Genomic DNA, 144,179 nt, shown 5'->3' on the forward strand with positions numbered 1-144,179 from the left:
CCACATGAAGATGTCCTTATAAAGATCAGTTTTCAGGTTGTCCAGGGAACATAACTTCTAGAACATAAGCCTTCTTCCTCAAATGGTGGAGATCTCTGCAGACTGAGCCAAGAAGAGACTTCTTTTGTCCAACCAGCAAGCTGAGGTCCAAATCCACCTGTTAGCCTTAAACAGAGAAGAACCAAAGAATCACTGAGAGATTCCTAAGTATTTAGTTACCATGCTGCTAAGACTAGGACATTCAATGAGAAGGAGGATGCACTTCTTAAATACTACTATTATTACTACTGCTACTTTAAATAGATGTTCTTTACGACTGTTTTTAATTGAATCGTATTTTAAAATTGTACATTCATTTTTTTTATTATAATGTATTTTTAACATTTTTGGCTGAAGGCTCATCAATGACACTTCACTCTACGGAGGATACCACACGACTGAAATTGGAAGTATAATCCAGTGTCATCCTGAATGCAATCATGCGTATTCACGTTATTGCATGAAAGGTTACCACATGCGATCACTGGCAATTTGAACGCACTCTGAACGCAATCACAAGTCAATCCAAAGTTAAGTAAATTTGGTGAACTAGCGAAGTCACAAACCCTATTCCTAGGCAACTTCGTACTCAGTGCGCTGTAGTTTGGTGTGATGTACATGTCTCCTTTGGTCCTGGTTCTCCCCCCCCCCCCCAATCTGGAAGGGGAGGTTCCCATGAAGCCATGCTACAATTCTGCTTCAATTTTGCTTCCGCTTGCCCTTCAGCATTGCTGAGGGGGCTGCTGCCTGCTAATTAAGAGGCATGGACCGGGAGCTATTGGATAACCATTATATTCACGCTTTAACGTAACAAGAGTGAATATATGCTCGTTTGAACGTTAATAAAGCATGTTCTTTCAACCATTCTTCCCGCCGCCCCCCCTTCCAACCTCTTTCGTAAATTGTGGGGTTCCTTGGTTCCTCTCTCTCACTCGCCTAAATATGCTATGCTCCAGTCATCTGGAGTCTCACTGAGCATGCGCAAGGGTGCCAATTCACAGATGTGATGGCTTACTTCGCACAGAATCTGGGTTGCATTCGGGGAGGCCATTACAGCGAATTTAAGGTGTGATAAGTAATCACGTAATTGTGTGAATTTTCGAAATGCCCTCACCATCTTCTCTTTCAAAATTGAGAGCCTCCTGTCCCATGTGATAAACTCCTTCATCTCTGTTTATCTTCTGATTTTAGGGGTTCTGAAAGTCCTGGATTGGTATTTGGACTCACTACAGGTTGAGTCTCCCTTATCCGGAATTCCACAATGCTCCAAAATCCAAAACTTCTTTCATGGATGGATGAGATAGTAACACCTTGGCTTTTGATGGTTCAATACACACCAACTTTGTTTCATGTATTAAAATTCTATATAAAATTAACTTCAAGCTATGTGCATGAGGTATATATGAAACATAAATTAACGTTGTGTTTAGACTCTGGTCCCTTCTCCAAGATATCTCATTATGTATTTATATGCAAATACAGATATTCCAAAATCCAATACAATAAAATAAATAAATCGAAAATCCAAAACATGTGCAAACATTTTGGATAAGGAAGACTCAAAATGTATAGCAATAGTGCTATACATCCCGATCCATGATGGCTCTATTGATGAGACACCTCCAAGACTCCGTAAACCCCACTGCTCTGCTGCTCTCCTCAGTTCCTGTAAATTCATGCCCGTGACCTCCTTAATAAAGTCCATCCATCTAGCATGCAGCCTTCCTCTCTTTCTACTTCCTTCCACTATTCCTAGCATTGTTTTTTTCCACTGAGTTGTGCCACTGGCATTTCTCGAGTTGGTGTCACCTGGTGTGGTCAGTAATGGGGGAGGGCGCAGGACTTATGGGGACGGGACTTCTAATGCGGGACTTCCAGCACATGCAGGAGTGAGTGCGCACAGCTGAAATTACCCCGTGCGCCCCTAGGGAGTAGCTGCATGCCCCCAGGAAAGGCTGGAGAAGAGCTCCCGGGATCCAGGGATGGTGGGAAATGCCCCACGTGTCCCCAGGAAGGGCCGGGTAGGAGTCCCCAGCACCCAGGGAGGGCCGGGGACCGACCAGGTATCACTCCCCTTCTGGAGTCACCTACAGCCACCACACCCCCCATAGGGACACTACTGAGTTGTGCCTTCTCATGATGTGGCCAAAGTACAACAGCCTCAGTTTTTGATTCTTGGCTTCCAGGGAGATCTCTGGCTTAACCTGCTCTAGGACCTATTTGTTTGTCTTTTTGACTGTCCATGGGATCCTCAACACGTTTATCCGACACCACATCTCAAATGAATATATTTTCTTCCCATCTTCCCTCTTAACTGTCCAGCTCTCACATCCATAGAATACAACATGATTCTAACAGTTGTGCTCAATTGTATATCTTTACTCTTTAGTATCTTTTCTAGTTCTTGTTTTCTGCTGCTCCAGAGACTAGGACTCAGAGCAATGGATTCAAACTAGAGGAAAGGAGATTCCAGCTCAGCATTAGGAGGAACGTCCTGACAGTAAGAGCTGTTTGTCAGAGGCACACACTTCCTCAGAGAATGGTAGAGTCTCTTTCTTTGGAGGTCTTTAAACAGAGGCTGGATGGCCATCTCTCTGTGGTGCTTTGATTGTGAATTCCTGCATGGCAGGGCATTGGACTGGATGGCCCTTGAGGTCTATTCCAGCTCTTTGGAAGAGACATGGGGAAAATTGGGGGTTTAACCAGTGATTAACCAGTGAAAATTGCGCAATCCCGATTAAAGATTTTCACACACATCATACTTAAAAGAGTCATTATTCCATGAATCATGAGGGAATAAAGTGGCAATAAACATCAACAAATCATTCATGGGATTGCCTGTTTATTCCCCAGATAATGGCACATTAATGGCAACGTCATGAGAAAATCTTAGGACCTTATCACACTAGACGAATCCCGCTCAGAAATGGGATTTAAAAGTACAAAAAACCCACAAATGTGGGATGTTTTTCAGAGTACGTTTCTTCCAAACAGCAATAATGAAAGTAAAGAAAAAATATGTTGGCTTTCTTTTCGTGTTATTGCTGTTTGGTGCAAACATGCCTGGAAAACATCCCACATTTGCAGGTTTTTCCTACTTTTAAAATCCCGTTTCTGCGCGGGATTCGTCCAGTGCAATAAGACTCTTAATCGCGATTGCGTGGTTTTCACGGGTTAATTGCTGGCTAAACCCTGATTTTCCTCATGTGATAAAGCACTATGATTCTTTCCTAGCATGCTTGTGGTCCATTCATCAGCAATAAGGCGATTACAAAGCAGGGCCCTTTGATACAGCTATAGTGATATGATTCCGCTTTAACTCTCATGGTCCCATTCCACAGAATGCTGAAATTCACGGCTGAGGGGAGCGTATTTAAAGGTCTCCATCAGAGGGGAAAAAACTACAGATCCCAGGATTCCATGGGATGAAGTAACAATTGAAATGGAACCATAGCGCTCTACTGGGCGATAGGACAAGAATGGTGCGAGAATGAGAACAGCTTTACTTTGGCCCCTTTCTTTTTAAATCACTGGGCATTTCTTGAGTGCAGGGTGACCAACACATCCTCCGTTTCCCCGGACCTGTCCTCCATTCCAGCCTTTTCTGCCCAGGAGGCATTCCCAAATGTCCTCCATTTTGAGCCTCACTAAGAAGCATGAATGTACACGGCTATGAGTGTATCTGAGCTTTCCTTAGGTCGCGTCCTCCATTTTTCCATGAATGTCCTCCATTTCTGCGGTGCCTGGTTAAGCGAGAAAGTATTGCTAAAAGCACAGGGTGCGTCTACACTGTAGAAATAACACAGTTTGACGCCGCTTTGACGGTTGTGGCTCCATACGGCAGGATATGGCGCTTTGTAATAATAATAATAATAATAATAATAAATTGTAAAGCTACAAATCCACCATAGGATTGCTTTGGATGGAGCTGCAGCACTTATCAAGTGGTGTCAAACCGCTTTAATTCCTACAGTGCAGGCGCACCCAGAGAAGAGGATTGAGGAGGAGGAGGAGGAGCGTCTCTAGAAAGGGCTCAAGCCCCGCCCCCGGCTCCGCCCCCGTTCTACGTCACGGAAAAGTCTGTGAGGGGAAACCTCCCAGGATTGCGAGAAGTTTTCCCCGGCGGGACGGTTTTGCCCATGACGCAAGCGCTACGTCACAATCCCGCCTCAGATCTACACAAAAGTGTAGAACGAACGAAACAGCCTTTTGCTGGGCGTGCAGTTTCCGGGTTCTATTTTATTAAAAAGAAATTGTTGCTGTGTGTGCCTTCAAGTCGTTTCTGATTTGTGGAGACCCTAAGGCTGCTCTGCCATGGGGTTTCCTTAGCAAGAGTTGTCCCCTGAGGCTGAGGCTGGTCACTCAGTGGGTTTCTATGGCTGAGCAGGGATTTGAATCCAAGTCTCCAGAGTCATAGTGCAACCCTCAAACCAGAGATGAAGGGAAAGCAGCCTCACTTTACACGTCAGAGACTGAAGCTGCTTTCAGTTCCCATTCTGGGCCCCAAATTCCCCTCATAAAGTGTAAAATTCTCCACCAGAGAGCTCTCTAGCGCCTCCTCAAACTACAAATCCCAGATTCCACAGGATGCAACTATGGTTGTGCAGTACACCAGACTCCCCTCTAACTGACACACAGGCAAACCCATCCTAGATGCCACTGAGTGAAAACTTTAAAGGCTCCATCCACACGGCAGGAAGAATCCAGTTTGACACCGCTTTAAACGCCAAGGCTCAATGCTATGGAACCCTGGGATTTGTAGTCTGTGGTGGCACCAGAGCTCTCAGTCATAAAAGGCTAAACATCTCACAAAATAAACTACAGTTCCCAGTTTTTGTGATTTTGGAATATCCCAGCATTGAGCCAGGGCAGCTAAAGCGGTCTCAAAACCAGATTATTCCTGCAGTGTGGATATCAGAAGATTAAAAATTAATAAATGGGGTCGTCTGCCTTTGCTAATACTTTTAATGGCTGTATGTGGAGATAATGCTGTGGCGCCACAACAAAACTACAGTTCCCAGAATCCCCTAGCGCCAAGCAGGGCAGTTCAAAGCGGCCTCAAGATGGATTATTATTTATTTCTGCGGTCAGAGAAACAAGGAGTGTCCAAAGGAGGGCGACTAAAATGGTGAAGGGCCTGGAAACCATGCCCTATGAGGAAGGACTCAGGGAGCTGGGGATGTTTAGCCTGGAGAAGAGAAGGTTAAGAGGTGATATGATAGCCCTGTTTAAATATTTGAAAGGATGTCATATTGAGGAGGGAGCAAGCTTGTTTTCTGCTGCTCCAGAGAACAGGACCCGGAACAATGGATGCAAGCTCCAGGAAAAGAGATTCCACCTCAACATTAGGAGGAACCTCCTGACAGTAAGGGCTGTCCGACAGTGGAACACACTCCCTTGGAGTCTGGTACAATCTCCCTCCTTGGAGGTCTTTAAACAGAGGCTGGATGGCCATCTGCCAGGGATGCTTGATTGAGAGTTCCTGCATGGCAGAATGGGGTTGGACTGGGTGGTCCTTGGGGGTTTCTTCCAACTCTGTCTAATTAACACTTTGAAATTAGTAGTTTGTCAAATGTCTAATTAACAATTTGTAAGCCACTCTGACAGCCTTTTGGCTGAAGAGCGGGGTATAAATAAATAAATTATTATTATCATTATTATTAACAACTCTTTTGTGATTCCAGGAACTCGACTGCGTGCATCACTCTATCACTTTCTATCTCTATTAGCCTCCTCCCTGGAAGGGGGCGGGGCCACAGCTTGGTCCCTTCGTCGGAGGTTCATCACGAAGCGAGGCTGAGCTCTTAAAACATAAGCAAGGAGCAGATAACGCGAGACTTCCACACTGAAGAAGAGGAGGGGGGAATAGAAAGGGAGACCGAAGTAGGCGGGCCCATTTTTTTCAGTTCCCCATCCCTCTATTGGGCCAAGCGAGAAGCGATGGTTTAATCCGGAAGGGGGAAAGGGGGCGGGGCTTGCCTAAAAGCAGCGCGAGGCGCCTGGGCCGAGGAGGCGAGTGGCCTTTCAGTAGCGCTCGCTCTCTCTCTCTTGCTCTGTGTCGAGTGTCAGCCATTTCGTGAAGCAACAGCAGCGGCGTTTTCAAACAGCGGGCAGCCTTTGAAGGACGGGGCGCCAGCGTCGGTAAGGGAGAGGGGAAAGCCCTTGAATGGACGCCCTGGAAGCCCTGGGAGCGGGTCTGAGGAGAGGGCAGCCCTTGGTCCTCCTTGGCAAATAATAACATTATATAATAATAATAATAATATAATGAGATAAACGTAGTAATTAGTATTATATATAGGCTATATGTATATATATGTGTGTGTGTGTGTAATTTTAATATAATAACAACAATGAGGTAAATATAATATTATAATATAATATTATAATGAGAGAAATGTAGTAAGATTTATATATAGACTATATCTATATGCAAATATAATAATGAGATAAACATAATATAATTATAATAATATATTATAATAATATAGTTATGAGAGAAATGTAGTAATTAGTATTATATATAGACTATATATGTAACTATATAATAATAATAATAAGATAAGTATAATATTAATATAATATAAAACAAATATAAAATAATAAATATAATGAGATATTATTATAATGAGATAATTAAGTGCAATTAAATTATTGGACAGTTATTAAAACAATTATTTAAAAAACGGGAGAGGCGGCTTACAACATTAATGGTATTTATTTATTTGTTTGTTTGTTTGTTTATATCCCGCTTCTCCAAACGATCGAAGCGGCTTACGCTAAAAAAATCCATAAAAATACAATTTAGGGCAATTGTGAAATGAATAAATGCAAGGCTAAACTGGGAGTTCCCCTTCATCTGGAAAGTCCTGCCAGAAGAGATTTACAAATGCCATACAGTTAAGACATAAAAAATAGTATATTAGGAATAGAATTAAATTGCTACAATAATGGTACGAACGTCAATGGTCCAAAACACACTATAAGAATAATCCGGTTTGAGACCTCTTTGACTGGCTCAGGGCTAGGGAATCCTGGGAATTGTAGTTTATTGCGGCCCCAGAGTTCTCTGAGAAGGGTAAATATCTCACAACACTACACTTCCCAGGATTCCCTAGCACTGAGCCAGGGCAGTCGAAACAGCCCCAAACTGGCTTATTTCTGCAGTCTGTTTTGCACCTCTGTGACCCCTTCAAATCTTTATCCTCAGCCTCCTGGGTGCATCTATACGGTCGAAACAAAGCAGCTTGAAACCACTTTAAATTCTGTGCCTCCATCCTATTATTATATTTATTTATATCACACCTTCCCCCCTCCCCCCCAAAAAAATTGGGACTCAAAGCGGTGCACAGTTTAGAAGCACAGTACAATTTAAACGTGCAAAAGTGACTGTTAAAGTGGAGTTAAACTGTTAACGGTGTTAAAACTGATCACTTTAAAAAGATTAGAATACCATTTTAAAAAGATGAAAGATCCTATGGAATGCTGGGATTTGTAGTTCTGCAATGCCTTAAGTCTTCTCTGCCCAAGGGTGGTTGGTATACAACTGAGCACAAAAGTCAGAATCGTCCAAGCCATTATATTCCCCTATCACCATGTCTGGGTGGGAGAACTGGACAGTGAAGAAAGCTGACGGAAAGAAGATCGACCCATTTGAGAAGTGATGTTGGAGAAGAGTGCTGAGGATCCCTTGGACAGCCAAAAAGACAAACAAATGGGTCCTTGAGCAGATCAAGGCTGAACTCTCCCTGGAAGCCAAGATGACCAAACTGTGGCTATCGTACTTCGGTCACATCATGAGAAGGCTCACTAGAAAAGATAGTGATGCTGGGAAAGGTTGAGGGCAGAAGAAAAAGAGGAAGATTGCATGCCTGATAGTTGGATGCAATTAGAGAGGCCATGGGTATGAATTTACAGGATGTGAGCAGAGCAATGGAGGATAAGGAGGCTTGGAAATGTCTCCTCCAGGGGCTGTCTCACCCAAGTGCATCTGAGGAAGTAGACTGAAGTCTACAAAAGCTTGTGCTGCCAATTTCTTTCTTTCAGTTAGTTTCAAAGGTGCTACAAGAGCTCTCCTCATCCAAGGGGTTGGTATGATTAGGGCTGTTGACAATAACCACAATCTCACAAAACTACAGATCCCAGGATACTGAAGGATGGAGCCACAGCAGTTCAAGTGGTGTCAAACTGCATCATTTCTACAGTGTAGATGCACCCCTCTTCGTTCTTCCTGTTTTCTGTGTCCGTTTCTTGCTTATGCCTAGAGTGGTACTTGTTCCAGGTTAAAGAAATATTCTGAGTTGTGCAGGGAAGAATTCACAGGAATTGCAGATAAGCTTAGTGTTGGTATTCCCTGTTTTAAAAACTGGGTGAAGGCTGTCTGAGCTTTTGTCCAGCGCATCTAACCAAGACTGAGAGTTTCTGTTCCTGGTGGGTGGGGAGGTGTCTACAGAGGTCTCTGAGACCCTTTAGGGCTGAAGGGCGGGGTATAAATGCCGTAAATAAGATTAAATAGTCTTTAATGCACCTCTTGGTCCTGGCAAAACATTGCAACACTGAGCTGTAGCTTGTACTTCTAATAAAACGAAGCTCCCCTAACCCCAGTTCCATCACACGAACTGGACTTCAACCCCAGTGATCTCTGACCATTGGCTGGTGAGAGTTGAAGTAGAGCTCAACTGGAGCGCACTATCCTTGTTGAAGGATGAGTTACAGATTTAAGTCTGGAGCATCAGAATTGGATGTTCATATCCAATCTCAGGCTCAGTACAGCCAGGGCCAGGTCTCACTGTATTCTTGGTTTCGTTCTGTTTTCTGTTAAAAGGAGGCATAACCAGACAAGTCTGTAGACATCATATCACACAACAAAGTTGGGTGTTTAAAACAGCAAAAATCACATAATCGCGATTAACATTTTCACATGATGTCGCAATTAAAGTGCCATTATCTTGGAATAAATAGGCAATAAACAGCAACAAATCATTCACTGGGAAATCCCATGAATGATTTGTTACTGTTTGTTGCCTGTTTATTCCAGGATAATAGTTCTTTAATTGTGATGTGTGTGAAAATGTTGATCACGATTTCATGATTTTCACCTGATTTTCATTGTTTAAACCACTGATTTTCCCCATGTGATAAAGTCATGGTTAGCAAGGGGGGGAGGGCTTCTGAGCATCTGGCAAGCTTAAAAACATTTCCCTTTGAGAATCTTGATTTCTGTTTCTGTTAAATAGAGTAAGGGAAGTGTGTTACAACAGTCAAAGCATTAATTAACTATCAAACAAATGTGTTAATTGGGTTGAGACTGAAGGCTACAGTTTCAGCATGTACTTTTCTTTTTTATTGTCTGCTTACAGAGAAGATACAGCATTTCATTAATTTGTGTTCTCATTGTCAAATGAATCCAGCACCATCATCTTACTTCGTTTGATATATTAGCCTCTGAGTAATCCAGAGCATTTCCTGGGTGTAGAGTAAACAGGTTTCTTAAATCAAGTGACATTGTTACTTAATTATCTCTCTTGTGTCTTGTATAGAAGATGTGCTGTGTTAAATCTGTTATCTGTTCCACAGTAACATCCCCCCCCCCCCCCCCAAATCTGTTAACAACTTAGTTTTGTGTTCTCTTGGGGAAAAAGTCTACAGGCTCAAAATGGCATTCTTGAAAAGATGAGTAAAAGTCCTGAGTCAGGACATGTTTCTGCTTTTATGTGTGCAGTAGACACAAAAGGCAGTTGGCAGCGATTGCCAAGCTGAATTGGCACAAAGCTTTTGAACCCTTTGATACAGTTAATTGTACTCAGGAAAGCATGTTAAAGCAAAGTGCTTTGTTTTCCTTTCATGTCAGGCTAGACTACAAGAGAAGATAATATAATCTAAATGCTTGCCTAGTGTGTTTTATAATATTTAGGTCAGGGACAACAAAATAAATTTGGAGAGCATGGTAATCTTTTATGCTTACAGCATGTAAATAGAAAAGAATGAAGGTGGAGTGTCTAGAAACTGAATGGCAGATTTAAATAATTGGGAAATGAAAACAAAAAGCCATAAGAATTTACTAACTTACAGATTGAAACACTGAAGTTTGAACTCTTAGTCACATGCAAATTTGTGTACCAAGTTGTGGGTTTTTTTCATTCTACATCGGGTAACAGGACTTTTCTCTTCTAGGGGCACTATGAACGAAGAGCAGTTTGTTAACATTGACTTGGATGATGATAATGTTTGCAGCATATGCAAATTAGGAACAGAAAGAGAGACTCTCTCATTCTGCCACATTTGTTTTCAGTTAAACATTGAAGGTAAGTGTAGCTTAATATTGTACAATATGTGCCATTAAGACTAGACACAGCTTGAGAAAAGAAATGTGGCCTCCAATGGAATGTTGTTATTAGATAGTAGTGGTAGTGTAAATAATAATAATAACAGGCTTCATTTTTACCCCGCCTCTCTGTCAGAATGACAATTGAGGTGGCTTACAATTAAAAGAATCCACACAAATACCAATATCCCAATTATTCCCTCCCTCCCCTAAAACATCAATTAAACAACTATTAACTCTCTATATTCTTGGTATATGTGCTGTGAAAATTGTTTCCCCAAACATCTGCAACAATACAGCTACAGTAGTTGAGATGACTTACTATATATAACAGATTTGTTATTGAATATGTTCTTGGTTTAAGTAGATACTCATTTTCAGACATTTTACTTTTTAGTACAATGAACATGTGACATTGAGGATATCAGGCTCTGTCAGCAAAATCATTTTGTATCCAATCGTACTTCCTGCATGATTTCAAACACTTTATTTTTCCAGCTTTTAAATTGCATAAACTGATTTTTACAGTTTCCTAAATCACATAAGGAGCAAAAAGATGGATGCAAAAAGACATCAGATAGTTATGTAAGTTTTTAAAAATGCTGAATTAGAAAGGAGGATAGGAATACAGTGAGCCCGCGCCATACACAGGCTCCTTATAGGCGGCTTTCAGCATACACTGAAGCCGCCTGGGAAATGAGCGCACGCTCCGCGGCGAGCACAAGCCCCATTATATCCAATGGGGCTTGCGAATGGCACGCACAGCTATGGGGTACGTGCCTGGCTGCATGGCAAACATGGGCTCCATTAGTTATAATGGGGTTCAAGCTTACACGTTATTTGCTTTGCGCGGGGGGGGGGGGGTCCAGAACGGATCCCCACGTAAAGCAAGGGCCCACTGTATAACTAATAAATACAGTTATCATTGTATTTGAGCCCTTCAGAAATTAATTAATCTACAGTTACTGTAAATGTCTCTGTGGTTTTCTGATTTAATCTGCATTTGAATGATTGCTAAATTTATTAGCTAATAATCACTTTTGTCCTTAACACTTACTGTATACATGTGTTTGTATGAATTACTTTGCTTTGTTTCTGTACTAGACATTTTACCTTAGTTTTAGATACAATACAACAATAAAAATTGCTTTTTCCATGGTTTCTGAAATACAGTTCATGACAGGAGCTTCCTGATTATCTTTGGATGTCTTTAACTATTCTGATTCATCAGTTATGAACTTGAAACATTAAAAAAAAGGAAAGTAGAAAAATTAAATTACATGTTTAAATAGTTCATACAGGTTGAGTATCCCTTATTTGGAAATCTAAAATGATCAGAGATTGTCCACATGGGTCCTGTGATAATGACATCTTTGCTTTTGATGGTCCAGTGTTCAAAAACTTTGTTTCATGCACAAAAGCAAAGCCACAGCAGAGAACCTAGAGATTCCTAGAGAGACCATGTCAATTAAATATGTGGATAATTGCTTCCAAGAAAGTCAAAGACACAAATGTGGAGGGCTGACTGTAAGCAAAACAGAATAGCAATTTTATGGTGAAACAAAGTGTTGTAACTCACCCTTCACAACTGATTATTTGGGACTAGCTTATTTAGGACACTGCTAATCCTGAAATGTTTCCTTGGGATGATGATGATGATGATGATGATGATGATGATGATGATGATGATGATGATGATTTTAGTACATAAACATGTCATGAGAGTCATTTACATGCAACACCTTTATTATTATTATTAACCTTTATTTATAAAGCGCTGTAAATTTACACAGAGCTGTACATACAGTCTTTTTAATTGGACGGTAATAACACCTTGTAATAAGCAGGACTTGTTTCTTCAAGTGACAAGCTCAGAGGGTACAGTGGGACCTTGGTATCCATGGGATATCCGTTCTGGCTCTCCCTGCGTATACCAAAATCCGCAGATGCCCAAATCCCGTTGTCCCCAGTGGTGGCATGTGCATGTGGCCGCACCACCATTAGGGGCAACAGGGCTTCAGATGAAGTCCTGTTGTCCTGAATGGTGGCACAACCACATGTACATGCTACCACTGGGGACAATGCATGAGCCACTATTAGGGACGATGCAGGCTTGCTGTCTGTAGATGCTTGAATCCACGGATGGCAAGTCTGCAGATACTGAGATCCCACTGTATTAGCATAACTTTTTCTTTGTAAATTGATGTGGTTTTCATATTATAGTGCTATTCAAAATGCTGGTCTCTAGACCAGTGCGGGTCATTGGCTGCCAGTCCATGTGGAATTTCTCTCAGAAAGAAAGAAACAGTTGTAGATAGTGGACCTAAACACAGTATTGGTCCCTAGCACATTAGGAGGGGAAAGTTGCCATTCTGTCACATCAACCTGAGAAGTGATATTTTAGAACAGGGGTTCCCAACCTGTACTCCAAGGAGCCCTTAGGGCTCCGCGTGCACTACCCAGGTGCTCTGCAGCCGCTCCAGAAAAATGAAAGAAATAAAAATTGAATGAAATTAAATAATATATTCCTAAACACCATTAACTTGTAATGCATGGGATATGTCTCTTAGAAATCAAGGCTCTGTGAGCCAAAAAGGTTGGGAACCCGTGCCGAATATCCAGCAGTGTTGCTAGATGGAAGACGTTCATCTGCTTTGTATAGTCTAAGTTGTTGTGTTCCTGTTGATTCTTTGCTTTGTTTATTATTGCACCTTTAGCTAATTCTGAGATTTCCTGCTATGTCTTCCAGTATTTCAGAAAGAAAAGAAATCCCCCAGTTTGGGGGGGGGGGGGATTCTTGGTTCAAAGCAAAACGTTAACATTGGAGCTATAGCCATAATAGCAAGGAATTTTGGAATGCAGATCATTCTTCTTCTGAAATGCTAATGGACATATTGATGGGCATTTCTTGTATCTTAATGCCCATATACACCAAATGTAAACAAAGATGAGAATCTATGAAAGAATACTTAAATGTAGCCTCTTAGTAAAGATTTACTAGACTGAATTTGCTTATTTTTAAGTGTGTAGATATGCAGGAAATGTTAAAACCATGAAAAGCTTTTACGAAAACAGCGACAGCCACTGAGAACCAAAGCAGCAAGCTGTCTTTCCCATAATCATTCCTTTTCATTGCATCAAAACATTGTGCAACAACAAAGAAGTGTTTGTTTTTGTATAGGAGGGGAGCTAGGTGGTTTGGATCATAAGGCTGAAGTGGGAATGCTGTAGAATAGACTGGTAGTGGTAGAGGGAGAGGCAGACAAGGATGGAGTGTTAAGTATAGGGTGGAGTGACTGAAGACCAGAGCTAGAAGACAGAGTCTTGGGGGCTGGAAAACAGTTTAACTGGGGAAGGCTGTATATGTGGGTGTAAAATATGGAGGGCTGAGCATATGTGGATGATGATTAAACTGTTGTTTGTGGTATCCTCATTTTATTGGTGCAAAATAAACTTCATTGAAAACTGTGCAAAGATGTGTGCCTCTGCACCTGAAACGTGCCATATTTCCAGAGCAGTAAGTTCAAAAAAGATAATTGGGACTTACTCCATATTAAGTGTGTGTAGGGTTGCAGCCTAAGGAGATTTGCAGCAAAACCAATTTATCCTATTTTGCTCCACAGCCCCTCTGATCTGTCAGACTAGTTTTGCTCATTTTCAGACTTAGTGCCCATGATGATTTTGGTTTTAGACTACTAGAGAACTAAATGCAGATTCTTGTGTGTTTGGAGTACTGGGGCTGCTCTTCAGGAGGTACTTGCAGGTGGGATTTGCTGTCTTGCTTTGCAGTCCCCCTAAAGCAGATGTTGGAATCAAGTGGCCCTGTGGGTATTGTTGAACTGCAACTCTTGGCAGCCTTAGCCAATGTGGCCAGTGGTGAGAATGCTGGGATTTGCACATCATCATCATCTGGAGGGCCACATGATTCCCACCCTGAAACAAGAAAGGGCATCAACTATGTTGATGGGCAGGCCTCAAGAGGCATGAAAGTGCCATTGAATGTTCTCTGGACATCTTAATGTTCTTAGTTCATAAATTTTTGCTGTCTAATAATGGCAAATAAAATTTATCTGCCATTTAATTCCTGTTGGCTATAGTAGCCTTTTTGCTTCCATGAATGGAAGCACCAGGTAATTTCCAAAGTACAGTAGTTTGTATTTATATATGGGGTTTGCCATTTCTCTACAAAGTTTCCAAATTGATATTAAAATGGAGCTATATACTTATCATACAAAAGCAGGAGAAAATCAGTTTTGCATTTGGCAAAACTTCATACTAGTAATTTAATATGCATTGCTTAGGAGTAAATTAATTTGGAATATGTGAAGCTCTTTTGAAGTTCAAGGGATTTCCATATTGAATGATAGGTAGGGCCCTTTTTATGTTGTAAGTATGAAGTGTATTGTTGGATGTATTTCTGACTGATTTTTTGGAAGAAAAATCTGCTGAGGCTGATATTCAAATAAATTTTGAAGAGGGTTGGTGAGAGCTGAGTGTTAACTCATTAATGAAGTATGTAGAGAGATCTTGTAGCACCTTTGAGACTAAATGAAAGAAAGAAGTTGGCAGCATGAGCTTTCATAGACTTCAGACTACTTCCATCTGCATCTGATGAAATAAACTTTAGTCTACAAAAGCTCACGCTGCCAACTTTTCTTTCAGTTAGTCTCAAAGGTGCTACAAGACCTCTCTACATATTGATTCTACAGACTAACACGGTTATATCTCTGAATTCTATCACTATGAAAAGCACCGAATTTAGCCAAATGGAGTGGAAATCCATTATCCTCTTAAAGAAACTTCCCCAGGTACAGACAGACATCTGGAGATTATCACAGCAGGGCCAATACATCAATAATTGTGGTAATGAAAATAAAAAGCAACAGTAGCACTATAGCTCTCAATATTTTCACGCTGTGGCACACTCTACAGATTAACATGGCTATATCTTTGAATTTTATCATTAATGAAGTAGTAAGCATATAACTGATAAACTGTCAGCAGACTACTGAAGAGATAAAATGGTTTAGGAAAACCTTCAGAAGTAAATCTTAGACATTGTCATTCATGTTTCATAATGAGAATGCTACATAGAGGCAAAATGAGAAAGAAAAAGAGGAGTAGACAAAAGAACCAAACCAATACTATTAGGAATTATTGTTTTAAAGTTTTTAGAGGTCTGCTTTGTTACCAGGAATAGGTTCATAGTGGAAAATATGTCTATTTCTTTCCTTAAGTAATGTTAAAGAAGATGTGTTTGTGTTATGCTTTAAGTTAGGAATGTGGATCTTGTGACACTATGATTTTAATCAGGTAATTATATACATTTATTAACAACATTTGAAATACACAAGTCCTAATAAATTATTCATTCACACTTGTATGGAGTACAGTACAGTGGTATCTGCTGGGGTTTGGTTCCAGACCCTAGTGGATACCAAAATCCACAGATGCTCAAGTTCCATTATATACAGTGACGTGGTAAAATGGTACCCCTTATAGAAATTGGCAAAATCAAGTTTTCCTTTTTGGGGGCTTTTTTCCTTGAATATTTTGAAGCTGTAGATGGCTGAATCTGGGAATGAAGAATCTGTGGATACACTGGGCTGACTTTTTTCCTTGCATAAGCAAACACTGTGAAATTCATGGAATTGCCATACATCCACAGGTGACTTGAAAGCATGCACACACAAACATGAAGTAACCATAACAAATGGTTAGCTGCAAGATTTATTTATGTTTTTATTGGTTGAGGACTACTGAGCAGCAGCATTTTTAAAAATATGGCCACCACACATGATTGGAATTGTGCCACTGACTTTGCTAGAATTGAGTAACAAAAAGCCTGAAGCAAAACCTTTTCTTTAGAAAATTCACATATATTCACACATTCTCTCTCTCTCTCTCTCTCTCTCTCACACACACACACACACACACCACAAGCCCAAAGTGGCCTTGTATTTAATGATAATTCACATAGTGGCAATTTCTTCTAACAACTTGAGTACTAAGATACCATCTAACCTGGAGACAGGGTGTGGTTTCTGTAAATTAAGAACTGCACAAAGGAAATTATAGCTTTGCTGCAAGTCCTGGCAACAAAGCTCTGTACATTATCCTCCTTTGTTCTTTGAACTTGCACAGCTGCTAGCAGAACTCAGAAGAGCAGGGACTTGCACATAAAAAGAAAACAAGCCCAACAGCTATTGTGTAACAGAACAAACATGAGCTGGATGCACAAGCTAATGCTGGCTGTTACACAGAATGAGATGTACAGTTGTGAAAAATAGAATTACAAATTGTTTTGAAGATGGATGCAAACACATGTACAGTCGGCCCTTCTTGTACACGGATTTTTTATACACAGATTCAAGCATCCACTGTTTGAAAATATTCAAAAAAAGTATAAATTTCAAATATCAAACCTTGATTTTCCATTTTTTATAAGGGACACCATTTTGCTCTGCCATTATATTTAATGGGACTTGAGCATCCATGGATTTTGTTATGCACGGGGGATCCTGGAACCAAACCCCAGAGTAAGGTCCACTGTAATACAAGTAAACACCACCTACAAATATGGCAGCACTAGTTTTAAAACACTCCTTGGAAAGTAGGCTGTTTTGGAAAGTAGGCTATTTAATTCTGACTTTCTCTGGTGCTATAGCTATTTCATATTTAGCTAAGAAAATTTCTAAAATGAAATTTGCATAAAAGTCCCTCTTCAGTATTCAGTTAAAACTTTCTCTAATAAAGAAAACCCTTATAGATACAATATAAATGGTTTTTGCTGATATATGTTTGTCAGTTAATTTACAAGTATGCTGGAAGGTGATCTGTTAGATTTAACATTTATTTATTTAGTTTTTTTTTTAAAAAAAATTATTCTGCCTTTCTCCCAAAAAGGGACTTGATATGGCTCATAAGATAAAAACATAAGAATTTAAAAACAATATAAATCTTCTCCTTTGGCTTCTCAGGCTTTCAACAGTGCTTGAAAGGAACAACATTTTCCCATTCCCTTTTACATTTAGGCTAAAAATGTGGCAGAGCCTCAGTAAGAATATGAGTAACAACAGTTAAGAGCTGTGCAACAATCATCCTACCAGTACCCAGCTTCAGTCCTCCTTGTTCTATCCTTCACTGTTGAAATTCATTATTTATTCCTGTAATTTTCTTTAATAGTGTTACTTGGCACTGGTACTTTCCTCACTGCCACCAGGCCTTCATTTTTTGACTTTAGAGTTTAGTATGTCAACAGTTATGAATCCACTTAGCTATAGAAGTATCTAGCCCACAGTTCATGAACCTGCTTGCAGTAATATCATAGAAGACCTTGTCAGAAGCCTTACTGAAATCAAGCTATACTACATCCACAGCACTCACTAATCAACCAACCTTGTACCTCTATCGAGAGAGATGTCTCGCTTATTAATCACAGCATTCCTTGCTAAGTGTGCACAGACATACTGTTCCCTGGTATTGACGTTAAGCTGACTAGTCAGTAGTTGCTGAGGTCACTCTTTTTTTTCTCTCTCTTTCTGAAGACGGGGTCATCCTTCAGTCTTCTAGGACATTTTCTATCCTCTAAGAATTCTGAGAGATTATTGACAGTGGCTCTGAGAGGACATTTGCATTTTACTTTTATACTCTTGGATGAAGTTTGTGTGGCCCTGGAGGCTTTAATTCATTTAGAGCAGCTAGATATTCCTTTACTACCTCTTTACCAGTTCTGGGCTGCAGTCTCCTTATTGCATCATTTGTTCTATTTTCACTAGTTACTGTAGTTCTCTCTTTTCTTTTTGGGAGAAGACTGAGTCAAAAAAGCTATTGAACAGTTTGGCTTTGTCTCTGTCCACTATTAGCATTTTATTATCTTCTTTAGTCAGTGTCCATACTCTTCCTCTTGCTCTGGACATTACCTCCCCTTTTAAAAATTATCTTTAATCTCTGTAGCAAGTCTCCATTTATTCTCAGCGTATTCTGACTTCTCACGATAAGTACTGACTCTTCATTTGTATCCCTCTTTGGTGATTTTCACCTTCCTCCATTTCATATATGTCTCTCTTAAATTTCAGTGCATATGAAAGTTATTTGTACATCTATCTACCTTGGTGTCTTTAGACGTCTCTCACGTTTCTTCCTTCTTGGAATTGTTTGCAACCGTACCTTCAATATATCACCCATGTATCTTGAACTCCCTTCCCTTTGAGCATATCTGATGTCACTCAGTATTTCCCTAAGCCTTCTGAAATCAGCTTTCTGTTTGGGGGACACCATACCTCAATTTTTGCATGCAAGTTGAGTATCTCTTTATTACCCTTTAGTGAAAACAGTAACAAATTTTAACATGGTGGAGACTAATTGAAAAATCCATTTTTTCATATTACGCACATAAACACACTATGTATCTAATTTTATAGAAGATATTTCAGAAATTATTCTAGTCAATATGAGCCGTGTTTAAGGAAGTTTGCACAGACTACAATTCTCAAGATCAGTTTTCTATTTCCTGCTTGGCCACTGAAATTTCAATTTCCCACTTGGCCACTGAATTTAATTAGGATTGTGGTCATTATAAGAGATGAACCTTTTAATAGTCACTCAAGCAGTCATAGCAAAGTAGTTGCTACAAGGCAGTACTGGAGTGTTGACTACTAACACTCCATTAAATTTTCTTTGAAAAAAATTAAGTATTCTCTTGACAGTAGAGAAAGTGTCATGTTAAAGCACTTTGTTCTTTTGCATCTAATTGTTATATGTTGCTTTAAAAATATTTATAGTCTATATTTAGCATTATTCTAGTAGCTCACAATTTTTTTTCTCTTTGCAGGAATACCAAAGTCTGATCTTTTGCATACGAGATCATTAAGAGGACACAGAGACTGCTTTGAGAAATTCCACTTAATAGCAAAGCAGAGTTGTCCACGGTCAAAACTCTCCAAGAGTAAATATGCAGAAGTGAAAAACATCTTTAGCAAAAAAATTAACTGGATAATACAGTATGCACAAAACAAAGATTTGGATTTGGATTCTGAAGGTTCGAAACAAACACAGCACCGACTTTTTAGCTTTAGACATCAGAGAGAGAGAAAGCTACTTCCACAGTCTGATTCCCAGGTTCCTAAATATTCTGCAAAGTGGGTAGATGGAAACACTGGGAGTATTTCAAACTGCTCACAAAATATTTTAGAACCAAGGGAGTCCAGTGATTTCAGACTAGATGTGCTGCAACAGACAGGTGGCACATTTTGTTGTAGTGATACATTGTGGCCTAATTGTAACCAGTCATCAGAGTTGGGAAAAACTAAAAAAGATTTGGATACCTGTGCCCAAAGAAGACATCCTCAATATAGCAGAGAACAGTGTAAGTGGACAAAAAGTGAAATTTGTATATTATATCTGGATGTTGTATCTTTTGTGTAGTTTTTATCTCTTTAATAACCTTGAATTATTGAACATAATTGTCTGAAATGTATTGGAAATGGGAAAATACTAAACTGGAACTTGTCAGAATAGATCTAGTACTTGACATTTAGTTAAGTACCCTGTGATACAAGGAAAACCTTTCTTTTGAAATTACTGTGCATATCTTCTTGTTGACCTTGCTCTGACTCACAAGAAGACTGTCTGAGAAACAGATCAAGTCTGTGAAAGCTTATGTTACACCCCCTTTCACACTTAGACTCAAAGGTGCTACAAGATCCCTTTGCATATACATATTACAGACTAACCAGGCTATGTCTCTGAAGAAGAATTAAGGTTTCCCAAGTTTAGTGATTAGTGATATAAAACTAGTAAACAATGACTTTATTTTAAATTTCCTAAGGGGCTTTCCAGACCGGCGCTTTGCACAGGCCTGGATACATGCTAGGGTTGCCCGAGGGCAGCGCCACCGCATGCCCCACAACCCTAGCATGTCGCAGCGGTGTGATAATGGCGTCGCCCTGTATACACGGGTGCCACCATTATGACGTCATGGCCGCGCCACAGCCAAACAGTGTGGCGCTGGCATGACATCCCCATGACATTGCAAGGCGCTTGGGGCACCCTTTCAGCATCGTGGTAAGGAGCTCCGAAACGGAACTCCTTTTTGCCGCACGCATCACTGGCTCAGCCTTTACATGGACGCACCAGTGATGCAGAAGAGCCCCTTTCTCCCCTTCCCTGCAGCTGTCAGGGTGTCCTTGGGGCATGAAGTCCCAAGGACCTCCCTTTCCAGGCTGCGGGGAAGCAGCGTTTTGCTGCTTCCACGAGGCCTGGAGAAGTGGCAGATTGGGGCCTCTGGGGCTGCCGCTGCGGATGCCCAGGCCCCAATCCAGAGGGGAAAGGGGCAGGTGCAGGCTGCTTCAAAGGGGTGGTCTGTATCCCGCCTACAATATTGCCTTGTTGACCCAGTATCCTGTTTACTTTGGACAATTAAAGATCTTCCATTTATTGCATTTAGTTTTTCACTCTTCAGCATGTGATACTTTGATAAGAGCTACATGTGGAATATGTTGTTGTTTTTATTTAGAATGATAATATAAAAATCCTTAGAAGGAAAGGGATACAGTGGGCTCCTTAGTATCAGCTGGGATTTGGTTCCAGGATCCTTCCCTCAATGGATAAGTCTATGGATACCAAAATCCATGTATGCTTATTATATACACAATGACATAGTAAAATTGTATCCCTTGTATAAAATTACAGAATCAAGGTTTGCTTTGCGGGGGGGATGATGATGATTATTATTATCATCATTTATCTGAATATTTTCAAGGCATGGATGGTTGAATCCATGGATGTGGATGGCCAGCTATATATAGATCCTACTTACCCTTTGCATAGCTATTTGACCCTGATGTGTAAGCGAAGAATTGGAATGAAATGTTTTTAATAGTGTTCTAGGGTGCCCTTCCTCTCGTCCTCCCTTGTTGTCTGATTATTAATGCTTTGTGTTTCAGTGAGCATGATGACTCTAAGAGAGGTAGAGCAGCTGAATGAAATACTACTCAAGCAAGTCCAGGGTAAGATTAATCTTAGTTTTAACACTGCCTTATCAGCAGTTACAAAAATATTAATACTATAAAACAAATTGCCCCTACGGTTGAGTGTAGAAAACAGTTTTCTCCTTTTCAGAACAGGTGGGAAAGAGTTTAGAAACATTCTTTGGCAATTGATGTAAATCTCTCTCCTTAGAGGTTACAAGAAGAACTAATGAATAAGTTTCATTTTGCTTTAGTGTCTTGTAAATTAATTTATACAATTGCAAACTCTTATTGAAGTTACCTTTTAGAGTCATAGACTAATTGGAGGCCAACATTTATTTCAGATGTGTTTGAAGAACTGATTGACCAAGTAAAGGAAAAGGACTCTTTGGCTTCACAACTCAATGGACGTCACATTGCTATTGAGCAGCTGTTAAAGAATTGTTCAAAATTGCCATGTCTGCAGATGGGACGGGCGGGAACGAAATCGAATATATCTATATAGATACAGCCAGACTTGCATTTCCAGCATCATGGATCTATGTCATACAGTTGCACATTGAAGCAGTATTTTGGAAAACTTGTATGTATTACAAGATGCAGAGGTAGTTGCATAGTGTTACATACGGTATTTTTTAAAGAAGAAAAAGCATTTGGGGGACTACTTTTGACTCTGGAAGTCACCTTTCCCCATAATTATCAGTGTTCTTTGCAGTCACCAATGATAAGTGTTTCAGTATGGCTTAACAAACAAAAAACAAACAAAAAAAAAAGATTTCTGACTGCTGTAAATAATCATGGCGATTCAAGCGGAATGCAGATTTAGATATCAAGAAATGATGGTGCAACCAGTATTCATGAAATCTACATTTTTTATTTATTGCCAGCAATATTTTATTACTGAAATTTTTATAAAAGAAAACTATTTTAGGTACTTTTCCACATCTCTTTATAAAGGTTTTGAATAATTATGAGTAACATTTTGCCTTGTGTAATGATTGTTTACCCTTTTTTCAGGTCAATGTACTTATATTTCATGATGGAAATTGTTTTTTTAAAAAAACTTGTTTCCCAAAGACACAATCTCAGTGGCTGTAATACATTACTTTCTGTTTTCAGCAATGTAGAATTTATTGGGCATGGATTGTATCTTAATAGAAGAAATCTAAGCACACCACTCTTTTTTGGAATGACAGTTCATGTTACGTTGATATATGCAGAGCTGGAGTTCAGTTTTGTAAGTGAATTTCTAATGCTTAATAAAAAGTATATGGCTTCAAAGGAATAAACCTATAATACCTCATGAAAATAATTGCCTTTTTCATCCTTTTTGTTTCTTGTTATAACTTTGCACATAGAGATTCCTGCATATAGATATTTGTATGCAAAGAAAATAAAGGAGCTGGAAGGAACCCATGTCTTACATATTTCATTACCAGTAGTTACTAAATTATGGCTTGCTCTGAAGAGGCTGTCTATTCAGTGAACATTAACATCAAAAAGTCATTGGGCTATGGGTTTGCTCCCCTCCTGCTGAGCATTACTACTTTGGAAGGTTACAGTTGTACATATGTTTTGATTTCACCCATGGCATGGACATTTCCATGATAAAGGTGCACTGTGATTGTATATATGACTCATACCATTGAGTGTCTCCAGAATTTTACTTCCTGTTGTGTATTGCCAATCGGCCTTCATAGTAAACCTCTTGGTCATATTTGCAACCAAAGAACTAACTATTTGGCCATCTGTATCTGCCCTGTGGATCTGTCTTGTGATACTTGGTGACTCTTTCTTCATAAAGCAAAGCAAATCTAGAATAAAGCAAGCTCTACAACTGTGTGTACCATGGCCTTCTATTGTAAGAAGAATCAAAATAGCCATGTGGCAACTTCAAGTCTGTAGAATGAAGGATCTGTTATATGGAGACAGAAGCATTATGTTCTCTTGCCTTTTAAATGCTTTGTGAGTACAGGTGAAGGGATCCTTTTATCATTATGCAGTGACGTGTGTTTTGAATAAAATATAAAGAAATGTGGGTCTCAGTTCCATATGTGCAAAAACAAAGGCCTGTTTTAAGTACATAATCTTGTTGGATCAACTGAATAAATGTATGCCACTATTAATCTGATCCTCCCTCTGCCCCCTTTTTTTGGAACTGTTACAATTTGTGTCAAACAATAACTAATCAGAGATACATGTTAATGTATTTCTAAGGGTGACGTTTAGACCTAAATGTATAGTCTTGAAGTGGTATTCCCTTCACATTCTTTTCTACAACAATATTGATAATAGAACACACTTTCTGTCTTAGGTTACATGAAACTGCCTTGGCCGAACTGAAGATACTGGCTTACCTACCTGTCTACTCTAACTTAAGCATATTCCCAAAGTGTTAGCCAGAGATTTTTCTATCCTTAAGTACTGAATTCTTTAACAGATGCTGCAACATGATGATGGGTGTTCTGTCTGTGAGAAATGCATGGGCCCACTGCAGTGAGTCCCCTTTTCAGAGTTCTAGGAAAGAACCTTGAAATACAGTAGATTTCAATTAGTCTTCATATAGACCTCAGCACCTATTTTAATTAGGTCTTTCTATTTTTTTAAAACCCAATGTGTTCAGCATGCAGCTGGGTTGTTGCTGTAACAAATCACAGAGGCTTCTTGGTTACAGTAGAAACAAATAAGCCTGTGTCATAATAGCTGGCTAATGTAGTCTAAAGCTACATAGGATTCATTCTATATTATAAGTAGCCCCATCAGTTACCGTTCTATAAATGGGGGCTTGTCATACCTTTAAAAATACCCTACATCTATTTCTCCCCCCCCCCCCAAAAAAAAAAAAGATGTTTCATACAATAGGTTATTAGGTCCTAGCCAATTAAGGCAATAGCAGATATCTGGGAATAAATGCCCTAAAATGATGATTAATGTAATAGCTAGTGTTTACTTTGAAATGCTTTTTTCTGATAAGGTAAGCATTCCCCACCTTATCTACAATTCTGAGTGGTAGAATTAAAAGATATAGCTGTGTAAGTCTGTAGAATCAGTACGTAGAGAGATCTTGAAGCACCCTTGAGAGCTTTTGTAGACTTCAGTCTCCTTCCACCTGCATCTGAGGAAGTAGACTGAGATCTATGAAAGCTCATGCTGTCAACTTCTTTCATTTAGTCTCAAAGGTGCTGCAAGATCTCTACATATAATTCCCTGAGTTTATCAAGAAGATGCAAGGATACAATAGATAGGAAAGCAAGCATAATGACAAGAGGATATCTTTGATGGCATCTATATAACTTAATCACTGACTTCCATGTTCATCACTGTCCTACATAGGGGAAAAAATGCTCTTTTGGACTAACTGGTTTATTGTCTATGTAGGCGGCCTCCTTATCAGATGTATAAAGTGGACTAAAGTCTGTAAGAGTACACACACATTGCAGTCTCTAATATGATGGTGTAATTTCTCACCTTAGGTTTGTGATCAGAGGGTCATCAGTAGAGGAGAAACCCATCCAGGCTTGGATATTCTCCTAATGGAGGCCTGTTGTGGCTTGAGCATCTAGGAATTTTGCAACTGGGTGTCTTTGGGTTCAGAGTCATTCATCAAGAGGCCCATCATTGTTGAGGCTCAGATCTGCAGGACTAACTTACTGGATTCCTGTATTGGTTTTCAGGGAAGAACTTAAGAGTTAGTTAGTTGTGGAGCTCTCAGTTCTGCAGCAGTGGGCAAAACTCAGACTAGGAGCATGGATCTCTGACAAAAGTGAAACAGGAACTGCAATTGGGCCAGGGGTATTTTGAAGCTGAAAGCTGTTTGGAATTCCAGGGAAACATTAGCTCCCCTCAAGTCAACTACTGTAACTAAGGCCTGGGACATACCTCCCCAAACAGGCAGGCTAGAGGCGGATGGCTTATCTGCAGAGGGACGCCACAGCAGCCAAACTGCATGGCGTCCCTCTACCCCCAAAACCCTGAAAACCCAAGTTCTTGGGATGCCGAACACATGTCACAAGGGCACCATTGGCGCACTCATGACATAAGCAATGCACAGCGATGTCTATATGCTGCACATCACGTCACGATGGACAGGAGGCAGCCATTATGCCACCATGATGTAGGATTAGAGACTGTGGTTGGTGCGAGGTCCCTAACCCTACAATCGTTGCCTGGACACCAATTCTTGGCGGTATGTACCAGGCCTAAAGCTATGAAACCAACAGTTGTATTTACCCACATTCTGGAGTGTCTTGCTACATCCATTTTGAGAAGAAAGAATCATTACACATTAACTATAACCAACAAAACAAAACTATACAGTTATAGGCTGGGGTTTGGTTCCAAGAGCCCCTGTGGATAACAAAATCCATGGATGCTCAAGTCCCATTAAATATAATGACATAGCAAAATGGTGTCCCTCATAAAAATTGGAAAATCAAGGTTTGATATTTGAAATGTATACTTTTTTTTGAACATTTTCAAACTGTGGATGCTTGAATCCATGTATAAAAAATCCATGTATAAGAAGGGCTGACTGTACAAACAGTATGGGTTTTCTCTTGCACTGTTCCTTCGTAGGGGCTCCCATGCCAGGAATGTTTTGGATAAGCCTATTAGCAGGATCTTTCCATTCCCTAAGTCAGGAAGATCTGTTGTTACAGTGGATACTGGGATAGCTGTTTCCATTCCTAGCTGCTTTGCTGTGGAGGGAATCACTGAGGTGGGAGGCTGGCTCTTCTGTTCCTTAAGTTGTGAGACATGGAAATATTTCAGCCAGCGGAAGACAGACTGTTTTGTTTCCTTTCCAGGGAGAATAACATTTGTCTGAAGGTATGATGGTCAGAGGTTTCTGAGGCATCTATTTTGCTGAGGCACAGCAGCTCTGGAAATGCTGCTACTCAGCTTTGTGCAGTATTGTAAACCTTCTGTAGTAAAGCTTATCAACACATCTTACTAATAACAATATTTTGTAGGGAATCTTAATTTTGTGATATAATTAGTTGTTATACAAGATATATGAGATAACTGTCACACCAGTTGTCGTATGAGATATGAGATACGTTTAAATTTTGTTTATTTATTTTAAACAAAAACACTTGAGATCCTCAGAAGTTTCAAAATGACCTATGGTCCTAAACTCTAATTTTTATGTGTTTTACAATCCATTTTGCTAGTCAATATTATGATATCTTTATGTAAAACTATGAACAAAAATTTAATATCAGAATAAATCCATGAGGGTGAACAGACAGGGTGATTCTCAGATATAATTCATTTACAGAAATTGCAACAATTTTCAAATTTACTCATTTTATGGTTATGATTATTATTATTATTTTAAGTGCATCTGTTGCTTGAAAAAACTCAAAATCCTGTGTTCTGGAATTTGACATTTCAGGGGCTTCTTTTAAGTTGATGATGAACCAATAGCCACTGCTATTAAGAGAAAACAAAGTAAAGAACACCTGGAAATAATGCTGACATACAACAAAAAAAATCTCAAAGCGTCCTGGAAAGCTTGGAACATACATCCTTTGTAAGCATTTGCCTGCTTGCTATTAATATTTAAAAGCACATTGGTGCCCTCTAGTGGTAGATTACTGTAGTTGCTGTAGTAGAACACAGTAACTACTTCATGTAGTAGTAGTAGCTGTTGTCGATGATTGATGATGATGATGATGATGATGATGATAATAATTATAATAATAATAAAATATCTCACCCTTTTCCCAAGACTGGGACTTAGGGCACCTTACAACATTAAAAAAAAGGACAATTAAGAACATACAAAAATAGTACATTAAAATAGAATTAAATTACTACAATAAGTAAAACAAATTGCATATCAAAATATCAAATACTTTAAAAAGATAAAAATGTTTAAAATACATTAAAGTAGTATAGCACCCCAGACCATTCTTGGGTGTTTGTTTGAAGAGGAAGGTCTTCACCTGTCGGCAGAAGGCCATCAAGGAAGGGGCCATTCTAGTCTCCCTGGGCAAGGAGTTCCAGAGTCAGGGCAGCCATGGAAAAGGCCCTCTCTCATGTCTCCAACAACCATGCTTGTGATGGTGGTGGGATGGAGAGAAGGGCCTCCTCTGAGGATCTCAAAGCCTGGGCCGGCTCATATAGGGAGATACCATCTGCCAAATAGCCTGGAAATGAGCCATATAGGGCTTTATAGGTCATCACCAGCACTTTGAATTGTGCTTGGAAACAAACTGGCAGCTGGTTAGAATTTTATTTCTCAGAAAACCAGATATCAGTGGTGTATTTTGTGCCACAAATCTTACATAGATAGGTATGTAAGATGGCTCTGTAAATGTATTTGAAAGGCAGCTGTCTCTAGAATTATTTGTAGCAAAGCAAGAGATTGGAATAACTGTTGGCTTCTGTATTTTTAGGAGAGAAAAACCACTGTTTCTTTGTTCCAATATGCTTCGATGCAAGTGGAGATCATCTACATATTCCAGAAACGGAAATTAGCCTGCAAATAGCTTGGTGAACCTCTGCTTTTTGGTACCACATAACATGATGACATGTTCCAGAAAGCTCAAAAGCTTGTACACATTTTGGCAGTGTGGCTGGTCCAAGTGAAAATATTTTCTGACATGGATTTCATCTTAAGGCTGCTACATAACAGTCTTTGGTCATTTCCTTTATTGGAAACATTCCTTCTGCCCCTTCCTGGCCACCATTACTACTATTCTTGGAAGCTGTAAATAGAAAGTTAAACAGAAATCTTCACTAGCCCTTCTTATTCACTCAATGCATGTTGAAACAAAAAGTACTTTCATATGACACTTGCTCTCTTTGGCAGACCACACAGTGGCTTTACTAGTAACTCAAGGAAGCAAACAGTATCAAGGCATGAGGCTTTGCCTGCCAGCAGGGAAGTCAGATGGAAACTTGCTGTGATGCACAATGGATCAAATTGCTTTTTTTTCTGCATCATGTGCAAAATCAGTCCTTCCAACAGTGAACGCTGAAGTTCAGTGGCATGTGCCAACAAGAGACACTGAGAAATGCTGAGGAACATATCAGCCAGCTCCAAGGTTTGTAGAGGTACAGAAAACCTTTTTAAAGGGGGACAAACCATCCAACCACCACTAAGCAAAGCCAAATGAAGACTGTGATAGCCATGTCAGGTTGGGTTTCCATTTGTAAAGGGGGGGGGATAGAAAATTAGATGGAGGGATGGAATGACTTGCTGGCAAGGAGTATGGCTGGAGATGAGTGTAGGCTGCAAATGAAAGACTCAATTTCCTAAACTACATTGTTGTTGCTTTCTATGTTTTGGTATTGTAGTTCTGTCTCTGATACTTCCACTCCATGTATCTAATAAAATCCTGACAGTTTAAAGATGTAAACCAGGCCAAAAAGAATCTATCTTCATCTAAATGACAGCAGCCCAGTCATGATCTAGAGCAGGGGTAGGCAACCTTTTTGAGCCGGGGGCCGGGTTGCTGTCCCTCAGATAACTGGGGGGCCGAAGCCAAAAAATAAATAATTAAATATTTTTTTAAAAAATTAAATATATAAATAAACCAGGACAAATGTAGGACAAAATTTTCAAATGGAAGACACTTTTTTTAAAAAAAAGGAGGACATGCGAAAAAATTTGCTGATTTTTAAAAAAATGTTAATATAAATGCATGTTTCTGAGGCTTCTATAGACAATTGCCCCCCAAAGGCCCTGGTGGCAATTGGCAGCAGGACCAGGCTGGGGCCGGTCCCAAGGCCTTGCCGGGCCGCATCCGGCCCGCGGGCCGCAGGTTGCCTACCCCTGATCTAGAGAAATGGTACACAGGGAAAGCAGTTTGCAAAGGGTAGAGAAATTATATATTAATACAAAAAGCCCGCCCCCCCCAAAAAAAAAAACTAGTCAGCAAATTACTATAGCAGTCTATATTGCACACAGGATGTGGTGAATTTTGATCTACTGTTTCAAGTGACCTCAGTAGCTGATACTATTATGTCATTTCAAACTTGATTTCATTCAGTCCTAGCAATTTGGAGTCCTAATTCCACCTGTCATTATGGATAGATACAGATACAGACATATACAGAGATGTGTGAGAGAGTGTGTTGGAGAGAGGGAGAGGTGTCTTTAGCCACAGTTAGTAAAGGCTGCATCACTTTGAAGAAACATTAAATATGTTTATTTGGTTGTAAAATTAAGAACCACATCATGTATTACTTGTCTTTTTCCTAGCTTTCTCCAGTCTTTTTTTAAAAAAAAAAAAAACACAGGAATAGCTCATGACAAGCACTAAAGGATTTCATACACTGACAAAACACTGTATTAAACAGAATTAAAATAAGCAAGAAAAAGGCCCAGTTTTCTTTCCATAGTCTTTATGTATGGGCAGAGAGATCAAACAACATTAATAAAGAAGCAGAATAACTTAATGTGATTCTTCATAGGACTAGTATTTCATACCCTTGCCTTCTGCTATTCCAAAATCTACTACAGAACTTCAGTTGAACAATGATACAATCTGTCACTTGATGACAGGATAAGATTACTCCTCTGCAGGAGCTCATAGTCCGTGTAACCTCTACATGCAAGGAGGGGCTGCAAGCTTCCAATCTACATTGTTCCTGCTGGCATGTACACCTGGAAGATTGTTGTCTGCAACAGGATACCACTTCTGTCCATGGAGAATCAAAGTTCTACATCTGGAGGGTAGTGTCCACAAATCCAGCAAGGCTCTCTGATCTGAACTTCTGGCCTTTGCACATCCTGAATTCTGTTTTTCTACCCAATGAATCACTGGTTATTATTGATTCAATGGGTCTAACGCTAGGTGAGACTAATAATAATGTTTTAGTCATTGTGCACACCATGTGGAGCTACTGTGCTTATTCTTGTATCAGATGGTGTTTATTATTATTGAATAATCAAGATGTTCTATAAACTTCTAAGTCACTGCACTTTTAACTTCTTGCTCTTTGCATCTTTCCTGCTGTCTCTGTATTGTAGTACTGGGCCACTAGAGGGCATTTGGCATCATTTTGAAGCCAAAAGGTTTTTGAAAAAATTTGCAAACAAAAATTGGTTTTGACCCCTGAGAGATCCAGGTACAAATGTAATAAAGATGCTCTAGAGCATCTAGCACCTAGAGGTCATTTTGGAGCAAAGGGAAAAAATGAAAATATCTGGGTACTGCATGTGGCCTGTGTACAACACTTTACCTACCCCTGCCTTTGTCTGTGCCTTCTGTCTTCTTGTCTGCTATTCTAACACTCATAGTTCCACATACCTTGATTCTGTCTCTACTTCCTGTCTTTGTGTAGAGATGATACACCCTTTGAAAGCCTCAGTGGAGTTATTCTTTTATTTACTTACAGTTTCTGACAGAAAATATAATTCTTGGCCCACACTTTTAGATTATCTTAATTGTGAATTAACTGCCAGATTATGTAAAACTGGGCCTCTAATCCAAAGAAATCTACTTTTCAGATCAGCCACTGGCTTCCAATCTAATTTGCAAGTGGTAAAATGTATAAATGTGGTGTCCCACTCTTCTCCAAAATAATGTTGTCCTCCTCCCAATCTGAGCTCATCATCAAAATGAATCACTATTTCTAAGGAAATTCAGAAGGAACATTCAATTTCCGTTAAGACTAGTTCATGCTTGAACCAGCATCTTATTAGAGATCTGCAAAGTAGCAAGTCACACTCATTTGCTGGTTGTTAATAACCCTAATTGAGAGCACCTTGAACTTGTTATCTTGCTAATCAAACTGATGATTAGCAAATTATTGAGTGCCATAGTGCCAGAGTTAGTATAAATCAGATTAATGCTATACAAAGGAAAACAAATGTAAATTGTTCCTTGGGGTTGTAAATTAGAATTATTAATTCCTGCTTTGAATTAGAAAAATTCATTATGGAATCAGTTAAAATAATCACATCAGCATTCCTGTTCTATGTAAGGTATATAAAAACCAAGTCAACAACATATTAAAGCAATTCTGTGACACTTTTCTTCCTCAGGAGCTTAATGTTTTATCAGTTCTCCCTAACTATGTGTCACCTTGGTTGACTTGTCGTGGAAGATGGGTGCACCTCAGTCCGGTTTTTCTGGATTCCATTTTCATATCTCTGTCTCTGTTTGTTATTCGCCTTGTTGTTGCCACCCTTTTCCTGCAAACACCACTGTAGTCACACTCCAACCCTGACCCTGGTCCAGGAAAATGGATGAACAGGCTTGTGTTGATATGTTGATGATGTTACCACAGGAAGGGCACTCAGCAGCTGGTTGCTCAGCTGCATCCTTGTTGGAGAAACATACTGGGCATGGGGGCAGGGAGTATTCCATTTGTTCATTAGATGAGCCAGTCTTGGATAGATCATGCCATTCTATCACATGTTTCAACTGTTACAGCTTGTTGTCCCTCTGTCTGTGTCCAAGAAGCATAGACAATCAAGAATGATGATTGCTCATTTTGTTTTCCACGTTCTGTTGTTTATGTAGTCAACAGCATCATCCATACAAGAGAGAGTATCCCCATGTTTGGGAAAACTGAAAGGCTTATAAAAATATCACAATTCTTATGGGATGGGGGGAGCTAAGAGAGGAATCCTTTTCCACTCCCACCCAAACACTCCAATGAAAACTGTGTACTCACAGTGGTCATAGCATGCTGACAGTTGAGGTTTAAGAAAGGGGGAGACAGAAAAGAAGTGGAATGGAATGAAATATGATGCATAGTATGGCATGACAAGGCAGCCTTTTCCTCCTGCAGACTCTTTACCTACAAATTTAAAACAAGTGTCCTCATTTATAGAATAGCTGTAAGTTGAAGTCAACTTGACAGTAAATAACATCATTATGAGGCACAGGAATGGTGCAAAGATCCATGAAAGCACAGTCACTGTCTTCCTCTGGAAAAGGTTAGCAGGAATGAGAAAGAGAAAAGGCTCCAGTATTATGTGATGCTTAACATCTGCCATGGAAGTCCCTGGAAAGAGTGGTACTGACAGTGAATGCACTAGACACACAAAAGCAGCATCCTCAGGAGAGGCCAACAATGAGTGAGATAGGAATGGGCCTCCTAAAAAAGAAATATCGGGTTTAAGACAAAATCTGTTTTTTAAACCAGAGGAATATTCTCACTGACAGAATGTAGAAAGAGACCATTCCATTGTCTCTCTGAAGTACCTATCTCTCCCAAATCACCCCTGAAGAAACAATATGGGAGATGGGCTGCAGGGGTTAGGTAAAAACATTGAAGATCATCTCCTCCACTCACCACTGCCCTGGTCAGAGGATTCTAGGAGGAATGCTGCTCAGGTAACACTTTCACTGGATCCCAAAACAACCAGTTTAATCATTTTATGATTACTTGAACTTAAACCAGCTTCAACTGTATTGAAATGATGGGAGTGATCACTGGATCAGGTGTGTGTATACACATACATGCATGCGCTCATTCTCTATTTTTCTCTCCCTCACTTTCTGGTTTCATGGCCACTTTATAGTTTACTGAAATTTGACTTTGATAGAGTGCTTCAGAGTTTCCATCTCGATGAGGAAATGTTTTCCACAACTCTTGAAAGACTAGCTTTAAAACTGAAAAGAAAAAGAAAACATTGATTCCCATAGGAAGATAAAAAGGTTTAGATTTCCATTCGACACTCCACATCATGACAAGTGAGCCAATGAATACTTATCAACACGAATACCTTTGCTGTTACTGCTGCTCAGTTCCATTACATCAAACAACAGGAAAGGGGAAGTCCATTTTCCTCTGCAGAAAATCAGGGAGTTTCATTCTTCCACCTTCCCCCCCCCCCCCCAAATCAGCAGACTCTTGGAAGTATTAACATTCAGTTGTAATCCTAAATTACAATCCTGCATTATTTAGCATTTTGCCTAATTTAATAATAGGTTTTCTTCTAAATGAGCACTGTGGTAGTTAGAAAATAAGTGATGGCAATGAATAAAATAAAAGGAATTAAGGCCTTCTCAATGTTGATTGGTGTCTGGTTGCTTAAGTAGTCATGTTATCTCATTAGATTATTGGTTAATACTATTAATTAAGTGATTATCCTTTATATTAGCACAGATCCTGGAAGATTAGCCATATGACACACATTTCAGAACAGAAAGATTTCCAAATATTGAGTTAACAAGGGTATCTTCACATTTCTAGGTAGCATATTTGGTAAAATGCTTTATGTAAACTGTGTCATCTTCTTATATAGAGATTTGAAATTGGCCACTCATATTCTATGAATCTTTCACCACTACATGGCACCAATTGGCCAGTTGTAATATCATGGACTATTCATTAACACTGCAATTGCTCAGATTTGAATTCTGTTTCAATTAACTCTGTGTCTACTTTAGTCATTTTTGTGTCCAGCATTTCCTTTCCATGCCAGAGCCTAGTCTTTCCTTACATCCTTCAGTCACCCTGAAAAGAAATTTAAGAAAGAATACTAGGGCTCATAGTTCATTTCATATAAGATTATGGTACATCTGAGTGAAAAGAAAGGCAAAACGATAGTTTAGGGCTCAAGCAGATGAGCAGCTTGGAATGGCCTCTGGCTGCTCCAGCCATAAGTAAGCTCCAATCGGCATGGGACCACAGTAACTGGACACCTCTATCCCAAGGCCATCCACTGCTGCAGTCTGAAATGGACTGCTGGAAAGGAGTTTTTTCCCCCATTCCCTTTGAGGCCAGGTTTGGGTAATGTTAGCTGGCCTTGGTGTGGTTTTTTTGCCAATCCAGGGGTGTGTGTCATCTTCATACCGCACCCCCAGATCAGCATGAAGGTGGTGCTTTTTGCCCATCTGTTTGGGGCCCTAGATAGGTATTCCAAGCCTCCATGTGTCTTGTTTAAGTGTTAATCCATCTTTTTTAGTCCTCTAGATTGCATCTTGTGAGTCAGCCTTCCACACTTTTACTTACAGTCCAACTAGATGCAAGCTACGTTCAGATAAATGAATAATATTCCAAATGTGTGTGTGTGTTGTGTGCTTTCAAGTCATTTCAGACTTATGGCGACCCTAAGACAAATCTATCAGGGTTTTCTTTGGCAAGATTTGTTAAGACGAGGTTTACCATTGCCTTCCCCTGAAACTAAGAGAATGCGACTTGCCCAAGGTCAACTAGTGGGCTTCATGGCCAAGCTGGAAATTGAACCCTGGTCTCTATGTATCTATCTAGAACAATGATCCTCAAACCTTTTGGGGGTACTGCCACCTTTCCCCTTGAGTGACAAGCCTAGCACCCTCCAACACCTTTTACTTGATATGAGGTCTAATGTTTGCACAACACTCAGCTTGCCAGTGGTGTCTACCTCAGTCATGCCCAACTCATCACCAGCAGCTCCTCTTCCTCAACCTCTCATGTATGAAAATAGCAGTGGTAGCAACCCAGGCCTGCTCCTCCCTCTTGCCCACTCTGGCCTAAAAACAAAAGAAAGGCCAGATGGCTGGTTTATTCAGTTGCTACTACCAGGGTGACTGGGTGCAAAGGGGGCAGTGACTGGGCAGCTGACTGAATAGCAACAGAGAAGCATCTCACCCGTGCCAGCACAGCTTGCTCAACAGGCTGTTCAGTCACTGCTTCCTTTGCACTAGTCACCTTGGGAACAGCAGCTGAGCAGCAACTGAGAAGCCTCTAGCCCGTGCCAGCCTGCGGCAAAGGCTGACATGCTTGAAAGGCTTTTTGGTTGCTGCCTAGCTGGCTGCTTGGTTGCTGCTTGCAAGGTGACTGGGTGCAAAAGGAGAAACTTCTTCCCAGTGAGCAAGGACTCTCAATCCTTCTTCATCAGGTTGGAGAGGGGTGCAGCCAGCTTCCCACTTTCCTTCTCAGAAAGGAAAAGCTCTCAATATGAGAGACCCGAAGGACTCTCAAAGAATTGAACCTTGATACTCTTCCCACTTCTTTCTTAGAGACATGCCTTCCCCACACAGCTTCAAGTCATCATTTATTCAACCCTCCCCACCAAAAAACACATTGATTCTTCTACTACCTCTTCTTTCAGTCTGTTTAATGAAAGAAAGCAGGAACAGCAGTGCAGCTCCAACAGCCAGCCAAGTCCTGGAAATACTCACAGAGCCAAAGTAGGGTCCTAAACATGAAAGCTTCTTTTGGCTGCCAGTTCTCCCCCTCTGCCACATGCTCTAATTTCTCATTCCCACCATAGTCCTAAAGGCCACTTGTTCCTCTTTCTTGCTTGTGAATACTTTGACTGAAGGCCCCCCTGCCGCCTACCCTTTTGCTCACTGCCTCTCTCCCAGATCTTTCCATTGCCCCTGAAGGGGCATACTCTTTTAGATCAGTGATCTAGGTAAGTGAATATAGGATTGGGCCCTTAGTATCCACTGAAAATTTGTTCCAGGACTGTCTGTGGCAAAATCCGTGTATGCTCAAGTCCCATTAAATACAGTGGTGTAGCAAAGTGGTGTCCCTTATCAAGGTTTGCTTGTTGGAATTTATATTTTTAAAAATATTTTTAAGCCGTGGATGTTTGAATCTGTGGATACAGAAGGCCAACTGTACATAGGAATGTAAAATTTAAGAGCTCTTTATTCCTTCTGACACTACACCAATGCCATGGGGAAGATTGCAAGCAAAGGAGCTTTGCGTAGCATCCATGATTTTGGCTGTCACTTTTACCCTCAGAATAATGCTTTAAGGGTGAAAGGCTGAAAGGCAGTGGCTGTCTTCAACTCATCAAACTGGTTTCCTGGCTGAGTGGGAATTTAGACCTCCCTCCTCCTAGGATGGCTTTCAGGAGACCCCTCAAAAACCATGAGACCTGGGCTTTTGTTTTTGTGGAGGGTGGAAGAGAATGCCAACCTTGGTAACAAAAAAGACATGCACAGGTACAGGGTGGACTTATATCACTAACAGAATGCTGGTCAGACTGACAGATGCAATTGGTTGTACAGCATGCTCTTCCCTTATGCAGGGGATCCGTTCCAGACACCACCACCACCCCCCCCGCATAAGGGAAAATCCGAGTATGCTCATGGCCCATAAAATAATAATTAAAATAATAAAAATTTTATTTCTATACCGCCCTTCTGTACAATCAGGGCGGTGTACAACAACATAAAAACAGCAATAATACATTAATTACATTAAAATTACAGCATATAAATAATCAAGCCAGCTTGCCACTGCTGGCCTAGGGGGGGGGGGAATGAGCTAATTGGGGCTTGTATCGGGGAATGCTGATTTAAACAGAAAAGTTTTAAGCCCCTTTTTAAACTGGGCCAGGGAGGTGGCCGAGCGAACATTGTTCATGGCAACATGCATGCCAAGGCGCGCGCTGGAAGCCGTGTATAGTGTGCCAGTGTATGGCACAGGAGCACTGTACATTGTTATTCAGCAGAAGCGTGGTGTAGCACATCTGCCAAGTAACATGAGTGTAGATTTACACTATAGAGGGATGATGTAGGATTTCAGCCCTAATTTTTAAAGAATGATCTGAGAACTGAGCTGGGTAGCAATTTCACTTGGCTACATATCAGCTGATTAATTGATTGATTGACTGATTTAGATTTGCCTTCATCTGACTTATAGAGACACTATCATGAGGTTTTCTTGGCAGAATTTGTTCACAGGGGGTTTGTCTGTGCCTTCCTCTGAGGCTGAGAGAATGTGATGTGACCAAAGTCACCCAGTCAATTTCCATGGTCAAGTGGGGATTTGAATCCTGGTCTCCCAGTTTTCTAGTCCAACATGCAAATCACTACATGGTATTTTCATTTTAAAAAAACAAAACTTGACCAACATTAGATATAGTCAAATCGTCAAAACTATTTTACATATAATTTCCAAATCTATTGATCTAGAATCAGCTTTGTAATATGTGAAAGCTTTCCTTTCTGTAACACTTACCTAGTAGTGCTTGATACACTGCTAGTATACATTGCTTAGTCCATTCTAAGCTCTTGTTTAAGTAATAAACTTTAAGTTCTTGTAATATCTTACATTGACAACTAGCCTTTTCTTTTACTAAGAGTCACCATTACAAGGCACGTGTGCCCTATGGCTAACAATGAACTTTCTATTCTTGGTGTGGTGCCTGATGCCTAGATCTATTTTTATTTCTAACTTCTCCCAGCAAGAAAGTATGTAGAAAGCATCAACAGAGTAAGTAAACACATTTGGGCTGATTCAAACAAAAAAACCTTCACTGTTGTTCATTAGCCACATTAATTTTATCTCTAACCTCTTATAACTTAAACTATCAGGGGAAGTATCAATAAACTATAAATACATACATATTTATTTATTTAATCATGTGTGTGTTAATTAACTGTAAATGGACATCACATTACCAGCATCTCTGTTATACATCTAAAGTATAACAGAGTATAAATACAGTTGTAGCTGGGATTATACTTATTACTATTATACTTATTATTATTAAATATAAAATAAAAAATGGCTTCAAAATAAAAACCTCACACTCGCTCTGGTGGAATATCTGTACAGGGATATAAAGATGGATTTAAAAGGGGCACTGAACAGGATTCTAGCTAAACAGAATCACCCTTCTGTTATGTATCAGAATAATGGCCTTCTCTTAACAAAGGACAACTAATGCCAAGGACTAATTGCAGCAAAGCCTGGAACATTTCTTTTTAAAAGCAATTCATTACTGTTGCTCATTATAAGGTTTAAGAAGCAAGTGCTTGCTCTTGTTGCAATATTATAAAGTAATTGGTGTTATTGGCTGTGCTGCTTGTTACTTTTCATTACTTTTTGGGAGGAAAAAAACCTCAGGATCGATCAAATAAAGGTTTAAAACGTGAAAAAATTTTGACATTAAAAATACCTTTTAAAAGTAAACAAAAACTGTTACTAGCATAGGAATCATACAGCCCTCTGAGCTTTCTTCATCACTGATGATGCTGGCTAGAGTTAGTCAGCTCTACAGTCCAATTTTTGAAAATTTCCTTTTCCCTCAAGTTGGTGGAAAAGTTTTAAAAAGTAACATGTTACATTATGTAATTATGCCATTGCAAAAACTCGTCGCTTTCAAGCTCTGATCTGCAGGGAACATCTTTCCAGTATGTGAACTTTATAAGCTGTATGTGGTGGCACTACAAAGACTAGGAGTATATTTTGGGAAGTATATTAAATGTTTTCTTATTCAGACCAGACTTTAATTGATACAATCCCATGAGGCCAATAGTTAATGCATGGTACCTATTTAAACCAGTTATGGATTAGAGGAAGCCTAAAAAACTGAGGCTTGATTTGAACAAGGCAGAATTGATGCTGGTGGGCCAACCTAAGCCTGTATATATGTATCTTTACCTTTATATTCTCTTCTAAAACAAAAAACAAATCCAAAAAAATAGGGTGAGCAATACCACAGTTTTCTTGGAATGCATCACTACTGGTGTTTAAGGCTGCCAGAGTAAAAACTGTAGAGGGTTCCTATACAACTATTAATAGTTGGGCACAAGAGTGAAATTCAACAGGTGTTAGCTTTTTGTGGGTTTTTTGGGCTATGTGGCCATGTTCTAGCAGAGTTTCTTCCTACATTTCGCCAGCATCTGTGGCTGGCATCTTCAGAGAATGTGTTATTTGCCACAAAATCAGATACAAACAAAATCTGCTAAAATTCCCTCCTCTAGTTTTCACTCCAGCCACCCTAAGTGGTGTCTTAGCAGTATCTTCTATCAGCTTCCACTGGAAAATCAGCCATGACTGCACTTGGAAAAGGGATTTTGGTCTCATACTTGATGACCTCATATACTCACTAATACACTTTCTGTTCTACACAGGACTCTTCCAAGATAATTTATATTCTATAACAGAACACTCTGGCTCATCTTCTGATAAGGGAAGATTCTGGGAAGTCCCTTGCTCCCTTTTGCTACAATTCCCTTTTGTACAAAATCCAAATGCATGTATTGGAGAGTACCGGCAGCCCTAAGGAGTCATACTTCAAAAAGTTCTTAAAAGTGCAGTTTTTAACTCTTTAATATTTCAATGTCCATGTAAATTATAGAAATCAATTAATCTTATGAGAAGACATATTTAAACCTGTACTCTCACCTTATTGTGAACGTGGGATATACACATAACACATCTCAATTTAATGGAAATTTTTATTATCTGTAATATCTACATTGTTTTCAAAAAGTCATGTTTACATAACAAAAATCATTTCAGAAGACTAAAAAAAGCACCCAAATATGCAGCATGAAAGGCACACATTGTTTCAAACATATCATTCAGTGCTGAGTGTAATTAATCTTTTTTTACAGTGACTGCAATTCAAACTGAATTAATTAAACATCAAAAATACAATCTATGTTCTGGATTGATTGTTTGAATTTGCATTGCCTACCCAGTGTTGATGCTACCTTCATATTTTCACTATTTACATATCTAATATACTTAAAAGGCTAGTAGTATTAAAAGACACACCTGTAAACATTTGGGAGGTAAAACACTACCTCTAATAAATGTATGTTACATTACCATTTTCTCTTCAGGCTCTATAAAACAATGAAAAATATACAGTCCTTCATTTGTTCCATGACTTCAAATTCATGTTTTTTACATATTGCTTCTTCAAGTTTAAACCACTGTTATGTCACCCATCCTGCTTGCGTTGTCATACTACAACAGAGAAAATATTAACAATCAATAAAAACTATTAATATATTGAAATATAAATAATCAATTTCAATTGGAAAATGAAGGAAAACACTATAGGATTATTCCTGAGTTGTTAACAGTTGAGGCTAGATGTTTGAATGTATACTTCGAAATATTAATTCAGTGGAGTATTAATTCAAGAGTCAAATCCAGCCTATTCAAAAGGGAAATGGTCAGTCTGGCTGTTACAGGATTTTCATTTCCACATGCAAAATACCTTTACTTAAGAAATGCATGCCAGATGTTTAATCTCATATTATATGTCACATATGAATCTTTTTACATATATTTTAATGCATATAAACAAGTAATTAAAGCTGGTGCATATTATAATAGCAGATGTTGCAGAATTGCTTGAATCCCATTTCTAAAGATTGAATAAGCAGATGGCAAGATAAAATACCCGGGTACCACTGGAGCCATCCAGATAAATGGCACTTACTAATTGCCATTTGAGATACTCTAGCACAAGGCAAAATTCAGAGAGAGAAATTATAATCATTTCATCACTCCCCATTTTTCTTGTGATGTGTGCCCCTTGGTTTTCTTCCAAAATCACTTTTCTAAAAATCCCTCTGAATGCTGCCTCCCTCCCTGCTTGTAACAATGACTTCCGTTCCTCTTGCAAAGGGATTTTGTAGCACTTTTGAGATTAACTGTTTGAAAGTAGTTGTAGCATAAATTTTTGGAATCAGACTATGTCTATGAAAGTTTATGTTACAACTTCTTTCGCAAAGTTAGTGCTACAAGATCCTTTTGCATACTGATATTCCAGACTAACGCAACTATGTCTCTGAATTTTACGTTCTTCCTGTTCCTTTATTACATTTCACATGCAAGTTTTCAAGGGCATCTGGACTTGTACTACAGTAGTCTCCCCTTATTTGTGGGGACATGTCCCAAGACCCCCAATGAAACCATGGATAGTACCAAATCCTACACCTGTAATGTTTTTGGACTGTGACTGACCACAGGTAACTGAAACCGAAGAGAGCAAAACCACAGGTAAGGGAAAGATTACATTATATTTTCAGACCATGGCTGAATGTGAGTAACTGAAATTGTGGAAAGAGAAACTGCAGATAAGGGTAGATTACTGTATAAGTGTGGGTCCATCAAGATTATTAACATAAATCTCTGCAAGAACAGTATTACAAATATTTCTGGCCAGACTTTACATAGAGTAAAGGCACTGTTTACAAAGCAATTTACTTCTAACTCTGGTTAATTCAATGTTCACCTCTAGACCTGTCACTATTCTAATTTACACAAATCATTATGAGTATTTCAAAAATCCTAGCATAAAATATATTACAAGCGTCAAGTGAAACAGTAAAATCTCATTGTGTCTTTATAGCTTCAACACATTGGCTTGAGTCCAAAGTTCCATTCAGGGAAGAATTGTTTCCAATTTGGCCGAAGGGCAAATGTCCAGAGCTGTTGTTCTCTTTCCCAAGTCTATTACGCATTCATTTGCACAAAATCACTTGCTACTATTTTCTCTTGACTGCATATGTCTTTAACCATTTGCTTAACTATGGACTGGATCCAGATGTCAAGCTCGTGTACCTATATGGATGCAGGCAACAGCAGTGATAGAAGTAGGAAGGGAAATGATGTGGTTAGTAGCTTCCCAAATGTTTCTGAGGACATTCCAATGGCAGTACCATCAGTGATTGTTGGATACCTCCATATGAACATATCTAACTAGTGCTGGATTGGGCATAAATATTTTTAAATCCCCACCAATCTCTTAGGTGGCATGGAGGACATTCCTTCATATTTTTTTAAAACAAGGAAAAGACTTCTCTTGGCCCTAATATGGTCGGGGTGGTTGAATATGGGGAAATGCCCCCATGCCCCCTTGGAGGACATTTGGAAGCATTTTGGGGCAATTTTTTTTTTTTTGTGAGGCAGCAGTTAACTGTTCCATGTGGTTCCACTCCAGCCTTGCATCTGTGCATAGTAAGCCTCAATAATAATAATAATAATAATAATAATAATAATAATAATAATTTTATTTCTTAACCCCCTCTCCTCACAGCTTGAGGTGGATTGCAACATAGCTAGAACACAATCCTTACATAAAATACACATATTAAGCTGCATCTCTATGCAGTATTTATATCACAATATATAGGATAATAATGAAATATAAAATCCAGGTTTAAAATTACTGCCTGGATAGGCCTGTCAGAAGAGATCGGTTTTCAAATGTGTTTTATATTCAGCTGGTTCAGCTGTCAGATCTCTTCCAGCTGGTCATTCCAGTCTCGGGGCGGACGATGAGAAGGTTCTCTGGGTAATGGCTGGCAGTTGCATTCTTGAAGGCTGCAGCAACTGCCCCTAGAGGACCTCAATGTTCAGAGCAGATTGTACGGAAGAAGGCAATTCTGTAGATAACCTGGACCCAAACCATGTAGTACTTTAAAGGTCAAAACCAACACTTTGTACTTTTCCGGGAAACTAATTGGCAGCCAATGGAGTGACTTGAGTATGGGTGTAACATGTTCCTGTAACCAATCTGGCTGCCACATTTTGAACCAACTGAAGTTTCCGAACTTGGCACAAAGGTAGCCCAATGTAAAGCGCATTGCAGACGTCCAACCTTGAGCTTACCAGCGTGTGCACTATTATCTTTAGGTCCTCCAGACCTAGGAAGGGGAGCAGCTGACGTATCAGCTGAAGCTGATAGTAAACACTTCTTCTGACTGTCGTATCTGCCAGGGCTGATATTTGGGGAGATGGATCTAGCACTCCCAAGCTGTGAACACAGTCCTTCAGGGGGAGTTTAACCTCACCAGAACAGATTGATACACCTGAATCCCAGATTAGGACCCTTGATGGCAAGCACCTTTGTTTTGTCTGGATTCAGTTTCAATTTGTTTTTCCTCATCCAGCCTATTACCTCCTCCAGGCATTCATTCAGAGGAGACACATTATCTTTAGCTGAGACTATTTTGGAAGGCATGGAGAAATATATTTGGGTATCATCAGCGTATTGATAATATCCTGCCCCATGCCTCTGGATGATCTCTCCCAGCGGTTTCATGTAAATGTTAAAAAACATTGGGGATAGAATGGCATCTTGTGGGATGCCATATAACAACTCCTTTTTTGAGGAGCAACTATCCCCAAGCACCACCATCTGAAACCTGCCTGACAGGTATGACCGGAACCACTAAAGCACCATATCTCCAATTCCCACCCATCCCCAGGCGTTCCAGAATGATACCATGGTCAATGGTATCAAAAGCTACTGAGAGGTCTAAAAGCACCAACAGGGACACACTCCCCCTGTCATTGTTGAGACAAAGATCATCCACTAAAGCAAGCATAGCAGTCTCAACTCCCTATCCTGCCCTGAAGTTGGTTGGAAATGGGTCAAGCAAGTGTGTGTCATCCAAGACTGAATGGAGCTGAAGGGCAACCACTTTCTCAATCACCTTGCCCAAAAAAGGAAGATTTGATACTGGTCTGTAGTTATTAAGGTCCAGGGGATCCAGGGAGGACTTTTTCAGCAGTGGTCTAACTACTGTTTCTTTTAAACAGGATGGAAAATTTCCCTCCCTGAGAGATGTGCTAATAATTTGTTGTATTTTAGATATTTGCATCTCCTCCCTGAACAACCAGCCAAGAAAGTTGGCTGTCTTCTTTACTTTCCCCAGCAGCATGTCCACATCAGCAGTACTCACAAATTGAAACTGATCTAGTGTAATCCCACTCACAGAGTTGCTGGACACCTCGTTGTTGGCCTCTGCTCCAATGATAGCATCTACGCCAGCTCTTATGCGAGGCAAACACAGCTTTCCAAGGCAAACAGCTTACAATGGCAAGTCCATCCTCTAAACTGGGGTGAGCAAAGTGCAGCCTGCAGATCATATGTGGCTCTCTAGGACTATTTTGTGGCCCCTGTGCATTTTTCCTGTGTTTTCACCATTCTCCCAGGATATTTTAGTCCCAGGGGAAGCCTTTAGAAAAGAAACAGAAGTGACCCTGTACCCTGTTGTGAGCGGATCAGCTGGGCATGTATAGCTCTTCAATATCCCTAATGTTGCCTCCTGTGCTCCAACAGTTGCTCACCTATTCTTTAAATAATCAAATTCCTAAAGCAAGGTAGAACTTGAGGTTCTGAGAATAAACAACTCTCTAATGGTGTTTGCTTTGCAAGAGGAAAGAGCACATTCTCCATGTACAGTCTTATAGCTGCATGATCCCTTCCTATATTATGGCATAGCTCCAGCTATATTGTTGACTGACACCTTTTACAATGCCACAGTTCTTTGGGTTAAAATAGAATGTACATTGCATTAATGTCTTAAGAATAAAAAAGCTGAGTAGCTGGGAAATGAGAAGTATGTTGTTGTTGGAAACTGCCCTAGAGTTGAGTTTGACCCTGTGGATGAGACATCTCCAAGACCCTCTGTCCTTAGCCTCTTCGCTCAGCTCCTGTAGATTCAGACCCCCTGGCCTTCCTGATCGAGTCTAACCATCTGGCATGTGGTCTTCCTTTCTTTGTGCTGCCTTCCATATAATGAGACACTGGTAGCATACAACCGCTGGATTAAAACTTGTCTGCATGGTGTAGTGTCCCACGATTGCTTTGTTTACCTATAGGCAGATAGTTTGCTTTAGTCATGCAACTTCTAACTAAAATTTGAGAGATAAGTGAAATCAGGACAACAAAAACTATTACACTGCTAAAGCAAAAGAAACCAATTTTTAAAGTGATACAAATTAAAGGGAAAAAACAAAGCCAAAAAAGATCAAATATTCAACAAATATTCATATTTACTTGAAACAGAAACTACTCAGCAAAAGAGGCATTATGTATGAAAAAAAAACCAATAACCTTTTCAAGGGCATCAGTGGATTACAAATATTCAGTAACACTCACTGTAAAAACCCAAGTAATGGAAACAACTTAAGCAGAATGACTGCTTAACTTGATTTGGGTTTACCAAAAGATTACCTGACACAAGGAATTTTACACAACAGCAAACACCTCATTTCTTTATAAACAGAGCATCACTGAAAACAGGGAAGAGTCAATGTCTTAAACTTTTCTGAATCATCCAAATGTATGAGTTCCATGCAACAGAAGGACATTTTCTGTTTCATGCTTCTAAAGAATCTTGTCATCTGATGCATTAAGACCTGTCTCAGGAATTTATATCTTCCTAAAAGGGCAGTGAACCAAGAAGCATTCTTTCTAAGAGCTTTAGAAAGAAAAAGAAACCACAGGTCAGTGACTTCTTGTACGTACTAAGTTGGTTCCTGTGGTTTTATGGCTACTAGAGTATCAGGCAAGGAAAAGAATACACCAGTTTGTGCCTAAAGCACTAATTTCCCTTACTTCACTCAAATTTTAGATGGTCTATATCTGTAGTGTCACTTCTAGCCACTCTAATGATCTTTCCAATAGGAACTGGCTGAAATCCACCATGATATTACTTATATTTTCCATAAATATATTATCATTCCATTTTCTGATGTTTTCTATGAGACGAATTCCATACCAAAACATTTTCATAATCCAACATGTGGAAAAAATTATTACTTATATTTCATTATCTGAAGATGTTATACATTCAATGCATGTATGTTTTCTAAATTAGCTAAGTGGTATTTACATGAACTTCACAAGAGATGGAAGGGAAATGAAGCATTAAATAACTGAATGGAACCAAGCTGGGTCAGCTTGCATGATGTAGAAACTGGAAAATAAGGCTTAATAATAAAGACAGAATAAAATACTTGAGGCTGTGTATTGAGAATTAACAAGGGAAGTATTTCCTAAGCTCAGGTCCTTACAAGTCGAACAGAACACTTCAAGTATGGGATATTATGGCTAAAACAAACATTTGTAATACAAGGGGACATTTATTATTTTTCTTCTCTGTTTTGACAATGATAGAAAGACACTTCTAGTAAGATCCTGAAAGTGTACCCATATAAAAAATGGCCAGGTGTCTTTGGTGCGTGGAGAATAGTAATGTTTTGCATTTATTTACATTTCTATTAATGGGACAGCACTACCACACAAAATCAATTTTTGTCCTAAATTTTACTTTCCAGTCATCACAGTGCTGTAAGCATCACAGAACACTCCCTGAATTTACCCCCAAAAGCTTTTGCATGTACTACTTCTTTTTCTTATTTGTGTGTGCGTGTGTGTCTTATTACTGATATAATGTACTTTCTGCCTTTGTATGAGAGAACAGTGAATGATGTTATAGGAGAATCAGTTGGAAAATGATTGATAAATATTGTATAGGGAGAAGACTGCTTTTATAACTTAATGGCTCTTTTGTTTTATACTCTACCAAAGCTCACCAGAGAGAAGTCTTTCCAAGTTCACTAAAGTAAAAAAAAACATTGAAAGAAGTGAATAGAGTCGAACTACTAACCAGGATCCATTTAGTCCCTGATCCTGAACAACTGCATTGGTGAAGTTACTGCTGATATCCCCTTATGGTTTGGACTGTGGTACTGATGTATCTCCTCTACATCCTGAACACTTTTGCTATCTCTGCAGACCTTCCAAAACTAGTTCTGCATAAAGATGGCAAACTTTGATACAAAGCTTACTGACAGGATAGCCCAAGTAGGTTTCTCTGCATATCCTGCAACATTTCACAGAAATCCAGGATGCATGAGGCTTTGCAACACCAGAGTGTGGTCAAGATGGTAAAAGTTATTAATAATGAACACAGAAACCAGGACAGACTACAGCAGTTTGCTTTTAACAGTTTTTATCGTATGTTTTTAATGTCGTCGGAATTTAATTCTATTTTAATATGTATCTTATGATGTAGATTTTCAATCTTTTTTATTGCTCGGCTAACGACATGTACACCGCTTTGATCGTTGGAAAAGCGGTTAATAAATAAACATTTATTATTTTTATTATTTGCCCAAGTCTACTGTGAAACGTAAGACTCCACCTCTTCCTATCCTGTCTCCCTTTTGTACTTTAAACTATCTGCAGCAACTGAAGAGAGCTATTATATAAAATACATTATAGTAAATACATTTTAAACACATTATAAATACAGCTGGAAAAAAATGGTATGTCAGATTATTCTGGCTGTTCCTACCAATTCAGGACAGTTGCCTACAGAACATGTGTTTATGTGCCTCCAAGTTGGCTGTAAACTTACAGCAACCCCATGAATTTCAAAGGGTGTCTTAGACAAAAGTACCCAGAGGTTGTTTTGCCAGTTTCTTCCTCTGAAATATAGCCTACGGCACTTGATATTCATTGGCAATCTCCCATCCAAGTATTAACCAGTGCAAACCCTGCTTAACATCCAAAGTCAGAGAGGATCTGGAGCCTTCAGCGTATTTAGAGACTGGACTCTCATTAAAAACAGGCCACTAACTCTGATTACAAAACGTAAGTCTCAGGTTCCATTCATATAGGCCTACAGCTAAATTTAGGGATCTCAAAATTAAAAAAAAAAATCAACAAATCAAATTGTGAGTCACAAGTACAAAATCAAACTGCCTAAGGGAATATAATTTAGTGAAGCTGTCCTACTAAAGCTTAGATAAGTTGCAGTTTTGAACTACAATTCCCATTTCCAGTGATCATGCTTACTGTAGTAGTAGCAATGCAAAACCACTTAGCCAAGCTGTGCTCTCTATTCAGTGTTTGTGTTCCTAAGGACAATGTCTCTCACAATAATTTTTCTTAGCATAGACATGTAAGTATTGCATTTTAATGGCTAAATATATCACAGGACCATAGGACTTTGCTGGGAAGCTCTCTGTCTGAAATATCATCCCTCACTACTTAAACCAGAAACAGGAGCTTTTCTATGTCTGTAGTACTCAGAATAATGCATTTAATACACAAAATAAAATATAAAATCCAATCTCAAAATATTCAGAGATTTGCATTATAGATATGTACTTCACATATATTTAGTTGAAGGATTACTGGATACTCAGTATAAATGTTTAAGTGCTACCAAAAATTTTTCTAGCCAGTATGAAGCAAACAGCTTGCTTTGTCATAGAGGTTAAGTGTCTGGTTAATATTTTATTTAAACCACACCAGTCTAAAAGCAGCAACCTATCACCTTGTATTTTTAAAAACTATGCAGGAGAGCTTATTTGTTTTCCTGTTTCCAAGGCCAGATTATTTTGCAGTACTAGATTGTCAACTTTAGACCCCAGCTCAGCTTGAAACACATTACATATTAGAGACCATGCCCAGAAAAGAAAAGAAAATCAAGTCGTTCATAAGAACAGTAGCCAGTGTCATTTTTTAAAAATGTATTTAAATCATTAGGGTTGTTCACCATTTCATATTTAACAAGAAATCTGGGCTATATCCAACACTGTTCTTGGAGAAGCAACTTCTGTGGGAGGCTAGTCTGTTGTTAATGTGCTTTCCAGTTGACTCTGACTTAGGTTGACTATCTAGGGTTTTATTGGAAACATTTTTTCAGAGTGGATTTGCAATGACCTTCTTAAGCTCAGAGAATGTGTGATTTGCCCAAGATCTGTCAGTAGTTTTCCAGGGCTGAACAAAGTTTTGGTACCTGGAGCCGGCATGGCATAGTGGTTTAAGCATTGGGTTGTGATTCTGGAAACCAGGATTTGGTTCCCAGTTTGGCTATGAAATCCACTGGGTGACCGTGGGCAAGTCACAGAGGAAGGCAATGACAAACCTCCTCTGAACAAGTCTTGCCAAGAAAACCCCATGATAGGGTCTCCTTAGGGTCTCCTTAAGTTGGAAAAGACTTGAAGTCAAGCAACAACATCTGGGAGTCCCATTTTAACACTCAAACCACTGCACAAGCCTAAAGGTGGAAGAGTGGGAAAACCCTTGGCACATGTTTACAGTGGCATAGGCAGTGGGGGTGGGAAGCAAGGGAAACAGTCCTAATAATCTTATGAGCATCATGTTGGATTTTAGCTCTGGTTTCTATCACTGTTTTAAGCTTCAGTCTGAATAACTTTGTGAATCTAGAACAGCTTAAAATAACAAGATATGATACCTTATACCAGGTCATATTGCTGGACCATCTAGCCTAGTATATTGTCAGTTTCTTTTCCAGGATCCCAGGTAGAGTCATTTTCTATTGCTAACTCATTATTTATTTTTAAGCTAGAGATGCCATTCAGAGGGAGAGCCAGGGTGCTGTGTAGTTTGAGCAGGTACTAGACCTCTGGAAACTTTTTAAAACTTGCAAATGAGTCAAGTTGTTCCCTTCAGACCAGAGACAGACAACTACCATTTCCTTGAGTGGTAAAAACATCCCCCACCATCAAAAACAGAAGACACAGTCCATTTCTGAGTTAGAAAAAAATAAAAAATAAAAATGGGAAATAGTGCAACCGCGCCTTGCAAACAATTTAAAGGGTGAGGCCCCTGTCCTGGTCTTCCAGGGGGAAAAATGCTTTGGAGTTGTTTGGAGAAGCAGGAAGAGTCAAGAGCTACAAATGCAGCCTTGGGCTCTACACACAGCACCAGAGCTGCATTTTCCATATTTCTTCTTAATTCAATGCAGGAATGTATCTACAAAGAGGAGCAAAATGGAGGCGCAGCCCCCTTCCCCAAGTAGGAATTGTGCCCTTCCAGTGAAATTAGCTAATAGAAAAATCATTGTTATGAATTATTTTAAGTATCTTGCTCTGCAATGCTAAAAATTTCAGAGTGAAATAACATTGTAGGGGCAGGTGACCTCTTATTGAGGGGGCAATCACATCATTTTTCAACCTCTCCCTCCGCAGCTAAACCTGATTCAATTGTGTATTGTTTTATTCCAAGGGTTTTGCCTGTAGATCTTTTGGATGGTATTTTAAGCTGTTCAATTTGGCTGATGATAGTGGACTTGCCCTGCTCTCCCTTCCTATGACAACCTCTCCTATGCATCCAGACTTTGTACAGAGCATTAGGGAGCCATGCTGAATGGGTTGAACTGTTGTTTGTTAGAATGGGCAGATCCCTCAAAATCCAACATACTAAGTCCAATTGGAGAGACTTTGAAGGACCATTCTCCTCTGAGGCATTTCCACCATGTTTTAGACCTTTCTGTGTCATTTTAGGCCAACAGGAGGTATTTTGAACAACAGGCAGTAGTGAGGAGAGGTCACTTTCTGTTTGCTTTCTCTTGCAAAAAGGGTCTCCCGTGGACCTGAACATGTGAAGAGGATCATTTGAAGGAACAACCCCCCCCAAAAAAAACCAAAAGCAAGCAAACACCTGGGGGAAGCACAAAAATGGCACTGCAGACTGTACACAACCTATACTTTGCTCATCCATCTCTGGAGGCTGCCCCAAACTGGTATCTTTTTAAAGCCTAAATACAGTTACAGGATATTTTGCACCAGTCACCTCTGAATATTCCTTGCCTAATACAGTATAAAAATCATGGGTGACTTGAAGACAGTTAAACATACACAACAGCTGCGTAGGCAGCATGATAGTCCAGCAGGTTCAGGTTAAAGAATCTACATTCAGTCGCATATGTCTGTGTGTGCCACCTGGTTCCCCTGCTCTGCTGTAATAGTATGTCAGGACAAGTAAGTGTAGCAATCTCAACCTTTAACTGATGAGATACCGAGCCCCTCCTCAGCCACTCCATTTGCTGATCTTGTTAGATCTGGAAGTAGGTCAAGACTGAAAAACCTTTTAATTCAGCACTGAAAGGCATGGGGGAATCTGGGGCAGTTGAATTCCCATCAGCTTCAGCCAGGATGACTGACATTCAAGAGTGATGGGGATTGTAGTTCTGCCTCTGGAAAGCCCCTGGTTTCCCATCTCTGTATTATGTTACGGGGAGTGGGAAATGTGAGGCACATGGGCCACAAGTGGCCCCTGAATCCCACTTCTCCAGCCCTTAAAGGACCCTATCAGTCCTCCCAAAATTAAAGACAAAACAAAACAGTGTGTTTTTCAGGCATTTGCCACCCAAAAAAACACAATAAGACCACAACACATGCAAAAATGCTCCCAAACTGAAGGCTTCCAGAACTCAGTAGCAGTCCCCCCCCCCAAACCCACTAATTTTTGTTGTAACCTTGATCAAATTATTGAAAGGAACAGTTACAGGGAGGGATTCAGTATAGAATTTGGAGGGACCTCAGGGGGCACCAGGCCCAACTCCCTGCTCAGTGCAGAATTTCCAGCAAGAACACTCCCAGCAAATAGCTCTCCAGCCACTTTTTGAAGATGTCCAGAAAGGAGATTCCCTCCCTCTCTAGGCAATTGGTTCCATTGTTGCACAGCTAATGTTCACTAATGTTCCATTAATGCTACAACGTTCAGTCAAAATCTACTCTCATGTAACTTAAAACCATTAGATCTAGCTCCACCCTTGGGGGCAGCAAAGGGACACTGAACTTTCCCCTCTGTGGCAGCCCTTGAAATATTTAGTGTGATCATCTTACCCCTCAGTCTTCTCTTCACCAAGACGAACATACCCAGTTCCTTCAATCTCTCCTCATATGATTTCTTCTCCATACCTCTTATCCTTATTGTGTTTCTCTGAACCTGTTCCAACTTGTCTATATCCTTAAAATGAAGTGTCCAGAACTAAATGCAGTATTCCAGATGAGGCCTGACTAGTGCATTATATAGTTGGACTACTACTTCCCTTGACTTTGAAACTATACTTCAATTAATGTAGGTTCAAATAGCACGCTTTCTTTGCTGCAGCATCATGCTCAACAGCAACAATAAACCCAAGGCCCTTTTCACTTGCTGTACTGCTCCGCCAAGTATCCTCCTCTGAGTTTGTTTTTTGTGGCCTAAACGTAGAATTTTGCATTTGTCTGCATTGAACTTCATTCTATTAATTTCAAGGCTTTTTAGATTATCAAGACACTTTTGAATTGTTTCCCATCTTCCAATTCCAGTTTTGTAACATCTACAAATCTGATTAATATTTCCACCATTTCATTTAAATCACTGATTAAAAAAATGAAGAGTATTGGCCCCAGGACAGAACCCCGAGATACTTCACTTGAGACCCCTTCTAATTTGAAGCACAGCCACTGATGACCAGTCTTTCAGTATGGATTTCCAACCAATTCAGTATGTTATTCCAACCAATCTGACAGTGTTTCCATCTATTACACATTTAGTCAGTTTACTAATAAAAATATCATGGGGGGATATTTGCACAGTACTTCGCCCACCTTGAGAAAATTAGTTAAAATTAGCAATCATTTTTTACTATGCTTTTCTTTGGCCTATCTCACAATCATTAATGCATTACACTGCCACCCCCCACCACCCCAAAAAAAACATATCAACTGCTTTGAATCCAGTGATCAACTCCTCCCTATTACTTATGCTCAAGTCCAGGATTGCTGATCTGCTTGTTCCCTCTTCTACCTTTTGAAACTAGAAATTATCAGGAATTTGCTGGAGAGCCTTTGTGTAATAGATCTAGTCTGCCAGAAGATATCAGGATAATTAACATCCTCCATAATTATCAGTTCTTGCTTCTTGCTACTCACACTTTTATTTCCCACCTATTATTTTTGAACAGATTATATCTTCAGTTCTTACACTGCAATGGTGGGAGCCATCCCACCATTTTATATCTATAAATCATATTTACCATTCTACACTATATCAAGCTCATCTTGTTTCCCAAACTCTGTGTGTAGACATCTCAAGTGTTGTTTGTTCTCATTTTTATTCTAATGTTTTACTGTGGCTCCCATTCTCTTCCTCAGCTTATCCTGTAAAATTTACATCCTTGGGTGTAGAAGCTGTTTTGAGGACAATGTTTAAGCTTTCATACCCATCCTCACCGAACCCACAATCTGGATTTCGTTTAAAACCCTCTTGATCAGGTTTGCCATGCTTTTGCCAAAGACATTTTTCCTGGTCTTTGTGGGATGTAACCCATCTGTAGCCAGTAGTCCTTCATCTAAAACAACAATGGTCCAGAAGCCAAATTTCTCCAGTTGACACCAGTTCCATAGCCAGTCAATAACATCCAGTATTTTCCTGTTCATGTGTGGTCAATCTAACTTTCACTGGTAGAATTAGTGAGAATATCACCTGTGCCTTTAAACTTTTCACTTTCTTACACAAGGCTACATAGTCCAAAATGATCTGCTCAAATGTGCTTTGCCATGTCACTTGGTGCCAACATGAATCAAAAGAAATGGGTACTGTTCTGTGTTCTTGATGAGCTTTGGCAACTTGTCTGTGACATTCTGGATATGCACACCAGGGTGATAGCACAACTTCCTAATTCATCTTGCCCAGCTAGCAGTTCCCTCTATACCTGAGCAAAAAATTCCCTTACTACCAGCAACTTTCTTTTCTTGCTGTAGTTGGTGGTTAGGCTGGCACCTTGCATGGCATGCAGTATCTCTTGCTGCTGATCTCATTTGTGCCTCTTCACCACTATTATCTCCAGGAAAATGAAAAAATTATTGCATAGTTGGAGGGCTTCTGAATCCTTTGTGCATGGTCTGCTACTGAGCATGACTGTCCACTGCATTGCTCCCACAGTGCTCCAGTCCTCTTCATTTTCATTGGCAGTTTTCCCTGTTGGTTCTGTAGGATCTCTTCTGTGTTTAAGCTGCAAAGTCCTTGTGTTCTTTGATGTGTTAAGAGTCTCAACACATAGCAGCAGTGCACTGACCTTATCTTTCAAGACAGCCACCAGTTTGCACTTGCTGCAAGTGTAATCAGTGAGATTTTCTAGCAAGAAGACAAACATTGTAGCAGAGAGATCTTTCTGTCTTCATCCCGTTTCAGACTGTAATAACTCTCACCAATGTTTATACAGTGGACCCTTGTTATACGCTGGGGTTTGGTTCCAAGATCCCCCGTGTATAACAAAATCCGTGTATGCTCAAGTCCCATTAAATGTAATGGCATAGCAAAATGGTGTCCCTTATAAAAAATGGAAAATCAAGGTAAATTTATACTTTTTTGGAACATTTTCAAACCGTGTATGCTGGAATCCGTGTATAAAAAATCCGTGTATAAGAAGGGCTGACTGTATGGAGCTAATTGCTCCTAGCTCCACCCCAAGAAAATCAGTGACTCAACAGAAGCCCCACTCCCTTAGACCCACAACCAAAAACAAACAGAAGGACCACACAAGTCTTGATCCTACAAAACTGAGTTCCTTTTCTTCTGCTCTCTGCAGAGACTCACTTTAGACACCAAAAGTATCCTTCCATTCATAACAAGGTTGGTTCTTATTCACAAAACATTACATTCTTCACACCCTGCCTATGGTATTCCCCCACCCACCCACCTATTATTTTGTAACTGGAGGAAAAGATTGATGATTATAGAAAAAGAAGTTAACACAATGAGGGCTGGTTGCTACACCACAAGCGTTCAACAAGGTTCTAGAAATTACCAGTTGTGCCCAGGTGTCACCCCACTTATATCTCAAGAATAGTTTTTTCACTCATGAAGTCTTGAATAGTTTTTGGTTATATCTACCTAGCACCCATATAATCTAATATAGTGACTGCATAAAAGCCATTGATGGAAGATAAAACAGAAACAGAATACCCCTAAACTCTGTCAGAGCTTTGACAAACATGAACATATCACCAGGTATTTTGATTAGAACAGGACAGAAATAATATGTTGAGAGATCTTGTAGTACCTTTGAGACTGAGTTACTCTCAAAGGTGCTACAAGATCTCTCTTCATATTGATTCTACAGACTAACATGGCTATATATTTGAATTCTACCAGGATAGAAATAATTTATGATTGATGGTGATGATGGAATAATATTGTCACAATAGTTCCTACAGCTTTTTACTTTAAAAATATTACTAGCCTGTGACAGTTAAGCCTTTCTGGTTTTTCTAAAATCATCACAAGTCATGAACTTTAAATTTGCTTTAGATTACAGAACTGAGCAGACAAGTACTGCAGATATTGTTCAACAACAACTTTCATTATATTTCACCTCTGACTATTCTACTTTGAGCTGATAAGGGTTATAGTCTAACAGATTGCCTATACCAGCTTTAGATACTGGAAAGGCATTGTTGTTGTTTGTTGCTAACCGCCAACAAGTTGCCTTGAATGAGAGATCTCCAGAATCCTTGGCCATCAACTAACCTACTCAGGTTTTGCAAGCTCTAGCTTCCTTGATTGAATCAATCCTTCTATAGTGAAGTTACTTCCCTAAATTCCAAGAATGTATACAATCTTCCCTGCATAGAGAGGATATGTAAAGCTTCTACAAAGGAAGAAGAAAGTAGATATAGATATATTAGCAGGAAAATTTCCTCATCCCAGCCCTAAACACAAGTTTCCACATACTGATCTCTCTCCCTGTGGCAACACAAAGAGTGTGTCATTCTAACAGGATTAGTAGTGGGACACTGATTGCTCCCAAATTTCAGTTCCATTCCTAGAGTGAAAAGTAATGCCTGATCCCAAGTTTTGCAATCCACAAACAGTAGAACGCTCTTCTCTCTCATTTGGCTCCTAATCTTGAGTCTTCCATCATATTTATATTATTTGTGTATATTAATTGTTTATATTGATCTGAGTTACATTTGATTGATGTTACAAGCCAAACATGCACTATAGTACTTTGCTAGAGTGAAACTAGATTTAATACCACAATACGAATCAGTGTTCTTCCTATGTAGTGCTGGCAGATAAAGAGGAGGTTTGGACTTCCCAATCCATATACCTGATGTTGACTACAATTACTCATAAATTGTTAGTAAAATCAGAGTACCCAGGTGACCTCTGTGAAAACATGTTTCCTTATATCTCCTGACAACACATGGAGCAGAAAGCACAATTTCTTGTATTTGATGTTTTGCTCCAATAACTCTTCACCATTTGGGGGTAGTTTAAAGAATGCCAAGATTTTCCTTTTAACCATCTAACCTTGCCTCAGGTTCTGCATTACTTTCCAAATGGCCTGTTTTGGCCTAATTATTCTCAGGATCCACACTCCTTGTATGCAAGACAGCAACTAAGTATACTTGCATTCAGTTCTTTAAAATTATAAAAGACATGGGAAAGCAGCTGAAGGCAATCTGCAATACCTTCTAATGTTTGTTATAATAGCTCTGCAAAGATACAGAGGTATTCTATACAAATAAATTATATACGATTTGTTAATTAAATATCAATAATCATGACAACTCCCTATCTTTAGTACACTATGGCGGGTTACAGACTGCCCTCAAGCGGCCGTTTTCCCGCCGCCGCCATTTGCTGCGGAGGGAAGCCCCAGCGGCCAGACCGTGAGGCTTCCTGGCACAGTGAAAAAGGAGCGCCAAAATGGTGCTCCCTTTCAAAACACGGAAGTGGCGCCGTGAGGGGCGAAGCGCGCCCTCGCGGCGTCACTTCCACCGCGACACGTCTGGACGCTATGCGTCCAAGACGTCAAAATGGCAGCACCCATGTGGATGGGCGCTGCCATTTACAATGCACTCCGCGCGTACTACAGAGAAGGGCCGTGAGGAAGGTAAGACCCTTCCTAACCCTAATATGGCCCTTCCTAACCCTAGTACGCGCGGAGTGCGTACTTTATGGCAGTCTGTAACCCACCTATATGTGGTCAATGTGTTCCTTATACTCCCATTATTTTGAGAACTGTCTGAGGTATCTGTTTTATCTTCTTTGATTTATTTAGATTTATAAAGAGACAAGCAGAAAATGGAGAATAATTCAGATTCGTGACAACAAATCATTTTGTTGAAGTAATTTAGGTGACAAGAGAAGACAGAAGAAAAAACACAAAGCGACACACTACACCAGTAAGATCAAAATAGCTGGTTTTGCTTATACCTTTATTTTGAGTAGTACATAAGTTACGAAACTACAAACATTTAGACTTGCACTACAAATGTCAGTATCTGTATTTCAAAAATCTGAAAACTGCATTCAATGCCAAATCTAAGCCCTATGATAGTGCCTCATGAATGTCCTGTATTAGATCACAGTCAGGACCTAAGACATTCTAATAATGAATGCAAAGTAGGAACCTCCCAGTGATCTGAGGGCTTTCATTCCTGCTCTAAGAAATGCAACAGTCTTGGCAAGAAGTGTTCCAAATGCTAAGAAAAGAAATATGTTTGTAACAGCTACAATATAAATGTACCTCCACACCAGGGAAAGATGATTTTAAAATTCAGCTGGTTTTTTTAACTTTAATAAACCGTTTTTGTAAGATATTTACAATATTGAAAAAGAATCCCTTTTAAAATCATTATCAATGAAATCAAATTTAACAATGATGCTCCATTACCTACTATTCCATATCTACACATTTAAATATTGCTCACACTAAATTCTGTTGTTTGTTAGTCATAAAGATATTACAATTGCATTTATATTTCAGATAAAAGGTCTGTAATATTAAAATTTACAAAACATGAAACTGATACCCATACGCTTCGCAGATGGAGATGATCTATTTTCACTTGCTCCCTTAAGAAGATAATTTCGCCACATGTATTAGTGCTACACGAGGCCTTTTCTCTCCAGTAAGTATGATGTATGTTTTTTAGCTACAGCTTGCAATTTGATGTTTTAACACTTTTAAATAAACGAATAACTTCATTCATTCAGTGCTTACTTTAAAAAGAGAATCAACTTTAACAAAATAGCACAGCACTTTAACATTGAGGAAAGCAGCTGTCCCTTTTCTAGCAACTGCTTGAGGAACTGTTGAACAACCTCTCCATGAATCACCCTAACGCTGACCTGGAACCATGGAAAGGGGTCCAGATGACAAGTGGTATAATAATGAATATCCTACTACTACCAGCAAGTTGGCTGAGGAGAAGAGTGTTCAGCAGTGTCAGAAGAGTGCTATTGAAGGTCACATCCTCTTTCAATTCTCTAACGTAAAATAGTGCATTTTTCAACTTCCTGGTGTGCCAAAGAAGTAGCAGCAGGTGAGGGCAACACACAGCCTGAAGAAAATCTGACACTTTTCCAAAAGTGATATTTTGGGATCTTACTGAGTTGTCCTTCAGACTGGTATTTAGTCATTCAATTGGGTCTAGAAGTTAATTGCTTGAAGCAGAGCCTGTCCCAAGTGAGTTTATTTAATACACACAGATCTCTTATGTCAGTCTCTATTACTACAAACACTATACAGTTTTATAAATAAGTAGACATTGTCAAAGTTCCAAAGCCCATGAGCTGTATTCTGAAGGCACGTTGTGTTATCCTTCATTCTATCTATTTATGTATTTTTACGTGAAGTGACAAGCTTTAAATATTCAGACATTTTTCTGACTGCTGTACTTGTACACAACTGTGTATATTATCCATTTATACTAGATGTAGAGAGCAATGGGAAAATGTCACATATATACACTTCATCGTCACGAAGCACACAACACATAGCACTTGAAAAGTTGTTCAGCAAGAGTCATTCTGCTCTTTATGCAATGTGGTAGATTTTGGATTGTACCACTTCAGAATGCAAGTATATTCTCACATGAAATATTCCTGTCTCTAGTAAGTTGAGCTCTCCCAGATGTCTAGTTTAACAGTTAGGGATTATTTTGTGTCAGTAAATATAGAGAAATATAATACCTCAACCTGCAGTCTGAAGTACAAAATGGAATCATCCAATTCTGTGTAATGTCAACAGTGGTTCCAAGCACTAGTATGTATGTAAAAAAATAAATAAACAGAGATACAGTGGATCTACTATGTTAAATGTTTGAGGAAGTGTGCCTTTCACACTACATGTCTTTTCTATCTATCTACTAATCTTTTCCTCTCAAAAGTAGTCAGCCACCATGCAAAGTTAGACTAATTCATTCATCCTTCTGGTACTGGGAGTCATAGGAGGAGATGAATACATTTTATACAGAAGAGTTATCAAGACTCATGAAAGAATTAGCAACAAACAGAAAGGAGCCATTTTGAAATACAGGACATTATGCAGTCACTTAAACAACATCCAAAACATTGACAGGAAAAATTAAACATCAAGTAATAAGGAATTAAGTCACAGTGTTGTGCCGAAACTATTAACTTCATCTTGTAGCACCATTAAGAAAAGTACAGTCAGGCACCAAGATATTTCATAGTTGAAACGTAATGTACAATCAAGTGTAAAGTTTATTGAAAAGGCACAGATAAAAAAAAGGTTGATCCAACGGCATCAGACTACCTAGAACATCTCAATATGTGAAGGCTATTTACACATTTAAAATTGAGTTAATTATCTAAACTTAGCAATATAGGCTTATACACTCTGCATAACTGACCTGATTTGAAATTAGTCACTACCTATTCTAATATGTGAAAATACCAGATTAGGCAAGTTAAGAAAATCAAATGTATTTACAGCCAGTGTTTTCATACTTATATACATGCGGATAACCCAAATTTCTTCAAACCAGAGGAATGGGTAACACAGGAATTGTACTTTACTAATATGGGAGCAAATTTTATACAGTAAAATTGCAATGGAAGTTTAATTAACTAGTGCTGATATACTACTTTTGTGGAAATATGTAAGGGGGGGAGGAGAGATTCCTACAAATTAACTGTAAACAACTTCCTAGCAATCTGTTAGTTTACAAAATGGACAGATTAAATGCTAATCTGAAATTGAGTTGAAATTCACTTTATAATGTTCCAGACATCCCCTCTATTTTATAAAAAAAATCATGTAAGAATACAGACAGGAAGAATTAATTATTGTTAAAAAATGTCATCAGAAAGCTTTGGAAAGAACCACTGAGCATACTGATACACCAAAGCAGCAGAGGGACAATGGGTTTACTTCACCCCTGCTGCCATTTCTCAGATCAAACAGAAATGGTACCACTAAATAAAAATATTGAATGTTTCCAACACACAGTAGTGCTATTATTTTATATATCAAAACCAGACTTTTTGTACACATATATGCTAAATGTAGTCAAGTCAAGCTATTTGAAAAACAGTAGTTTCAAAGTGATCGATCTTACAAAATGCAGACGCAAAATCTAACATTGATCATACTTCAGGCTGACACAATGAAGTGAATGAGATCTGCTACCTACAACCACGTTAATTTCAATGAGTCTGATCTAGTCAGGATTGATGCTGGATTGATTTCGGAATGTTTTTAAGTTACCTTTCTCTGTCTCCATTTCCCTTCTTTTGGTCAGATGGGTAATTAACATGTCTATATTCTTTATTTTGTGCAAGCACGCACACACACACTCACACCATTCTGTATCAAGACAAAAATATTTGTGCTCTTGAACAAGCACAAGTAGATTGTTTGCATGGTGATATTAACTTACTGTTATCCTGCAAGAGGGAAAACACTGGTAGGACATGGTTAAGCAATTAAGCTCAAATTCAACTGTGTCTAATCAGCATGCTTAACTATATTTGACAATTTGTTTAAAAATTTAAAATTGTTGAGAAAAATAAACCAGATCACAAGAATTCAATTTCATGTTTTCAGACTTTTTACACAAAACATTTCCACTTTTGTAACAGGTATTGAATATACTTCATTCATTCGAAACATTTAAGGACAATTAACTTTCGTATCACCCAATATCTTAAAAAAAAACCGAAACAACTCTACAGTTTATTCAGCAACCCATGGAATTTAAATATTGCAAGTGTTTTATGTTTTGTCACAAAAGACAACTCTTTTTTCAAAAGGCTCAGTTTTTGGGGTACACAGTCAAAAATTAATACAAAGCTGGTGGACCAAACACACTTCTTCATGCTCAAGATCAATTCTATGTATACATGTAGAAATGAAACAAGTTAATCATCAATGCTTGTACTGAACTGCAGAAGTATAAATTATTGCCACACTATACTATGGAACCATCTTTGCTTTGTGCTGGAATCATCACAGGAATAGCTCCCATTCTACTTAGATTAGGTGCAGCTACCTTTGGAGGTTCGTAATTTGGATTTTGAGGAAGAGTACGTCCAAAGTCTTCGCTCGGTACTTTGTTGTACTGAGTCTTGGCATATCCATCCATATTAGACGGAGACATTGAACCCAAAGACGATCGATTACTTCCTATATAGCTACGGGCTGTTGAAGCACGACTCTTTGGTGGAGGAACATCCTCTCTAAAAAATCAAGCATAAAGAAGAGTTTGCTAAGGAGCCTTAAAAAAAACACTTAAAAAAAGAGGCTGGACAGTTATCTGCTGGTGATGCTTTAGCTGGAAATCCTGCAATGAGCAGGGGATTGGACTCCATGACCCATGAGGCCCCTTCCAACTCTATGATTTTATGACTTTATGAGAAACATCCTAGAACTCATGAGGGATATAAGCATCTTCCAGTGGTTCTGATAGGCCTCTATATATCAGTTGTTGGGGGGAACAAGTGGGAGGGCGTCATTGCACATTATCATTATCATCATCATCATCATTATCATCATCATCATCATCATCATCATCCACTTATATGTTCTGCTTGTGGGTTTCCGATAAATTGCTGTGGGGAAAGCATGCTCAAATAGGGGTTTTGGCTGATTGAGAGTGACTGGTCTTCTGCACAGGAATTAGTACCGATTATTTCAATAGCACTCCCCCACCAAAAAAAAATATGCTCAGAAATCCTCTATGTATCAGAAACATTTAGATTTTACTATTATTACCATGTTTACGCTAAACCTAACCTACTACCAATAAGAATCAGCGATGTCCTCACATATTAAATGAGGAATCCTACTGAAAAGGGAGAAGTAGTTTGTCTCCTCTCTGCTCTACTTAAAAGGAGATTTGCACTGCAGTCCTGTAAGGTGGGGATGAACAGCTTTCAAGGGGAGACAAAGAAAGAATGACAAAACAAAAAGGAATTCTGAGAGCAGGAGGCAAGCTAGTCTAGCATTGTTCTTGTTCAATTGCTTGTCTGCTTTTTAAAGGCGGACTGTGACAACACCCTATCGGTGACATAAAAACTGTCACTGGCCTGTCTGTCTCAGACTTTCCAGAAGGAACTATGCAGAAGAAAGTATCCTTTCCGAAGACCTCCATCAATTCCTGCCATTAGAATTCAAAGTATCCTAATTTCCATAGCATAAGTATGTTAGAGGTTCCAAGCTAAGTCTCAAGCATGCTACTGAAATGTAACTTATTGTACTGATTGCTTATACAAATTAAAAATAACTCTCCGTTTTTAATCTGGGAAGTGAGAATGGCACACCTGATATCATGATGCACCTCTTTTTCATACTTCTTTTCTCTCTGTTTCTTGAAGCAACAAAAGACTATAAAAGCCACTAACAAGATAGCTAGAAGAGATCCTATAACAGCTCCGGCAATCGTACCACCTCTGTTCATAGCTAAAACAAAGAAAACAAGTAATAAATGGTAAGAGAAATTAATTTAGTTATTTAACAGAAAGTGAGTGAATACTTGACTATATCTATTATATCTATTCATACTTACGAGGGGTGACATTCAGTGTAATAGAACATTCATCTGTTCCAACTCTGTTTGAAGCCACACATTTGTATGTGCCAGAGTGGATGTGAGAAGCGTTTTTCATCATAAGGACACCAGTATCTGGGTCTGTAAATACAAACTTCTATTAGAATACAGATGACCACTTACTTACTATTGTGATGCAGATGCCACAACCATAACTACCCTCCCCTATTTTGCAGAGCACCAGCTGCATGGTAAAAGGAGGTCCATTCTGTTGGTGACTGGAGGACGGGGTGGATGGGTGGGCCAGGAGAGGTCATTTCGTCCCAAAGCTGACAGGCCAAAAGTCCCAGCTTTGAGCCCTGTTGGGGGCATGGCGTTTAGATGACACACACCCTGAACGCGGCCAGAAGCCATGCTGACACTGCGCCATCTGGAAAGAACTGGGCCAAGAAGGAGTGAATAGAATCCACTACTTCCAACAGCAGCCTGGATCGGGTCTGTAGAGGCAGCCTGGATCAGGACCAGGCACATATGGTCACCGTGGTCCCAGTGTGCAGAGCCAGTGCAGGCCTAGCGCAGTCCTTTCGGCCCATCTGCGTCACGTATTAGTTAAGTATACTGAACTAAGTAGCTGATGTAGAATATTGTCCAACATATTTGTGTTGCTGTAGATTTAACTTTCTTCTTTTTTAACAATTACTTACAGTTAATATAGAACAAATCTGATGAACACATTTTAAAAGATGGAAGAGCAGAAAGGGAAAAAGATCAGGTTTTCTTTTTATATATATAATAGTAGCAAACGGTATGAAGGTATAAATATGTCAATTTTTCCCCATTGTTATCAGAGGGTCTGTGGTGCTGCTACACTTCTCTAAATCAGTATATTGCATACATGTTTGCTACTGCTGTTTGCTTTACGTTTCTCCTTGACAGAACGTTATCTGATTTTTCACAAGGCGTCAGACACTATCACCTCAACACACTTACCTCATCTAGTTAATATGGGCTCAGGTTAATTCAGAGTCCTGATATTCTCTGACTTGTCTACACAAACATGTATCATCACAAGATGATACCATTATGATCTATGCTATTTATGACTTAGTGATTTTTTTTTTTTTACAAAGGTGATGAGGATGTATTTTGAAATTGCTGAGAAAACTCTTTCCTTATAACTTTACATGTGTAAAAAATAAAACCAAATAATATAATAAGTCCCTATATTGGAAGAAAGGCAGGATATAAGAAAACAACAACAAACAACAACAGCTGAGTGATGAAAATTATTTCTATGTTGTAAAAAATATTTCCTGTATTCCTAAATAAAAATAAATGTAACTTACTGCACTACACAGACAAGGGACAAAACTGAATTTAGGGAGACATGTATCTGTGCAAAGGAAGCATACAGTATATGCAAGCTGAAGACCTGCTTTCCCTGCTATATAGCTCCCAAAACTTTTGAAACTAAACAGAAGTTTCCCTAGACACCTGTAAAAAAGTGCTAGTGAATGTGGCTCTTGTCAAATGACTTCAGATATTTTTACCTTCACCTAAGTTCCAATAATATACTTGTCTTTATATATAAGGTATATTAAAATGGTCCATTTTATAAGAGTTTGTTGCAGATCCTCATACTAACTACAGCACTGGTCAAAATAGGCATTTATAGATTTTGTATTTTTAAGTAAATGGGTGACACTTATGTATTTATAAAAGGGGTGGGAGGTCTTCAATTATGATAGCATGTTTACAAAATCTAATATGCATTTTGGAGCTATCTGTTTTATTAATTTAATATATTCCATACAGCAGATTAGAATTAAAGGCAGTGCAACCCCATTCAGGTTTACCCAGAAGAAAGCCTTACTAGTTCAAGTCCTACAAGTTCAGCAGGAGTAAGTACAGCACACCCATGCTATATGTAGAGGTGCTATATGCCGATTTAACCTTACGCTGAAGATAAGGCCTCTGGGAACACACTGGCACATGTGCCTGTAGCACGCACACTGCACCTAACACAGAAACACTCCCACATTAAAACAAATGGGGTTTAAGCATCCATGTTTTCCCCATATGCGGGGTGGGTCCAGAACGGATCCCCCGCGTATGGGGAGGGCCCACTATATGCATAGGCCTGCAGTCTTAAAAAGTTTCCTTACTCACATTAGCTCAGTTCACAGCTTCAATGGCTAAATTTCCCTCCCCACTTCACCTCCATTTGCCCTGCTGGCAATGGCTTCTACTCAAATTGAAAGACTTGCTCTTAAATGGTGAATGGGTAAGGAGGACCTATGATCATATCCCTCTTCCTGATCTCTGAGCCAGAGCTTCTTACATGCTGATTATATTACTTACAAGACTCAGATCTTAGGAAACACCTTTGGCAAATTATATAGAGACTATATGATAAATACCTGAAAAAAGGCTTATTATGCCATTAGTAAATCAAGAGAAAACTTGATTTTTGCATGTTAAACTTTTACAGTACTTCAGTTTCTCTAGCACTTGAAAGTTGTTGCTGTCTTCAAGTCGTCTCTGACATATGGCAACCCTATCATGGCATTTCCATGGCCAAGCAAGGAACTGAACCCTGTCATAGTCCAACACTCAAACCACTGTCCTACACAGGCTCTTGAAGGTAGTAGCGTACATATCCTTCATGCCCTTATCTAAGACAAAGACAAAAAAAGTGCAACATACTTTGAGATGAGGTGGCTGGAAGTTCTGTGCCAGAAGTTCTTGTCCAGTAGTAGTTTATGACAGGAGTGCCTTCTTGGGATTTACATTTCAAAATAACATCTGTTCCAATCTCCTGTGAACCTTCAATATAGCACCTCGTTTTTGTGGGCTTTTCTAATAAAAAAAAGATCCAACTATGAATGAAAAGTCCTCCCCACAGACTCAGGGGCTCTTCAGAGCGCCCCAAAGGAACAGCCTTCAGCCGCCCCTTTTTCAGCCAGATTGGGGCCACAGCAACTGCATGCCGTGGCCCTGATCTGGCCTTTCCAGGGTGCGAAATGAAACTGCAGAAAGCAGCTCCTTTTTGCACCCTAAAAAGGGTGCCATAGCCGCAGTGGAGCGGCATATAGTGCTCCTTTGGCTGCGTTGTCTGGATGCAGAGCCGGAGGAGCATCATGATGTTGTGCACCATCTGGAGCAGCTCGCGGCGTCATGGTGACCTGGGGGTGGAGCTGGGGCATGCGTTGTGGAGACGCTAATCCCAGACCCCCCCCCCAAGCTGGCCCAAAGTACTGGTCTGAAGAGCCCTTCAGTATTTATATCCACATTACAAACCTCTGTGTACTACACAAAATGTATTTCAGTAGTACAATCAGCCCTCCATATCCACGGATTTTTTTATCCAAGATTCAAGCACCCACAAATTAAAAATATTTTAAAATATATAAATTTCAAAAAGCAAACCTTGATTTTGCCATTTTATATTAGGGACATCATTGTACTTTGCCACTGTATTTATTGAAACATGAGCATCCACAGATTGTGGTACCCACAGGTAGTCCCAGCATCCAAACCCCAGCGGATAAAGACGGTCTACTGTAGTTTCATCTAAAAGTAGTTATTTTCACTAGTAAAAATGTGAAACCAATTTTAAGGCCACTGACTGGCATTATAAATGTCATATACTAACTCCACACAGAATCAATATTCTTCATAGCTTTGATTAGAAATGCAACTGCCAAACTAATGGTAACAGTGATTTTTAGTTTGAACACTAACATGTAAAAGAGCATACGTAACTCAAATAGATAACAGGGCCATCGGCAAAAATTGTTTAACTGCCATCAAGTAAAATTCGACTGTTGGTGACCTTAAGAATGAGAGACCTTAAGAAGGAGAGACCCCATCAGCTGCTTAGGTATAGCAGATTCAGGCCATGGCTTCCTTGACTGAGGCTACCATTAGTAATGTGGTCTGCATCTTTTTATTGTCTTTTCAAGTGTGTCATGTCTTCTCATGTTATGTCAGTCTCCATTTAGTCATCTTGGCTTCTAGGGAAAGTTCAGGCTTGATTTGCTCCAATACCCATTTATTTGTTCAAGGTATCTGTAGAACTCTGCTCCAGCCCGATATTATAAATGAGTTGATTTTCCTCCTATCAGCTTTCTTCACTGTCCAGCTTTCACAACCACACATAGAAATTGGAAATACTATGGTATGGCCTATCCTAATTTTTACAATTCAATGATATATCTTACACTTCAGGATCTTGTCTAGTTTTTTCATAGCATTAACCTCCTTCTAAGTCCTCATCTTCTTCTGTCTTCTTGACTGCAGACTCTGGTTTGATTAATGACTGAGCCTAGCTAGGTATGGAAAATCTTGGAACTATTTCAATGTTTTCATTGTCTACTAATGATTGTATCTTCCACCAATTCTTCTTTTTAAGCATATTACATGCAAAAGCTTTCATACATCCAAGATATAGGATATTCCAACACCATTTATTCTCAGTGAGACATGTAGCATTACACAGCACAAAATCTCTAAAATTAGAATGTGCTAATCTATTGCTGGATACCTTATTCTGAGTGAACAACACAGTAAGATTGAACAAAATGGGGAATGTACAAATACAGTATGTAAGTGACAGTGAATCTTTTGATCTACTTATCATAAGCCAAACATCTCTTAATTTTGCAGGAGTGGGCAAGGTGCACCTCACAGGACACATAGAATCATAGAATCGTAGAGTTGGAAGAGACCGCACGGGCCATCCAGTCCAACCCCCTGCCATGCAGGAAATCCAAATCAAAGCATCCGTAACAGATGGCCATCTAGCCTCTGCTTAAAGACCTCCAAGGAAGGAGATTCCACTACACTCTGAGGAAGTGTATTCCACTGTCGAACATGTAGCCTCCCAGGAGTAAAATTTTCTTTGCCTTAAAATGACCCACCAGAAACATGGTGGGAATGCTCTCATGTCTCCTAGAGGGTCTGTGAGAACATTAAGGGGTAAAACAATATGATTTCTTTGTGGGGACAGGGTGGCGCCCTCCAAGGTCTCCTGGAGGAGGTAAATGTCCCCTCCGCCAGCCTTCCACTCCTAGCCTATTGGAATCTATCTAATTGCCCACTCCTGGCCGATTGGAATCAATCAAACTCAAAAAATCCACTAATTAAAGCTGGAGGTTGTGCCACGCAGACTTGTATGCTGTCTGCTGGAAGCATAATGTTTCAGAATTTTAGGTTGATGTAGAAGATATTTATTTTAAAAGCAAGAAGCTGTAGTACTTAACAGGAATTTGGTCAATGTTGTGTATACTTTTTGCATAAAAATGCTCACAGAGGAAAAAGCAAATTTGTGAAACTTCTTGAATTTCCTGATCTGCAAGGTGGTGGTGATGGTGAGGAGAAAAAATAAAATAACAGAGAAGGTATTTAGTAAGGCAAATTCAGTCAGTGTTGCATCACCTGAAATCTATCATGATTTATTTTTTTTAAAAAGTAAATAATTATGGTTACCAGTGTTACCACAGCATTCATGACTTTGATTCTTCTGATAAGCAGCCTCCATCAAGCAGTAGTTGTGGTATGATAATCTTTTATGTAAGTTCCCACAAAGACACATCCCCAATGGTTTCCACAAATGAGATGCTTAACAAGGTTGTTAGACCAGCTAACCTTGCCATAGTGACTGACTGATGAAGGGCAAGATGTGCCATAATCAAATTCCTTTCCCATGTGCCTTTGTGCGTTGCTCTCGTTGGAAGGTTTGTCTTTCTCTCTAACCTGTATTCAATATTCAGATTTGCTCTCTGCAAACTCAGCAACTATGAATTGTATCACTCCCTCCAAGACATTTGGGGGACATTGTTTAATTTCTCAGGGGAAAAAAAGTCAAAAGAAAACCTTCCCATTCACCTAGCAATCTTTACTTTCATGCTGGACAGTGTGTACATGCAGGTGACCTGCAAGGGGGTAAGACTGCACTTTTTCAAAGGAACAAGAAAGATATCTTGGTTATGATCAGATACACTTTTAGTATCTGGTGGCTAATGGAATTATTACTAACTATCAAGCTCAGCCATAATATATTGGCCCCTACATCTCTGAACTAATCCCCAACAGTTCCTGCACGTTTGGTGGCACACATGTTAAATGATGTGCCATGACTGTTAAAGGCAAGGTGTACATTTATCATGGTCTTTCACCCAGATTTTAGCTGGAAAAAAGCTATTCATTTAAATAATGTACACCGTAAGACAAAATTCTTTAAAAAAAAATATATCCATTTCTGAACATATTTTCTCCCTAAATTGAAGATAGTTATAATATTCCAATATACATATCCACCTATTGTTGAATATTCACCTATTCACTGTCTTTCTTGCAACAAGATTTGGAAACAGGAATATATACACACACTGCCAAGAGTACTGTACAAATACACAAAGGTAAAAAATAGAAGCACCTTACCAAGTACTATTAGCTGGACTCTATGAGTTTGAACACCAGGAAGCTTCTTCACTTTACACTGGTAAAAACCAGTATCAGCTGGTTTTAAATTCAGAATATCAATGGTAGCATCTCCAGAGGCTGGATTTTGACTGACAAACTGCACTCGTCCGGCCATATGATATTGATCATAAACCCTGTCTCGATTGTATATAATTACCTGAAGGGGGGGGGGGGGGAGAAAAAGGACCCATTACACATCTTATCTCACTTAGGTAAATTGTATTTAATAAAATTTCTGTTATTCCAACAGTAAATACAATAGTTATCCTAGCCTTTCTCAATTAAATGCTAGCAGTTAAAGAGATACTAAGTATTTTATTTTACATTTCCTACATATAATACATATACCAAAGAGTTAATTTAAATCTAAAATGGAACATTATTCAAAATTAGGATTCTAAAAGCTTCTACTTACTGGTTGCTCCTCATTTGGTTGTACTACATCCCATTCAATGTCAAGAATGCCCTCATCTGCTGTTCCAAGAGTAAATGTGCACAATAGTGTAACTTTCTCTCCTTGAGCCTTTGTTACCATGGTCTGATCTGTTGACGTTATTGTTACACCACTAGCTAGATCTAAAAAAAAAAAAAAAAGGGGGGGGGAGACCAAATTGTTAAAATCAGTATTTTTAATAAAGATACACAGCTATGAACACATACATTTAGACACAAATTGGCATAAATCAGCATCCAAATATGTTTTTGCACCAAAATACATGTTGTAATCTTACATAACTGGTCCAGTACTACACACAATGGCACAACCCAATTTCCAGTTTCACTGCTAGATGAATATCTAAGAACCACAAGAACAAGAATGCTACTAATTACACAACCATAAAAACTAAGGGAAATTCATTAGCACAGTTTCATCTACTAGCATTACATTAGATTTAGGCCATGGCTTCTTTCTGTTTCATTACACATCTAAACAAATCACATCATTTGTGATTTGTATCTACTGCTAATGTATTGTTTTCATGAATTAGAGGAGGGCAAACAGAGTGAATGCTAGGCCTTTGCTCTCATAAACTAAAACTGTGGATGTATTATACTAATTTTTTAAAATATTTTTTGTAACAAATTAGAAGTGGCACATCTACTTCAGTATATCACTACTACTAAAGACAAATGCTTCGTCAAAGGGACTGAATTCTAGAGTCATTGTGCTAGTGTGTTTAGGCATGTTTTTGTATAACACTTATGCATTAGACTATCTTTGCTTGTTACATTTATACATCACCTTCTTTCAAAGCACCCTGGCTTTTATTTGGTGGCCTTGGCTCCCTCACAAGACAGATTTTCCAGATCTTTCAGTCCTTCACACAAGAACCTTTACAAGTCCTCCTTACTCAGCCTTGCTACCCCAGGTCAGCACAGGGAAGGTCCTGACTTTTCAGAACATTTCCACTTCTGTTTCTCATCCTATAACAGTCTACACCCTCATCCTCTATCTAAATGAGCTAAGAAAAAAGTTTTCTCCCAGGAATCTCTCTCTGCTCCAGTCCCTTTTTGACAGATAGACTGCTTACCTATTTGGGATTACTTGCCCCTTTGTCCAGCAGACCATCTTCCAATCACAATCTGCAAAGTTTTTCCCCTTTCCCTCCTCTTAACCAGCTTAAGTCAAGTGGGAAAGGACCCCAGAGTTTTCTAGTATTTTTTTTGAGAGGGATCTGTGCCTCCTTCTTCCACCGCCACTGCTGTTTTCTTCTCTCCCTCCAGCCCACATCCTTTGCCTCATTTTTCTCCTCAATGTCTCACCATTCCTTTCTGCCCCTCCTCCTCAACCCTGGAAACTCCTTCTCACATGCAGTAGTCAGGCTGGGAAGTGATTCGCATCTCCCAGTTTCTCCTTCCAGAACTATGTAGCTGGTCTCTTCCTCCTCACCACGGCAACAAATACAAATTATTTGGCATAGGCATCCACATGGTGGCATATGCTTGTTATATTTTCTGTGCTTATCTTTACACTATCTCTGCTCCTTATATTTATACTGTATATCACCTCCTTTCAAAGCCCCTGCTTTTTATTTGGTGGCCTTGGTTCCCTCACCAGGCAGGAGCTTTTCTAGATGTTTCAGTCCTTCACTCAAGAACCATCAAGAAGGCTTGGCTTTACAAGTCCTCCTTTCCCTCCTCAATCAGTCTCCAAGGTTTTTTTAAATGTACAGTCATCCCTCCATATTTGTGGCTTTGATATTTGCGGAACTGATTATTCATGGATTTCATTAATATGTTCTCTCTAGGACTGTCTAGGTCCTCCAGTGCAACGCTGTGGTCAACTTTAACTAAAAGATGCACTGAAAGACCATTTGTAGCTACTCCAGTGCCATTCTATGGTCAATGTATGTTGGACATTGACCACAGAGTTGCACTGGAGGACCTAGAGATTCCTAGAGAGGTGTCCTCTCAAGTAAAAATGGTGTTTTTGTTATTTGCGGTTTTTCCATATTCACGGGGGTCTTGTTCCCCTAACCCTAGCAAATATGGAGGGACAACTGTATTTTTATGTTTGAAATATGTCACATGAACAATAGCCTCTAGAAAGGTACACTGTTCTTTGTTTTCCCAACAAAGTTAAATAGTCTTTTAGGGTAGGGCAATAAAAATCTGACTGATTATACATAAACACATCATGGCACACTTCACTTGAGACAATCTTTAAGAAAGAACATAGAGGTGCTTTTAGGTGATACCAATGACAACTCCCTGCATTTTCCAAATGCTGGCCAAACTGACTGGAGCTGATGGGAGCTGAAGTCCAAAACATCTAGAAGGTAGCAGGTCAGAGAAGGCCCATGTATACAATATACAGATAAATCAAACAAAGGGAATTTAATTTCAAAGAAGTCTATGGGTTAATGTTTTCCTAAAATTCAATTGAATTTTTAGACTTAATGCTTTTGGCAGCCTTTTCTGCCTCATCTCCTCCTGAAACATCAGTGTTACCCTCATTTGCATGCCATGCTCAAGAGTACAATATATTTGACACATTTAGGCAAGACAATTATTAAAACACATTTGTACAATGGTCCAAAGAACTGCTTCACATGTGTTCAACCCAAACGCAAAAGTAACTCCACAGAACTGGCAATCCTAAACATGCATTTTCATTCTTTATCATTTTAGAAAAATCACAAAGGAGAAATTGCTGAGTTTTTAAATTACCTGATCTAAATCATTAATATGTACGTGATGTCTCTTTCCCATTTTAATGACCTTTCAATATTATAGCTGCTAGTGCTCTTCATGGTGCTTTTGCCATATATTGCATAAGAGCACATTAGACATGTAGAATAAAAATACTACACAATTTGTTAGTAACTGACAAATGCCATGACAAATAGTTTGCACATTTAAGGCACATTATGTTAGCTGTGCAAACTATTCTCACAACAAAACTTCTACATCACCAAAATCCACATTTTTCCCATTCATATATATTTTCAATTCTATCCTCAAATTAAAAAATACTTTCTTCTGTAACAATTTGTTAGTCAAGGGTATGTTAGGTTACCTTAAAAACAACAACACACAAACAGGAAACCAGAACAGTGATATAATGACCTGAAACTCTTGAAGAGAAAGCCCACAGAACAATAAAATTCCCACAATCTTCTGCAATCAAACGTTCCTTTTAATCCTTTCATAACTCTTTTGTAGACCTGAAAAAAACACATGCTTGATTTCTCAGAGCAGGCTGCATGTATGCAAAAGTGGCGGCTTTCTCCAGGTACAATATGGTTAGTTTGGAATAAGACCCTGCTTATTCAAAATCTGATCATGAATCATCACATTTTGACCACCCAGTGCAGCACCAAAGCATCCTTGAAGTGTGGGGTGCGGAGAATATGAAGTACAGTAATATCTCAAGTAGTATAATCAGTGTTGTACAAACACCTTGTGAATATAGTTTTAAATGAAAATATATTACATAGATACCTTTTAAAATGGACAAATGTGTTTACCTTGTCTCTGAACAAATCCTGCAACACTGTCTCTTGAATTAAACGGAAAAGGTTTCTTAGCAACAACAGCTAAGGCCCTTGCTCTACTGAGACTTCATTACCAAGTTCTATCTTTTACTCAGTCAACTACATATGGCAAGAAGGCTTGTCTACAGGAATAAATGGAAAAGGAAACTGTTCATAATTTCTTTGATGTGAGAAATGGCTTATTCACCATATTTTCAAGTTTACACAATGTTGTTGTTGTATGCCTTCAAGCTACTTCCAACTTATGGCGACCCTAAGACCATAATCATGGTGTTTCTTAGTAATATTTGTTCAGAGGTGGTTTGCCATTGCCCTCCCAAGGCTGAGAGCATGTGACTTGCCCAAGGTCACCCAGTGCGTTTTGTGGCCAAGTTAGGAATTGAATCCTATTGTCCTCAGTTGTAGGCCAACACTCAAACCACTTGCCATACGTCTTACTAAAACATTCATTCATTCAAAACCATTACCTTTTAAATCACAAATGTTGCAGACTGAAAACAGGACAAGGAGAGAGATAACAAACCTAATGATGTGGACATTAGGATAATGTAGACATTCAGGTCTGTCAAACATCTTGAACATTAGAAATACCATGTCAGCATGATCCCATCTTTCCAAACAGCAGGTGTTACACCTTTTCTGACCTGTAGAATCAATATAGGAACTTGCTTTGGGCAATGGGAACTCTATGCTCAGAGGCATTATTTACTGTTGTGGTGCATATCCCATGTGATTAAGATTCACATTTGAGAGCATAGAAATTTTTGGGATTGACAGGGAATGAGTACACTCTTAGGGAAATGCCACTGTAGGAAAAAATACAGGTTGTACATCCCTTATCCAAAATGCTTGGGACTAGAACTGTTTTGGTTTGGGATTTTTTTTTGGGGGGGGGGGTTTGGAATATTTGCATGTACATGATGAGAGAGAGATATCTGCATATACATAATGAGAAATTCATTTATGTTTCACATACACTTTTTACACATAGGCTGAAAGTTATTGTATATCATTTGTTTATTATTTTGTGCATGCAACAAGCTTGTGTACAACCACTGAACCACTGAAGTTGTAGTATCACATTGGCACTCAAAACGTTTTGGATTTTAGAGCATTTTGGATTGTTGGATTAGGCATTGTCAATTTGTATTAACAAAACTTTAGGGTAAGCCGATCATATCAGATGCAGGGAAGGGGGACAACCATAGATTCACATGCTCGAAAGCCAAGAAGAAACATAAGGTATTAATGAGGCACCCATATAATAAAGGGGGTTGGTGGCTTGGGAAAGCTGCCTTTTAGGCTTTCCCAAATTAGAGTTCCAAATTAGAATTCTCTCTCTTTTTTCTTCTGAAGTGGTTTTACCCTATTGTTCAGCAATAAAATGTGAATACCAAGGATTTTAAAACTACCGGTATGTTGTCCAAACAAGTTCCATTCATTTCCAAGGCCTCTGACCTTTTTAACACAGCTGGAAATCATGTGGTCCTCCAAATACTGTTGACAACAATTTTTAGCACTGCTTACCATTGGCTATGTTGGCTAAAGACACTAAGAATCAGTCTAACAACATTTGGAGGCCTGTGTGATTTGCACCTTTTAACATCTTAACTACCATCATGTTACCTTTTCCACAATCTGAGCAAACACTGTAACAAATACAATAACATCCAAAATCCACAAAACAGTGATCCCTTTATTGGATCAACCAAAATGCAAAATATACATGTTGCAAGGTTTAGAAGCATCAAAAGCTTGCAAAATGGATACTGCACATTTTGGTTGACCCAGTAAAAGTACCACTATTTTGTGGATTTTGGATGTTATTGTACTTTGCAGTAGGGGCAACATTGCTACCCCTGGATATGTTTTCTGTAAAGAGCAGTCTACTATTCCTTCAAAAAGCAGAACATACTTCTCCCTACAACTGTTAATACTGGAGAAGGGCAGATGTTTTACCATTCCAGCAACTATATGATGTGTATAAACTTATTCAAAGGCCCAAAAACCTGTACTATTTAAAGCATGAAGCTGTTATGTTTACTTGCATGTTATTTTCTACCCGTTATTGTATTTGTCCGTGAGCTGCTTTTTGCTGACGATGCTGCCCTCGTTGCCCATACGGAAGCAGCTCTGCAGCGCCTCACATCTTGTTTTGCAACAGCTGCAGAGCTCTTTGGGCTGGAAGTCAGTCTGAAGAAAACAGAAATTCTCTACCAGCCGGCACCACAGGAAGAACACTACCATCCCCACATCACCGTAGGCAGATCTGTGCTTAAGTCCGTCCAGCAGTTCACCTACCTGGGAAGCATCATCTCCTCAGACGCCAAGATTGATAAAGAGATCGATCACAGACTGGCAAAGGCATATAGCGCATTCGGAAGGCTTCACAAAAGAGTCTGGAGTAACAAACACTTGAGGCGAAGCACAAAAATCAGTGTGTATAGAGCCATTGTACTGTCTATTCTCCTCTATGGGTCTGAAACATGGGTCACCTATCGCCAACACCTACGACTCCTTGAACGCTTTCATCAGCGCTGTTTACGCACAATTCTAAATATACACTGGACTGACTATGTGACAAATGTTGCTGTCCTTGAGCAAGCAGGGATCACCAGCATTGAGGCCATGCTATTGAGGACGCAGCTGCGCTGGGCAGGACACGTTTCTAGGATGAAGGACCATCGCCTCCCCAAAATAGTATTCTACGGTGAACTCGCCACGGGTCAGTATAAGAGGGGCGCCCCAAAGAAGAGATACAAGGACTCCCTGAAACAACATCTCAGGCTTGGCCAGATAGATCACCAACAATGGTCCTCCCTGGCTTCGCATCGGGAGGCATGGAGACGCACTATCCATGACGCTGCAGCCTTCTTCGAAAGCTCACGCTGAACAAGCTTCGAAGAGAAACGACAACGCAGAAAGAACCGCAACCTGGAAACATCACCCAAGGAGACTTTCCGTTGTGCTTTCTGCAACCGGACCTGTTTATCCCGAACTGGCCTTTTTAGTCACCAACGTGCTTGTGCAAAGCGCGGGATGCGTCCTTCCTGAATCTTCATTCGCGAAGCAAAGCCAGAGAGAGATTTTCTACCCTAAAACTTATTTTCTACCCTAAAACTTAATTTGTCTACCAACGAGAAGACAGCGAAGAGAGAACACTGTATCAATTTCCCCACCACCTCACAATTCTTTCCTTCTTTGTAACCCAACATCCCTGTGGGTTTTTAAAGGTCAGTAGCGTGGATGGATGTTAAATCACAGGCCAAATGGATAGTTAAACAAGAATAAAAGTTTATTTTAACACAGAATAGGCAAAGGTAACATTGACATGAAGTTGTTACTATGTCTTCTTTTGTTACATATATATAAGTCTGGTTTTAACTTTCTAGTAATAACTCAGCCGCACAGGGTATACTATCACTCAAGAAATTATGTAACCCAAACCCCTCTTCCTGAGTCTGGCTACACTGAGTCTCTCCTCTCTAGACTCTCCAGAACTAATACTGTCCCTCTCTGGACTAACAGACCCTTCCTTGGTCTATTATCAAAATACTGTTCCCTCAGTCTCTAATCCTATCTCCCCCACTGAACTCCAGCTTCATCTCTCAGGATTCCAAACCCTAACTGACTCAACCCAAGTGCCAAGCGGAATCTTTAAACTCCTCAGCCAGCACCTGATTGGCTTAGAGTCTTTGGCTTCTGATTGGCTGGTTTGTAAGTCAATTCGTCACAAACACAAAGAGATGGAGGTTGAAAAACAATGACATAAGATGTCTATAGTAGGACCATGAAAAGCACCTGAGCCCAACTAATTTCTTGCGCTCAAGACACTTGTCCTTTCACTATCCAAGCTGAAAGACCAATAATAAGATAAAGGAAGTACCTGTATCTACAAACAAGAGAACTATTGATGGGAAGCTGGACACATTTGTAGCTTCCATGTATGTTTTACTGCTGGACCAGCTTAAGAACCATCCAAATGCAAGCATCTCATAATTTACAAAGAGCAAAAGTACTAGTTAAATTCTAGTCCCATACAACTGAAGGACAGCATTAATGGCAGTACTTTTTACTAATATCTCCAATTGTTTAGTTCCCTCCAACTCTTGCCCAGTACCTCCACACTTTATGAGGCCTTCTAGCCTCCTAACAACAGGTTATTCATTGAAAGCTGGCTGTTTTTCCTTATAGAGTCTGGGACAGTAGTCATACATAAGCTGTATAACATAGAAATTTAATAATATATATTCATTTTTACAATTCTGTCCTGAAAGCCACCTGTTGGGAGTTTATCGAACCCGCATATGATGCGGGCACACTGCGTGTGTGTGTGTGATACATGGATGCTTGAATCTGTGGATATGGAGGGTCGACTGTAATACATATACCTCAGTGTCAGCTTCCATGCAGTATTATTGAAGTACTATACTTCATATTTCCCAATTTTGTTAAACTGCTGTTGTTGTATGCCACCAAGTAATTTCTGACTTATGGCATCCCTAATGTGAACATATATTGGAGGAGGGGAGGGGCGTTTGGCAATATCTGTTCAGAAGGGGTTTATGTTTGCCTTCTTCTGAGGCTGACAGTTTGACTGGCTCAAGGTCACCCACTAGGTTTCCATGGCCAATGAACCTTGATCTCCAGATTCACAGTCCAATGCTCAAACTACTACATCATGAGCTGAAGTCTTATTAAATAAAATACAAGAGTTACATGTTTACTTTTTAATATAATTTTGGAGGGGAAACATCAGGAAATATTATTCCAAAAGATATAGCTTTCTTTAGGAATTAACTTTAATTTGGTTCCTTGAGATTCTTCTCACTAGACATTTTGAGAGCATTAAACAACTATCCCACAGCTACATGATTCATAAATGTCTTTTCTTTGAAACTTCTGTAGATGTGTCTGACGCCACTAAAAATACATGGAAAAATACAGAATTATTTACATATTTAGCTGATACTATATTATAACGGATTATATTTCAGCATAATAAATGCAAAGTATGAATATCTGTTGGCTGCTGTCTTGTCAACAGACTACAGTATCAACCATTTACATTTTGCCCAACGGTGTGTGAAATGCTTTTTCTGCCTAATGCAGAAGATGATCAAAGCAGAAGCTTATTAACTTATTTCAAGATTTGATTATACAAGCCCAGCTGTCATATAATTAAAATTACAAATTATTAGAACTATTTAGCATTCTACATGCATTCTACTAGATATTTCTAGTATGTACATAAGATACTGGAAAACTATTATGTCCAAACATTCTGATATATAACATCATCTTTCCTCATCAGCCAAACTTGCTAACTTCTGGAGATCATAAAGACATCAAACGGATACCCATGGAAAGAACACAATCTTACGTTACTATGTAATGAGAAATTAAAGAATGTATGCTTTTTATACAGCTATATTGTAAAGGAGAGTGCATGCAATACTACATAGCCTTGTAAGACCTTTGATCCAGATCCAGAAAAAAAATTACACTGATGAAGGAAGATAATTGTACTTTTAAACAATCACTTCAGACAAGGTGCAGGTGTAAGCGACAAACTACTCCTCCTGCTATTGCCAGAGAGAGCAGCCAGTGAGGGGGACAATGTAAAAGGTAATTTGTGGTTTGCAGGCAGAGGTATGTGTTGTGCACACAAGTTTCCCTTCCTTCCAGGGCAGAAGCCAGGACTCTGCTATCCTTGCACTCCTCCCAGTGTTCCTCCAGACTGTGGCGGTCACCCACACTGCAGCCCCAGTTTGCCATTTTCTCCTGTATCCACCCCCCCAGGATGCTTTCACTAAAGCAGTCTCTGCCCTTCTCCTCCAGCCCCTTCTCACCTTTCTTTCTCTTTTTTGTCCCATTGCCAGGTTGCCAAAGACTTTTGTTATTGTTCTCAGGCAACTTCAAGTCAAGACTAACTTATGCTGGCTCTATCCTGGTGGTGCAGAGGTTAAATGCCTGTACTGCAGCCATTCACTCAAAACCACAAGGTTGCGAGTTCAAGACCAGCAAAAGGGCCCAAGCTCGACTCAGGCTTGCGTCCTTCCGAGGTCGCTAAAATGAGTACCCAGATCTTTGGAATAGCGGTATATAAATAAAATAAATTATTATTATTATTATTATCCTAGGGTTTTTTTGGCAAGATTTATTCATATGAGGTTTGCTGCTGGCTTCTCTGAGACAATACTCTAAACATTATGGCCACACTCTGCCAGAGTCCTAGGGAGACAAAACCAACAACAACAAAAACAAACAAACAAATGACAGACCCACAGTCCTGCTGCTGCAACCTACAACCACCTTCCTCAAACAGATCAACCATGTAGAAGAGGCAGCAGTTTCACAGAGCTTCATCAGGAATCCCCAACACAACACTGCTCCCTTCTCTACCCTTTCTTTCTTTCACCACTTAGCAGCAAAGCTGAGCTAGGAGCAGCCTCTGCCAAACTGAATATACTGTAGTAGAATTTACTTCTGAGCAAACCTACAGATGATTATTAATTGCATTTTTAACTTGTTCTGATTCAAAGGACCAGAACACAGGAAAACATTTAGGTTATACATGAACATCAGAAGGACTTGTGTTTGTCTAGATATTTTTATTTATTTATTCATTTATTTATATCACACCATCCTTCCACTGAGTTCAAGGCTGTGTACATGACTCTACTTCTCCCCTCTTTATTGTTACAACAGCCCTATGTGGTAGATAAGATAGAGAGGTGAGGGAGAGAAACTGTCCCAAGGTCACACTGCATATTTCATGGCTCACTGGGGACTAACTACTACCATACCATTTCTCTGGCTGTGTTAGGCTTATTTATTTTACTGCTGGTTGTTTTATATATTGTATACATGTTTGTGCCTTCAAGTCACCCATCAACCTATGGCAACCCCATAAAATGCATGGGGTTTTCTTAAGCAAGGAATACTCAGAGGTGGTATTGCTAGTTCCTTCATCTGAAACCCAGCCTACAGCACCTGGTATCTGTTTGCTGTCACTCATCCAATTACTAACCAGGACTGATCCTGCTTAACTTCCAAGATGAGATGTTATCCATAATGCCACTGGTTTTCATTTATAATATTTAAATACGTGGATCCATTTTTTACTTTTAAAAAAGCACTCAGGCAACATACAGTAAATCAAGAATTAGTAATGGAATAGTTAATATGATTTTACTGGGCTGGGCTGGATGAAAGGATGCCTAGGTAGGATAAAAGGAAGTATTTTAACATAATTCATGAACCTTAATCTGAAGTGAAATGTTCTTTATTTATATTTTGAGGAGTGACATGAGCAGAGTTCACAATCAAGAAAAATATGCATAAAGGAGCCAAGCTGGTCATAAGAATTAAGCTGCCCCAGACACTAGATTCCAGGTATTAAAAGACAGCAAATTTTCAGTTACTTATTTCCTATTATTCTATTTTTACCAGGCATTGGCATTTGCTTTTGGAATTTTCTGCCTCAGGAGAAAAATAGTCTGGTAGACCTATCTACTGTAGTTTTGGGGTGAGGTGGATACTTTTTATCCTCTATATCAGGCAGCAAAATGATTTGGTCAGTCTTGTTCATGAACACACTTGGAGCCGATTCAGCCCTCATTTGATAACTACCCACTGCCAGTATGTAGTCCCTCAACAGATTACTCATGAGAAATGTCACTCATCATAACAACAACAACAATAACAACACCATTCCTGTAATATATAATTATTGAATTATACAGCATATGGATGCTCTCCTTCCTAGAGAGTACAGCAGAATCTGTGGGCTGTATATAAACATCTGACAAACTGTAGTAACTGAAAACCTATGAGCAATTAATTAACTCCTGTTTAAAACAATATATTATAGAAATACAGTGAAATAGCAAATTCTCACAAATATTCTGAAAATCCTTGTGATTGTTCTGAATCTCCTACCAATAGATCATCCCAAACTGTAATATTATGAGAGAGAATGTGATTTTTTTTTCTGTCAGTGTACTCCACACTATGCTTGATTCTATAATTATATATTACAAGGAAGGTGCTGTTGCTGCTGCTGCTGTTGTTTTATGAAGAGTGGCTTTTCTCGTGATTAATCTGTTGGGGGGAGTTGCCTACTGGCAGTGAGCAGCTATCTCTGTTTGTAGAACCAGAACCCAACTGGTCAGGTCTATCCCTTTTCCCTTTCCAGAAGGTTGTCAGGGGAAGATCCAGATTGCTCTTCTTTGCCAGATGTCTGAACTAATCATTTCAGAAGACTTTTAAAATTAGGCTGAAGCCTGCATGAAATTAGGTCAAAGGCCACAAATGGTCTGAAGGCAGTTGTTTGCCAACCACTGTTTTGTCTTAACAGCTTCACACACTCTACAAACTAAAAAGATGTTCCTTATAATAAAGGTAATTCTCTTCCTACCCCCACCACAGACATTTTGATTACTCCTTTCTATATCTCTTTTCAGTTCTACAACCACTTTTGCAATGAAGTAATCAAAACTACACACAACATTTCACATGTAACTGATCCTCAGGTTTATAACTACTGTGTGCCCGTGTCATATGTGGGCGCACTATACATGGCTTTCAACTTACACTGAAGTCACACTAATAAAATGAATGGCACACATGCTGTCCCACACTGCAAGCATGAGCCTCATTGTATTCAATAGGGCTCGAGCATATGCATTTTTTTTGCCTTATACTGGGGGGGGGGGGGGGGGTGGTGGTGGTGGTGGAAGGGATCCCCCCATAAGGTAAGGGCCCACTGTATGAAGATATTACAATACTGGCAGGCAAATGGTTGAATTTATCTACTTCAACTTGGCATTTTCACAGCTGTCACACAAGCGGTCAATGTTTTTCATCAGTTTTTCTTTCTTTCTTGGTGAGTCCCCATTAGTTCAAAGCCTATTTGTGTGTGTGTGTGTGTGTGTGTGTCTGTAAAGTTAGGATTTTTTTTGCCCCCAATAAGTATCATGTTATGTTTATTTGCGCTTGCAGTTTTGTTACTTATTATCCAAGTTTGGAGAGATTATTTTGGAGCTCTCTACTCTTCTCCGGCTTTTTCATCACCCTAACTTTACCACTCATCATTCCAGAGTTAACGCATAACTAAACAAAAGTTCCTATTTGGCATCTATTCAATTGTCATTGTTATGTGCTTTATCATCTGCAAACTGTCAAAGCTATTCTGGATTCATCTCATAACACCCCTTATGCCGGGCCTGACATAATTTCAGTGAACTAATCTACTAATAGTACGGGAATAGCTCAGTTAATAAAACCTCTGCCAAAGAAGCTTTTTTTATGCCCACTGAGCCCCACATGTCTCCCTTCATCCTCTGTCTACTGGGAAGTTTTTATCAGCATTGGTATTGGAAAGATAGCAATGGAGGGGTAAAGAAACACAGGCTTTTGGTGCTGGGTTGCAGAAGCATTCTGTAACTGACAAGGCAATAAAGCTCGTGGTGGGAAGGAATGGACTTCTACTCTAGCTGATCCTACTGTAGCAATATGTGCCTGCCTACAACAAGCAAGGTGAACAGCAGCTGTCTCCAAGAGAAAGCAAAGAGAAAAAATACCCTGACCCATCAACTACACTGCACCCGCATCATATGTAGGCGTGCTATACATGGCTTTCAGCACATGCTGAAAGCTGCGCGGGAGCACACGGGGTGCAAGGGGCAGTGCATCCTATTCGCATGAATGAGGCACGTGCCCGTGGCGCGTGTGCACCACTGCACCGTCGCATGCATGAGCCCCATTCATGAGAATGAGGCTTGAGCATGCATGGAATTCAGCTTACGCGGGGGGAGGGCGCGCGGTACCTCTAACGTCTATACATTTGGCCACCAAAAAAAAAAAAACAATTGAAAATTGAATTGAAAAATTGAAACTAGTAAAAGAATAAGTCCTTCATGAACACACTCTGAAGAAGTTTTCTAGTGGCCTATAGTGGCATCTAGGGGAGGAAGGAAGGAAGGAAGGGGAACTTTTGTCCCCAATGGTGGTGTAGCTGCATGCACACCGTCATGCCATCCACAGATGCTCAAATCTGTGTATAAGGAGGTCCCACTGTATTAGAAATCGTCGCTGTGTGCCTTCATGTCTTTTCTGACACATGGAGATCCGAAGGCTCTATAACAGTATTTTCATGGGGTTTTCTTGGCAAGATTTGTTCAGTGGATGTTTGCCATTGCCTTCCTCTAAGGCTGAGAGCATGTGACTTGCCCAAGGTCCCCCTTAGCAATCATACTATAATATCAATAACAGAAATGCCTTTCCAAAAATGAACCTGCGCATGAAAATGAGAAAAGGCTTCTCACCACAGACATTGTTACTTTCTTTTTAAAAAGTCAATTAACACTACAGTGGGCCCTTCCCTTATGTGGGGGATCCGTTCTGCATCCCCCTGCGTAAGGGGAATTCCACATATGCTCGCACTGAAAACAATGGGGCACATCTGCACATCATGTTTGATAGTCGTGCAGCTTCAGTGTAAGCTTGAAGCCGCATATACTGCACTTGCGTACAGCATGGGCACACTGTACAATCTTAACCACATCTACACAAATATGGACCTACTACGTTAAATGGAACTTGTTCCTAGATATTGAGATATTGGATTGGCTGCAGCCTGAAAGAGTAGACTTTTATCCCTACCCACCCATCCCCCTTTCTTCAGTATACATATTAGTCTTCCTCGTCCTGCTTCTAATGGAGGCAAAAATGGAAAAGACTGTTATGAAATAGAAATAGTGGTGCCCATTCAAGGAAAATAAGTTCACTTTATGGCTAATCACACTCCTTGAACACTTGCTTTGGGTTTTAGTATTCATGATTGAGGGCTACCACTTTAAATGCAGTATCACTTAGCACAGCTGCACAATGTAATTTTGATTTCTAAGACTGAAAAATGTGTTGTCCATCATAGGTAAAAGTAAAGGTATACCCCTTTGACAAGGTTGTCACATTGTGTCTGACTGTGGGGAGGGGGAGTGCTCATCTCCATTACTAAACAGGCCTGCCTGGAATAAGACAAGCCCTCCCTTCACCATCTTGAGGGGGAGAGAGGCAGGCTCGCTCCAACAGGCCTGCATGGAAGAAGAAGAGCCCTCCCTCCAGTCCATCTGCCTTGGTCCAGGCCTCAGAGGGAGAGAATAACTGCTGGACCTGATTCCCTCCCCCCTCACCATTCCCTTCTCCTTTTGTGTCATGTCTTTTAGATTGTAAGGCTGAGGGCAGGGAACCGTCTATTATCCCCTCTGTTGTAAACCGCTCAGATTCCCAGTGATTGGGCGGTATATAAATAAATCCTATTATTATTATTATTATTATTAAATCAAAGTGTCAGCGTTGCCAAGAATCTGTGGGTTATGTGGCTAGCATGACTGCACAGAATGCTGTTACCTTCCACCGAAGTGGTACCTATTTATCTACTTGCACTTGCATGCTTTCAAACTGCTAGGTTGGCAGAAGCTGGGACTTGTGACGGGAGCTCACTCCGTCATGCAGCGCTTGGGCCTCGAACTGCCAACCTGTTAATCTTGCAGTCATCAGAGTCAGTGTCTTAACCGCTTGAGCCATCATGTCCCGTTGTACATCATAGCTGTGTCTTTATTCACTGGATGAACACACTGAACAACAGTAGTAATTTCAGGCTTTTTTCAAAACAAATGGGCAGAGTAGTACTAGTTTTTCTTCTTCATCTCTCAGCTATTTTGATAAATGTCTTATTTATTGGAGACCTATTCATCAAAATAACATCTGGAAATACAAATCAGCTAACAGTGTAAAAAGATAACAAGGTGGGACAACGAAAATTCAAACAAAATCTGGACATGTGAAAATGGCATTGTTATTTTCAACTCTTCTTCCTTATTTCAGGCTTCTCTCCTCTTACAGCCGCACTGGGACTTATTTACCCTTTTCCTTTCTTCATTTTATCCCAACATATACCAGGCAACCATAAGTCATATTCTGTTTTGCTCTTCTGGTATTTTCCCATATGTCAAGGCTCACCAGGCAGCTAACTTTTTATTATGCTTTATAGATGCAAGCATTACAAGAATTTTGAATAATTTAAAAACTACCAGTAAGGTGCAGGCAAATTCAAAACATTACAGTTGCAACATCAAGGCCACTACAATACATTTCTATTCAACAATTTAGCAAGACCTTTAGAATATGCACCCAATCACAAGAGAGGCTGCACACTGGTATGAAAGCCAGCAAGAACAGGCACTGGAGACTTTTTTTTTCCATGTAAATATATTATCCTTCAATAATAACATTGCAGTATCTAGCATAAAGTCACATTTATCTATACAAGAATTTCAAACCAATTCATCTCAACCACCTTATGGGGCGAAACCTTTTAGCCAAATTCCATATGAGAGTGATAACATACACAGTAATCCTGAAATAGGTAGCTGGCATGGGAGGAAAAATCTTGAAATTCAATCATTTTTGAAAAAGCTTTACAGAGGAAAAGGGATCCAACTAAATATTTAGCTTAGTTTGTAATTAAAATGCACAATTTACTTCAAACTAGTATCAGCAACACTTGTTTCTTATAAAAAATATTATCCCAGAGGAAAAGAAAATACTGAGGTATTCCTTACACCATTTACTCAAACAGATACTGCCTTCTGCCAAGGGACAACTTGGGTATAACTGTAAAACATGGGATGACTATCCAAGAATTGTATCATACTGCTTCTTGTGTACAGAAGGCAGGGAAGTGCAGGAAGATGGAAATTTGTCTAGTATAGCAATCCAGGCAGTAATTTAGTTTGCCTTTACTCATAATCGAAAACCTATAAATCATGAATCAACCACTTGTAGTACTAACTTTAGGATACTTTAGTTTAGAAGCAGGAATATAAACATTACTGAGAAAAATAATAGAGCTCTTGCTGCCTCGAGACTAATGTTTTTTCTGTGTGTATGTCTGTGTGAAAGAAGTTCCCAGTCTGATTTGCAAGCCTTTTCTTCCCAGAAAAGAAACTCCCCATTTAACATCACTTGCTTCCCTCCCAAGTCTGATTTGCAAGCCTTTTCTTCCCATGGAAAAACCACCTCACTTGCCTCCTTCCCCAGTCCACTTTACAAGCCTCTTCCTCCGATGGAAAGAACACCTAGTTCAACAAGTGAATTGCTTCCCTTCTCAAACCAATGTTAAAACCACTCCTCCAGCACTTAGGAATCAGTGTTAGGTAGCTGGGAGAGGTCCAGAGAAGAAGGAGGAGGGACGGAAGTGGCATTTCCCCCTTTCCATTCTTTGTCATAACCCCCGAAGTTTTACCCTCGACTTATCCATGGGTCATACCAAAATCCATGATTTTGACCCTAAAACCTTCCCTCGATTTACACATGAGGATGACTTGTACATGAGTATATATCGTAATTTGATCAACACTAATAAGGATCTATAAAGTGCCTTGTCAGGAAGAGGAAAAACTTTTCACGATTACTGAAGCCTGCAGACAGACCAATCTGTTTCACATGGACATTCCTTCTCCACAACTCAATGCTACTGGTGACAGTGTCACAGATTACTGGTGTTAATTGCCATCAGATTAGCTTTGATTTATGGCAACCCTGTTATCTTAATAACATTTAAGATCATACAAACTCAAGCTGTGGCTTCTTTAATCAAATCTATCCCCTATAAAGCAGTCTTTCTCTTTTCCTGCTGAGCATATTTATCTTTTCGAATGAATCATGCAATCTCATGATATGTTCAAAGCATGATAGTCTCAGCTCAGTCATTCTAGGGTCTTGGGGAAGTACAGCCTTGATTTCTTCTAGAACCCATTTATTTGTGTGTATGTTTTACTAGTCCATGGCCTCCATATAAGTCTCCTGCAGCACAGTTCAAATGAGTTGATTTTCCTTCCTTCCTGTTAGCTTTCTTCACTATCTAGCTTTCACAAATAATACAAATTGGAAATACCATAGCATGGATGACTCTGACTTTGGTATTCAATGATACAGGTGATTAAAAAAAATGGTGCAAAACTGATTAAGAACAGCTTTACTTTTGCATCATTTTTTTTAAATCACTGTGTATACACTGGAGATACCAATATAGTTTATGTCATGTGTTGCCCAAATACTCTAAAAATTATTTATACAATACTTCCTACAGTTGGATGAAGAGTTCCTCACAGGAAAAGCAGCAATGTCTTACACTGAAGCTTATAATATGCTGCACTGTCTCTCCGTTAGACAACAGCCCTGAGAAAAAACTCTACTGCTTTCTTATCCTTCTTGACCTAATACAGGGTCAACTAAGGTTTGTTCATTCTTAACAGAACAGCACTTCCTGAATACAAGGGAGACCATCTGTCTTCTGGAATGACCTGCAAAAATACAGCAATAAGCCTAGGTGTTGTTAAGATGACCAACAGAAAGTCTCTTTCCCTGTCCAATATTTGTGCTGAAGAGTTGCAGCACTTTCCCCCTAGAAAAGGGCTGGAAAAAACACTGGAGAAAAAAGAGGCACTGCCACCACCATCACTCCACACACAATTTTTCAGTTTTTCAAGTGGTTAAAATTAGAATGTTTGGGAATACTGGGGTGGGTGAGTAGCTGGTAGACTATCTTGACCTTTTTAATTACTGAAATTAATTAGTTGCTAGCATTCTGATTTAGTCAAACCTTGTCTTAAAAAAAAGACAAGGTTTGACTAAATCAGAATGCTAGCAACTATGTAATATGATTTTTTAAAATGCAAGACAACCTACAGAATTAGAGAATGATCATTCCCATGCATATATTAGATTGTACAAATCCAAGATGAATTTATACACCTGGTTAATGCTGCCATCTTAATGAGAACAGCATATTGGAGCCTCAGGTGTGCGTAAGCATACACAATTGAAGACTTCAATAATATTTATCAAACATTATACACAAATATGCTAATATACACTCCTGCTTAAGATTGTTTAGCAACAGCAAGTACATTTCTATACCACTTATCAGTGCACTTAAGCACTCTCTAAGCGGTTTACAATGTGTAAGCTAATTGTTCCCAACAAGCTGGGTACTCATTTTAGAGACCTCAGCAGAATGCCAGGCTGAGTCGACCTAAGCCCATGGCTGGAATTGAACTCACAACTTTATGGTTTCTGAGTGAGTGGCTGCAGTACAGGCATTAAGCCACTGTGCCATCAGGGCTTCTATTTCCAAATAAAACCCTTTGTTTTGTTTGTTATAAAATCTGTGAGTTTTGATTTTGTTTTCCTAATCTTAGATGGCAACAAATTAAAATAAAACACATGGATAGCACACAAAACAGCACGTTGCATCTTCTCTTAAATATAGTGAACAGCCCATTTCATATTGTAACATGAATGGAGAATTCGAAGTTCCTGTCTCAGTAAAATAAGTTTGGTTTGATACAAAAATAAATATTTCATATATTTCAATTTCTCCCTTTTGGCCTCCGAGAAAAAAAGTTTACCCTCTTGGTTTCAAAATTTTCAGAATTTTTATGTTTCCTCAGCTGGTTAGGGAGACTGATTAATACAATCATATAATTTCATTTTGTTAAAAGGCAGTTTCTGCTTTGGATAATATACTCAAAACATCTCAATATAGATATCTAGTAAATAAAATTTTTAAATTACTACATAGCAAAACACTATTTTTGACAATTAGTTATGAACAACATTATGATGTTATTGAAGGGAATAATAGCCCCCACTTCAGTAGGATCATCATCACTGGTTCATCACTGGTCCAAAACACACTGCAGAAATAATCCAGTTTGAAAACCCTTTAACTGCCCTGTCTCAGTGCTAGGGAATCCTGGAACTGTAGTTTATTGTGGTACTAAAGCTCTCTGACAGACAATGACTAAATGTCTCACAAAACTACAGTTCCCAGAATTCCCTAGTGCTCAGCCTGGACAGTTACAGCAGTATCAAACTGGATTATTTCTGCAGTGTGTTTTGGACCATTATTATATATTTGAATAAAAACTGCACTATTATTCATAATCTTAAAGGAGGAAGCAAGCCACAAAACAGTGATACCATTACTGGACCAACCAAAGTACACAAAATATATGATGCAAGATTTCAAAGCTCCACTGACCTCTTCATCTACCAAAGGTGTTAAAATTAAGACAGGAGAAAGGAGGGGGGGAGGCCATGTTAGGGTCACAGGTCTACATTTTATCAAGAATTTGTTTCTGCTGTTTTCCGTTAAGATGGTAAGGAGGGATATTCATGTAGGCAGAGCCCACTCTTCCCTTTTGGCCACATGGGTTCTGAGAGACAAAGTATTGTGAAGTCCAGGAAATAAAATATAAAGTCCATTAGCAATGCAAAAAGAAAATTCCTTTGAGATCTGCTATGTCACTATTACTGACACTGAGGAAAATCTATTTTCTATCAAGTATCTATGTATATAGTAGTTTTTTTAGATTGAAATCCCCACAACTACCACCAAGATTAATCATATAGAATGAGATCTGATCACACTACAATATCTGCATAGTTCCAAAGTGAGATCAACCACCATTCAATTTAATAGTTCACAAATCTTATCTGTCACCACAAATTAACAATGAACTTCCTTCCCTCCCTTATAAAGAATGTTCTTTGCCAATCAGACTTTACACAAATCGACCTGTAAGTGATAGCTACTGTGGTCAAAAAAAGAAGCAGCCGAACAAAGGTTACAATGACGTGCTTTCACATTCTTTGCTTCTGAGCTGATACCCATTTAGTATGAAAAATGCACCGCTTGTTTCTTACTCATCTCAGGGAGTTGAGTGGAGGGGTTTAAAAAGCTGTGGATCAGAACTCCCAGAATCCTTCAGGCAGCATGCCCACCAAGTCAAAAGAAGCATGTACATCCATAGAATAGACACTGAAACATGTAACCAGGTCCTATTCCCATCCAATCAGGTCATTATACTGAAATAACCTGAACTCCCTGCATGGTGTACATCAGGGGTCGGCAACCTCCGGCCCGCAGAGGCCTTTTGGCCGGCCCCTGCCACCGCCGATTCCGGCTCCCGGGTGCCGCCATTTTTTTCAAAATGCCGGCGAACTCTCGCGCAACCTTCCCCGAAGTTGCACGACTTTGCCGCCATTTTGAAAAAAATGGTGGTGCGAAGTCTCGCACGATCGCGGAGGCCCGCCGTGGCCGCCGGAGCCCTCGAACATGGCTCCGACGCCGGCAGCAGGCCTCTGGGAGGCCCGTTGTCATCGCTGAGGCCCTCCAGGAGGGCTCCGGCGGCAGCAGCAGGCCTCCCAGAGGCCCGTTGCCTTCGCTGGGGTCCTCCAGGAGGGCTCCTGCGGCAGCAGCAGGCCTCCCAGAGGCCCGTTGCCTTCGCTGGGGCCCTCCAGGAGGGCTCCTGCGGCGGCAGCGGGCCTCTGGCGTCAGGGGCCAGCAAAGAGGCGGAGGCCTCCAGCACTGGCATCCCCCGCTGGCTTTTTTGCTGGCCTTTGACGGGGCCTGGGGCCCCGTCAGGGGCCGGCAAAGAGGGGGAGGCCTTTAGCACTGGCGGCCCCCGCCGGCTCATTCCCGGCCTCTGACAGGGCCTGGGGCCCCATCAGGGGCCGGCAAAGAGGAGGAGGCCTGGCCCCGGGTGTGGAAGCTCCGCCCCCAGGCGTGGAAGCTCCCTCGGCACACGGCCCCGCCCCCGGAGTGTGGAAGCTCCACCCCCACGGCTTCGGCCCCCCAGTTGTCTGAGGGACAGCAACCCGGTCCCCAGCTCAAAAAGGTTGTCTACCCCTGGTGTACATAATTTATTAAACCCACTGAATGAAATGCATATATGGTTCCATAAATTAATTTGCTTGTTCATCACCTGTAATCATTTCCCCACACCTGTCAAGAAATGGTGTTTTTAGCAACATCTCCATTCCTAAAACAGGAAAGTAGTGGGTAGGAGTGGTTCTGCTATTGGAGAGCAAAAAACATGAATGCACTACATTCCTGAGTTTTGTAGGAACTGAAAAGACAGAAACTGCCCCTTCTCAGTTTTCTATGAGGAAAAGGGGAATGATTTATCTCCCAGGTTATTTTCAGTAAAGTACGACTGACATTTTATGTAAAATATTAACTTTCAATAAAATAACCACCCCCTTGTTCTTACAGACAATTTGGGGAAAACAAAGGTAGAATGGATTCATTCCTTTTGCAGCAGAACCTCACAATAGCTTAGCTGTTGTTAACTGCCCTCAACTCATAGCAACCCTGTGGATGAGACATCTCCAAGACCCTGTCCTTCACTGCTCTGCTTAATTCTGGTAGATTCATGCCCATGATCTCCCTAATTGAGTCTTGACATCTGGCATGGTGTTCCTCTCTTTCTACTACCCTCTACCTTTCCTATCATTATTGTCTTTTCTAATGAGTTGTGCCTTTGCCTGATGTGGCCAAAGTATGATAGCTTCAGTTTGATCATCCTGGCTTCTAGGAGTATTTCAGACTTCAATTGTTCAAGGACCCATATGTTTGTCTTTTTGGCTGTCTACGGGATCCTCAGCACTCTTCTCCAGCACCACATCTCAAATAAGTTGATTTTCTTTATACCTACTTTCTTCACTATCCAGCTCACACATCCATACATAGTGACAGGGAATACCATGGCTCAGATAATTCTAACTTTAGTGCTCAATTGTATATTTTTGCTATTTAAGCTCATGTCTAGCTCTTTCATGACTGCTCTTCCATTCCTAGCCTTCTCTTGCCTACAGTCTCCATTTTGATCAATGTTTGATCCAAGGTATGAGAAATCTTTATTTTTTTCAATTTCCTCATTGTCTAGGTTCAATTTATGTAGGGCTTTTGTAGTCATTATTTTTGTTTTCTTTATGTTCAGCAGAAATCCTGCCTTTTCACTTTCCAGTGATGTCAACTGAGTTGATTGAACTCCAACTCAAGTCGTCTCAGTGACTTGACTTGGATTCAAATCAGCAATAAATGATGCACTGACTTGACTCGACTCGCAATCTGTATATTCATTTCAAGCAGCAGGCAAGGCCTACTGCCAGAATGCAGGGCTAATTTCTTGGAGGGGAACCGCAAATGAGTTAGGCAATGGGTTTGAGGTGGAAGGATTCTTCTGAAGCTTTTCAAAAGCTTCATAAGGCTCCTCTGATGTGCAGCAAGGACAAGCTGCCAAGCAGCGCTCAACCCTCGCTTCAAACCCATTACTTAACACTCTTGCTGTTCCCCTCTGCGAAATGGTTCCTGGCTCCTTTTTTTCTGTTAAAAGTTGGCTCCCAGACTTTTGAGAATCAACTTGAGACATGACTTGAAAGTATCTTGAAAGGCCCTGAAACTTGACTTGAGACTTGATGGCAGAAATGTGATATCTGACTTGACACTTGGAGAAACTCAACACATCACTGGCACTTGACCTTCTTGACCTTCCTCAGTAACTGTTAAGTCCATGATGTTTTCCATTAGTAATATGGTGTCATTCACAAATCTTAGATTGTTGATGTTTCTTCCTCCTATCTTCACTCCTCCTTCTTCTAAGTCTAAGAGTGCTCTTTGTATGATGTTTTCTGCATGTAAGTAGAACAAGTAGCTACCAGAAGCAAAAATCCTTACTCCTACAAAGGAGAAATACTTTTCTAAACTTTTCTTCCGTCTTCCACTTCTTTTTACTTTTGTCTAATTTATTTTACTTGGATAGTCTCATTTATAATATTTGTACAACAATAGGGAGCTATTTGGGTAAAAAGTGCTGCAATAAAGCTTCCTTGAATTCCATTTAGCAAGAAATGTGGGATATTAATACAATAAATAAACAAATAAAGAGTGGGATAAAATGTATTAAATAAAAACTCAGCACAAGAACTACCACCCACACTAGTTCAAGTTCTCTGCACATGCCAGTTTAAGCTAGTAAACCAAATCAAATTTGCAGATCATCAATATGTATTCTTCCATTTCTGAATGAGAGATAATAAACCAATAAATTGTGCTCACAGTTATTTGCATTCATTGTTGGGCCAGGGGCTGGAGTTTGTGCTGTAAAGTTCAGTGTAGCACTTGTTGAGCGATATTTATGATCTACCTTTTTATATAATTCCAAACGAATGAGTTGGTATAATCAACCCATTTGAAAAGTGTTACTGGAAGAGAGTTCTACAGGTACCCTGGCTCCAGAACTAAAAAGACAAAACAACTAAGCCGAGGCTACTGTACGTTAGACATATCATGAGATGACATGATTAATTAGAAAAGACAATAAAATTGAAAGCATCAGCAAAAGAGGAATACCACATTATTTTTGCTACCTAACTGTCATCGTCCGGCCTCTGAGGGGGAGAGAAGGCTGGCCCAGTACCATCGGGCTAGCCTGAAGAAAGAGGCTCCTCCCTCCCTAACTGTCATCGTCCGGCCTCTGAGGGGGAGAGGAGGCTGGCCCAGTTCCATCAGGGGCTAGCCTGAAGAAGAAGAGCCCTCCCTCCGGTCCATCTGCCTTGGTCCAGGCCTCAGAGGGAGAGAAGAATGCTGGACCTGCTTCCCTCCCCCCTCACCATTCCTTTCTCCTTTTGTGTCGTGTCTTTTAGATTGTAAGCCTGTGGGCAGGGAACTGTCTGTTATCCCCTCTATTGTAAACCGCTCGGATTCCCAGTGATTGGGCGGTATATAAATAAAACCTATTATTATTATTATTATTATTATTATTATTATTACAGGTGGATCAGCTCCATCAAAGAAGCCATGGCCCTGACACTGCAAGACCTATTCTGTTGCATTTTGGAAGGAAATTAGACATCCCCATTTGTAGTGAAAATGAAAACACAGTATCGGTATACCCACCTATTCCCTTACAAAAGATTTTAATCATTACTTTATTCCTAGAAACAGTTAAATACTAGCACCAGATTAAACGTAACAGCTTCATGCTTGAAATGGCATAGTGTTGTAGTTTTTTTAACCTTTGGAGGTCTTTAAACAGAGGCTGGATGGTCAACGGTCGTGGATGCTTTGATTGTGAGTTCCTGAATGGCAGAATGGGGTTGGCCTGGATGGCCCTTGTGGTCTCTTCCAACTCTATGATTCTATGATCCTATGATTCTAATTTGGTGTTTAACAATCGTAGTAGTTTTCCAGTTCATTGCACTCTAAAGAAAACACTATTTGATGACTCAACAGATTTTTTATGCCATGAGTAACATTCCAGAATAAGTGTGACATCAACAATGGCATAAGGTATTTCAACAGGAAACAAAAAGCTGAAAGGTGCTGAAAGGCTTTTATTTTGCATAACTTTTAACCCCACAGGTGTTAGAGAGACCGAATCTTGATTGCATGCATTTTGATAGCTATGAGCAGCTTCCAGCATTAAATGAATTACACTCTTACAGGGTTTTATTAAATAATGAGAATTAAAAAGAAAAAGAAGGAACCACCACCATAATTTTTCCTACAGGACAGCTGTACAGATAGCAAAAGCAAGACATCATAATTTGCCCTGTTGTTAAGAAGTTAGCTTGCCAAGGAGCTACATACATCTTTGAGTACAGCTACAGGTGTAATTTCACACCATCACAAGAAAACATCAGAACACCCTACTCTCAATACTTGTTAGCTACTGTAAGAATTGCACAAAACACAGACAAACCTAATCTTCCAATATGTCAGCCATATTTCTAGGCAATTTGCCAACATGACCATTTAGCACAATTGTGCTATGTAGATATATTTTCCATTTATAAAAATTGCACATGTACAGCATGATCTATGCACCATAATGCAAATTCTGATGTATTTTGAGAGAAACACATAACACAAGAACTGATTAAACTATTTTAGATGTTTTGTTCACATAGTCCATATCATATCTTCAACAAAGAAGCAAAAGATTTTTCCAGTCCTGTTACTGAACCTTGCACAGAAGCTGAACCTTGCACTTGTAATGCTTATAAATTTGCCATTGAATAATTTTCTCATACAAGCAAAAACTATGCCCCGAATTCTGCAACACAGACTCCAATCACACATGAAGAGAGAAATTCCAAAGGTGCAAGCAGGGTTCAGGAAAGGAAGAGGCTCTATGGACCACGCTGCAATGGCTAATGGAGAGCACAAAGAATTCTAGAAAAATATATATCAAATGCTTCATAAACTATAGCAAAGACTTCTACTGCATAGATCACGAAAAACTACAGATGGTTCTTAAAGACATGGGAGTGCCACCAAATTGGAGACTCCTGATAAGAAATCTGTACTTAGGACAAGAGACTACTGGCAGAACAGAATATGGAGACGCAGAATGGTTCCCATTTGGAAAAGGAGCCAGGCAAGGCTGCATTCTATTATCCTATTTGTTCAACTTGTATGTGGAAAATATCATACGAAGAGCAGGCTTAGACTCAGAAAAAGGAGGAGGAAGGAATACCAACAATCTAAGATACACTATACTACAGTCTGCCCTTGGTATACGCAGGGAATCCATTCTGCCTCCCCCCTGCGTATACCAAAATCCACATATGCTCAAGTCCCATTCTCCCCATGCGCACCGCCATTGGGGACAAAAGTCCCTCTCCCCTCCTCACCAGCTCTTTCTTTCCCTCCCTCCCTCCTTACATTTTCCTCGCTACCGCCGCCTGGGCCTCCTTGCCTCCATGGCTGGGGGAAAGGCCAGGTGGGGGTTTGGAGGCCAAGAAGCCTCCAACTTGCCACCTGGCCCTTCCGCGGAGGTGGCGGTGGCAGCGAGGAGGAGGACCAGCACCAGAGGCCTCCTCGGCCTCCTCTCCACCACTGCCGGCACCTCTGCACAGGGGCCAGGTGATGGGCTGGAGGCCAAGAGGCCTCCAACACCCCACCCAGCCCTTCCGCAGCGGCAATGGCGGCGAGGAGGCCGAGGAGGCATCTGGTGCTGCTACTCCGCTACCTCAGCCTCCTCACCACCACCACCAGGAGAAAGGCCGGATGCTGCTCCTGAAGACCAAGAGACCTCCAGGAGCAGCACCCAGCCTTTCCCCCAGCAGTGTCGATGGCAGTGGAGAAGAGACGGAGGAGTAGCACCAGAGGCCTCCTCGGCCTCCTCTCCGCTACCACCGCCAGCACCTCCGCACAGGGGCCGAGTGGAGCTATTGGAGGCCAAGAAGCCTCCAGCTTGCCACCCAACCCTTGCGTGGAGGCGGCAGAGAGGAGGCCTCTGCCGCTGCTCCTCGGCCTCCTCTCTGCTGCCGCCACCTCCGCACAAAGGCTGGGTGGAGGCCTGGAGGCCTCTTGGCCTCCAGCCCATCACCCGGCCCCTGTGTGGAGGTGCCGGTGGCAGAGAGGAGGCCAAGTAGGCCTCTGGCACTGCTTCTCGGCGTCCTCTCCACCGCCGCCACCTCCGCAGAAAGGCCGGGTGCTGCTCCTGGAGGCCTAGAGGCCTCCGGGGCACCACCCAGCCTTCCCACAGAGGTGGCCTCAGCCTGCACGCTTCCACCGCCACCACCGCGGAAGGGCTGCGTGGGGATATTGGAGGCTGAGATGCCTCAGCACCACCACCTGGCCCTTCCGCGGTGGCAGCAGCAGAGGCGTGCAGGCAGAGGCCGCAAGGAGGCCTCTGGCACTGGTCCTCCGCCTCCTCTCCGCCACCACCGCCACCTCTGTGGAAGGGCCGGGTGGCAGGCTGGAGGCTTCTTGGCCTCCAAACCCCCACTCGGCCTTCCCCCGGCTGTGGTGGCAAGGAGGCCCAGGCGGCGGCAGCGAGGAAAAGGTAAGTAGGGAGGGAGGGAGGGAGGGAGGGAGGGAAAGAAAGAGTTGGGGAGGAGGGACTTTTGTCCGCAATGGTGGCACGCATGAATGCGTGCCACCATTGGGGACAACTTCCGGGTTTGCTCAAATCTGCGCATGGCAAATCCGCGTATGAGGAGGGCCTACTGTACTAGCAGAAAACATCACAGATGGAACCATTATTAAAGAAGAAAGTGGAAAGGCAGGCTTAATGTTGTTTCTGTCTTATGGTGACCCTATGACAGGGTTACATAAAGAAAATAAAAATAATGACTATGGGGAGAAAAAATACCTTCAAGCTAGACAATGAGGAAACTGAAAGAGCTCCTGTTCAAACATCCATCAAGAAATCTGAAGAAGACTAGGAATGCGAAGGGCTACTATGAAAGAACTAGAAAAAAATCATAAAGAGTAAAGATTTATAACTGAGCACTAAAGTTAGAATCATCCAAGCCATTGTATTCCCCCATCACCAAGTACAGATGCAAGAGCTGGGCAGTGAAGAAAGCAGATAGGAAGAAAATCAGTTCATTTGAGATGTGGTACTGGAGAATGCTGAGGATGCCGTGGACAGCAAAAAGACAAATAAATAGGTCCTTGAACAGATTAAGCCTGTAGTCTCCCTGGAAGCCAAGATGATCAAACTGAGGCTATCATACTTTGGGCACATCATGAAAGGGCATGACTCGTTAGAAACGACAATAATGGCAGAAACAATGAAGCAAAGTTGAAAGACAGGTAGACTGCATGCTAGATAGATAGGGAGATCAAGGTTATGAAGTTACAGGACTTAAGTAGAGCAGTGGAGGATAGGGAGTCTTGGAGATGTCTCGCCCACAGGGTCGCCATGAATTGTGGACAACTCGAAGGCAGTTAACAACAACCACAACAAATTTCCTGCCAGTCTTCCTGCCAAGTGTGTCAAGGTACATTTCAACTGCATTGTGCTTGGTTTTAAGTGCTTGGCATCAGGTGTCTTCCTATCTAGAAATAATACACAAGAAGTAATTTTCTATTACAGGTTGAATATCCCTTAACCAGAATTCCAAAATCCAAAATATTCCAAAATCCAAAACTGTCCACGTGGGTGGCTAACATAGTGACACTTTTTCCTTCTGATGGTTCAATTTACACAAACATTGTTTCATGCACAAAATTATTAAAAAATACTATGTATGAAATTAGCTTCAGTCTATGTTTATAAGGTGTGTATGAAACAAATGAATTTCATGTTTGGTCCCACTCCAAGATTATCACATTATATAGATAGATAGAGATATGCAAATATTCCAAAATCTGAGGGAAAAAATCAGAAATTCAAAACACTTCTGGTTCCAAGTATTTCAGATAAGGAAACTTAGCGTGTACACAGAACATGTGGCTTTATAGGGTGAAAATGTTTATCAGCCTTAGCTTTCAAAGCTGTTTTAACAGTAATAACAGTAATATTTGTTAATCTTGACTTATGGTGACCTTGTGGATGAAACAACTCCAAGACTCCCTGTCTTCTACTGCTCTGCTTAAGTATTGCAGACTCAAGCCTGTAACCTCCCTAACTGAATCTAGTGATCTGATGTAGTTTTCCTTTCTTCCACCCTAAACCTTTTTCAATTGAGTCATGCCTTTGCATGATGTGGCCAAAGTACAGCAGCCTCAATTTGATCATCTTGGCTTCTGGGGGCATTTAAGGCTTCATCTGTTCAAGGACCCATTTGACTATCTTTGGCTGTCTATGGTATTTTCAGCACTTTTCTCCTGCACCACATCTCAAATGAGTTGATTTTCTTTATATCCATTTTCTTTACTCTCCAGCTCTCCTATCCATACATAGTGATTGGAAATCTTTAGGATCTTCTCTGACTCTTCCCATTCCTCGTCTTCTTATCTCTTGACTGCAGTCCATTCTTTACAATGTTTGAGCCGAGATACGAGAAGTCTTTAACTACGTCAATTCCCTCACTGTCTAGGTTGAATTTATGTAGGTCCTCCATGGTTTCTTTTTGTTCAGAAGCAGGCCTGCCTTTGTACTTTCTTTCTTGACCTTCCTTAGTAACTTTTCCAAGCCCATGATGTTTTCCGCCAGCAATATTGTAATAATAACTCTATGCATTTCTACTTAGAAGTGGGCATGAAACTGCAGCTTTTAACCCTCCCATCTTGCTGATGATATCTCAGCTAACTATTCCAGCCTCTCTTTTGGGGGGGGGGGGGGGGAGTTCTGAAGAGAACATAAGAAGAGCCCTAAACTGAAACGCAGCCCCCTCCCAAAAAAGCCTTGTAAACCCCTCACCCAACCTTGAGGGAAGGAAGAGGAGGAGAAAGAAAGGACCATGCTAGCTACTGATCGCACAGACTGCCCTTCCTCCCACCCCTTTTGTAGCCCTTCTGGCGCTACCAGCTTACTACTATCTGTTGTTGTTTGGACCCACCCCAAACAACAACAACAAAATTGTAGCACATTTCCATCCATCTCTTTCAATGGGGGCAGGTGTTAACTCCTTTCTGCGTTACATTTTGAACTATTACCCCCCATTCCTTAATGATATAAAGGAGGACTTAACCAGACTATCAACCTGTGTTACTAGATGGTTCTATTGGGTGGATACATGCTAAAGCTTAAGAACCCCTTTACTTTTTCTTTCTCCAGGGGATTTGAGAACCAACACCACTTTTGGGGTGTTTATTGCAGGGCTGGGGAGTAGGGGTGATTTTGAGGTTACTCCTTGTCTTACTCTGGAATAAGATATTTTTTCTTAATGCTACTCCTACTCCTGTAAAAACCTTTTACTCCTTTATCCTACTCCCCAGTCCTGGGGAAAAGCTTTTGCAAGGATGGTGTATACGGGTGTGTGTAATTTTTACACAAGTTTTAGGATAGTGATTATGTTTATCTGCGTATGTATCTTGGCATGTTGTATTTCATTGTTGATATGGTCAGCAGACTAATCAATAAATGTTGTTTATTTTTATTGATTGATTGATTTTATTTTTATCCCGCCTTTCTCCCAAGTTGGGACCCAAGGCAGGTTACAACGTGTGTGTGTGTGTTTATCATATTAAAACAGCACTTTAAAAGCTATTCAAATAGTTGTTGTGTGTAAGTGTCTCCCTTTGGCTCACAGTCCCTTCCCCAGTGCAATATAATAAAACTGCTTGTGGGTGTTTCCAAGTGCGATATACTAACAGAAATAAGGAGAAACCTCTCACTCCTTTACTCCTACTCCCCAGCCCTGGTTGCTCCTGAGTCCAAGTGAGGAGGACTTTACTATGAGGAGGAAAGGCAGCGCCATAAAGCCTTTCACCTCCGCCAGGATGAATCACCAGAGAAATAAGAGAGAGAGAGAGAGAGAGAAAGAAAGAAAGAAAGAAAGAAAGAAAGAAGACAGGTCAAAATCCTCCCTGGCCTCCCCAGCAGGGGAAGGGGCTGCACCCAGGGATGGAAACACAAAGAGAGGAGGAACCAAGGCGCCCCTCAAAACAAGGGGATGGTGGTTGTGGTGGTTGTTGTTGTTGTGTGGAAAAACCGCCAACGGAAGAAATAAGCTCCTCTGGCTCCTCACCTTCCCTCAGGAGGACCCTCCCTGTCCCCCAGTTCCCCACCCAATCCTGGGAATTACATGCTTTAATACTGCCTTACTTTTTGGACTATTACTCCCCACTCCTTAGTGATATGAGATAAAGGAGGGCTACTAGCCAGACTTATCTCCCAGCCAAGCCTAGCTCTTTTGTTTCCTCCTCACCCTCCTCCTCCTCCTCCTCCTCCTCAGGTCGGGCTGGGAAAAGAGAAAGAAAGAAAGAAAGAAAGAAAGAAAGAAAGAAAGAAAGAAACCCATGTTGGGGACGGGATATAAATATAATAAGGAAGGAAGGAAGGAAGGAAGGAAGGAAGGAAGGAAGGAAGGAAGGAAAGGACTTTTCCAATGGGGGGTATAAATAAATATAATAAGCAAAGGAAAAAAGAAAGGCCCAATCTAGGGGGAAGGGGTGGGATATAAATCAATATAATAATAATGATAAGGAATTTTGGGGGGAGGAGTCCCAATTTGAGGGGGAGGGGAAGCAAGGTATAAATGAATATAATCAATATAATGGGAATGAAAAAGGAAGAGAGGACGGAAAGTAGGTAAATCAATTTGGGAGGGAAGCGGGATGTAATCTCTCTCTCTCTCTCTCTCTCTCTATATATATATATATATATATATATATAAAATAAGGAAGGACAGAAAGGAAGAAAAAGAAGAAATGAAGAAAGGAAGAAAGAGAAGGAAAGAAAGAGAGAAGAAATGAAACGAGAAAGAAAGAGAGGGGGACTGAAGGGAAAGAGAAGGAAAGAGAGAAAGAAGAAAAAAGAGAAAATGAAGGGAGAAAAATAGAGCAGGAAAGAAAGAGAGGGAAATGAAGAGGGAAAGGAAAAGAAGGAAAGAAAAAGAGAGAAAATAAAGGAAGAGGAGGAAAGGAAGAAAGTAAGGATAGAAAAAGAGAGAAAACGAAGAAAGATAAAGAAAACATTACTACTACTACTACTACTACTACTACAAGTGCCACCACCAACTGTAGTGGTCTCCAACTCCTCCCACCCCCGGGGTCAGAAAGGGAAGCGGGAGTAGTGGAGGGGGTCTCCTCTTCCCCTCAGCCCCCCCCCCAAAAGAAACCATCACCCTGACTCCCTTCCCCTCTCTCCATTCCCTTTCCCCTTGACTTCGTGTTACCTGCTGCAGCCCAGAGGAAGAGCAGGAGGAGAGTCCGGGGCAAGTGCAGCCGCAGGAGGGGCGACTCCATGGCGGGGAAGAGAGGAGAGCAGAGGAGAAGCCGGGCGGGCGACCACTCCTGGCTGAAAGCCCCTCAGATGGAGGAGGAGGCGGCGTTGGCGTTGGCGCTTCTTCTCCTCCTCCTGCTGTTCTTTCTGATAATAATGTCCTCTGGGTCGATTCCCCTCGGAGCCCAGCAGGTGAAGCGGCCGTCACTTCCGCCTCCCTCTCAACGGTGCTTCTATCAACACTGAGGGGAAGAAAGAGGAGCTGGTCTCTCGAGGGCGGCCTCTGCCTCTCTTTCTCTCCTTCTCCTTCACTTATTTACTCATTCCCTCCCTCCTCCTCCTCCTCCTCCTTCACTGGGACAGAAACAACCTTGCTCCTCATCCCCACCCTGCCTCCCGCCCACACAGAGCCTGGCTAGCTTTAGTCCTCTCACAAACACAAACACAAACGCCCTTCCCAACACAATGAGGGCCTCAAAACCATTATTTGATGCCACTCTGTGGGTCTCTTTTATGAGGTTCAAAAAGTCCAAACCACACTGCAGAAATAACCCTCTTTGAGACCGCTTTAACTGCCTTGGTTCAGTACTAAAGAATCCTGGGAATTGTAGGTTTTTGGGTGTGTGTGGCACCAAGAGCTCTCTTTAACAGAGAAGGCTAAATGTCTCACAAAACTACAGTTCCCAGGATCCTTGAGTGCTGAACCAAGGCAGTTAAAGTGGGCCTCAAGGTGGGTTATTTCTGCACTGTGTTTTGGACCAAACACACTGCAGGAATAATCCGGTTCCAGACCCACTTTAAATGACTTGGTTCAGTACTCAAGAATCCTGGGAACTGTAGTTTATTGTGGCACTAGAGCTCTCTCTCCCTGACAGAGAATGCTAAAATGTCTCACAAGCACTACAGTTCCCATGATTACATAGAATGGAGCTACAGGGCTCAAAGTGGGGCCAAACTGCTTTGATTTCTACAGTGTAGAGGCACACAAAGTGGCTTAGAGGTTTGAGCATTGGGCTATGACTCTGGAGGGCATAGCATTGGGCTTAGAGGTTTGACCTTTTTGGTCCATGACTTATGGCAACCCTATCACAGGGTTTTCTTGGCCAGGTTTGTTCAGAGGAGCTTTGCCATTGCCTTCCCCTGGGGCTGAGAGCATGCCATATGCCCAAAGTTACCCAATGGTTTTCATAGCCAAGATGACCATTGGGCTATGACCCAGCCCCAAGGGAAGGCAATGACAAAGCTCCTCTGAACAAATCTGGCCAAGAAAGCCCTGTGATAGGGTCTCTATAAGTTGGAAATGACTTGAAGGCACACAACAACAAACATATGCACCCTCCTGTGGAGATAATATTCCCTCCCCACCTCCACTTCGCAAGCTTTGCTTGTGAATGAGAATTGTGGGGTGCATTTTAGACTGCATTAGACCTCATGGCTTCTCTTTAAATCAGGAAAAGTGGCAGGATATGTCTTTTTGCACCCATAAGTGTGTGTGTGTCTGTGTTTATAGCTTGACTGCAGAGAGCGACACTTCCAAGCCATAGCATGCAAAGTGACCAGGGATACACACATGTATAAGGTTGCATCCACACTGCTGAAGTAATCTGGTTTGGCACCACTTTAACTGCCATGGCTCCATGCCATGGGATTCTGGGAACTGTAGTTTTGTGAGACATTTAGCCTTCTTTGTCAGAGAGCTCTGATGCCACAGCCAACTACAGTTCCCAGAATTCCACAGCATGGAGCTATGCCAGTTAAAATGGCGTCAAACTGGATTATTATGCAGCCTAAGTGTCTTTAAGTATTCCTGCATGTAGCCTTTATCAAAAGAGAAATGTGGTGAGGCACATTCTACCACTCCTCTCTTTTCTTTCCTGACAGCAGGAGCAATCAGTGGAGATAAGCATCCCCTGGCTCTCTGGCTTAATGCACATGCACAACTTACACCCCCCAGAGCCACACTCTGTCAGCCAAAAGGGAGACTCTCATGTCTCCCAACATAAGCCCCTAGGAACAAGGGAGATCTAGCCTGAGAAGAAAGAAGGGCTCTGGAGAAATACTGTACTCCCAGCATGCCTAACAAAGACAGGCAGTAAGCAACCATCTCACTTTGCACAGTTAGTCTCATGCACAGTATTACATTTTGAAGAGGAGTGTGCCAGGATTCAATGGTCACTGCAACTGCAAGTATCATAATTACATCCAGAACCCATAATCATATATTTTATATATTTATATTTATTCATACACACATTTATTCATACACACATACATTTATTCATACACACACACACACACACACACACGGTTTCAGGGTTAAGCTACATGTAAGGCTGCCAGTCTCTGAACATGCAGAAATAATCCGGTTTGACACCACTTTTATATTTTAGGTTTCAGAGCTAAGCTACAAACACGCACATGGTTGCCAGCTGGGTAGGCTAGCCTGAGCAACTTTCAGGTAGAAGGAGAAGGAATTTATTTATGTAAATAAATAAAAATAACAAGATAAAACAAGAAGAATATCAATTTGCCCCAAATCATCAAGTGAACAGTAGTTCAAGGTTAACAGTACTGCACCAAGGTTTTGTTTTTTGTTTGTTTTAAATGAGTGCTTGTTCAGCTAAGGAGGTGACTGGGATGTGCTCTCATGTGTTGATCAGAGCAGACACTGGATGGCAAAAATAATTTTGCTGATAAATAGGCTGAGATAGTTGATGACACTATTAACTAAGTCATGAACAAGGCTTGGAGCATAATTTGTTATGTGCCTTCAAGTTGTTTCTAACTTATGGCGATCCTAAGGTCACAGGGTTTTCTTGGCAAGAGATGTTCAGAGAGGTGGGGAAGAAGGTTTCTCTTGCCTCCTTCTGGCTTTTTTACCATATAACATTTGTAAAATTTTATCCTATAAAAGAGCCAGAGGGAGGCAAAGGCAACCTTCCTCCCCTCTGAATGTATCTTGCCAAGAAAACCCTGCGATTACATGAGAGCCAGCATGGTGTAGTGGTTTGAGCCTTGGGCTACAACTGTGGAGAACAGGGTTCAAAATTCTGCTCAGCCATGGAAAGTTGCTGGATGATCTTAGGCAAGTCACACTCTCTCAGTCTCAGAGAATAGCAGTGGCAAACCCGCTCTGAAGAAACTTGCCAAAAAAATAAATAAAAATCCCATGGGTCTCCATAAGTGGAAACGATTGAGGGCACAGAGCTGCAATAACAACAACCTATGTCACATCACTATGATTGTGTCTTCCTGAATGGCAGGAGGTTGGACTGGCTGGCCTTTGTGGTCTCTTCCAACGCTGTGATTCTATGACATATTCTTGAAAGTGTCACACTGTTCTAGGTAAATGCTGAAATGCAGGCTGGCAGGAAAAAGTAAAATAAAAAATTGGTGTGAGTGGATTTCCTACTTCATCTGGAGTCATTGTTTATTAAAACAATTACTTTTTTTCTTGTGACACAGGTCTTGTTCTATATTTATTCATTTCTTTTATATTATTTAGCAGGAGAAATAGCCTCACCTGAACAAGAAATCCATTTGTCCTTATTCTCACCTGGAGCTGTGAGTTCCCTTTCCTTCTGTTTTTTGCTTGCCTTTTCTCTTTCTAGGTTTTAAAATAATTTCTTCCCCATCCCTGATAATTCAGCCTGCTTTTCTCTCTTTCCTCCTGCTTCCCCAGGTATCAGGCAGCGGGAATTGTCTCTTGCGCCCTGTTTTCAACTATTTGAAGAGTTCTGGGCCCTGATAAGGGAAGGATAAAATGGCAATACATAGTGGCCTTTAGAAGAAATTAATCTGCCAGCCCTCCGTCCATTTTAGAGGATTAAGGATGCCTGCTGCTTAAAAATGGTACTGCAGGCTACAGGCAGATTTTAATTAACTAAAATGCATCAAACCACTTAAAAACAAAATAGCCTTGAAATGCATACCTTGGGGTTCTTTAAATATCTGTGTCAAGTTCCCAGTGTCTAGGTTTCATGATCTTGGAACTGTGCTAGACAGACAAGCTTTTATTACATTTTGCATAGATTGGATATAATGAATCTGCTTTATTGAGCCTCTTTCCACTCTGATTTATAAACAGAACCAATAAACATCAGCTATCCTGCCACACTTCTGCTCTAAAACCTAGATTTCCAGATACAATCTGTAAAATGAGAACTGAAGCCTGAAAAAAATCTGAATGGATTTCACAATTAATTAGCAATATGGAATGCCCTTAAAGACATGGGAGTGCCAACACATCTGATAGTCCTGATGAGGAATTCTCAGGACAAGAGGCTCCTGTCAGAACAGAACAGGGACAAACAAAAATGTTCCCAATAGGCAAAGCAGTCAGACAAGGCTGTACCCTTTCACCCTTTCTGTTCAACTTGTATGCAGAACATATCATAAGAAAAGCAGGCTTGGACATGAAAGAGGAGTGAAAATAGGAGGAAGGAATAGCAACCATCTAAGATATGCAGATGACACCATAGTACTAGCAGAAAACCTCAAAGACCTGGAACATCTACTAAGGAAGATCAAAGAAGAAAGTGCAAAGGCAGGCTTAAAGTTGAACATAAAGAAAACCAAAATAACGACCATCGAGGGCCTTCACAAATTCAACCTAGACAATGAAGAAATAGAAATAGTAAAAGAGTTGTCATACTTGGGATCAAACATTGATAGAAATGGGGACTACAGTCAGGAAATCAGGAATGAGAATGGGTGGGTGGCTATGAAAGAACTACAAAGGATTCTAAAATGCAAAGATATACAGCTCAGCACAAAAGTTAGACTCATACAAGCCATCGTATTCCCTATTACCATTTATGGGTGTGAGAGCTGGACAGTTAAGAAAGATGATAGAAAGAAAAGCAATTTGCTTGAGATGTGGCACTGGAGAGGAGTGCTGAGGATCCCATGGACAGACAAAAGGACAAACTAATGGGTCCTAGAGAAGATCAAGCCAGAAACCTCCCTGGAAGCCACGATGACCAAACTGAGTCTGTCATACATTCAACACATCATGAGAAGGAAAGACTCATTGGAAAAGACAATAATGCTGGGAAAAGTGGAGGGAAGTCCAAAGAGAGGGAGGCCACATGCTAGCACTGGACTCTATTAAGGAGGTCATGGGTACGGATGGGGTTGCAGGAATTAAGCAGAGAAGTGGAGGACAGAGGGTCTTGGAGATGTCTCATCCATAGGGTCGCCATGAGTCGAGATTGACTCAAGGGCAGTTAACAACAAAAGTATATATTTACATGATCTTACATATATTTATATGATTTACATGATTATATTTGTCCTGGAAGGATTAGGAGTTTGCCTAATCTAAGTATGCAGATAGGAATAAAATTCTTGCAGGATGAGGTTTTGATTAAAATATGTTGATGTAAAACATCACTCTGGAGCAGTGGTTCCCTAACTTTGGTCTTTCAGATGTTTTGGACTTTAGCGCCTAGAATCTCTGACTCTTGGCCAAGCTGGCTGGGGCTTCTGGGACATGAATTACAAAACTCCCAGAGCACCAAAGTTTGGGAATCACTACTCTGGAGAGAAATGTCTCATGATTATGAATGGGTTTACTGACTTGGTAAAGTCTATTGTTCCATAGGACTTTTTCACATGTGGAGCAATGTATCACCATCCTGAAAGAAAAGAAAGTGGGACCAATTTGGAAATGAATGCAATTACGTACTACATTATAACAAAAAAGACGAAAATAGCATCCATCCAAAGGAGAAAGCAGGGCCAATGCGAATGAATTCATCACAGGAGTACATACCGATCGGCTTCCTATTGCGTGTTGGCACCTGCTCAGGGAGAACAGGATCGTGTCTGGTACCAGTCCCAAAGAACCCCCCTCCCCAAGTTAGAGGTGGACAGAATTGAGGAGGGGCTAGGATACATGCTCAGCCCTCTCCAAGGAGTTTATCAGACAAGGGAAATTGGAAGTGTAATCCAATGGCAATCTGAATGCAGTCATGGGGTTTAATGTTATAGACTACCACACACAAATTCGGGCAATGGGAAGTCAGTCCGAGCGCAATCATGGGGTTTCACGTTATTGCGTGAGAGGTGATCACACACAATTTCGGGCAATGGCAAGCTATTTTTGGGCAATGGGAAGTCAGTTTGAATGCAATTCGAATTCACATAAATTGGCTGAACTAGCAAAATCATATGAATGCGTTCTGGTCCCACTTTCTTTTCATTCGAAATTAAGAGAAAATCCTCCTGTGTGATAAACTCCCAATTCATCCAAAAATAGCTTTTTTGCCTCTGTGCAGCCAGTGAGTAGGAAGGGAAATCGCAAGAGGGAAAATCACAGCAAAAGATCTTAGGAACTGTAGTCTTTTTCTAATATTTCCTGGCAGAGAAATAAACTGAGCAGTGTGCCTTCCAGTCATTCCAGACTTGTTTCATGGGGTTCTATGGGCAAGATTTCTTCAGAGGGAGTTTGCCTTCACTAACCCCCCCCCCTCCTTTGCTCCGAAACAGAGGGAGCAGCCAGGGAGCACAGGAGGGGAAATTGCAGCAAAGGATCTTGGGAATTGTAGTCTGATTCTAACGAAAGCAATCCAAGACCGCTCTAGAAATGTTTTCCATACCTGGTAAATTCGAATTGACTGCAAATTTGGAGTGGAACAGGATTTGTATCTTCGATGTTTTTCCAAATTGATTATTTCTTCATGCTTGCGTCCAGATCGTATTCGCCTTGGATTTGATGTTGTTTGATATTCTCCTGCGAAATAACGACAAACTGCATGGTTGACCCCGGACTGAGGTTAGATTGAGGTTAGTTTACCCTTCCAATTTTCAGTGTGTAAAAAAGTCCCTAGTCTCAACCGCACACAATAAAACCAGATTAATAATAATAAATAATAATAAAATTTTTATTTATATACCGCCCTTCCTCAGATCAGGGCGGTTTACAACACTTTAAAAACATTACAATTAAAACATCAAAAACATTACAATAAAAACAGAAAAGCCCCGAGATTCTTTCTGCCTGTTGTGAACTTTAATCCAGTCAATGGATTCAGCTGTAATTTACAAGGCTGTGTATTGTTTTCTTCCAGTTAACAAAAAGGTAATAGTAGTCACTTGTGGTAGATGACTTCTGCTGTTGAGAACTAGGATGCTTCTATTTCTGTTGAATCAATGACAATGTAAATGAGATCTGGCATCTTTTGAAATCATTGGTTACTGTAAATAAACCTGCAACGTTTACCTGCCAAATCTGAGCTGTTTTCTTGATAAAATTACAGGGGAAGTTGTAGATACATGTCATTTCCCTCCCCCGAAAGTACAATTGAAAGTACTGTTTACCCTTTACAAAGACATGCACTGTGCTTAAGCTCTTCTTTAGCTCTTCTTCTGCTTCAGACAAAACAAACAATTGTGTAGGGTTTTATATTTAGTGTTGCTTTTTTCAGAAAGAAAAGCTCAGTACATTACAATAAGAGCTGGTGGTTTTGCAAATTAGACTGATGATGAATCTTAGTTACTAAGCAAAGAGTAAGGCAGATACGTATCTTCAGATTTTTTTAACCTGACATCAATCTCTAGTTTGCATAAACAAAAAGTTCCATAAAAGCTAACAAATTTGGCATGGACTAAGTTTTTATACCTTAGAACAGTGGTTCCCAAACTCTAGTCCCCTAGGTGTTTTGGACTTCAATCCCCAGAAGCCCCAGCCAGCTTGGCCAACAGTTAGGAATTCTAGGAAGCAAAGTCCAAAACATCTGGGGGGACAAAGTTTTGGAACTACTGCCTTAGAAGATATATCTATTAGTATTTATAATGCCACAAGACTTCGGAGGGATGTCCAGAAGAGTGTCACAATGGTAGAATACACATGTAATAAATCCCACTGGTACATAGTGAGATATAAATGTACTAAGTGAGTCAATAAAATTTCATCTTAACACTAAATCCTATTCTTAGTTCCAGCTAGAATAGACCAATTGAATCATTTGAACTTACCTATATGGTGATTTACAATTCGACATTTGATTTAATCGGTCTACTCTAGTTAGGACTAACCAATAGATTTCTATCCCATGTATTTTGAGTTCTGTATTGCTTCTTGGGAGCAGAAAAGGACAAAAGCCTAAAATCAGTTCACGTTTGTATTTCATAGCCTAGATAAGTGAAAAACTTGGCTGGGCATCCTCATGTTGACATACACTGAACATGATGCAATAGTGAATGAGGTAATTTTGCCCAGTGCGAGTGGGGTGGGGTGGGCGCTACATCTTTCTTAGATTAGTGGTTTTCATGTTTATGCAGCATAGTTCCACCTAGTAATTTTATAAAATGCTGAATAGCATTTTAGAAACAGAAACTCATCTTGGCTCTATGGATCAACTTCCAAGAATGTATGGTGATAATTCCTGCTGGTTTTAGAGACAATCCCCTCAGTTTTTGAAACCTATAATATTTCAAGACTCAACAATTCTCCAAATGCAAAAGTTTTCCCAAGATTATTATACATGGGAAACAATAAGATACTCAGTTAAATTTTGTACACTCTTGCCTTGTTTATGAAGCCATGTACTGCACACAAGATGAATTACTGAACTATGTTGTCATTACCATGTAACTGAGAGATTTAAAAATAGAATATGAAACTGAATGTCAACTTTATTCTTCATTATTCTCATCTATATATACTTTATTACATTGACTGTGATTATTTATTCATCATACTCAAGAAAAGAGAAGATAAGAATAGTATTACATGGGCTGTATGTAATCACAGCCTGTTCTGAGCAACTTGTCTGATATTAAGTGTGGGGAACAGGCATTATTCTCTCCTGACATCGCATGCTTTTTAGCTAAGGGAATGCACTCTGAGCATTTTTGGCAACAGTAATTTTAATGTTATTATGCTAACAGATAAAGCCACATCTGTACTCTCTCTATATCTTTTTTTGGGAGAGGGGATCTGATATGCTTTTCAACTGCCTAACAAGCAGGTTAGTTTTTACCCTATTCTGGTCCCTTGCTCAGTTTCTCAGCCTTAGCTGTCAAAAAGAGTGACAGAAACTGTGCAGACATATGACATCCTTTTTTTTTTTTCATTTTCTTTTTAAGACCATGAATGTTCTGGAAAGAAAAATTACATTTCTTATTCAGGGTTGTGTGTTCTAAGCAATAAACAGCCAGAATGGAAACTATGTGGACATACCATAAGGGGGGGAAAAGCATGATTTGACCTTATGAATAAGATATTTGCTTTCTCATGAAATGTGGGGCAGGAAGAAAGAGTGTGACAGAGAGAGGAAACAGTATATTATATTTCATGAAAATAGATATATTAATGTTAATATAGGGCTTCCATGGTCTACACAGCCAAGTACGCTGATAATCACAATCAAGTGATCATTAATTAATTCAACCTGACACTATTCCTATAATTGAGTATAGTCATCCAAATATTTTCCCAAAAAATCTCACGATAGGTACACCTTAGGATCTGCATAAGCGGGAATGACTTGAAGGCACACAACACAACAAAAATCCCATTATTTTCGAGTTACTAGACAAATAGAAAGTGATTATGCCCTAAATCAAATTTCTAGTCCCAAATAAATTAGAGTCATTGAATTACTGACAATTACATAAGTGCTGATTTACCAAGTTCCTGTAGATCTAGTGGCTCTACTCTAGTTGATACACATGGATTTAGGCCAATGTGGTCAAAGGATTATAGGTTAAAAGATATTTGGTTCCAATCCCATCAAGCTGAAGCATCTTTAACATCTTTTAATCCCAGGCGCGTTACACACCGCCATAAGGGTTTTGAAAAAGGGGCGTCTCTTCCAGACACCCCTTACCCTATTATGGACAGAGTCTGTGACAAATGGCGGCGGCCGTTCCACACGGCCGCCACCATATTGACGTAGCGGACACTGTGCATCCGCACATCGCACCCCAGAAGTGACGCCGTGAGTGCGCGACTGGTGTCTCGCGACATCTTTTCCGGGGCCCAGGAAGGAGCGCGATCTCCGCGCTCCTTCCTCGGAGCATCCGGGACCTGTGCGGTTTGGCCGCTGCAGCTCCCGGATGCTGCAAGCGGCAGCGGCGGGAGACCGCCGCAATCCGGTGGTATGTAACCTGACTTAGTTTGCAATTTGAAAAGCTGGTTATTTACCCTTATCTCACCAAACTGTTGTGTGAAATTAATGAAATAATGTCTGTAAATTGCCTCACCCACTGCATTGCACAAAAATGCACTATACAAAAGACAAATGGTCTAATTAAGAAAGTAAAGTGCTTTGCCAGTTGCATGGATGCAGAAAAGTAGAATTAAACCAACCAGCCAGCAAGACTACACTATTGTCTATGGATGACAATGTCAGCAGTAAAATTACTAACTATATAACAAAGCAAATGCAAAACAAGCGGCAAAACCAAAACAAAATGCATAGGCAGTTCAAGTGATGAACACAATACAAAGCATGCAAACTTTCAGTACTCAGGAACTCTTCCTAGTTAGGTTATGTCAGGGGTAGCCAGCGCTGGAGGCCTCCCCCTCTTTGCCGGCCCTTTTGCCGTCTCTGGGGCCCTCCAAGAGGGTTCCGGCAGCGGCAGCAGGCCTCTGGGAGGCCCTTTTGTCGTCGCCGGGGCCCTCTTGGAGGGCCCCCGCAATGGCAATGGGCCTCCCAGAGGGCCGCTGCTGCCCCCGGAGCCCTCTTGGATGGCCCTAGCGACGGCAATGGGCCTCCCAGAGGCTGCTGCCAATGGCGGCGAAGTCTTGCGTGACCTTTCCTGTGGTCGCGCGAGACTTCGCCTCTAGGCCGCCACCATTTTGTTTATCAAAATGGTGATGAAGTCTCGCGTGACCTCGGGGAAGGTCGCACGAGACTTCACCGCCATTTTGGGAAATAAAATGGCGGCGCCCGGGAGCGGCGAAAAGCCGCAATCAGCGGCGGCGGCAGGGGCAGGCAGGGGCCGGCCGAAAGGCCTCCATGGGCCGCATCCAGCCCATGGGCCGGAGGTTGCCGACCCCTGGGTTATGTATTTAAAACGGGGTGTTGAAAAATAAGATAAAAAATGGGACCAGATCTTGTATCCATGAAATCTGCTAATCACTGGTATGTGAAGAAGTATCAAAATATGCCTAGAAATATATATCTGAATGGAGGAAAAATGATGGGTAAAGATGGGACCCTACTGAGAACCCAGGGCAGATGTAAGAAAAAAGGAACAATCTAACCTAAGGCTACAATCCTATAAACGCTTAAGAGAAAGTGAGTTTCACTAAGTGGTCAAGGGCTTGTTTCAAATTAAATATGCCAGAATCAACTGGATAAAATATAAGGGAACAGGAAAAACCTTGAAGCTGTTAGTTAATAAATAATACTTACAACCCATATAACCTTAAAACAAATGCGATCAAGCAATTTTCTTTCAAATGTTTTTATTTCACTAGTTTGACTTCCTCTGAAACAGGTTATAACAACACAACCTCATGCGCATCTAATTAGAAGTAAGTTATATTGAATTCAGTGGTGTTTACTCCCAGGTATGTGGATGTAGAACTGGAGCCAAAGCTTTTAAACTCCTGCACCTGTGGTCTGCTAAAACAACAACAATAACAGCAACAGCCCTAGTAAAGCCTTTAAAACCTCTTACAGCATGTACATTTAAACACGTGCTACCCAAACACTGTAAAACAGGTTAGACAGGTTTCAATATATGACTGTGTTTATGCTAACTCTAGAGAACGAACTACAAAGTTAAGCAATATCTTTTCCTCATAGACAAATTTGTTAAACCTTTACAGTGAATCTCTGTTTAAGAATCTCAGTTATGAGCAGGCAATGAGAAAAGAAATATTCTGCTCAGATGTTTTGTTTTGGTTTTTAATATAGCAAAAAGCTGAAAGGCAAAGCACATGGTTACTAGTTTCCTTACATGTGCCATTTTCTGACTTTACATGTAAACAATCGTTTCCAGGAAAATGCACATAAGGAAGTGATACTACTTCACAGTTCCAAATAAATGTTAAATGGATGTGTCATTGATTCTGCAAATGTGTTGCTTTCTCTCTTTCTTTATGCTGCTCAGGACCAGAAATGAGGATGTATCCACACTGCACAGGTAGAGTTGCACTTGAATTGCAATGGCTGCATCTTATGGAATCCTGAGATCTATAGTTGTGTGAGTTCCTTAGACCCGTTACAGACCGCCGAGAAGCGGCGGTCTGCCACCGCCGCCGCTGGTTGCAGCATCCGGGAACCACAGCAGCCAAACGGCGCGGTTCCTGGACGCTGCAGAGAAGGAGCACGAAAATCGCACTCCTTCCTGGGCCCCGGAAGAGATGCTATGAGGCACTAGTCGCGCACTCACGGCGTCACTTCCAGGGCGCGACGTGCAGACGCAGAGCGTCTGCTACATCAAGATGGCGGCAGCTGTGTGAAATGGTCGCCGCCATTTGTTATGGACTCAGTCCATGGTAGAGTTAGGGGCGTCTGGAAGAGATGCCCCTTTCTAACCCTAGCACAGACTGAGTCCGTCCTAGGGTGCCCGTGTGTAACGGGCCTTAGAATGTTCTTCTAGAGTGTTTCACTGCCACCATTATGAGAAGTGGACTTGAGAAACTAAAATACTTCACCAGGCTTCACATAAGCTGGAGCCATCGCATGAAGTGACAATGTGGCGAAAATACTATGCTTTGCACATATCACTGTTACAGCATAATGTCTAAGATGGGCTTTCATTTGTATTCTGTTTGATTCAGCCTGAGCATTCCTCCATCTGGCCATGTTTCCATATTCTGTGGTTCCTGCAGTTCTTTACTATACCCAAATACTGAATGAACTCTTACTGCCTGCTGGACAGGGCAGAAAGGAGCTACCGGTATTTGGTCAATCTCCCAAATAAATCTCCCAAATCAGAAGTCCACTATGGTAGCAACAGAGGGGTGAAACAGACAGGCATGAAGGAGTGGCCTCTGGCCACTCCACCTGTGATAAATTTCCGATTGGCCCTGGACCATGGGGACAGTATGGCCTGTTCTTAAAGAAGGCCACTGTTGTGTCCCAAACGGGCTGCTGGCAAGGAGTAGCTTTTCTCCGCTCCTTTTGCCAATGGTGTCAGAGCAGCTTCCATCCACGTTGGGGGCATGCATCATCTCCATGCTACACCCCCAAAGCAGACACAAGCTGCACTTTTTGGCCCGTTTGTTTCGGGCCAGTGTTGCTAGCAGGAGAAATCCTAGACAGCATTTTGAAAAACGATAGGATCAATTAGTCTCTGAAACAGGAATTGAAAGAATGTTCCAAAATAACTTTTAAATGGCCCAAAACATGTTTCTTTTGAATTTGGGGAAACCATGATAAAGAAAATCTTAGACTGGCAATAATCTTCACAGTTTGGAAGTTAATAATGTATAAAATTTGCATGTGGGGTTTTATGTTCAAGTGAGTTTTGTTTCAACTAAGTGCTGAACTGTCGAAAACTTTGAAACAGGAAGAAAATTGGTCAAATTACTCATTGCATGAATAAAATTTCCTATTCACTAATGGAATTAGTACATCGCTACTCTGAAGTCAGTCAGAATAGACTGACAGACAGAACTGGGACCAGAAATTTACTGGAATTGAAAGTTTACTTATAGTTAAAGTTTACTTATATTTAATTGTCAATCCTCAATCACAGATGACTTTTAAATTTCAGTTTTAACTAATTAGGCGTGCCTCAATCCAACTGAGATACCAAACAAAGTATGATATGAAACAATAATAATTCACTCAATTATATATTTAGGATGGGATGTGAAAAAACATTTTTAGATTTAAAATATAGAAAAGAATATTAGCAAAAAGGTGAATTTTTAATTGCCGGATCTGCTGATTATCATATATACTCGACTATACGTTGACCCCATGTATAAATTGAGGGCAGGTTTTTGGATAAAAATTATGGATCTTGATATGACCCAAGTTGATGGTAAAACTTAGGGGCATCTTACAAATGAAGTAAATGACAAAGCAAAAGAAAATAATGCCTAAGAATTTACAAAATTCCAGCAAGCATAACTATTTCTGCTCACACTAAAGGCTGGATGAATGAGAGAACAGAGGAGGTCAGTGCTTGCAGTACAGATTAAATTATTGCCTTTCACCAGGGAATGGTTCTTTTTAAAAGAAGGTTTGAAGTACAGTACATGTATTCACCCATAGATAAGTTGTCTCATGTTTTTGGGTCAATTTTTTGACCTAAATTTCTAGATATATTTCTAGATATATGTGTGTATACAGTAGGACAAGAGGTTTCTACATGCAGTAGTAAACACACAAACACAGATACAAACATGTGTTAGACTATTTGTAGCTTAACCTTATGTCCCAAGGATGGGACAGTTTAGTCTCCGTGAGTCATATTTTGTTGCAGAATCCACAGAGAACTAGACCTACAATGTAGACAGTCTTGATATGGTCAGTTGAAGAATTTTAAACAATATCCCTGAGTTCCAGCCACTTGGCACATGCAGTTTTTTGACAAACCCTGATGATTAAATGTAGATGTAACATACTCTAGTTTGCCCCATTCCAGAAGGAGACACTGGAATTCTCACTGGCTTCAGTAAATACAAGAAGTAAAAAATAGAACCCTAACACCAAACCTAACTCCAACCACAACACATCTTTATTGCTAACCCACAATACTTTGGAATTCTCATTGAGATCAGAAAAATACCCCATAATAGTTCAGAAGTTTAATTCTAGCACATGTGGGTTAAACACTGGAGAAATGTCTCATCCATAAGATTAGTTTTCCTATGAGGAAATCTACATGCTTGTGGCAACTTATTACATGCAGGAGAGCAGATGCTTTCAAAAACCAGTTGGACAGCCACTAACAGGAATTGTTTAGGCGTATTTATCCTAATTGAGGTTAGGGAACTTGGCTAAATGATTTTCAGACCTCCCAAATCCTTTGGATCATCCAGAATGAAAGTATCTATTTTCTCAATTGTTTCTTGTGGTAAATACAAAGGAAGCCTGTTTTTTGGCCTTGTTGCTCTAAAAACTAAGAAGGAGTAAATTATTGATCCTCCAGTTCAATGGAATGTGTAATGACACACACATCTCTCAATTTCCTGAAGATAGATCCACTCCCACATTTCCTATGCCCTTACAGTTGTTATAGATTTTAGTGTCATCAATTTTTTGTTCAAATGCCTAAAAATGACAAGCTTTATATATTTAGCTGTGTAATTAAGATCAGAAGGTATTATCATGCTGTGAAATGGGTGTTCAGTCTGGATTTTCCCCAGTGCTACAGAATATGTACAAATTTCCTAGGCACTTCTCCTAGAGGCCCTAGGACCTAGAGTGTAGCAACACTGCAGAATTACAGCACTTTGATACCACTTTAACTGCCATGATTCTATCCTAAGGAATCCTGGGATTTGAAGTATGGTGAGGTATTCAGTCTGCTCTGTCAGAGATCTAATGCCTCACTACAAATCCCAGGATTGCATAGGACAGAGTCATGGCAGTTAATTGTGCCATGCTACTGAATTTATTGCTTTAATTCTGCAGTGTGGCTACACCCCTGAAAAACATTATCTAATTAAACTGAGATATACATAGATTGAGAACTGTTCACAGCTTATAAAAGCAGTGCATAAAGTTTCACAAACCATAAAAATCTATGTCAAGATGACCTTTTAATGCCACACCTTCCAAAGAATACAAAATAGTCTGTAGATCATTCCTTCTTGGATCATAACTCTTGTTGAGAAGACAAGTTTTTCCTGGCAACTTATATGAGTAAAGATAGTTGTGATGTCCACCTTTATATGTGTGGGCTGTTTGTGAATGGTATTGTGAAATATCACAACCCATGCTCATAACCATAACTACTCCTAAATCGCATGCAAGATTTCAAAGTGGTAGGAGAAAGCCCACAGAATAATACTTCTGATGGATGCCATTTCCAATCTTTTGCTGTTACAGATCAAAAGTAGCAAGATCTAAAATTCATTGTCTAAATTCAGACTTTTAGTACTTATTCAAGTTATTTTATTGTGTCAAAATCCATACTGTTTAAAAAGTTTAAATCACCTATGATGAAAGTTGGGATACATATAATAAAATGACTGCCGGGAGAAGAAAATATAGATGAACAGAACATGTCAGACTTCCAGTGTCATAAAGACCTACAGACAAAAATGAATGGAACCTTGGGGAAAAAATCAGTTAACACATTACTGACACTGGGACACATACCCTCCTTCCGTGAAAAGTTCCAGACATGCTGGTATTACACAAATTTCATTACTTGCAAAATGTCACTGGAATCTTATTGTCATTTTGTAATAGTCCACATTCACTGGTATTATGGGGACAAGACTCCTGTGAAAGTGGGAAAACCACAAATTAAAAAAAAACCCTCTTTTTTTAAAATGTGAGCAAACACCATTCTAGGAATCTCTAGGTCCTCCATCGCAACTCTGTGGCCAACATCTGCCAAAAGCTGACCATAGAATGTTCTGGAGGACCTACCAATGCGTAGAGAAGTGTTTTCTCTAGGAATTTCTCCTTCAACATACTTCTGGCAGATATTGCCCATAGAAGCACTCTGGAGGAACTGGAGATTCCTAGAGAGAACATATTCATCCATGGATAATCAAATCTGCAAAAGTCAGAGTTGCAAATGTGGAGGGCTGACTGTACTTCCTTTACTTACCAATATAAAGGGTATGCGTGTATGCAGTCAAAGGAGTTTATTACACAGGAGGCAAAGTGCCCCAATGCAGTGAATAAATGGGGTTTAAATCCTGGAAATATCCCGCAAGAGATTTCCCTGAAGTTAAAAAGTGGTGCGATTTTGCGGCTTTCTGCACGGGTTAATGTCACATTAATGCCCAAGTCTTTTTTGTTTGAAAGCAATCCCACTCTTGTGAGATATTCCTGGGTTTAAACCCCGTTTATCCATGGGATTTGGGCACTTCTCTCCTGTGTGATGAACTCCACAGTTTAAACACAGACAGATAGCCAACATCAGATCTCCATAAAGACAGATAGCATCCCAGGTTATTTTTAGATTACAGTGCTGAACTAGCTTTGTATCTTTAACTAGCCTTTTCCAAGCATTATAGACAGAGTTTAGAAAGTAGTACATTCATTACAGTTCTAGTTCAAAGACATAACTACTGTTAAAATTATGATTAAAAAGCAACATTTATCTTTCCTCTTTCCCAAAAGTGAGTGAAATAATTACTTTTAACACCACGTTAATGCTAGAAGCAAGGTCTTTTTTGAAAAGCACATTTTTATTATCAGCTAAACACCAACCATAGAACAAGAGGCATTAGAGTGAGGCACAGTACAAACTAGCGCTTGAATTATGTGATATCCCTCTTTCCTCATATAGTGAGGCTATAGCTCCATAACAATACAAGTAAGTAAGATATACAGAAGCTGCTGCAAAGGGAGTAAAATTATCCTTTACTGAGTCACAAATGGAACATAATTTAGTTGAACTGTCAGTACTGAACAATAATTACTTACAAAAAACCCCTGAGTGATCTGTAGCTAGTTTGTACACACAAGGAGAGCTCAGCTTAGTACTGACACAGCCTATATTCAGACAGTGGCAGCATTTGTGAACTATGAAAATCTGCAAAGAAAAATTCTTCTGTGTGCAAAATAATGGATTTAGGAGCTCTGCCTGCAGATGTGCTTAGAATCAGAACCACCAAGTTCCATCTCCTACTTTCTAAAATATTTTCCCTCAAAAAAATGTAACTTAGGGAAGTGTTCCAATAATTTGAAAAATCCCATGAAAATAAATTAGTTACTAATTAAAACATAAGGATAAGTGAATATATCATAGCCAAATATGACGAACTGAGAAATAAGCATGCATCAGCCCAGTATGACGTATCTCCTAAGGAGAAGCTAATAACAATTCAAAGTGAAATTGAAGAAAACAAATAGCTCTTTAACTTAAATACCCTGTAGGGGCTATTTATATTCAAATCAAAACGGATACCAGCTCAGTTGTTTTACGTAGTCGGAGGAATGCTGAGAACTAAGAATTCTGTTTTTAAATATTCAGATTGGTTTATTTAAGGCATGCCCTTCTCTAAAGGCCTCCTTTTTTCTTGCATAGGCTGAAAAACAGAGCTTTTCTTGAGCACAACAAGCTGTGAGAGCTTATTCACATTTACTCAACCATTCTTTGGAATAATTGTTAGAAGCTGCATTCCTATATCAATTGCTTCTTCGCATATTTGTTGATTTCCCCTCCCGCACATCATAAAATCCCACTCCACAACTCCTCCCTTGAAACCAGCTATTAAACCAGCTATTAAAGCTCAAACCCAATGTATATTTCTTTGTGAGAAGGCCATACCAAATTCAATGGGGCTTATGTATGAGTAAATATTCATTTCATTGAGACAACTTCAGACTGCCTCATAAACATATCTTTTGGGAAGTTTGTCTTCAAACACACAAAATCAAAGAAGACATTTTTCATTATGCGAGCAGGGCCAGTAAAAAGCTGTGCCTGGTGCACAAAAGTTTCCTCCCAATTGTGTTGCTACCAAGGCTTCAGCCACCCTAGGTGACAGATGCTATGGCGCAGCAAGAGCAATCCTCTGGCAGTTTCTCCTGAGCTCACTGGCTCTCTTTCTCTACTGAAGCACAAAAACATATTTACTGCATGGCCTATACTGTTCCTGTAACAGCTGATGAGCTACTGGATGATGATGATGATGATGATGATGATGATGATGATGATGATGATGTCAGTCTCTTATTTCAGATAGCCTGGGAAGCATTACCCTAAACTGAACTACTGCCCTCCTGTGTACTGGGCAATGCTATTTCATTGCCAATATTCAACTGCAGTCCAATCCATTTCTGTGCGTGAAATGAAGGGGAAGGTTCCATCTTGTCATTAGCTGTGGCAGAAGAATGCCAGTAGCTGCCCAACCTATCACCATCTGCTCTGTTCCCCAAAAAAATTAGCTAAATGATGGCATTATAGAATTGTGTAGGTCTTGGCAGGGGTCTTTCCATTGTTTAATCCTGGAATGTTTTCAAACAGAAAAAGGTAGAGGGCAATTAATACTCATATTCAGTTCGCCATCAACTGGTGGGGGTTCCATTTATGGAATTTCTGGAAGACAGAATAGAGTGTTTCTCTCCAAATCATTTTGTTAACCACCTCACTAAGCAACTATTGTAAAATGCAACTAAGGCCCTCTTCAGACTGCCCATTAGGGCTGGCCTGGGAGCAGAGTTGGGGCATCGCGTCCAGAAGATGCACACCATGACTCCGTCCCAGGGCACCATGATGCCACACGCTGCTCTACATGGCATGCAGCATCATGGCATTCCTCCTCGCTGCATCCATATGACACAGCACCAAAGGAGCGCCACCAAGCTGTGACAATGCAGCTATCACACCCTTTTGCAGCTCCTTTTTGAACCCTGCAAAGGCCGGATCGGGGGTGCAGCATGTGGTTGCCATGGCCACAATCTGGCACTAAAAGGGGTAGTCTGTAGAGCCCCTAAGCTAGCCTTTTAAAGGTAGGAATGCCTGTCAAAAGCACAAATTCCATTGTTTTTGGATTTTTAAAGTGCTTTTGTTTGTCTTGTTCTATAGTTATCATGAGCGATTTTTTAAAAAAATCTCCAAGGCCTGTTACAGACTGCCAAAATAAAGCTGCTTCGGGTCTCTTTGGAGGTACGCTATTTAAAGGATGCATGGGTCCTAAGAGTCCGGAGGTCGCGCCAAAGCCACACTCCATTCCTAAGCACTGGAGTGCAGCTTTGGTGCAGCTTCCGGATTCTTAGGATGCATGCATCATTTAAACAGCATACCTCCAAAGAGACCTGAAGCAGCTTTATTTTGGCAGTCTGTAACATGCCCAAGTAAATGTTTTCATACACTCCTTTTGTTAAAGTTGAATATATCAGAGTGAAGTTGATCAATCTCAGACCCTCTAATAAGCCCAAAATGTGCCTCCCCATCAATAACTGAAAAGAATTCAAAGAGAGGATAAATGAGGGGGGAGTGTGAGTTCTGTATTTTTTGTTCCTGCTAGAAAACTCATATCCAAAGAAAACATACCCCAGGAGTGGCCAGTTTAATGCTGAAATCCAACACTGGCAAAAGATCTGCAGTTTCACTTGTGCCTGTGTGGTATGGTCAAAGGACAAACACTTAGCAAAATGACCCTTGACATATTCTTATCACATGCTTGTCACATACTAAATAACTGAAATGGGAACACTGGAAACAAGCTGTAAAAGCAGAGTCCTGGAGAAAAAGAGTTTCCAAAGACAGTAATTTCAAAAGATACAGTTTAGGACAAGGCCACATTTGTGTGCTGTATTTGAATCATTTCCCAATCTGCTCTTGGGGAGGCCTTATCACACACTATCAGAAAATACGCTGCAGAACCAGTCTGTGATAGCTCCATATATGGCATGCTGAGATAAAGCTGACCAGACTAAAAAAATAAAAATAAAATAGAATAAAATAAAAATATCCAAAAACACCCATGGCTGTTGCCTGCCAACAGTATTATTATCTGGTAAAACAACTGGTACAGAGTGAAATCCAGAACACTGAATAATCCAGTATGTATACAAAGGGCTTGTCTGCACAAAATGCTTACCAGGACACCAAAAGAAGTTTGGCTTTGAAGCTCACTTTAATTGATACTGTAAACGTGATAATATAAATACTATAAATTTGCTCTTTCATCTGTATATTGTTACTGAACTGTGCTGAGAGGTCAGCAGTTAGGATGAATGTATTTTGTTAGTATTATCACTTTCTTACTTACAGTTATTAAGAAACAAAAATCAAAGATCAGTTAAAGTCAGCTTATTTCCTTTCCAAGTATCAACAACTTCAAGTAGGTATCAGGGGGCCCAACCCACACCAGCAAATGCTGTGATATTCCAATGACGATGAAGAAGAAAAGGAAGAAAGATTACCTAGTGGTGGTGTTTCAGATATTTTTATTTTGATGCAAACTATTTTGAACTCTTGGAGGAGGGAACATGCGGCTCTTCTTTGAAACTGTTTTTCAAGTGCCAGCTCTTTATCCATTTCTCTCCCTTTTCTGAGCTGCTAAGGAGGAGGCATACGACAACAACAACAATGAGGAGGAGGAATGATGCAGAAAGATACAGAGCTTGGAAGTAATTTGTTCCAAATAACTACAGTAGTGGTAATTTGCTTGTGATTTGTTTATTCTTCCAGTAACAAAAATATAGCTACATTACATTGCAACTGTATTTTGTCAAAAGATCACTCCTGTCATGGTGATTGCAAGTTCTGAATGATACTTGTATAGTCGCATGCACAGGAGGAGGAATTATATAGTCCTCCAGATGTTGTTGGCTGCAGCTGCCAGCACTCATCACTGTTAGTGTTCTGGGTAGGGCTGCTGGGAGTTATAATCCAATAAATCTGGAGGGTGGCACAATTCCTATCAACAGAAAGGAAAAATCACATGATTTAATATTAGCTTGAGTCCCTTGTGTTTTGCTGTAGATCAGTGGTTCCCAACCTGTGGGTCGGGACCCCTTTGGGGGTCGAACAACCCTTTCACAGGGGTCACCTAAGACCATTGGAAAACATATATTTGCATGCAGCAATGAAAATAATTGTATGGTTGGGGGTCACCACAACATGAGAAACTGTATTAACGGGTCATGGCATTAGGAAGGTTGAGAACCACTGCTGTAGATCAAGGTCCAAAACACACTGCAGAAATAATCCAGTTTGAGACTACATTAACTGCCTTGGCTCTGTGCTAGGGAATCCTGGGAAGTGTAGTTTATTGTGGCATCAGAACTCTCTGACAGGTGGCTAAATGTCTCACAAAACTACAGTTTCCAGAATTCCCTTGCATTGAACCAGGGTAGTTAAAGTGGTCTCAAACTGGATTATTTCTACAGTGTATTTTGGACTGATGAGACACGATGAGGAGGACAAGAAAATAGTGTGTTTTATGCCCCAGGCCAATACCTTATAGCATTTAGATTTTTAATATAAAAAAGTAACTCGAACCAACTTTTAAAGTTACTAATGTGAAAGGAGAAAACCAAGAGTTACTTTTTAAAACATATGGTGAATAATGACAAGTAACTACTTTTGGATCTTCCTGAAACTGACTTTCCAAGCTCTGAGTGTATGACCCAGAATGTGTACCAGCAGCACATAGGTTTGAGATATCATACCTAAGGAAACTACAAGATGTATTCTGGTACTGCTGCCTTGAGTACTGGGAGAAAACCGGGATATAAATAAATAAAAAATAATGCTGGTCTTCACCACAGTGCTGGAATTTAGCTAAGTGTTGTCCTCAGCTGGCAACCGTGATACTAACAATGACCTAAAGCAGTGAATGAGTTCTCTGAACTCTGCATAGCTGAGCAGTACTGTTTCCTTTAGCATTGGCATAACTGTACCAATTCTGTCTTTAGCAATCCTGCAACCCCCATTCTCACCTCTTTTCCAGAAACCTCATTACCATTTTCAGTCCTCACATTGCCCTGATAAATGTATCTTTCACAAATGGCAGCATGATGGCTGCCTTCACCTGAAACAGACTGCATAGAAAGCACTTGGAAAAAGTGAATGACATTTTGCTCAAAAAGGCCAGCACTGCATCCCTCTTGACTTTTCTCAAATGTGGCTTGCTTATGTTTGTTCCCTCCTCTCCCTACCAGGCATACCAGCAGCATCACTTCAAACATATGAGAGAAAACAGGCCTGTCAGCAGAGAGGCCAAGGAGAGAGGGAGGAAGGGAGCAATAAGAACAAATGGTCAGAGCAGCTAGTTGGAAAGACTCCCTGTGGTACAAACATTATAATTACTTTGTTGAATGCTTTGATGCATCATTTCATTTACATTTTTATTAAGCATCAAAGACATATTGTTTTGCACTGAAGGACTATAAATTATAACATATTTTAAAAATATACAGCATATCTTATTACAATCTAGGAGAAAAGCAAAAATAGGAGAAAAATTACTAAGTCAGTATAAGAGGGATAGTCTTCTCTTATCCAAACTGCATGTCTTATTTTATTAGAAAACTCAAATCCAAAGAAAATATATATTAGAAGTTGTGAGCTTTGTTCTTTAAACTGACACCACTAAAGGATTTTCAGGTGCACATGTCTTTTTGTGTTGCTTGGTTTGGTGATAAAACATGTACTTATCAAAATGAATACTGGCATCGTCATCCCACACTATACAGAAAAAATAGCTGCACCATGGACTTAAAAGAGCTAGGAACAGGAATGTCTCCAGAATGTAATGAAAATATCTTCAAAGTGTTTTTAAAGCTGGAAGCAGCATGGCTGCACTTCCTTTCCTGAGAAGAGAATGTCAAGTGTCTTTGGCCAACACTGATAGGCCTTGTCTGATGCACTCTAAGATCTTCTAGTGTTAATAGACATGTCTTGCATAACAGAGACTGCAGAGGTGTTCAAACAATGGAATCAATTTAAAGAAGGAGGCCCTGCTTTTATTACTGTGTTATGGGCCATAGATATTTTTTTAAGAGGAAAAGGAGATTTTTCTTTTCTCTCCACACACCCCTCCAAGCTTTCAAACTGAGAATAATGTATATTTATGTGATGTGCAGAAGAACCTATAAGTCAGAAGGAAGGAAGAGGGAAAAGGCAAATGAAGGATATCAGGTTTACTGCAAAGATGGAAGAACAGCCAATCTATTTGCAGTGGAATAGTAATAATAAAGGTATTTCCATACTTCCAGGGAGACAACTGGTAATTCTACCAATAAAATCAATAGATGATAGATTATATTTAGTTAGATTCAGTTAGATTTTAGCATGTATCTGACAGTGAAGTAGACCATGAAGTAGAACATGATATATAAAATCCATCGTTCTTTTTCTTTTTTTGCCCCACTATACTCTGACAGGATTGTCAAGGCAGGAGTATCCCAGGTTCTGGAATTTCAGGGCCTAGGCATGGTCCCTTGTGATGTTGCAGGGAAAGCACCCTGATGAGGTCTAAAGGGTGATACTGCAAAATATAGTCTAGGTGATGTCATTAGGCATGATGCCTTCAGCATCAACCACACACACACACTTTTCAAGGCCATGCTCTTGCCTTGAGTTTCCTTCCTCTTGCCCGAGGATTGGGAAAGAGGGTCTAAGCTCTGAGACCCGGCAAACCTATTCTCTAATGTAAAATGTATTTAGTTTATAAACTATATCCAAAATAGCTAAAGGTTTAAAGTAAGCAACATTGAGCACACACAACGATAGTGGATACACGTCCAGCTTTTTCTGCTTGGTCATGCCAACTGTGCCAACTGTACTTCTGCAAAAAAAAGGCATGAAGTTGTAGTAAATCTCATGTTTAATTACAATAATGTACAGAAGCTGCCTGGGCTGCCACTGGAAACTTCCTCCCTTACTTTTAATGGGATCATGTCCTCCTCCATGCTCCATACTGCTTTAGAGAACCCAGGACAGGTTGTGAGGCATCTCTCTTCCTGCAGAACGGAAACAGCTGGAAAGTTGCCATTTCTGTCTACCATCATCTGCTGCATGAGGCAAAGGCAATGAGGCAAGCCCTATGTGCCCTTCCACTGTTTTTAATTCAACTGTTAAATTTAGTTTTTAAGCTTGCATTCAACAGCTTGTATTCAGTTTGTTCTATTTTGCAAACCACCACAAACAGTGATGGAGCTGCGGAAGTTCTTTTTTGTCTCTGTTTCTGCACGCTTGTACATACTTTTAAATATATCCTTTCTAAGGATTGCAGATGTTAATCAACCTCGGTGTGGGTATGCATATGTTAAGCTCAGGGATTTAAAGTATATTAATGCATACATCAGACCTTACTGTCAGCTGTATGGAGAAAGCATTTAGGTATGCTTTTGTCTGTTTATGGTTATTCTCAAAAGATGGAGATCTGACAACTGACAACAACACAGTTTTTGCTGACAACAGAGCAATTCATTTTCTGCTTTGACAGCTTTCCAGCACTGCTACTGTGCTTGTCCACTCTGAATTAATCACTTTTAATGAAGTGAATAGTTTCATTCTCATTTGCCTACGGAGCCTTTATTTTATAAGCCTAATGCAATGTGAAGTTCTTTGTGAGAACCATATATATTACTCTGGCTCTAGAAAAAAGATAAACTGATTATGATGATGACTAATGTTCTGTTTTGTTTCAGGATCGTTGTGGCTTTTCACAAAATCCACTTACTGCCAGAAGCCTTTTTCTTCTGCATGAATCAGGAACAGATGTCAAACAGCTACTGTTTGGACTACATTATGTGGCTTTGAGTAATATTAACATGTTTACCGTGTCATAAATGAACCACAAAAAATAGTATGATAATTTATTTAAAATTATATAAATATTTGTGTGATCTCTCTCTCTCTCTTCCTTCCCCAATTGTTACTGAAAATGATATTTTGATTAATATTTTTTTCAGCTATCTTAGTTCCTTAGGGTGATTCCTAGTGTTTACTTGCAGCTTTTATGAGTCATCTTAACCACAGGATGATAAATTATTATGCCAAGAGTATTTATTAAATAAGACCATGCTAACTATCAAAAATAATTATTATTAAATCTTGAAAGAACTTAGAAGCAATCAGAAAATAGCAGGAAAATATTTGAGATGATGTTAGATTTGTTCCAAAGAAGCAGCAGTCTCTTAAATTAGAAATATAAGGGCCTGTACAGACAGGCCAAAATAAAGTTGCTTCGGGTCACTTTGGAAGTATGCTGTTTAAATGATGCATGTTTCCTAAGAGGCCAGAAGCCATGCCAAAGCCATGCTCCAGTCCTAAGGACTGGAGCACAGCTTTGGTGCAGCTTCTGGCCTCTTAAGATGCACGTGTCATTGAAATAGCAACATGTGGAGAACCATTGATTATCCATCTCTCTTCTAAACAGCTTCAGCTACTTTGTACTTTTCATTATCTCACCCAGTTTGATGACTGCAAGCCATTTTTTCCTGGCAAAACACCCTGGGGACAATTCCTCATCTTACATGTTTAGTGTAGCTGCTTTGGTATATTCACTTTAAATTCCAGATGCAGTGTTTATATCATGGGATTAAAGTATAATACAAATTGTTGGAGCATATGAACAAAAATTAGAATCCAGTTTATCTGTATTAAACATTAATTTCCAAAGTAAGCAGTTGAGGCAAGAGAGGGTAAATTCTATCTCTCAGTAAAGTGGACGAACACTCCTGAAATCAATAATGTCAATTCAGTTTCATTCAATATTTCTGACTGGATAATTTGAGCCATTATTTGTAAATGATTTGGAAGATTTCTTTAGGCAGCATATTGATTTAACAGTAAATGAAGAAGTGGTGTATAACCTATGTGTTACCCTTGATGAAACCTGGAAATAACTAGTGCACAATCATATATATGTTTATATGGAAGTAACTTCAATTGGGCTTACTCACAGGAAAGTGTGGAGTGGTGTGCAGCATCCTGGTGCACTGGGGCAGAGCTGGGGTGCACATCATGGAGATGCTACTTTGCTCCCCACCTGGCCCAAAGTGCTGGTCAGTGTAACCCTTCAGTATAAAGGATATATTCCATTTCCATATAAAAGCTTCCACTTTTTTTGCTGACTGTGTTCCATTGCTGACATGCAATCTACAATCAAACTGAGCACCTATGGCACACCCCACAGTGATGTTGGCATGCTACACTTTGCCAATATATACACTACGTTAAATCATGAAGGCAATTATTTTCAACTGGACAGGATCAAGATGACATTATATGTTAATTGATAACATTGAAATGGGTAGTAGATCATCATAATCAGATAAGGTTTCAGTGATGTTGGGTAGAAATCCAAGAACCTACTTGCTGATGTTTATTCTAAAATGTGAAGTTAAAAGAAGAATAGAGAACAAATGTAAAGAGCTTTATGCCATGTTTACAATGTAACTATCAGTTTCAGGATAATTTGAGTAAGATCCTAGTTTGTTTTCCAGCATACAATGGGCATAAATATACAGTCTTGTTCTTTTCCACCAACAGATACCTTTTCTCGGTTTCCTTGTGTGAACAGTTCCAGTCATGTAGAGCAATGTACAGACTTCTCAGTTTTTAACAGAGGCATAGTCTACATAAGAGGAAAAACAAAACCCTCCTGAATCTGTGTCAACCAAAACAAATGATAAATGGCATTTTTCTGAAATCTGGCATCATCAGGACACAAGATGCAGACATAATCAGCAGCAAACTGAAAACTAAAAATGCAATTTAATGCAGATCTTCCAGAAAACTCTGGAGTCTCCTGAGTGTGTCCCATCAGTTTGTGCTAGATTCGGGGAATGGGGTGGGTGGAAGTTAAGGCAGATTGGCTGGCAAGCCCCCACTGCACCTGCCAATGCCTTTCCCCAAGTTCCAGAACAGATTGATGATAGCTGCTATTTACCTTCTCTGCCCAGAACAACATTAAAATATAGATTTTTCCCTGCTTGTGAGGCACCTAGTGTCTTATTCTAACCTCAAAGCACCCCACCAGTAATGGCATGAATTAGGGAAAAACTGCTCAGAATGGCAGTGCACATTGAAGTCACAACAAAGTTTCAAGGGCCTTGTAAACAGGAAAAATATTTAGCATTTTTTTGCATGGGGAAACTAAATGGTGGCCAGCAGTGATCTGTCCTGGAGGTGTGGGAAAGGGCATGTGAGTGGGAGCTGACAACAGATCATGAGAACATCCACAGTGTAGACAACTACTGTGGATAAAACAGGTGTGGCGTGGCTCTGGGCTAATTGTGTGGCAGAACAGATCATAGAATCATAGAATTGGAAGAGACCGCAAGGGCCATTCAGTCCAACCCCCTGCTATGCAGGAACTCTCAATCAAAGCATCCCTGACAGATGGCCATCCAGCCTCTCTTTAAAGACCTCCAAGGAGGGAGACTCTGTCACTCTCCCATGGAGTGTGTTCCACTGTCAAACAGCCCTTACTGTCAGTAAGTTCCTCCTAATGTTCAGGTGGAATCTCTTTTCCTGTAACTTCCACCCATTGTTCTCGGTCCTGTTCTCTGGAGCAGCAGAAAACAATCTTGATCCATCCTCAATGTGACATCCCTTCAAATATTTAAACAGGGCTATCATATCACCTCTTAACCTTCTCTTCTCTAGGCTAAACATCCCCATCTCCCTGAGTCATTCCTCATAGGGCATGGTTTCCAGACCCTTCCCCATTTTAGTCACCCTTCTTTGGACACGCTCCAGTTTTTCAACATCTTTTTAAAATTGTGGTGCGCAGAACTGGACACAATATTCCAGGTGGGGCCTGACCAGAGCAGAATAGAGTGGCACTATTACTTCCCTTGATCTAGACACTATACTTCTATTAATGCAGCCTAAAATTGCATTGGCCTTTTTAGCTGCCACATCACACTGTTGACTCATGTTCAACTTGGGGTCTGCTTGGACTCCAAGTTCCCTTTCACCCGTAGTTTCACTCAGCCAGGTGTCCCCCATCCTATATCTGTGCATTTCATTTTTCTGCCCTAAGTGCAGTACCTTACATTTCTCCGTGTTTAATTCCATTTTGTTAGCTTTGGCCCAACTTTCTAATCTATTAAGGTCATTTTGAATTTTGATTCTGTCCTCTGGGGTATTAGCTACTCCTTCTAATTTGGTGTCATCTGCATATCTGATAAGTATGCCCCCAATTCTGTCATCCAAATCATTGAGAAAGATGTTGAATAGCACTGGGCCCACGATAGAACCCTGTGGGACCCCACTGGTCACTTCTCTCCTGGATGAAAAGGAGCCATTGTTGAGCACCCTTTGAGTTCGGCCAGTCAACCAATTACAAATCTATGTAACAGTTACTTTGTCTAGTCCACATTTTACCAGCTTGTTTGCAAGAATGTCATGGGGAACCTTGTGAAAGGCCTTACTGATGAGGAGTCCATTTGGATTTCTCCCCTAAGTGCAGTCTTAGGGAACAAGAAAAAGTCACTTGGTGCGAGGTTGGGAAAATAAGGCAGATATTGCAAAATGTCAAAGCTACATGCTCTTGCTTTGTTAACTACAATTTGAGATGAGTGAGCTGGTGTATTGTCAGTTAGGAGATGAATGCCTTTGGAGAGCATACCACAGAGTTTCTTTTTCAGAGCATCTCACAACTTGCCCAGAAGATTGTTGTAGTATGTGTCAGTGATGGTTTGTCCCTTTGCAAAGTATCTGTGAGAATGACTCCACGACAGTCCCCAAAAAACTGAGAATATGACTTTCCCTACTGACTTTTGCACCTTTGCCTTTTTGGGAGGAGTGGATTCGGCATGCTTCCACTCGATGGTCATGGTTTTGGTCTCTGGATCCTACTGATAGATTCATCCATGGTTACCAGACAGCCAAAAACAAAACAAAACAAAATCCTCTTCATCCTGTTCCAACAGCATCAACATCTGTTTTGAAATGTCACACCATGTTTGTTTCTGGAAAGGGGTTAGCAAATGTGGAACCCAGTGTGCAGACCCCTTAGACATGTGCAGTTCATCATGAATAATTTTCCATGCACGACTGTACCTGAGACCAGTTCCATTCATGATCATTTGAATGCTTGCTTGTCTGTCTTCCATGACCAAACACTCCACTTTCTTCACTGTTGCCGCATTGTACATCAATGATGGTCTTCCAGGTCTTGGCTCATCCATGAGGGATGTGACCAGTTTGGAAAGTCCTTTTCCACCTCACAATAGTTTCATTAGTGGGCAATCATTTACATAAACTACCATCATTTCATCATTACCCTTCAAATGCAGGAACTTCATCATGCTGTGAACCTCAATCTTCTCCATCTTACACTTTAGTCACTTCTGGCACAACCTGTAACAGAAATAAAGGACACAATAAGCTAATTTTCTCAACATCATGCACTTAGGGATCAGTGATGACACTGACAAAATTTTCATATATGAGAATTATGGTCACTCTAAGGTGAACCTATCATGAGGTTTTCTTGGCAATATTTGTTCAGAGGAGGTTTACCATTGCCTTCCCCTGAGGCTGAGAGCCTATAACTTGCCCAAGGTCACCCAGTGGGTTTCATGGTCAAGCTGGGAATCAAACCCTGGTCTCCAGGATTCAGTTACTAATTGAGTTATTAATAAATAAAATTTTAACTATTTTATTACCTGTCTTTTACTATTCTTTTCCCCCATTCCCTACATGGCCAAGAAGAGAGTAGCCTCTGGCTGCATTGAGATTCCTCCAGACTCTCTTATCATTTGAAACAAGATGTACGGCTATGACTCTAACATCATCACAGTAAATCCTCAAAAGCTTGCACATTGTATTTTGTGCTTTTTAGTTATTCCAATAAAGGTATCACTTTTTTGTGGATTTTGGAGTTTGTTTTGCTGCAAGGCCAACACAGCTATCCCTGAATATGTTTATTAGCAGTTGGTATTATAGAATGACTAAGTAACTATTGATACTGTAATTAATAATAATAATAATAATAATGATTTGTTTTATTTATATACCGCTATTCCAAAGATCATAGCGGTGAACAGCAAGTAAGCTAATTAGCAAGTAAGCTAATTTGCCCCCAACAGTCTGGGTACTCATTTTAGCGACCTCGGAAGGATGCAAGCCTGAGTCGAGCTTGGGCCCTTTTGCTGGTCTTGAACTCGCAACCTTGTGGTTTTGAGTGAATGGCTGCAGTACAGGCATTTAACCACTGCGCCACAAGGGCTCTATTAATTTTATTGGCACTATTATCATTGGGTAAAATTAATAGGAGGGACACACTTTCTTGTATTTGAGCCACCCAAGTTTTACTTGCTTTGCATGTTCATTCCTTCCCTATCAAATTTGTGCTACTTGCCAATTTGTAATTGCCTTCATGCAATCAATGAGATGCAAATACATTGCTTTGCTATTCAGTGCCACACCTAGCATAATGTTGACACTGAATGAATGTTAATTCTTCCTGTAGGAGGGTATGCATACATGTACTTACTTATTCTGTCCAACCATCTGGAATATATTTGCCTTTGCTTTGAGTTCTAAAGGTATCCTATAATAAAAGAGACAGAGAATGGAAAGATTTTATCTTCTCCTCACATCACTGTTGTGGGATTAACATGGACAACTGCTGAGATTTTAGAACATATGGCTTGCATGGATTACCCTACTAATCCAGCCTGAATGGAAACTAATACCCAGAGTAAGTCCAAAAAAGCCATCAGAAAATGAACAATATACCTGTATGCCCTGTATTACTTGTCATTCATGACAGGCCTGTCTGTAGAATCTGGTTTTTCTTCCAGTAACTCCATACTCCATTATAATAAACATTTATACAGTCAGGAAATACTATAGTCAAGTGACAGAGCATATGATTTGCCTACAGAAGATGCCAGTTCAATTCTTGGCAACTCCAGGTAGGGCTCTGAGACAATCTGCTGAAGCTTGGAAAGATTTCCTGCCAGTAAATACAAACAAAATTGATCTAGATAGATCAGTGGCCTGGAAGGAAGTTTTCTTTGTGTTATCTAGTGAGCAAAGAAGGTGGTAAGGAAGATACTGGGAAGCATAATTCTATTCATCTCCTTTAGCAAACAGAGCCTGTAGGACAAACAATGTCTTGCTCTGGTGTGACTAGGGTAGTTTCTAAATTTGGCAAACAGTACAGAGACAGTTGGCATATCCAAGTCCCACTTCTCATAAGATACATAGAAGTTTGTAACAAGATGGACTTATCAAAAGGCAGTGCTTGAAAAGGCTCATTTTTTGTACAGTAACTTCCTGAAACTATCAGCCAACATTTCTTCTTTGGATACCCCAAAGGTATTTTCAAGATCCAGGTGATCTTGAAGGGATTACAGTGGATCCATGGTATCTTCTGTGGTTTGGTTCCAGGACATCCTCCCATGGATACCAAAATCCATGACTGCTCAAGTTCCATTAAATACAATGACATAGGATCATAGAGTTGGAAGGGACTACAAGGGCCATCCAATCCAACCCTCCGCCATACAGTAAAATGGTGTTGCTTATATAAAATATATAGTAAAATGGTGTCCTTTATATAAGATGGCAACATCAAGATTTGCTTTTTGGAATTTATATATTTTTAAAATATTTTCAATCTGTGGATGCTTGAATCTGTGGATAAAATATCTGTGGATATGGCAGGCTGACTGTACAGTGCACCCTTGCTTTACGTGGGGAACCATTCCAGACAACCCCATGTAAGGCAAATTCCACCTATGCTCAAGCCCCATTTAAATGAATGGGGTTCATGAACATGGCGGTGTGGCGGCGTGGGACCCATTATTCCCTATGGGACGCGCTGACCCTTCTCCCCGCATGGCTATCAGCGTATGCTGAAAGCCGCGTAAAGTGCACCCGCATATGACACAGGCTCACTGTACTTTCTCTTTATCCTGCCACCATAACAGGTGCATTTGTTTGGACACAGGTGACTTCCTTCTCGCTCCAAAACTGTGGAATTCCTTCCTACAAGAGGCTCATTTGGATTCCCTGACTATTTTTTTTCTTGGTTGACAAAAACCTTTTATTTAGGCTGTCCTTTGACTCTTAACGTACAGTGACAGAAGGTTTTTTTAATGGGATGTGTTATGCTTTCCACCCGTTTAATAATTTTTAACGTGTTTTTAAACTGGTTTAATGTAGTGTGTTAATAGAATGGCTTATTTAATTGGGGTTTGTTTTGTTTTTTTACAAAAACTGTTACCCAAAATGCTAGGGTCCTGGGAAGTCACCCACAAATTAATATGTTTTAAGGGAATTTTAATAGCTTAAATTATGTTTTGGCTTGGTTAACAGTCAGCCTTGGGATCGCACGCTATGTATAACGGTTTCAAATCACACAGAACTCTAGAGGTTATTCCAAATGGGTTTTGTAGTCTTATTAAAGAAATAATCAACACACACACACACAGGGGATAAGAATGGTTGGGGTCTGTAGTAAAAGTCTGGAAAATTAGTGTGAACTTCTCAGACAAAATAAAACTGCTGGAGAAACATCCTTTGTCTGTGTATGCACAACCATCTCCCTTGGCCAGAATCTCATCATCGCCCTCCATAGACAAAAGGGATTTTGGGTGATCTCACTGTAGTGGGTGCCTTGCTTACTTTCTTGCTAGAGACAACCAGATTTCCAAATATGATATGGCCAGGTTTCTGCTTTGGGGTTGCCTTTCCAGGTCATTCACCAGTCACTCAAATGTGAGACAGGTGGTTGGGATCCTGGTCCCAGGGTAACATAACTTTTGTATCATAGCTTTTAGCTCTACTTTGTTTTAATTTGTTGTAAGCTGTTTGGGGTCCTGTACCAGGAGAAAAGCAGCCTATTAAATAAATAAATTGTTGGTGAAGGGAAAAGCCAACTACTGGTGCAGTCTGGGGGCAAACCAACCCAGATGCAACCAAACAATATTGTAGTAGCAGAAAAAGAAAAACCACAAAAGCAAAATTCCAGCTGTCAGTATTGGCAATGATCTGACACATTTTTCATAATCAAAATAAGACTCACAGATATAGTGGTTCATCCAAAGTTCTGGAGGCTTTATCTTCAGTTACAATGTGTACAATATAGCATATATACACACTCCTCTCCATCAACTTCCAACCAACTACTATAAACTGTTACTTCAGCTACAACTCCAACTATAATGCCACACTAACCAACACATGACCAGTGTCTTGGCCCACTTATATAGGAGGGTGGTTCTGGAACATTACCTTGCATCACATAGCATGATGCAAGCATGCTGCAACTTCTCATGCCATGTGCCCATGACTCAACTGTCTGTGTCTGTCACATAGAATACATGCCACTCCATGTCACCTGTCACTCAAAATATTTTTCTTTTGTTTTAGACACAATAACTCTAACATAAATAAATAAAATACTTCAGTCTATCATCTCTATAGCAGTTCATAGCCCAATACCATTGCTGCCACTAAAACCTTCAATTATTGATGGACAACTACATTTAGTAGAAATGCAAGGTACCCAGTTCATACAGTGATAGCTAATCCTAGTGCTGGACCTCCATGGAGGTCCCCTAGTATTACTCTGCCATGTAACCACACATTCCATATAAGCCATACATGTATTCAGGTGTCAGTTAAACTAATTACAGGAAAGATGTAGGGAAGTAACCTCATCCTCTTCGGTCATTGCCCTTCTGATTTAGATAGAGATGTTCTGAAGATGAGATCCTCTTCTACACATGACTTCTCTCCAAGCACCTCTTAAAAATGTCAATCTATGGGTGAATCCATGCTGCAAAAATAAAACAGTTTGACATCACTTTAACTGTCATGACTCCAGCCTATGGAATCCTGGGATTTGTAATTTGGTGAATCACCAGAACTCTCTGAGAGACCAGGCTGAATACTTCACCAGATTCCACCGGATGGAGTCATGGCAATTAAAGTGGTGCCAAACTGCTTTATTTCTGCACTGTTGCAATAGTCTGGATCTTTGATGAGTGACAGTGATGAGGTTAGAGCCAACACACACACACACACACACACACACACACACACACACACTTATGAGTTTACTTGGCTCACTGAATTCGAATAGGACTCGGTGAAAACCAACATGCTTTTCAGTAATACAGTAACTACAGTATAAGAGCACTGCAACTGGTCACTCTCACAGTGCTGAAGTGTTTTCTTGCAGCCATACAAAAAGTAACATATGAATCATATTTTACATATTTAAAGACTACTTGGATCTATTGAGTGCCAATGATTTGCTATACATTTGGGTACAATTCATTTCCTTGCTTCTTCTTAGGGCCAGAACCATACTTGTTAGTTAATCTTGGAATAGACCCATTGAATGGTAAGTGAACTTCTAGGTAAATTCTAGTTTGTTCAGGCCATAGTCAATAGCACTGCTATTAACTGCAGTTTTTAATCCTTCTATTTTATTATTTTCTTTGTTTTGTAATAATTATATTTAGTTTGTTCTAGTGATGGAAGAAAATTACCATTACTTATTTTCTTGCAGAAAAATCAATTTTCCAACATTCAGAAAACCCAGGTGGGTAGAACAAGATATAAGCATGAATTTTGCATAGTTTTTGGGCAGCTTTTACACATCCAAAAGTATTACAGGAACTGACTAAATGGATTTTTGTACAAAATTGGATTTTTTTTTTTTGTACAACCCCCCCAAACAATCTTGAACCAGAATTATAACTTGCATTTTTTTTGCCCATGTGGCTATCTGGATATGGGAATGGGTGGGTTTGTTTTTTAATTAGAAGTCACTTTAATACAGCCCCTCCCTTGTGTATTTTTCTGTGCAGAATAATTTCTCAAAAAACCTTGGGAAGTTCAAAAACATGGTGAGAACTTAGCAGAAATACTTGATTTTTTTTTTTTCATATCAGGGATAAAATGGCATAAATTTCTGTCTTCCTTTGTGAGGAGAAAACAGTTGAATTTCAAGCTGCTCTTGAAATCATGGTTGGCCATTGAAGATGGGACATAATTTTTTGAAAACAGACCAATAAAGCAAATGGCTGTATTCTGTCAGTGTGCAAATGTACTCATTTGCATCCTTCTTCTGGAGCAAATGGAACAATGAGATAATACAGCACACCAGTATTCTTGTTTAGTCTCATTCTCTCTCTGCCCACAAAAACATCAGCATTTAGAAACTACAGTAGGAGCTAGTTGCTCGCAGTATCCAATACCAGTTGGAGCATTTATGTGCAATAGAAAATGCCAAATGGTGTGGCAATAACATGCCTAATGCTGTTAGCTTTAGCAAGCCAGTGAAGCTGCAGTGTTATGTAGTGGCATGCTCTCAATGCAGCCAACTATTGCTATCTGCCTGAATGCTCACCCATGATGCCCACGGGCACAGATGGAGATAAGCAATTTAGAATGACAGATGGTTGAGAATGGAGTACCCTGACACATCATTCCCCTGCCAGCATACTTCATGGCTCATCTCTCCTTTTTGATGCACATGAAATGTTTTTCATAGGCTAGGAAGAGTCTTCTGAGCAAAATCAAATCCAGAGTGAGTAGATCAACAAATTACAAGAATCAGAAAGAAAGAACGAGAATTACAGCTGCTGAATATTTCCTTCTACTCCCTCCCCCCACGCCAACCTTTTAAAGGTGATATTCCATAGATTTTAGTATCTTGATATTGGAGAGCAAGAGCTTCAAATGATTTATGACTTCATCTTTTATTCAACTAAATTTTGTTATTGCAGGGTACTAGAAGGGAGCATTTCTAGTTGAAGTGCCACCATAGACCAACTTACCTTTCTCCTCCAGAACAATTTTGTGGGAGAAGGCCTACACAGAGATCAGGAAAAAATGCTTTTATGAACTACTTTTCCAAGTTGTAATGTAGTTCTACCTCGTTCCCTTTCTTTCAATTTAAATATTAAAAATGCCTCACTCACAAGTTTCTGGTGACCTCGTGTATAGGGTGATAATAATAAATAATAAAAATAATAAAAATTTTATTTATATACCACCCTTCCAATGATCAGGGCGGTGAACAACATATTAATAATACAAATACAAATATACCACAATACATATTAAAATACAGCCATATCAAATCAAAATTAAAACCCCATCAGCCAGCTACCATTGCCGTCGAAGGGGGGAAGACTAGCTGGAGCTTGATTCGGGAATGCTAATCGGAATAGGAAGGTTTTTAGCTCCCTCCTAAACTGGGCCAGGGAGGTGGCCGAGCGGAGCTCTATGGGCAGCGTATTCCAGAGGGCCGGGGCAGCGATGGTATATGACCTCCTCGTTGTGGAGGCTAGTCTAGCCCCTGGAGCCCTCAGTAGTTGCTGCCCAGATGTTCTGAGGGTGCAGGGCGGAATGTATGGAGAGAGGCGGTCCTTCAGGTATCCTGGGCCTAGGCCATGTAGGGCTTTATAGGTTATCACCAACACCTTATACTGTGCCCAGAAGCGGATGGGCAGCCAATGCAGGTCTTTAAGTATAGGTGTAATATGACTGGCCCTGGAAGTACCAGTGACCAGTCTGGCTGCCATATTCTGCACCATCTGTAGCTTCCGGGTATGGTATAAGGGTTGCCCCATGTAGAGCGCATTGCAGAAATCCAATCGAGAGGTTACCAGAGCATGTACCACCGTTTCAAGGTCCCTCTGGGCCAGGTATGGGCACAGCTGGTGAATAAGCCGAAGCTGATAACAGGTGCTCTTGACCGTCGCATTCACCTGAGCTGTAAGGTGAAGCGACGAGTCAAGAAGCACCCCCAGACTGCGCACGGAGTCCTTCACAGGAAGTGTGATCCAGTTCAGGACAGGTGGAACCACCGCCATTCCTGGACCAGGGGAACCTATCACAAGTACTTCCGTTTTCTCTGGATTCAGACTGAGTCGGTTTTCCCTCATTCAGCCCATTACCGACTCCAGACAGGCCACAAGAGGAGAGACGCCATCCTTGGTCACTGCATCAGTCGGAGACATAGAGAAGACTATTTGGGTGTCATCAGCGTACTGATAACCCCGCGCCCCATGTCTCCGGATGATCTCTCCCAGCGGTTTCATGTAAATGTTAAAGAGCATGGGAGACAGAATGGCTCCTTGAGGGACCCCCGATGTCAGGGCCCTCTTATCGGAGCACACGTCTCCCAGCTGCACCATCTGGAACCTCCCAGAGAGGTAGGACCGGAACCACTGGAGCGCAGTGCCCCCGATTCCCACCTCTGCCAGGCGCTCCAGAAGGATACCATGGTCTATGGTATCGAAAGCCGCTGAGATGTCCAAGAGCACCAACAGGGACATGCTTCTACTACTTAGGCAGCTTCAATTCAGCCAATTTTTTAATACCTATATCCAAACAGGTCATGTCCTAGTAAAGCTATCTCCTTTTAGGAAGTCTAGATCATTTCCAGACATGAGAAAAGGAAGGAAGGAAGAAGAAAAAGAAAGACAATAAACATCAGATAATGAAGGAGAAAAGGTAGAGAATGTTACTAAGTCAAGGACATTATGAAAAATAGTTTTCCTTTTGGGACACTCTCAGGCACAAACCACTTCAGTCTCTGCATCTTTGCACAAACAAACAAACAAACAAAAACCCATTTAATAAACCACCCTCTTGTCCTTAGAGGTGTGTGAGACTTTCCAATATATTTCACACAATGAAGCAACATGTTTCTTACTATGGTTATATTTCTTCATGTCTATTGCATGCTTTCATACTGGCATACTCAAGAGAAGGGCATTTGTTTATGCTGCAAGACCATAGGCATTACTTATGAGTGAATGAATGTTTTGTGCTTTCTTAGCGAACCAAATAATAAATGGCTCCTATAGAGCAGCAGTAGTATTTAGTGAAATGTTCATAATGATGTATCACCTTAGCAATGATTAACTTGTCTATTCTTTTGAGAATACTGGCTTAGATCCTAATATCCTGGGATGATCCTGATGATAGAATACAAAAATATAAGATGAGCTCATAGGGTTATCTGGTCCTATTTTCTATTCATATAGCAGTTTGTTCATGGAAAGCTCACCAGAGAACATGAATGCAATTGTAGCTTCCTCCTTATGTTTTCTAGCAACTGATATATATAGGCATAATGCTCTAATAAAATTAGATAGATAGATAGATAGATAGATAGATAGATAGATAGATAGATAGCATTTTCTCCTGCCCCCAAAAATCTGCTATGAATGCCCGAGCACCCTTTGGAATAACATGGAAGATGGCACCTCCTGGGAATTGCAGGAGGAAAGCTCTAAAAATGGTTTCTCCAGCCTCTTCTGTGGTGGAAACAGTCATATCTCTTTTCTAGGGAGCTCACATGACATCAGTTTCATGGTCTTCTCAGCTGCCCTGTTCTGGGTTGTGTCTTCTTCTGGTACCTATTACTTAGTTCATGATTTATGTCTAACTGCCTTTAGCTTAGCTTTGACAGGTGTTAAGGTGTATACAGCAGGTAAGACCCTGGAAAGTGAAATCCTAGTTAAGGCAGCTGTCCAGCAGAATGAAAATAAAACAGAGAAGCTAAAAACACAGGTGTGATGGAGATGAAGATCAAGGGAGAAGTCAAATGACCTTTTTATATAACACTTTTCAAGCAGGAGGACACACATTGTGAAACTCACAGGAATTTAGTTCTTCCTTTGGTATAGTGCTCCCTAGAGGCGAAAGGCAGTGAAAACTCCCAAGGATGTTATAGTCCAGGTGCATTTGGAGGGCCTGTATAGTATAGTTGCTGTAGCTATTTTTGTACATTTTAATATTTGCATGGTTTTAATTAGTACCAGAGAAATAGCTAGACAAAAGAGCTAAGCATTAGCAGCATTTGAATGTGAAGCCAAAGTATACACTAGTGCTGATTACTGATGCAAATATATTACATTAATTCCTTTTTTTCTGTCACCAATGGAGTTAAAAAAATGTTTAGGAAAGTATTGCCACCTACTGGCTGTCTTTAATATAACATAGATATCAGTAATAGTGTACTACATGAGCTCTGTATGGAACTATCCTAGAAACATTTTCAGAAGTTGCAGAAGAAGTAGGCAGAGGCAGCCAAAGGTTGAATCAGGGTCCTGCGAACATCATGGCTACATAAATGAAGATGAAACTGTATTTGAGGCTCACACTTTTTTTTTGTGGTCTTTTACAGAAAGGGAATGAAGTCCATAATGATGGAAGCAAGTCTGAATTTGAACTAGAATGTACGTTAATTTATTCTTTAAACCAGATCTGTGTTCCAAAGACATATTATGTATTGTGCAGTGTAGGAGGTACTTACAGAAAAGCTATTTGCATGATCAAGCCAGACTCCATCATATATATGATTACAAGATATTTCCTATAATCAGGCTTACATGTTCTCAAAACAGTACTGTCCTATGGACGATACCACATGAGAGAAATGTCTCCCAATTTCTAAAGAAAAGAAAGTGGGGCCAATTTGGAATTTAACGCAATTACGTGGATGGTTATCACACTACAGAAGAACACAGCACCCATCCCAAAGCCAAAGCAGTGCGAATGCAAAAGAAATTATCATATGAGTACATACGCACCATAGTCTAGAATTTGAATTAGCATTCCTGCATATGTGCAGTGAGGGCAGAATCAGATCGTGCCCTTTTTACACTACCTGCAGGGCTTGCTTCTGGTTCCCGTGGTTTTGCCTTGTTTCACGCTATTTGTTCATTTGTTTGCCTTGTTTCACATTATTTGTTCATTCATTACCCTTTATTTCATGTTACTTAGGCAGTTCACCAATTCAAAACCAGTCCAAAGTAACCTTGTACTTGGTTTGAGAATTGGACTATGAGTCTAGAAGGCAGGGATCAAATCCCACTGGGTGACCTGGTGTAGGTCATACTCTCTCAGCCTCCTCATAAAATGACAATGGCAAACCCCATCTGAATAAATCTGCCAAGAAAACCCTGTGACAGGATCACCCTAGGGTCATCTTAAATTGGAAATGACTTGAACACAAACAACAACATTGGACAACAAGTCACACTCTCTCAGCCTCGGAGGGTGGTAATGGCAAACCTCCTCTGAATAAACCTTCCCAGAGAACCAGGAGGGTTGGAGAGGGAAGGTTTGTCGCCAGGAAGGGACAAGGGACCCCCAGGACCTAAATCCGGCCAGGCTCCTCCTCGCACCTCAAAGGCTCAGCATTCCAAAACCTGGGGGTTGAGATCCCTGGCTTTGCCCCACTGGAGTTCCTGTGACACAATTGGTCATATAGGGCCTTGTCTTTGCTGTGTTTGTTTAGTATCCCTAGCAATGACAGGAGAGAAAATAGCAGCCAGTGAAGGAGCTTGGGAATTGTACAGTAGTCTGATTCAAAGGCAATCCAAAGGTGACCGAGACATGTGTTCCATACCTGGCAAATTCAAATTGAACACAACTTTGGAGTGGAACAGGATTTGTAAATTCTCTATTTCCCTGAATTTACCCATCTCTTGTTTGACTCTGGATTGGATACGAACTGACTTAGCATTGCCTTCAATTACGTGAGATAACCTCTTGTGAAAAAATGTAAACCCCATGATTGCACCCGGGATGACACTGCATTAGCCTAGCAATTTCCTCTATGTGATAACATCCATAGTTTGAAGCTACATGGTGTAGCCCTTTTACTGGAGATAAGCTGGTCTAATTTGGAGTTCTTTTATACTACACAATTATAACACTATGATTCCATTTTACCTGCCCTTGCAACATTCTATGCAACTTTCCTGTGAATTTAGAGTTTTCAGCCATAAAGCTGTAATGCTTCATCAAACTCCAGGATCCCAGTTGCTCTAACTGTGTAGTCAGTGCTTTCACAGGGGCTGTTCCAGATACAACAGCTGAAAAATAACATCACTAAGCTCTATTTCATTTTTTCTTCCTTTCAAACTTAATGTCTTCTTCTTTTTTACTTTCACAATGAATCATAGTGTACTTCCTATAATTCAAATGGCAGATGTTTTAGAAAATGAGTTGAATAAGTGGATAATTTCCCCTTATAGGGGAGGAAAGTAATTCAGGCCCCTATTTCCTTTTCAAGGGTGTAACCTCTATAAGCCAGCATGTTGTAGTGGTTTGAGCATTGGACTAGGACTCTAGAGACCAAGGTTTGAATCCTTGCTTGGCTATGGAAATGCATTGGGTGACTTTTACAGGGAAAATGCCGCTGATGCCATTGGGTGACTGCATCCTTGCTCCCAACCATGCTCAGGTGGCTGATTTGCAAAGTCAGGACCTTCCTGATTTTGCAAATTGGCCAGCTGAACATGGCTGGGAGCCAGGATTTAGCCAGGATGCAGTCACCTGATGGTATCGGCAGCATTTTCCTTGTAATAATACCCAACTGCATCCTGTAAGCAACTGTATCCCCCCAGGGGTAAGTCACTTTTTGGATGTGTGTGATAAACTCCTAAGTCACATTCTCTCAGCCTCAAAGCAGGGACATAGCCAAGGGGGGGGGTTCTTGGGGTCTGGACCCCCCCCCCTCCATTAGAAAAATGAATGGTGTGTGCTACTGCGCCGCCGCACCCAAGCCCCATTATAATGGTGGCACTTAGTCTGGACCCCCTCCCCCCTTCCTAAAATCCTGGCTATGTCCCTGCTCAAAGGATGGGAATGACAAACTCCCTCTAAAGAAATTTGCCAAGAAAACCCCATGGAAGTTTCACCCTAGGGTCCCCATAAGTTGGAAATTATTTGAACACACACACGATCACCACTACCACCACCAAAACAATAACCTCTGTATCAGTTTTGCCCAGTAGATAGGGAAAGCCATAAGGAAGGGGCTATACTGGCTGGTTGAGTTCAGAAGGAAAGGGAAAGCTGGAGCTGAAGAGGAGCTGCAGTTGCCAGGACTAAGGTGTAGGCTCTTTTCACTTTGAATAAGGACAACTTCTTTGTAGTGTAATTTTTATATTGTATTTGCTTCTATTTTGTATTTTTTAAAAAAAATAATAGGGCTTTAAGATTTGCATCCAAATATTACTGTACAACTAAGCAGCACAGGCAGAAGAGTCCTACAGTCACATCCTGCACTGGCACCTCACTGGATGCTTGGAACTTTGGGGTGGATATGTGTCTGATATAATGTATAAATTACTGTATCATTGTCAGAAATACATTATGGAACTTAAATTGTGATGTGACCCATAGAAAACAGAGAGAGGCATTAGGGTACCAAATTTAACTGCAATCCCAGCAACTTTCCAGGATATTAATTGTGATGTCTCCTGTCTCTTGTTTTATTTCTGTCAGTATCTACCTAGATCTACCACCCATTTTCCCAGGCTGATGGATCAGCTGAGAGCAAGCTGATGAAATC

The 144,179-nt window shown here is 40.3% G+C and overlaps 2 protein-coding genes across 4 annotated transcripts; one reads left to right on the forward strand and one right to left on the reverse strand.

The window, feature by feature from the left end:
• The first annotated feature begins 5,952 nt into the window (after window positions 1-5,952).
• On the forward strand, window positions 5,953-23,300 carry CUNH21orf91 (chromosome unknown C21orf91 homolog). The gene is made up of 5 exons (XM_089508132.1): window positions 5,953-6,180; window positions 10,210-10,340; window positions 19,194-19,727; window positions 21,307-21,369; window positions 21,675-23,300. The coding sequence occupies exons 2-5, from the start codon at window positions 10,217-10,219 to the stop codon at window positions 21,833-21,835; spliced, it is 882 nt and encodes a 293-aa protein (XP_089364258.1). The 5' UTR covers window positions 5,953-6,180; window positions 10,210-10,216; the 3' UTR covers window positions 21,836-23,300.
• A 16,176-nt stretch (window positions 23,301-39,476) lies between these two features.
• Window positions 39,477-101,642, reverse strand: CXADR (CXADR cell adhesion molecule). 3 transcript variants are annotated; one of them, XM_089512166.1, is made up of 8 exons: window positions 101,262-101,642; window positions 69,242-69,402; window positions 68,785-68,983; window positions 65,047-65,199; window positions 62,359-62,481; window positions 62,114-62,252; window positions 60,844-61,030; window positions 39,477-39,945 (listed from the first exon to the last, which is right to left on the reverse strand). In XM_089512166.1, exons 1-8 carry the CDS (start codon window positions 101,329-101,331, stop codon window positions 39,904-39,906), a joined length of 1,074 nt encoding a protein of 357 aa, XP_089368292.1. In that variant the 5' UTR covers window positions 101,332-101,642; the 3' UTR covers window positions 39,477-39,903. The 3 variants fall into 3 exon arrangements, with proteins under 3 accessions (XP_089368292.1, XP_089368291.1, XP_089368293.1); XM_089512165.1 differs by lacking the exon at window positions 39,477-39,945 and having other exon boundaries at window positions 56,749-61,030; XM_089512167.1 differs by lacking the exons at window positions 39,477-39,945; window positions 101,262-101,642 and adding an exon at window positions 72,397-72,482 and having other exon boundaries at window positions 56,749-61,030.
• Window positions 101,643-144,179: the final 42,537 nt, after the last annotated feature.

The sequence above is a fragment of the Sceloporus occidentalis genome, unplaced genomic scaffold (genome assembly GCF_023333645.1).
Source record: "Sceloporus occidentalis isolate IW3139 unplaced genomic scaffold, rSceOcc1.0.p SCAF_2, whole genome shotgun sequence".
Lineage (NCBI taxonomy): Eukaryota > Metazoa > Chordata > Lepidosauria > Squamata > Phrynosomatidae > Sceloporus > Sceloporus occidentalis.

Bases quoted from the DNA above. Each gene is read 5' to 3' on its own strand.
- CUNH21orf91 (XM_089508132.1), top strand. From the start codon at position 10,217: ATGAACGAAGAGCAGTTTGTTAACATTGACTTGGATGATGATAATGTT. The intron at 19,728-21,306 runs GTAAGTGGACAA...TTTGTGTTTCAG, and splicing joins TCAATATAGCAGAGAACAGT to TGAGCATGATGACTCTAAGA. The intron at 21,370-21,674 runs GTAAGATTAATC...CATTTATTTCAG, and splicing joins ACTACTCAAGCAAGTCCAGG to ATGTGTTTGAAGAACTGATT.
- CXADR (XM_089512165.1), bottom strand. From the start codon at position 101,331: ATGGAGTCGCCCCTCCTGCGGCTGCACTTGCCCCGGACTCTCCTCCTG. The intron at 62,482-65,046 runs GTATGTTGCACT...TTGTATTTACAG, and splicing joins TCCAGCCACCTCATCTCAAA to ACCCAGATACTGGTGTCCTT. The intron at 61,031-62,113 runs GTGTGCCATTCT...TTGATTTTTTAG, and splicing joins GAGGTGCATCATGATATCAG to AGAGGATGTTCCTCCACCAA.